Below are 129,465 nucleotides of genomic sequence, written 5' to 3' on the forward strand. Positions count from 1 at the left end.
ATAATTTTAGCTCGCTACGTGTTCCAAATTAATTTACAGGCTACGACTCTCATGCCATCCTATACATGTTCGGGAGGTCTTTGGGTCGTCGCGTCACCAGCGCGAGTTTTCCACCTTTGATAACACAATAACACCCCATGACTTCACCCTCTTGTTATCTTTAGCATGCGTTCCAAAAGCTGGACATTCGAATGACCTTAACCTAAAAGCTATGATGAGGGTGCATGCTAGCTCGTGAATATTGGAAGCAAGGAAATGCCATACACACAAATGAATTCAATTTTATCATAAACCTTTTGGACAGATATTTTTTTAATTTTCTGCAATCTTTCCAGGGTACATTTTGAACATTTGTTTCAAACACGCCCGTCACAAGCATTAGAGCGGTCTTTCTGTTTGTAAAAAAATAAAAATGTTTGAACAAGAGAATCAACATTGAACTATTATAAGTTTGGTATCTTCGTGTATCCTTGACCAGCCTCTGTGTGATGTGGTGATGCGTCACATTTCGTCACATTAGGCCAACATCGCTGCATAACATTGCCCGTATGTCAGGATGGAAATGTTACCAAGAGGTTATTTCTAAACGTTGCTCCAATGTTGCTTCTCTAACATTCCTGGAACGTTTGCCTATGTGATGTAACGTTACATGACGTTCAGTGACATTCAAACAATGTTACAGGAGAACGTTTCTGTTACGTTAGTTTTCAAACATTGGTATAACATACCCAAATGTGCCCCAACGTTACATTACATTTGTGACATTCCAGTTACGTTATGGCAACATATGGTGCTACTAGGGAAGGTTAGCCTTGCTTGGAACACACCGGAGGAAGTTCCCACGGATATTCCTAGATGGGAGGGGAAACGGGGACTGTACGATGTGGATACGGTAGTGGCCAAGGCAGTAAAAACCGAAGTTCTTAGTGAAGATCAGGTGAGCGACCTGCGCGATGTGATCGAGGAATTCGGTAAAGTGTTTTCCGATCGACCTGGTCGTACTGATCTGGTGTGCCATGACATCGAGCTCACAGACGGCACCCCAGTTCGATCAAAAGCGTACAGGGTCTCTCCAAGACAACGTGACATACTAGCCGAAGAGATCAGACGCATGCTTGAGCTCGGAGTTATAGAGGCCGCCGAAAGTGACTACACTTCTCCCCTCATACTCGTGGAAGTGCCGGGTAAAGATCCTCGCCCGTGCATCGATTATCGGAGACTAAATGCGATCACCAGAGACCAAACTTACCCCATCCCAAACATAGAGGAGAGGGTAGAGCGTGTAAGTGCAGCCAGGTACATTTCCACATTGGATCTGATTCGCGGGTATTGGCAGGTACCCCTGACGGAACGGGCAAGCCGCTATGCGGCATTTATTTCACCACTCGGAACGTTTCGTCCGCTGATGCTCAGTTTCGGGCTTAAGAACGCCCCATTTTGCTTTTCAAAACTCATGGACAGCGTCCTTCGCGGGATGGAGGGGTTCGCACTGCCATATCTCGACGACATCGCGATCTTTTCGGAAACATGGCAAGAACACGTTTCGCACTTACGTCAAGTGTTTGGTAGGCTACGTGAAGCGGGCCTTACGGTAAAAGCCGAAAAATGTCAGCTGGGGCGTGCTGAGGTGACCTACTTAGGTCACGTCATTGGACAAGGGCGTCGACGACCCTCGGAAATCAAGGTAGCGGCCGTAGACGGTTTCCCGAGACCCGAAACAAAAACGCAGATCCGCTCGTTTTTAGGCCTGACGGGATACTACCAGCGATATATCGCAAATTATTCTCAGACAGCTAGCCCACTCACGGATGCTCTCAGAAAGCATGAGCCCAACAAGGTCATCTGGGACGAGAAAATGGAGCAGGCTTTCCGGAACCTAAAGACCGCGCTCACGCGGCGACCGGTGCTAAGAGCACCTGACTATGCTCAGCCATTTTTCGTCCAGTGCGACGCGAGCGACCGGGGACTGGGTGTGGTTTTGTGCCAGAAAATCAAGGACGAGGAGCACCCCATCCTCTACGCGAGCCGCAAGCTAACCACAAGGGAGGAGGCGTATAGCGCCTCTGAAAAGGAGTGTGCTTGTTTGGTCTGGGCCGCGCAAAAGTTGTCCTGTTACCTGGCAGGTGCCATGTTCACCTTCGAAACGGACCACTGTCCTCTGACATGGCTGCAGCAGATGTCACCCAAAAACGGACGGCTCCTGCGGTGGAGTTTAGCGTTACAGGAATTTAACTTCCGCGTAACTTACAAGCGAGGAAAGCTGAATTCTAACGCCGACACCCTAAGTCGCATGTACTAAAAGCGTTCTTGAAAAAGCTTGTAGAGTTTTCCAGTGATTTTATAGATTTTGAATTTTGGCCTTGCTTCGAATGCTATCCGCACTCGTCAGCTAGAAAAGTGGAGTTAAGCTTATATCAGTTAAGATATGTAAGATGCGTTTGGGGCTTTTCTTTCCCTTTTCTTGGTAATACCGTTTTGTACAGCTTCAGAGCGTTTTGTATGCAAGCCAAGTTTTGTTTTTGTAACACGGTTGCTGTTTCTTTTCTTTATTTGTTCATTATAGGAGACGCGGTGTTACTTCAGTAATAGTTGGTGGCTTTATTTTCACGGGAGTCCGGTTTTACTACGTTTTATTGTACCTTAACCTGATATTTTATGGAGGCTGGTTTCTCGTAATGAAGTTATAGTTCAGTATTGTCCTACCTTGATCGTGACACACTCACGTTAGAGAAATATATTAGTGACAATGTTCTTTTTTTCACTTGGCGAATTTCCGGGCGGGGTGGACGCTCGCTTGCTTCCCGTGTTTCGTGTTTTGTGATTCTGGGAGTCGCAAGCTAACCACGTGGTGGAAAAGTGACCAAAGTTGCAGCGCAAGAGCTGGGATCTCAAGAGACGGCACCAGTTCTACGGCTTTCGGCAGAGCAGCTGCAGACCGCTCAACCTCTAGACCGTCTCCCCGTCGGCGGAGAGCTGTTATGAACGGCCCCGGACCATTTTCACAATGTCTACATCTGGCCGTTTGTTTTCGTCGAGCGCCTCCCGCGGGTTCAAGGTCATCTGACTCAGCGAGCCTGGTGCAAGCATCGCTTCGGAAGCACGCCTGCCCCGCGGACGCACCAGACGGGCGCCGTGATATAGCCAGACTTTGCCGTGTACACACGTCTGGATATAGCATCCGAAGAGGGAAAACAACATCTCAGGTTGCACACCAGGGCACGATCCGGGGCGATGAAATCATCAGGACGCCTTCATTCAACGCGTAGACACGAAGAGTCGAATGTCGGCACGTCACGTCTCGGCCCCGGACGGTGTTTTGACCAGCTGCGTGAATTCCAACGAGCCGGTGTTTTGGTGAGACTCTCGGCGCCGTCTAGACCGACGGTGAAGTGTTTACGGCGGCTCAGTGTGCGTAATAGTGGAATGTGGGGCGGTGTTTGAACTAGACACCTTTCTGTGATTGGCCGACTATCCGCGATGCAGGGGTCCCTACCTAGGGACCTAGGGAGAACCAAGTGTTTAAAATGAACGAACTTTGACAAGCAAATATCTTCTCTGGTCTTGAACCAACTGTACATCATGTAAATAAACAGTGTACATTTCGAGAGAGATCGCGGCTCATCGTTGTTCCCGCTGAGCTCCAGCCCAGTGCCTGGCTCGAGTCGCCCCTCCACCACCACGGACCCCGCTCGGTCAAATCACGGCTAAGACCAGACGCCAATTAGCTTAAAAAACAATTTATGCAATTTTCAACGGTAGAAAGGCTGTGTGCACCGCAAACAGGCCTCGTTTTTTCATTCACAATTTTTTAAGAGCTTCAGTGTTTTGACGTGTGGACTATTTATGCTACGTTCAGGTGGCTCTTGAGGATTCTACCAAAATACGCGACGCGCGGAAAGATACACTTGCTCTGGAAACGATCCTGTCACTTTTTTCGAAACAGTCGGAGTGCCGGCGGCCAGCCCGCGAAGGGTTGCATTCGATGACGTGCAGACACCTCGATCACGTATGCTGCCAAAAGCGTAGCCCTCAAGAGCAGCGCATAATGTTGAATATGTTAAGAATCTAACTTAAAGGGCCCATGAAACGATTTTTGGGTTAGGATAAATCATTTTAGATGGGGATTTTACTAATAACACATCGTTCAGTGGACCAAAAGAAAAAAGGTAGAAAGTCAAAAGCCCAACTTTCAGTGCAAAAATTTGAAAACAGAGCGGACTATTTCGTACCTCCTCCCCTTCGCAACCTCTCTGCCTTTTCACTGTGATACATCCGCGGTCCCAAAAGCGCGTCATCGGGTCCAAACTGACGTCACACGCAACCGGACCTCACTTATTCCCTTCACCCCTAAGCTGACATTGTGCTGGAAGCTACGCGCTTGCCGGACCAATCAGCCGCCTCCGTTTTATCACCTGACTTCATTCTCTGCAGCCACATTTGCCACGCTCACGTGGCAAGTGTGGCTGGCCGAACGAGAACGTAGCTTCAACAGCACTGTCAGCTTCGGAATGAACGGGGTGGGGAAAGCAACTTTTGTCTGAATTTTGAACGACGGGCTAATCTTCTAGGGGGACAATGGCTCTGTCCGGCTTCACAAACCAGATTCCGAGCGAGAGGGGCCTCCCTTCTTTTCGTCTTCTTTAACTGTTTGGTGGAATGCGCGATTTATGAGTTGAGGAGGAAAGCTAAACAGGAAAAAGTTGGAAAAGCGTTTCATGACCCCTTTAAGAAAGGAGAGTGGTCGAGAACAAAACTTCCCGGCTTTGACAACGCTTCCCCAAAGGTTCGGGCAAAGACACGAGCGAAACCATACAAATCGTAAGTTCCGAAATCAGTGCGATCAATGCACCCCCCCAAATCCTAAAAAAAAAAAAAAAAAATTGCGATAGTTTAAGTTGGTGAGGCAAGATGGCTGCGCACTAGTTCGCCATACTTGGCCCAGTCGGCCATCTTTCATCCATCCATCCATCCAACACAAGGCCGCGCGCCGCGCAGGCGCTGAGGTCGCGAGGAGGTGCAGGTGCAGCTGGCGGAGCCAGGAGCTGGGAGAGCGAGCTGTCGACGAAACGTATCAACATCTGTCGATGAAACGAGCCGGTGCTCGTTTCCACGAAACGATCTGTCGATGAAACATCGCAGTGTCGACGAAACGATTTGTCCATGAAACGTCGTTCGACGAACTGATTGCCACCGATTTTGATCGGCTCCGAAAAGAATACACCCAAGATGTTGCGTGAAAAGCTGGCTCACATGTCCCGCGTCCGAAACAGAAGTGGCATTGTGCGACAGAGTTTCCGAAAGATCAACGGGATCGGGACCAATGGCTGGCTGCAATTCCTGTAAACCATTTACGGGCACCTCGGAAAGCGGACGCTACCTGACTTATATGCTTCTTGTATTTTGTGGAAAGTTATTACATTGAGTTCGCAGGTGTCAAAAAGGATATCCCATACCATCTAATTCAGCGACGTGTCGTCCACAACATTTGTTTCTTTTTTTTTTTTTTTGTTTCTTCAGTAATAATTGTAAAAAAAAAAAGGAAATGTAGACATCAAAAAATATTTAGAAAAAAAAAAAAAAAAAAAAGCTTCACGGGGGATCGAACCCGACTCTACCGGGTGCGAAGGGGACGTCTTTCCCACTGAGCTACTGGGGCATATCGAAAGTGGGGTATCTTTTTCCTTAGTAATAATTCAGCCGATAAACTGTAAGTTGGAGAGTTTGCTGCCGATTTTCCTCTAGCAAAAGCACTCCCGGGTCGAAGTCGGGATGCACCACGCATTGGCGACATTCTCACCTAGTAGAGAAATCGTACGCGTGCATATTCCACTCGAAGTAGACACGTCGCGCTTGACGTTTGCGCGAGCGATGTCTTCAGCCACAAGAAGGGAGCGACGGCTCGGCGACGTCTTCGTGCAAATCGGCTTGGTGGTCGGGCGTGTCGTACGGGATGAATACCAATTCTTTTGACCATTCCCAAATTTCTCTTTTAAAGGCAGACAAAATTCGCCGGTACCGCGAACGACAGTTCTGAAATAGAGGTCCCACGCCCTTCGCCCGCTGCCATCGCCGTCCCTGCGAGTCCCACGATACGCGAAACGACGCACGCACAGAATGCTTCCGGTTGTCTGTGGAACTTTTTTTTCAATCAACGTATTTGCAGCTTTTTAGAAGCCACAAAAAATGGGTTTTATATTTTTTTATATTTTTAATATTGAGTGACCCACGACTTTGATTAAATTTGGTGGTCGCATCGATACCTTAGAAAACGGCCCGTGACCGCGGAAAAGAGAGTGAGCGAGACTCGAACCGGCCAATTCTTGATTGGCGGTTTTCGGGCGGAAAGAAACCGAATTTCGAGCCGCAAATTCTGTTCTGGGTAGTTGAGCTCTCATATGTCACGTACAACTAGAAACCTCGGCGAGCGTAAATACCCTGTCAGTGTCCCTTTAAGACCCATCATTTTCATATGGTCCAATATCGAAATAAAGCTTGTTGTGCCAATCTAAAAAAAAAAAAAAAAAAAAAAAAAAAAAAAAAAGTGCTCGTTTGATTGGATGAGAACCACCAAGCATGTTTTACTTTATGAAAGCGCTACAGTGAGAAAAATACTTCCGACTTTGCTCTCGTTACGTTTTGTCCAATGATTAACGTCCGAATGGACCACGCAAACGTTTTTGTTCTTACCTTCAATCTAACAAAGCCCAACTCCGTAATAAACCATAGAAAAAAAAAGTTTTTTTCCTCTGTAATATTTTATGGAGCTAGTATATTTACTTAGATATTTTTCGCAACAGACATGCACCTTGTGGCAAGCTACAGTCTCGAAGCTTCTTGAGCCCCAGACTTTCGAGATTTGTGTAAAATGGGCCAGGTCCATCTGGCCCTCGCCGTAGGAGCACTATTCGCGACTCCAGCAAAACGGACGCCGCCAAGCGGGAAAACCGGGAACCAGTCGGTCCAGGTCGCTCCGCGGCCCGCCGCGTCTCTGATGGCTTTCGCGGACACGTTCTATCGGCGCGGGGGCCAGTAATGTAATTTGACGAAGGTCCGAAAATTTCTTAAGTTTACCTGAGTGTTCATTAGTGTGGTGAAGCCTCGGTAGATTGTTTCTTTCCATCACGTGTTTGAAAGCCCGTTTACTCCACAACACACGGTCGCGTGCTTTCGATTTCTTGTATGAGGAGGAATCACGGAAAAACGTTTTGATTTCTCGTCTGTCTCTAATCACATTCCAAGTGACTACTGCTTGGTAACTGATAAGTGGTTTCTTTATAAGGATGTAGAACAGTGAAGAAGAAGAAGAAGAAGCCACCTGGGCGTAAGACGTGTCTTTTCGATCGTCAGAGAGCCAGCCAAACCAGTGCCACAGACCATGTCTTCGATCGACAGGGGGTTCTCACGCTGCCCAGTTACAAGCTGGACCGCAAGCTGGGACACTCCAAGGCCCGCTTTCGTAAAGACCGCCGCCTGGCCAACACCGGCGCCAACCCCTGCGGGGGTGCTGGACTCCCTGCACCGCCGGTAATTCGGCCGGCTCGTATGCAAGTATGGCACGCGAAGAGCCCTCTCCAGGTGCTTGAGACCGGCCTGCCAGAAGTAAGCAGCCCATGGCAGCACCGCGAAGACCATCACCGCGAAGATTGCTGCTAGGCCTAACACACCATAACTTTCATCTGTACATTACACCATCGCATAATCACCATATCACTAGACACGGCACCGCGGGCCTCCTTGGTACGGGCTCTTGCCTTTCTGCGGTGCCGCGGCTCTCCTGAGCAAATAAAACATTACATTACATTACAGTGGACTGAGGTCGACAGACGAAGTGTTTCACTGGAGGGAACACCAATGCTGCAGTCAAGTGAATGGGAAGGTTCGATAGCTGCTTTCCTTGAGTTTGGTTGTGCTCGATTAGCTTCAAGTTAATTTGAACCACTAACGCCGGCCGGTGCGTTGGCTGTTCATCTTGATGGCTTTTCGCCGAAAAAGACCACATTGAAGGAGTTGGGCTAATTTCGCAATTACTTGATTCAGAAAACCTGCTCGCTGCATATGATTAACGAGGGAAATTATCTGCTTTCAAAAGGTGGGGGACGCGTCTTGCAAAGTTAGAAGCTGTCACGGCATTAGGATCTATCGCGCCTCCAATATTTATATTATAAACCCTGTCGAAGCCAGCAGCAATATACGTCTACATTGCTCAGGTTGACCGGCCACAAAAAAATACTCATTTTATCCGTTCAGGATTCGAAGTCAAGTTCAATGCAGAGAGCTCTGAGTGAATCTCCGATGAAGACTCTCCTCAGTTTGTCCGCATTCGTCTCCGTTCTACCGGCTAGAACCATATGGCTAAGTTTAAGTAGTATCTCTCTGTCTGTTAAATATACTTTTATTCAGCAGTTCACCTAATACTTAGTTAACTAAGTTCATATTTCAACCCGAAGAATATAGTCATATCGCTTTAGTGGGACATAGTACGTAATACAATACATAATCCGCATATTCGTCAAAGTGACTTCTCGATTGCTACTACAACCTGAATTGAAATACGAGTATCAGCTGCTTGGTGAAGCGCCAGCGAGTTGACATGCTCCTTGACTCAAGAAGCGCTTGCTTAATTTTCGTAATTTTCCTGCAGCCTGTGTTCTTTACCGAGCACACGACTGGAGCTGTTTCTTGAAACGCGGACAGGCACAAAAGCTCAATTTCGCGGATAGATAAGTCGCATGGCCGAGGCATGCGAGTTAGCTAAGAATTACTCTCGGTGGAACAATTTTTGTAGCCCTCGCCGCTTTCCTTAGATGATCAAAACTAATTAGAGTCTACTACCGTTTCTCCGGAGCCCATAGTTTCGGTTTTGATCGAAGTCTCCGAAAAGAAAGTTTGACATGAAAAGAACAAAAAACACCGGCAAAACAAAACTATGCTCGGCAAGTTTATGCGCACGGGCTACACTTAACTGTTTCAGTTCAAATACTCATAAAATTGGGCATTCAACAAAAGAAAATTTGTTAAATTGAATGCGCCACCCATTCAGGCGGCCCGGCCGAGCCGACGCGACCTGGACTCAGTCGCCATGTTTGTTTGGTGGTAGCGCCCCCTATAGGTCGCTGGAGTCGCGAATAGTCTACGGCCGAGTCGAACCTTTCTTCCAATAAACACCTATATTTATTCCTACACTTTCTCCCCGGCCTTGCTTCCCGAGGTGGCCATTGTTGGGAGGCACCATCCCAAATGGCAAACATTGCTAATAAAAAAAAAAAAAAAATTATAACATTGTTTTTTTTAATGTTGGTATATCTTATGTTTACAAACAAACCGGTGCGCCCCGCGCATGCGTGATTGGGGAGGGGGGGGGGGGGGGGGGGGGGGGGGGCAAGGAGCGTCGCGTTTTGCCTAACAAACCATTGGAGTGTGATGTTGTCGGCGTCGGTGGATGAGCCCGTGCTCTTTTTACGACTTGCAATTGTTCTACTAAGTCTATGCCTGACTGGTTTCGTGGCCTGGGCGAAATTAACGAGGCTCACACCGCGAAACTTCGAGCGTCGATGAAAAATTTTAACCCGATTCATCGCCACCCTTCAATCGATTAATCGGTCTCGTTTATTTCTATGCAAAATATTACAGAAGACTTTATTTTAATTTGCTGAATATGTGATAAACGGTACAATATACAACTTTAATTGTGAATTAATCTCTACGTGTAGTTAAGAACTGTATCAGAGACCTTTCACAGAATATGACGTTTGCTGCATGAGACAAAGATGTTCGTTGATATCCTCTGGAAAAGGAGACCTCCTTTCATTGTTCACAGTAGCCTCTGCAGCGCTAAACCGACACTCCAACGACGTTGAAGTGGCCGGGAGCATGTGCGACTTTCTGCACTTATCTACAGTTACAAATATATCGCCCTGACAGTTACCTTTACTGTAAAATTTGACCTACAATTTGTAAAGCGCGATTCAGATGATGAGATTCTTCTCGCAATTTTCAGTCGCGACGTCACTCGGGCAGCAAAAGCGTGGACGGTAGCTGCTATATGCTCGACGTCGATATTGAAAATCGCAAGCAGAATCGGAACAAGTGAATCAGACATAACAGGTCGGTGATGACAACGGGCAACAATGATCAACATATGAACTTCTTGTATATACAGTTTACGCCGAGCTTTGAGGCCTGCACTTTTTATCACAATTACCGGATCAACGTCTGGTCTACGGGTCGCTTTCCTTTGAACGAGCAGACGACAGCGTGAATAAGCAGACGAGTTTGAAAGAGCAGACGAGTTTGAAAAAGCAGTCGAGTTGTTTCAACGAGCAGACGGGTTTGAACGATCCGACGGCCGTTTGAACGCGAAGACGCACTGAACGTGATCCGCGGGTAACCCGAACAACTTGACGGTTTTCCCGCGTTCATGTTAGAACAAAACGAACAAATCTGACGACCACAAGTATCCGCGAGTTCATCCCGATGTGCTTCCAGCACAAGCATTTGTGGTCCGACGGTATCTGGTTTTACCTAGAGTAACTGTATAGGCTCTGCTTGCAGAGCATATATAGTTACTCTAGTTTCACCTTTTCGCGGCAGCTATTCACGTTCTCGGACGAACCCAGCGCCGGCGGAAAACACATAACTTGTCTTCACACCTTTCACGGCTCTTCTGGTACAGCCCCAGTCGCGGTGTTTTTACGAAAAGGCAGTTTTTGGTCGGGTTTCTTCCGAAACAACACAGGTGACAGGAATGGCCATCCCGCATGGCGACTTCCGCCCACACTCCCAGACCGGAAGTGTGCCCGAAGCGCCGCCACCGAGGCTCGACGGAACAGGAAGAGGCAATGCGGAGAGCAAGTCGTCTGCTTCTTGCGCAGGAGTTGCTGTGACGTCAGAACGACGTCGAGCTCTGATTGGCTTTGACGGAAAAGATGGTGGCTAGAGTTTAATAAATGCCTTAAGGTCTACCCACTATTTTTTATTTTATTTTATTTTTGTTTTCAATCAGCCATTAAGAGTTCGTCGTTCTGGCATCATCGCAACCCCTATGCAAGAAGCAGACGAACTTCCGCTCCGCATGAAGACTGACCCGGCGGCACAGTGTTCTAGTGGACGGAGGCACGTGTTGGTCTGCCCTTCGTTAATTTGTAGTTCGCAGACAACCCACAGACGACACTCGTTGCTAAAAGACGTGATGGAAACAGGCCACCGACCGCCAGTCCGCCGCGATATTTCGGAGCCTTCTTCCGCTGATACGGGCGAGGTGATAAGTGCTGCTAACTGTACCAGCCGGCTCCAGGCTGCTTTCAGACGGCGTAAAAGGAACGGTTTCTCAGTCGCCAATGCGAAGTTTACAAAATGTCCGCCCCCCAAAAAAAAGATATATATATACACCGACACGCGGGCTTGACGTCACGGCGCTGCGGCGGCGCTGCGATCGCGCCGGAGCCGGGGGGTGTGGGCAAAAGCGCGCACGTTTCTCATGGGCGTCATAGCATTTCAGCATGCCTCGAAGCTGTGTTGCCCTTAATCTCACCGAAATGTGCAAGAAAAGTAGCGGAGTGAGCTTCTACAAGCTCCCGGCAAACTCTGAAATGCATAGAAGGTGGATAATATCCGTGGATCGAAAATTATGGTCGCCTTGCGCGCGAACGACTGTTTGTGCGGCAACCACTTTCTTGAAGGCAAATGCGGCTTCCATTTCAATCTCCGTCCCGAGGCTTGCTTATGTGCAGGGAAACCGTCGTCTGATCGAGACCGCCCGGATTTTGTTGCCACGGTGTTCGCGCACAAAGCACCGGCCAAGCGCTCGTCGGAGGCTCGCTACGCCCGTGCTACCAAGCAGGAGGGGATCGGCGGCAGAACGGCAATGTTGTAGGCGTTACCGAAAAAAAGTAACGAAATACGTTACTCGTTACTTGCAAATCAAAGGTACGCGTTACTGAGCTACGTTGCCTAAAAATAAAATTAACGCGTTACCGCTACCGATAAAAAGTAACGCACGTTACTTCTGCGTTACTTTTTAAATTAAGATTTAAGACGTTTTACGGTTTTGACGATACAGGTATGCATAAGCTCATATATCAAGAAACATTCTGTTCATGCAGAAACTGAACATAATTACTCTATCTCTTCTTATGGTTTCACCCAAATACTCACGAGAAAAAAAACGCAAAGAAAAACATAGCTTGACGCCTAAAAACACGGAAAAAATTGAAGTGTAATTGTAGTAACGAGTAACGAAACTACGTTACTTGAAATAGTAACGTAAGTACGTTACCAGTTACTGTGTCAAAAAAGTAACGAGTAGGTTACTACGTTACTGAAAAAACTAACGCGTTCGTGGTAACGCCGTTACTTGTAACGTGTTACCGCCAAGGCAGCAGAACGGACAAAGCGTTACTGCTTGTCATGCCTTGTGGTCATGAGAGTAGGAAGAATAGCATACCTTGACTTGAAGACGCTGTGTGCATTTATTTAATTAATAAATACACTTCCGCGGACCCACAGTCTGCTGATTTCGCCGGCAGTGCGGAAACCGAATAGAAGTAATCGTAGGCCTCGAGAGACTTGTACGCCTGCTCCGTGTGGGCCGTGAATCGGCTGGGCGAAAGAACTAAATAAACGACGACGTGAGCCGTCGACTTCGGTGGCAGCAACTTCACGTCGGAAGTCCAGCAGGCCTTGTTTACGGCGTACGGATCCTCGTAGGCAACGCCGTCCACGCACAGTTTGTCTCGATACCGCTGCCGTTCAGGCTCGGGTAGCGAGCTCAAATTGTCGGCCATAGCATTCAACATGCGTTGCCACGAAACACTACTCACAAATAAAGCTAGAAGCGTCCCTACAACGTCAACAACGAGCGCACGCCACACAACGCAATGGCGAAAACACGGAGAGCCGGGTTGCTTTTGCCCACATAGCTACCGCGCATGCGCGGCCTTCCGGCCGTGTTGGTAAACAGAGCCGCTCCGCGTGTCGGTCTATACAGGGTGTCACAAAAGAAAATTTACACGGTCTTTTTTAAACCGCAAAAATAAACTGGGCATCGCCGAACGCTCATTCTCCGCCCAAAGGTAGCGCTAGAGGTCACAACCAGATGCCAAAGTTTCAGCCCGATCCGATAACTTAATCAAAAGTTATAAGTGATTTTCTGAAAATTTCAATGGGAAAATGGCGGCCGACCGAGTTTTCAAACACATGGGGCTCTATGGCACCAGAAACCGAAAACGGGCAAAAACGGGCTCCATTTTCCCATTGAAATTTTTAGAAAATTACTTATAACATTTGATTAAGTTATCGGATCGGGCTGAAACTTTGGCATCTGGTTGTGACCTCTAGATCTACCTTTGGGCGGAGAATGAGCGTCCGGCGATGCCTAGTTTATTTTTGCGGTAAAAAAGAACGTGTAAATTTTCTTTTGTGACACCCTGTGTGTGTGTGTGTGTATATATATATATATATATATATATATATATATATATATATATATATTTTTTTTTTTTTTATCGCATAAATAAACTACGATTCATCGAATGCTAATTTTCCGCCTAAATGTAGCGCTCGCAGTCGCAACCAGATGCCGAAGTTTTGGAACCAACCGTTAGATTATTAAAAAGTGATCAACAGTAATAATAATTATAATAAAAATACGAACAATAAGGATAGGAAGAAGAAGAAACATAAGAAGGAACTTTCCCATTTCAAAACACGAATGCGGAGACAATGAGAAAAAGCTGCATTAACAGCTTGACGGAGCCCCTGATCCCATGCAGTTTCATACATGGAACTCAAAACAAATCAACAGCGTAAAAAAACAACAACGTGAAAACTAACATAACAAAGTAAAATAATAAAAAAAAATTACACAGGTCTTATAAATCGATTTATTTGTTTTATCCCACTTTAGTTGATTTCGTAAATGCTAAAATGTAATAAAAAAATGCCCGTTTTTTTTTTTTATTAAAGCGTTGAATACAGTAGTGTGAACTTGAGTGACTGCATTTGATAATTATTATGACACAGTGGCACAGCATAGAGTAATCTACACAAGGAAAAGAGTGGCCACTCGAGCCGTTTCGCGGCCCAGCGTTTAGTTTTCTCACCGACCGCTAAGTGGTGCCATTGTGCCAAAGAATGAAAATATTTCGTGAGGTTTGTTATAAATAAATACTCAAGTTTTAATTTTATTATATTTAAAATTGTTGCAAGCATCATAAACGGTCAAATAGTTTTTGTTTACTACGTTAAGAAGATCACGTGATGTACGGGCCAGTTCCGGTTCCTGCAGTTGCTCTGAGAAAGCGGCTGGAGTGGCTGGAGCGGGACGGACGGACGGACGGACGCGTGCTTGGACGGCGTGACCGCATGGTGCATGACACCTGTCAACGCGTTTTGTGTTGAGCACATGTGAGCACAGCGAGCAGAATGTGAGCACAGCGTGGATATTGTCTGCGCCTAACAGGTTTCTTCAGAAGGTAAGACGTTTTCTCATTTCTTTGCTATTGCTTAGTCGCGAGCAAAACACAGCGTGCGCAGACAAGGGCCAGAGAAAAAAGCGAACTGTATCGTGTCCGTTTGTTTTACCCGTTATTTGCATGCTCAGAGGTCCAACAGACGCTGCGAAATAAACCTCAGACAGCAGCCGGCTTTTCCCGTGTGTGTTATTATTGTTACTTGGGCTGCGCTATCGTACTAAGAGCTACGAATATTTGTGTTTATATCTTTCTTTTTTTTTTTCTTTCTCAGATGCTCTCCGGTTGCTACTACTGTAGCTACTGCTGTGTCGCATCGTGTAAAAACAACGGTAAAACGCACAAGAAACCCGGCACAAAGTTTTTCCGAATCGCACGTGACGCAAGGTAGGTTGGCGTGAGCTCCTTCTTGTCAATAGTTCCTTGGAACCATTTGCATACTTGAGCATATAGAAAAATCCCAATAATTTATTTTTCTTCACAATATAATTAATTAATACAATGCGCTTTTAAATCAAGCGCTAAAGTTGACTGGATGCCTTAACTGTAATTTAGGGATTTGGGCTAAGCGATCTCAGGTCAGTTATACTAATTTTAGTACTGCATTACCACTTTGTCTTTGAAGATAAAAACTGACAAATTAAACTTATAAGACAAAATTGTTAAGGAAAAGAAGCAGCCCTTGATTTGTCTCATACATAGCTTGAATGTATCGTTTTTAATGTGGCTCTAAATTGGGGTTATAAAGGTGCTGCTTCATGGTGGGGTGAATTTTCGTGCTTTTTTAATGTGGCTCTAAATTTGAGTTATAAAAGCGCTGCTTCATGGTGGGGTGAATATTGCTCTCTACTGATAATGTCTTTTACTAAAGAAATGTGAATGTGCACCTGCTGTTAACTAGCTATAAAATGACCTGTTGTTGGGCGAGTTGGTGAACGTTAGAAATCGTGTTTTTTTTGTGCGAAAGGACAAACACAAGGGTGGACAACAAGCACAAGCGCGCTTGTGCTTGTTGTACTCTCTTGTGTTCGCCCTCTCGCGCAAAAACCATGATTTCTTAGTTGACCTACTTTTGCACTACTCTAGAGCAGGAACCCAAATTTGTCTGTGTGCATTGAAACATCCAAAGCAAACCTGCCAAATAAAAATATGTCCCGATCGCTTGCAAGCGGAGCCAAAATGTCGAAGAGAGGGTTGCAGATTGGCATCTGACATTTTGTTCCAAAGTGTACATTTAACACATTGAAAAACAATATATATTACAGGTCAAAATCTTGGCTCGACTATGCCAAGAGGTATGATCTTCTTGGAAAGTCTGCTTCGCAACACTATGCCACCTATCGCGTCTGCAGTGATCACTTCACTGCAAAAGATTTTAGGGACCCAGGGCAAACAACCCTAGTGCGATCAGCTGTGCCTACTGTTCGTCCTCCCATAAACTGGGAATCTGCAATAGGTGATTGTAATAATGTGTTTCCCTCATATACACAAAGGTATAAGTAACTTCTCTATGTAGGCTAACAAGCCCATTCTTCCAGGTCCCACTCAGGCAACCAGCTCATCTGGCCCTTCACTCCAGTGCAGCTCCGTCGCAGCGAGCCGTTCTGTGCTTGCTAACAGGTTATCTCGTCATGGTGCACCTTTCCAGACCAGGCAGAGCCCGACAGACTGCAGAATTCACCACTTCCATGTAGCTCCGCAGTAATGCACTCTGCAGCACTCGGTAATATAGAGTTATTTTAAAGCACCAGCCTGTGCCTAATATGCGCACTCTTCCAGACCCAAGTCAGGCAACCAGCTCTTCTGGTCTTTTCGCTGGCCACTGTGGTCCAGGTCAACACTGTAAGTGTCCCATTTTGCTTTCGCCACTTTTTAAAACATATTTGTGTGAACCTCTATAGCCAGTGGATAATACAATCTGTCCTAGAAGGATCAGTTTAAAGAATTCTAGGTCTCTTTATAAGCTATAGTCTTTGCTTCATGTGTGTGGCATACCGATCTAACCATTTTTATTACTAATGACTGGGGAGGTGTGGGAAACTGGAACACACATATCAAGAGGAGGTTTCAAGAGAATTCTTCATGGCTGTTTTGCGTTTTTCATGCTATTTCAGCCTTTCGAACTTGCAAGGTTATCAAGGATTTTGCGTGAAGACATTTAGTACCGAACATTTTACATGACTAGTAAAAGAATAACGTAATTGGTGGTCAGAAGTTTCACTGGCTTTGTCAGTGCTTGAATGGTAAAGCACAAGAAGAAAATTCAAGCTTCACTCCACACCTTACCTGGTATGCTACTGGTTAGTGGTGCTTGTACTGGTTAAATCGTATCGCACTTATTGCAACTGTTTTCAATCTCACTGACTTGTTGCCATTTTTATAGCTGGTCTAAACCATCCTGCACCTGTTTTCCGCAAGCTCACGAAAAGGCCCGAGGACGTTATCAAGCGACTCCAGGCGAGAATTTCCAGCTACAGAAAGGCGATAGCCAGACTGCGGAAACAGCAGCTGAAGACGCCTCAGACAGCTTCTCAAGCTCTGGAAATAATTCGGCCTCATGTTTCTGAAGAGGTATTTCACCTCATATCATCGCATGTAAAGAATAGGTCGAAGGGCAAGGGGAAGCGATTTTTACTGTGGCTGAAGAAATTTGCGCTCCATCTGAATTTGCATGGACCGCGGGCATACCGATTTGTGTCTTCAGTGTTCACGCTACCATCTCGGCGTTCACTACGAAGGTGGCTAGCCAATGTCAAAATGACGCCAGGTATCATTCCAGGCATCATGTCATCGATTGTGTCAAAAACAAAGTCATGGAATGAACGCGACCGCATTTGTACCTTAGTTTTTGACGAGATGATGTTGAAAAAGAACTTGTCATACGATGTGGCGCAGGATGTTGTCCTCGGATTTGCAGATGATGGTGTTGAGCGAACTTCCAGTATTGATGACAGAGCCCAGGTTTTCCTCCTCTCTGGAGTTTCTAGGAGGTGGGTGCAACCTGTAGTATATACTATTGGGCATACGTCAACACCATCCTGTGTAACTCGTAACCTGCTTATGCCACTGATTGAGCAGCTGAAGGACATTGGCATTACAATCAAAGCAGTGGTCTGTGATCAGGGTGTCTCCAACGTAAGTTTGGCGCACCAACTTGGAGTGTCTGTTGAGCAGCCATTCTTCAAAGTAAAAAATGCAAGTGTCTATTTTATTTTTGATGTCCCGCACCTGATAAAGATCACCCGTAACAACCTGCAAGCTTACAAGCTTCACATCGGGAGTGAAAATGTAGACTGGAACTACATTGTGCAACTTTACCACTCCACGCACGAGATGCGACTACGATTAGCTCTGAAGCTGACAGACCGGCATATTTACCAGAAACCTTTCAGTAACATGAAGGTGAAACGTGCGACTCAGGTCCTCAGTTCATCAGTATGCGTTGCACTTTTAGCTCTTGTGTATGCCAGACAGCTCCCTGAGGCGGCCATTTCCACGGCATACTTTTGTTACCGCATGGACAAACGTTTTGACTGTCTTAACAGCTCGAGACAAAAAGAATCTGAACAAAAGTTACGCTATGCGATTAGAAAGGGCGACACTGAAATCGTTGATTTCCTTTGCAACCAACTTCCATGGGTGGCAGCCTGGAAGTTTGAGGGTAGACGGCAGCCACAAACAGTCACTGGGTGGCAGGTTACTATCAGGGCCGTCCTCATGCTCTGGGAGGATATTTCTGAGAAATATAACTTCAGCTTTCTTTTGACACGGCGACTGCAGCAAGATGCCGAAAATATTTTCGGGCAGATGAGGCAACAACACGGCTGCAACACCAATCCTAATGTGTATCAGTTTACTTGTGGACTGAAGCACATTGGGATTAGGAAGCTCCTAAAGCTCTCGAAAAAGGAAAATGTTGAAGATGGCAACACTAACCTCCTTCAGGAGATGACCCCGTTTTCACTAGAGACAACCTCAATCGCTGATGCCGTGGAATGTGCCCCCGTGGACGACTTCCCTCCATTAGACGATATTTCGGAACTCGCATCAAGTAAAGACTCTAACATAATAGACGACTCTGCCACCTATTATGTTGCAGGATTTCTAATCAAGCTGTTCCTGGAAAAAAGTTCACAGGGTTGTCTTTGTTCTGGGTCACTGAGGAAAGGGTCTGACAACTTGAACTGGCCCCACCAGAATTTTACAATGCTTAAAGCCTTCCATATTCCAAGAAAGATGTTCGGCAACTTAACTGTGCCATCGGAGGCTACTTTCACTTACATTCAGAGCCTGGAATCTCACTTTATGTGTGTTATAGAAAGCGTAGCACACCTGCGCAATGTCTGTGATGTTTTGTATCACCATCTGGTCGCGTATTGGTTTTTTGCATTTATGCTCCGAGGAGTGTCAGCGGAGGTTTTTGAAGATGTTTTGCAGGGTGCGGTTGTGCTGGCATGTGCGCTTTATTAATCGAAACTCGGAAAAAGTTCGGTTGCATTCTTCTGTTCCTGGCGCTCAACTCGACAAGTTCAAAGCTTAGTATGGTATGGTGTTTCAGGCGCCTATAAAAGAACGATCTTTAATTGGGTTGTGCAGTTTGCATGCCGATTATATTTCTGGCTTTCTTTCAACTTTATAATGCAGGACATAGTTTTTTTATATACGGGATGAGGACGTTTTGTAGCAAAGTGATCTTTGATGGGTGCGTGCGTGGAGTATATGCCGAACATGTCCGACATGTTAATGTTTTAATCAATGTGCCCTGTATATTGACCAAATGTTGTGTCTGTTACTGTTACTTTGGTAACAGAATTTTTGTATATTTAGAAAAAGTCTGTTACTTTGGTAACAGATTTTTTGTATATTTTTATTACCTAACACTGTTAGGTGGTTTGACCTTAGCTGCCTGTTCTTGCTGTAATTTTCCACATGCCCTGTACTAGCATTGCTATATTTTCTGCTGTACACTCATTGTGTTGAATATGGATGGGAATGTTGAATATTCCCTGGGTCTGTATGAGGTCCTTTTTGTTAGCTTACAAGAAGTGTTAGGCTACTCCAAATAGTGTACTGTATATTGACATTGAATCTGCTTCTTTGAATTCTGTGCAGTCTAGGCTGTGCTCTAATAGCGTAAACGAATTAATCTTCGCGTGGACCTAATTTTCGCAAATATCGCGATTTGATCAAGTTCACAAGAAATTGGTAACGTGAATAAGTTGCCCTATGGATATGAATACATGCAATGTCACTCACGGTGGTAAAAGTTTATGCCCGCGAAATATTCCCGAAACTGGCACATCGCTAAATGTCGAGCTCGCAACAATAAGTCGCTTACAGTACTTGTTAATGACAGCTATGGCCACATGTCCACATTACTGAAACTGCTCAGCATTGTGACAACCAATGATTAATTCAATCAAACCGTTTAGCATCACTGGAAAGTTCTGGTTTGGAGTGTTGGTAAATGTGGGACTCTTGTAACGTTACTTTATATGAATGTGTGTGCCCTCATGAAGAATACTTCGCGATTCTGAATTGTTCAAGCGTTCAAGTCTGTTTATGATTGACCTCAAAATAAATCATTCTGAAGCACTTTTTGTTGTTGCCTGAAAATACTTCGTAAACACGTAAACAAACGGAAGCAGCATGACAAGAATCGATATCTTAAAATTTCACAGTAGTAAAGACAATAATTTCTGCTCTTTCGTGGTGTGAAGCCTCTAATCAGAAGCATTTGTACCATCAAGAGAAGCCGCGCGACAGCAAGCTCGGCAAAAAAAGCGCCGGAAACGAAACCGAAACTGAAACCACCGGAACCGGAATCAAGAGTAAGCTTTTCTCATCGACCGTTTGGCGCGCTAGTTGTTATACGGGACGCTGGGGCCTACGGCAGTGTCCGCTCTTTACCTTGTGTAGATTACTCTATGGGCACAGCATAATGTTCCGCAGAACGAGATGGGTAGGAAGTAACCTGTTTTTTTAGCTCCGCAAGGTTTACTAAGCTATCCCCATTTCTATAATTTTTTAACTTAAAACTGATCGCGACCGTATACTTGCACATGCTGTAAACAGGAAGTATATTTTATAAACAAACCCTGGCTGCTCCAGTCGTAGGAAGCATTCTCAATTGATTTGTTTGGGTTGGTGTTGGTAGTTCAGGTGCGCAAAAAATAGTTTCGCATACAAAAAGTTTAACATTTGTCGGTGAAATAAAACGATTACGAGAGATTAGTCCAGTGACCCTTGGAAATTTAGTGCGCAAGTAATTAACATGATTGTCCCAAGATAGGTACTGATTAAAAATAACACCTAGATTCCTAAAAATACCTACAATATCTATCATTTGCCTTTAAGACAATTAAGGCTCTTTGTTGTAGAAACGCTTTAGTTTTTAGGCCGAAAGATGATTGCCTTAGTACTACTCGTATTGATACTTCGACGTTTACAACTCGTGTTGATTTGAAGCGCATTATATGAAGTACATTTTTTGCAATGCTGTTACGGTCACGTTTGCGCAGTTGATAAAATCGCCGCCAGTATCGTCGGGCTTGTGTCATCCGCGCATATATGATTTTGGTAAGTGGATTTATGTTTCCAATACCATTAGTGTAACTATTAAACATCAAGGGCCCTAAAATACTTCCTTGTGGTGCCCTTGCTGTAGACGCACAACAATTAAGCTTAACAAATTTTTTACGGTGATCCAAATACATACGACCTCAGCAACGGAAGTGCCTGACCCCGAATTCCCTCAAATATCGAGCTTTTACACTGGGAAATTATGACTTAAATAAACAAGCGCCCTTGTGAAATCTACAGAAGTGATAAAAGCCCATTTCTTTCTCCCAAAAACTTCATAGAATGAATTCTTTTAGCACAAGCAATCAAAGTTCTGTAGATCGATATTTCCGGAAGCTGAATTGAGCATTAGTAATAATATGGTGCTTATCCAAAAACTGGGATACACGAATATGTAGAATTTGTTTCCTAAGTGATTTTCTGAAAATTTATACGGGAAAAGGGCGGTTGACGGAGTTCTCCACTAGATGCAGCTAGAGAATAATTGAACCTAACGTCCCTGGATATTTTTTCGTTTTGAAAAAACATCGAGGGACTTTAATTGAACCGAATGGCACCAGTCACCGACAACCGAGAATTAGATCGAAATTTCCAGAAAATCGCTCATCCTTTCAATAAGGCAACTATTAGTTCTAAAACGGTTTCTGGTTCGTGCCGCTAGCGCTGAGCGTTCGGCATAACGTCGTTTATTTTTACAATAAAAAGATTACTGGCCAATTGTACAGCTTTATTGCCATAATAACAAATGCCTTTATGGCCAACCTCACATGCAGAGTGGAGCCTTGACTTCTCTCTGCTTTTTTGTTCGAGTTACTGTCATTACTGAAGATAGGGAAAAGAACGCAGGCGAGCTGGCGAACGACATCCTTAGTACCCAAGGCAAATGAATAATAACAACAGAAAAAAGAAAAGGCGAGAACAACAGTTTTGGATGGATGGATGATAACGGCTGTACCCTTTGTAACGGGCGGTAGCTTGCGCCACCTAGCCTAAAAACAATCGTTGCCACGACACCTCTCGTGGACACTTTATCCCAGAAGCCAATCGTTGCCACGACACCTCTCGGAACGTCGTGGCCGCCCGCCTACAAGGGGCAAGATCGGCGACTATCGCGAAGCTCCCCAAGCTGTCATCACTGCAAAGGAAAGTGAACAGAGTTCGACGCGAAGCCCATAGCGCAGTTAAAGTTATCCACCAAATCGAAGACATAATTGTCCCAGAATACCTGCGTAGGGCAAAAACAGCGTCACCTGAAGTGTTTCTCGAAGGGGACACATGCTGTATTGACTCGGAAAGAATAATAATTCTCGCCTCTTGCACGGACCTGTGCCGCTTAAACACCTGCGAAACCTGGTTGTGCGACGGCGCATTTAAAATAGCAGCAGATATGTTTTACCAGCTTTGGGTTGTTCATGGCCTCTACAAAGGTAGGGTGCTTCCCCTTGGTTACTGCCTCTTGTCAAACAAGCGCAAAGCGACGTATAAAAGAGCAACGCGCATGCTACTCGAGGCTATTGACGATGCCACTTCAAGGCCACGCAAGGAGCACACAGTAGTGATCTACTTGGAAAAGGCTGAAGAGAATGCTCTTCGAGAATGTATTCCTGACGTCGAGGTGTATGGATGCTTATTTCGTTTCGCGCAATGCATCTGGCGCCGAATTCAAGAGCTCGGCATGCTCACGCGATTCATTGATGACACCAGCTACCACCTCAACCTGAAGAAATTCATCGCACAGTGCTTCTGCGATGTTTTCGACGCCTGCGACAGGTATCGTATGCTCGCAAGACAGCTGCGACTTGTTTGGACGCACGGAACAGCACCAAGACTCCCTAGACTACTTGAGAATACTTGGGTCGGTCGACCTTCCAGGGGCCCAAGGTTTCCAATACCTACATGGAATTGCAAGCGCGTGACAGAGGTCAGCCTTCCCAGAACCAACAATAGCGTCGAAAGCTGGCACCAGGTACTTCAAAATTCTATCGGTGCGTCCCATCCTACAGTATTCAAGTTGTTGGATGCACTTATCTCCGAACAAGTCTGTGTGAGCGCGATGGCCAGCCAGCTGGACGTGGGTCATGAGCCACCGCTATACACGAAGAAAGAGTGCGAGCATTCCAACAAGCGTCTATGCCGGATCCTGGATGACTATAACAACATAGACGCAGACAGCTTTCTCAATGCGGGGTCGTGCTATGTATTCAGCGATTCTTGAGTGTATTAGCCCGAATAGTGTGCTCTGAAGAGCGTACTAGCCCGAATTTCGGTCTCTGAAGTTGTGTTAAGATTTTGTTCTTATGGGTAGGTTATTGTAAAATAAACGTTTTAAATTTTCATATTTTTGGTGAATGTTGTCTGGGAACGATACATTTCGGCCGGTTTTCAAGTGGCATCAATTCCCAGTACTGCGGTTTGTTGCGGTATACAGCTTTCATAAGTAAATCTGACCATTACAGCTACACTGCAAATACGGATCGAAGTAAGTGAAGGAATGAGAGGCGAGAATACAAAAAGGGAAAAAACCTGTAAGTGGAATGGGCCGACTTTCGCTGAAGTCCAGTACCGAGTTGTCTGTGGGGACTCCTATGCAAACCCCAACATGACGTTAATTTAAGTGCTGCAGCCGGTGAAATGCGACCTATTTTACAGGAACACGACGGCTTCGATGCTGCGCAAAGAATAGTCTTCTTGCTCGAGCTCAGTAACTCGTGGGTGCCCCAAATTATTCTGGTATGAAATGCCAGGGCATTTCATGCCACTGGCATGGAACGTCTAGGGATGAAACATCGTTGGATTAAATGACTGTTGTATGAAGTGGCCGGGATGAACATTCCTGGGATGATGCATCCCGGGGTGATGCATCCGGGGATGAAGTGTGGCAGAGCCAATTTTAAAGTATGAAATATTGTGGCATGTAATGAACATGGGATAAAACATCTTTGGTATAAAGTGTCTGAGATGAAGTGTCCTGGGATAAGTATCTTGGGATGAACCGGGTGGACCCCCAGCAAAGGTTTGATTAGGTAAGGTTTAGGTTAGGCCAGGCTACATGAGGTCAGGGCAAAGCTGTTTGGATTAAGTTGGGTTTAGGTTAGGGCAAGGTAGATTATGTGACATTAGGTTTACGTCACGGTATCGTAGGTTATGTTACGTCAGTGTGGGTTGGATTGCATTCAATCAGGCACAAGTAACACTAGGCCAAACGAAGTATGCGAAATCTGTAAGCCAAGCAGTAAAATCTTTCTGGCACTTCTGAAGGCATTGGCAAGAAGCAAAGCTTCAGCACGAGTTAACGCAGTAAAATAGGCCAAGCGATATGCTCACAAAAGACAGGCTGGTCCTTATCCCCTATCATTGTTTTATGCCCCAGCCCCGCAGAGCCCCAAACACTCGAGGAATGTCAAGCAAGGCCAAAGCCGCGTCTCCAAGCCAATTGTGCAACGCCCCCAGCGACGACCCTGTTTTATCGGGGTCGCGTGTCAGAGGCAAACATACCTCAGCAAACTCACCCTCGAGTGCACTCGCTCGAGTCATTCACCCTCAGAAATAGGCGACAATGAGCAAAATTGTAAGCATAAAAAAAAATCACGACTTTTTTTGAAGGGCATGAGTTTGGTAAAGGGTGCGTGAATTCAATAGTTTGGTGAGTTCAAAACTTTGTTGTGTTCATGAGTTTTGTGAGTTTGAAGGTAAAAAAGAGGGCTATTCATTTTTTTTTTTTTTTAATTTAAGCAGGTTGTGAGTTGGCGAGTTAAATCTTAAATGCCGACCCATGTCAATAAAGTGACAACAGAGTTGACAGCTGCATCCTGGAAAGTTTATGGCCGGTACAAAAAATGCTCCGCAGGCTCGAAATGCAGTCCACGCGTGCAGCATGTACTGCTGTGACTCATCTGACCAAACAGTTGTGCGCCCTATCTCGAACGACTGCGCAACAATGTACAAGGCGACTCAACTTCTCTTTAGAGGATGGCACAAACCAGCTTACTGACAGCGTGTGCTGTGGTTTTCCACACAGACATAATTAGGTGGTGCATTTGAAGCTTCAGTGTATAGCTAGCTAAGTCAGTTAACAAATTAAAAAAAAAAAAACTTTCTTTTTGTAAGTAAGTTTATTTATTCTGAAGGAAGGCAACCATAACTTATATGTGATACCATTGTCTGGTCAAAAATAAATGCCACAACTTTAAATGCTGTCTTTTCCCCCTCAAATAAGTCAGAATTATGTATCTTTTTAACATGTATCCCAGGTGATATCCATGCATGCTGCAAAAGAAGAAGATATGTCCCTCTGGAAAATTACAGTGGCTCATACAAACTGATTCACACGATTAAATACATTGATGCAAAATTAAATGGAATCACCCTCTTGGATAGCTTAACTGAACAAATTTCAGAAAACTCTAAGCAACAACTGCTACTGGCTGCAGCGGTTCGGTTAAGCACAAATATGGTTTACCAAGTGCCCCATAAACGAGTCATGGCATCACATGGGAAAATGTGTTCCTTGCAGTCACATTAGACTTCCCTAGGAGCCAAGACAGTGCTATGTAAAACCATACTTTATGTGAAAACACATTTTGGCCTGCATGGCCACACCACCTGTTATCATTAACAGTACCCAGTTTGTTGCATGCCAGTGTTGTCCACGTATCTCCAAAACAGGAACGAACACTCGTTCCTTCTCATTCTTGGAACATGTTCCCATTACAAGTTCCAGTGGTTCGAAAAAAATGCATTCCTGCTACCTTTCTAAGATTGGAATGTGTCGTTATATTAGCGTTACATTTTGCATAACTTAACAAAATATGATGCTAGATAACCCATAGGTACAATAAAGCGAGCCAAGTGGAAGTATCTCCAACAAACTATGTGTCGAGTCCCCGAACGCCACAATCACACTTGATCCAGTTCTCTGTTTTCGACTATCTCTCGGATATCTTCCCATTCCTTGAAGTCGGAGGCCGAAATAGTGATTATTAAAAAACCTAAATGCCTACTAAATATAAATAAAATTGCAGATATAAAGAAAAAGAATACAGTTCCTTCTGCTGTTTTCTCGAAAATGCAACTAGTTCCCATTCCAGTTCCAACGTTGCCAGATGGAACGGCGGCATTCCTCCCTTCCTTCTAAAAGGAACATGCTCCAGGAAGGTTGTTGTTTGGAAAGCCGTTCCGTGTAACACTGTAACGCCGACAAGGTTTGACCAAAGGAAAATTGGGGACTCCCTTGCCGGGGTAGGGGGGAAGAGGCGGGGGGTTATGTTTTTAGTTTTTTTTGCCCAATCCCCCAAAGGTCACCCTGGTGATATCCCACACTGCCTAGGGATAGTTAAGGAGAGATAATTGGCTTCGAAGGGAGGGAGGAATCAAATGTTTGTCTTTCTCCGACTTAGGCTAGGTAGCACAAGCTACCGCCCGCTACAAAGGGCGGTAGCTTATAACATCCATCCATCCATCCAACTGTGAATGAAAACAGAGGTGGCGGATAGAGCGAGACATAATACCCCCCCCCCCCCCCCCCCCCCCGGAGAAGCTTAAATTCACATTGCTAAGTAATATGAGCAACGATATTAAACACTAAATATGTTAGAAAACGTACAAAGCAATACCAGTACCTCAAATATTACAATCCATTCACCTCGCTTCCAAGGGGAAAAACAGAGCTTAAATCTAAGTACATTTGATGCATGATTATTAGTGTAAAAATTACTAGAGTGATAGTAGTACCACATTGTTACCATGATTGAAATTATGGAAGCAATAATTTAAGCATGTATTGGTGTTCGGCCAAACCAGATGACATACCCCATATTAAAGAAATGTATTATGGGAGCGCCGTGTTGGAACATCAAATTCTCTCATTATATTGTATGCCTTTCTTGCCAAGGTCGTGTCAAGGTCGTTACTCGCTTAAAGGGTAACTGCAAAGAAAAAAAAGTGTATCTTCAAACAGCCTGATTGGGACAAGCATGTCACAAAACAAATTTTCTGCCAACAACAAAATTTTTTACAGCAATATTTATTGCGCGAGGCTCATTTTAGTTTGCGGCTATTTCGTCCGTTTTAAATCGCGCGCCACAAAGTTGGAATTCTACGTCACTGAGTGGCTGCTATACGTCACGGAGTGACGTAAAGCAGCCACTCCGCGCGCGTCGAGAAAGCGGGAGTTTCAAACGTGGAAAAGTTGTGACTCCGACTAAATTACGTCCTGTGGCGTAAATACTGCTAGAAAAAAATTGTTTTGTCGCGGAATATTTGTTTTGTGACATGCTTGTCCTAAATAGGCTGTTTAAAAAAACTTTTTTTTTCTTTGCAGTTACCCTTTAAAGGGTAGTTAGCTCTTTCTAGCACTTAAAAGAGGGGATCCAAAAGCCTTACTAAACAAAAACACAAAAAAATTAGCCTAGTGTTTCCCTCAATGCACCAACTGCCGGTTGAACCTGTAACACTGGTTCCTGTGAAAGTTTAATAATGACAGATTCCCGCATTTATAATTATTTCTGCCCCACTTCTCTGCATGATATCCCAATTCCAGAGCTCTCAAATTAATGCTGTGACACGCCATTCTGAAATTCTTCAGCAGAAACTGTAAGTGACATTGTGAAAAGGCCTTCCAGCTTTTGATGGCTTGCATGGTTCAATGAGCCCATGCAAGACCCATGACATGGCACCGTTGAGTCCCTCACAACTTCAAAAGAGCACTTAGGTTGGAACCTTACTGCATCTCCCTGCACCATGTGGGCTAAGATCAAAAAAGCACAATTTGATCGGACCCACAGCCCTCGCACCACTAGTGAAGTAGAAACAATATGCAAGAGGCATTAATTCGGTCATCAGTTTACTTTACATGCTCACGAACAGCTGACGCCTTGGTAATGATGCACAACAAAAAGATTAGTCAGAAACAACCTAATGCAACGAAACGCGAGTTGAAAAAATCAATATCCGTTGCATATTTTTGATCGCAGCACAATGTTAGGCAGAGGCTAAGCATTTTACCCTCACTACTGAAAAAATAAATTTTTAATAGTGAAACAGTTTGAGGAGTGAGCTAAACCTTGCACCTGCTCATTGTACTTCAAATTAGACAAAGGAATCAAAATATTGTTGAGGAAACACATTTAAAATTATTGTGCTAACTAAAGAGGTGCTGGGTATTGTGACAATGCAAACTAGCTCCTTCAACTGGTGCATCTCGTCTCTACTTCTTGGGAGTTGTTCCCACCTGCCCAAACACTTCAATATGGGATGATACCATGCTGTAATGGAAACCAGAAAAATTGGCACATGCACATTGAAATCTCAAATTTTCTTCAAACGTGCACTGCGCAAGTCAGTTTTACCGCGTGAAATTTCAAGGCATAGCTCTTTCCCTGCCAAAAGTAGACGACATATAAAGAAATGGCGCTGGAATGCACTCCAAATGCACAAATGAAGAAGCCAGGAATAATGAGAAACTGCATTGCAATGCGGGTCTTCTTGCCATAATATTTACTGAACATTGTCACCAGCGTCACCATTCTTATTCCCCTTGTTCCATGTCTCTGTAACTATGTTTAAAAATATTTGCGTTCTCATTGATTTATGCCTCGTTAATTTTGATGTACGCTTTGATTTATGTCTTATGCTTTGTTCATGACTGGCGAATTAATTTTCTTGGTCACAATTTTTATGTAAGGAAAATTTCAAATTGAAGTATCTAAGTATACATGTCATCTCCCTTAGGGTGCTATTTCTAATACCTACTCTAACTATATTTTTTTTTTAGTTGAAATACCTGTTTATTAGCTTTATCTCTTTTATAATCACTCTTTTTCTCTTGCCCTCGAGAATGCGAAAAATCCCTACTCAGGCACCTTAGCCAAACGTTTTAGTGTCCCATTGACCAAGAGTTCATTGTAGGAAGCTAGCTCATTAAAATAAACAAGAAACGAGCATTCGCCAATCATAGTTTCTCTTAAAACAATATGACGCCCCGAGACGACACTTTTGAAATCTCGCTTTCCAACGAAATGTATCCGAACTCCAAGCACACCGGCTGTCGTGGCGCAGACTGCGAAACCAGCTTCAATGCACTGTCCAATAAGATGAAGGGGGAAATAAAGTATGTCCGTATTTTTAGCAGGCAGCACAGCCACCACCGAAAATGTCCCCAGCTTCAAACACGCAAATAAAAAAGAAAAACGACCACGAGTGCGACGAAGTCGGGAAATCGTAGGACACGGAAGTGAAACCGAAAGTGGAGGCTGACAAACAAGCGTCCATATAACAATACAAACATTAATAAAAAAAAAAAAGAAAAATGTGGTCCGGTAGGAAGCCAAGGGGGCACCCAAGCGACGCAAATCTCTGCAAACGAGTTTGTCCCGTTCGATTTGTGTCCCTTTTTTTCTTTTTTTGTTCTCAATAGGAGCACAAGACAGGAAGTTCGCCATTGGTCATTAATTCCACTTTCCACTCGTTCTAAGCTTCCGAGTAAAACACATCCAGGGACTGCTCATTACGAGCCCGGTCTGCTGCGTCGCAGCGAGTAGAGACGTCGTAGCCGGGGAAAAAGAAAACAATTTCACAATTACGGATTTGCACCGCTAACACAAACAACAGCTGACCGGTGCCTTGTAAGAAGCATTCGCCCTCCTTTCAGAAATCTAGCGATTCCACTAGACAATTTTCAACTCTTCTTATGAGAAGTATTCGGCTAGCCAGAGTAACATACAAAACTTCGAAACGTGAAGTTCTTTAAAAAAAAAAATAATAAATAAAAAGAGGACTGGAAACATCGTGCACCATAATTACCCATAAAAAATGTAATGGTAGTTTTTACCCTTTCTTTGGGGCATATCTCATATGAGAAGTTTCAATCGCCGGTTCAAGATGTCTAAGCAAATAAAAACGAGGTAAGCCCCACGATGTCGGGTAATCCCTACCACTAACAACAATATGGTAAAACCAAAAACAAACAACTTACCGCCATCACCAACTCGAAGGGGTACTTGTAAACACGCACTGGCGACTGGTACTTCTGAACCATCTTGGGGCCGATTTGTTGTCGGTGCGGTGGACAAAACGGAAGATTCGAAGGAAGCGGAGGAAGGATCAGCCGACGACGCGTTAATCCAGAGCCTTAATCCGGCATGTGACTTGATTAGATGCACTGGGATCTACACACACACGGAGGCGGGGGGATCATAGCCCTAAAAGGCTGGTAGACCGAAGCCCGAAAACACCGCCGTAGTTCCGCATTGTTTGGGAACGCCGCTCGTAGAGTCGGTGACGGACCACCTCACGACGATATCGTCCAACATTGCGCCCGAGATTTCGATGCGTTTGCTCAGAGGTCCTGTAATACGGAGATCATCCACAACCACCGAGAGCTAACAACCCACACAAGCAGTCATGCACAAGCAAGCAGCACAACGGTAATTAATAAAAAGTCTGCCTTAGCATTCGACGCGTCAGAAGCGGACAGTTGATAAACTAGTTTCTTCAAGAAACTGCTAAGGAATGTACAAAGTAGAAGACACAAGAGAAATAAAACGATACTCTTCAATTTATCTTCTCAAAATATTTCACACAACTGAACGACGCGTATGAGACTAAAATATATTTAAAGAATTGTCCAAAAACGAAACTACATAAAGATCAGTGCACGTGACCGTTAGAGTTATTTAACCCTATGACGTGACCAACTAATTACGAAAATGACAAGCTTTCTGTTACATGTGTTCCACAACTAAACTTTATTACACGCATTATTTTATTTTACAAACCCTACAGACTTACGTAATTTAGTCACGTGAGTCAAACAGAACGCACACAAGGGACGAATATTCGAACACGCATTGTCAAAATGGGAGAGGGCGTTGTCAGTTTTCAAAATGGCGTCAGCTCGCGCCGCAGAAGACTTCTCAAATTTCTCATTAACGTTCTCTGTGTCGTTTTTCTTTCGAAATTAGTCGGCAAACCTCGAAGCTGTTCAACTTGGGAGTGAGCGCAGCTCATTTATATTGAAAACTGCCGTATCTCGATACGACCTAACGCCGAAAAAACCCAAACAAAGCAAAACAAACCAAGGCAACAACATTGTGCGAGTAGTTACACAAGCCTCCGATCTCTCCACCAACCCACACAATCGTGAACGGGGAATCACTCCGGCGCAGAAAGATACAAAGACAAAGGGTGACAACCGCGAGACGCTTCGGTGTCGGTTTTTGTCTAGACATGAGTCAGAAACGCTTCGTGCGGGCCAGAAAAAGAATGTGCTGCACGACAACGGAGCCAGTGTCCAAGCGGGACTGCAGGGCCACCGCTCAAGGTAGGTCAAGCCTCAAGCCTCGTCACCTCTGTAGTTTGCGTACCCTGACATCCGATTCGTGGTTTAAACTCGCAGACGCCGCGCTGCTGCTTACACTACACGTCGAGATCGGCAGGAACCGTCGCTTCCCCGACGTCTGCAACGAGACCAAGTCGGCACTCCAGTTGCTTCGATCCATTTTCCCAACGGACAAATTTTCGCCCGGATTTCCGCCCATCGTGATGAAGCACCAACTCTACGCCATGGTCCAGACCAGATCGGATGTCGAGAAGGCCTTGGTAAGCGTCCAGTCCCCCGCACGTACTACGTATCCCGTAGAAGTGGTCTATCAAACCACTGTTTCACACATCTCACGGGCATCTTCGAGGACGTCCTGTGGACCAAAAGAAGCGGACGGCGAAAAGTCGTTTTATATCCCTCCTCGAGCCTCTCAATAACAATATTTAGACGTCTAGTTGACGGTCAAAGTGCCTAAAAGACATCATCCAGATGTGTCTGGTGGTCTTTTGGACCCCCGTACTTCAGGGGTCTTAAGGACATCTAAGACGTGCTCTAGACGAAAAACCAGCAGACGGATACGAGACATTTTATATCCCTTTGTCCTAGATGTCTAGTAGATGGTCAAGAAGTCTAGAGATGTCCTCCATATGTATGATGGTGCATTAGTTGAGCTGGAAAGTGGCTACAAGACATTGGAAAATGTCTGGAACTATATAATGTCTTGCCAAGTTGTAAATAATCATTTCTAGACATTTAGCCGATGGTCATGACGTACCGAAGACATCTTCCAGATGTATGATAGCGCATTAGTTGAGCTAAAAGACTGCTACAAGACGTTGCAAGTTGCTCAGGTCTATAACATCTTGCCAAGATGACTACAGGACATCATGTACCTCTTGCCAGGACATCTTTTAGACATCTAGTAGATGTCGTTATGAGGATGCTTGCTATGTCAGTGGACATGGAAAGTTGTAGTGAACATCAAAATTACCTCTCCATTTGTATTTTTAGATAAGGCACTGATAACTTGACTGATTGACTGAGAAACTTTGAAAACTGAGATAGCACCAATCCACGACACAACACGATGAAGGTTGCATGCGATTCAGTTGCGACCTGTGAACTTTTACCGATTAGTGTTGCTCTTGTGCTTTTTTACCAATTGGGACATCTTTCACTTGATGGATGGATGGATAATAATGGCTGTATCCTTTATACCGAGTAAGATCCCTCCATACTGAAAGGTAGCGACTTCTCCCCCTCTTTTTTCTCTTTCGCCCTCGCGCGTCGACGGTGGTGCTGCCTGGATCGCTTCAAGCTAGCAGACACTCCCGCTTGAATCCAATGGGGCGGAAAGTTGTTTTCATTAGTTTTCGTGTTTCGCGATTGCATTTCTGTCGCAAGTTCTGACGCAAGCCTAATTGACTACAGAGACTACAGATATCAGCAGAATGACTTGATGGTCTGGAAAACGTGAACTAGGGCAAAAATGGGCACGCGATGCGAGCACGGTCTAGGCTACTCTGCTACCAAAGCGAGGCTTTGTTTCGCTCCTGCACAAGCAAAGCCACCGACTACATGCAGCAGCAAACTCTTGTAAGTTACAGAGTGACTTTGGTACAATTGAAGGCATTGTTTTTCTGTACGTACGCCCCAGACGCAAAGAAGGGAGATCAAACACTAGTTTTTTTTTCATCGCTTCGTAAGAGAGGCAAGACGTGACATGTAAGCACGAAGCGATTGCTGTGTTAGAGCGCAGCTCTTAGGCGCCCGTTTCCGGCTTGAGCGGCGTCCCCCCCCCTAGGTCACGTGACTCCCATCCAGGTCACGTGACCCCTCCCCCCCCCCCCCTCCCCCTGAGATCACGTGACCCCTGTGAGGGGAGGAAGAGAAAGGAGGGGAGCATGAGCAGAGGGGACGGATCCGAATTTTCCTTACTCTGAAAAATGATTTTAAAAGACTCTTATCTCTTGCTCCTCGGCCGGCTTCGAACCGGAGCCCTTTCGTTCAGAAGTAGCAGGCAGGATCACGAGGGAGGAGAAATATACCCTCCACTCAGTACCCTTCCCTCCTCCTCAAGAGCTGCACTCCAATTCGGCGTTACAGGGAGTTGTAAACGGCTTTCATTTTTTTTTTTTTTTCACAACTGAAGCATTCTTTTCAAAGCTACTGTACTTTGTCTCACCTTAACGTAGACCAACCAAAGAGGCTACAAACGTGAGCGGACAGCTTTGACTCGGGCTCCCGCTGCACGAGCGTTCACGCAGTCGAGGCGTGATCAAACGTAAGGAGCCTCTGCTTGTAATGTTTGCATTTAGTTCATGTTAAGCGGAGATTCCTGTTGTCTAGATAATAAAATAAGTTTCCCCTTTTAACGATACCTGTCCTTGGCGTGCGCAGTGTGTCGTAATAGTTGCGCGAAAACGATCCACTAACATTTGATCCCTATTGCTGTAAAGGCACGGCTGGGAGCCTTTACCCTCTACACGGCATAACGAAATCGGAATATCCTGCGTAAAAGAATCTTAGCAGAACGAGCAAAATCCTAAATTATTCACTAAGGCTGGTGCAGCTGGCGAATGGAGCGAAAATGGCGACGTGGGGCCTCGAAAAGCAAAAACAACTGAAACAAAATACGCACGCAGCGAGCTCTGAATGATGGACTACATTCGTTCAATGAGAGGAGCTGTCAGTGTTCTTCAAAAGATGTTGCTGCCTTTTCAGTATGGCTGCAACAGCTTTTTGACTGGTTTTTAACTTGCACCTAACCTGAGCGCACTGAACATAGTAACTTAAAGAAACTTTTCTTCTCTCAAATTTCGCTTTATTATAAAAGTTATAGGCAAATTAGAATGAAAAAAAACAAGCAAAAAATAACCTCCTTCATGACGTCGTAGGTCCTGGCTTGAGTGGCCGTGAACTAGAGGAGGGCTAGTGAGCTCATCGAGCGGTTACGGCTGCCGCACTCCGTGTCGACGGCTCGAGATGGCGCCACTAAAGCACGTGTTGGATAGGCTGTATGAAGTGGGTGGCCAGGACGGCTCGCATTGCATTTGCTGCGTGATTGAAGACTGATTAGGCATAACAATTCATTGGCCACAAACGACAGCAAACACGGGGTAAAGATCAGTTCAGAGCGGGAGCCACTTCGCTCTGCCATACCGCCAAATGGCCAAATCGCCAGCCAAGCCCACGCCGAAAGCCTTCGGAACGCTCGAAACCGGTCGGATCCTTGAGCCGGTTTACGACCTCAGCGCCGCCATGTACATCCGGGAACTTGCTACGCTCGCCGTTCGTCGGAGCCTCATCCCACTAGCCCTTTCTAGTTTGCACCGTTTTTTCCGCCGCTTGGTGGCAGGTTTGTCGAAGGGTCTTTTCTTGTTTCCGTACTTTATAAACTGCATTTGTTTCTTTTCTGATCTAAATTGCTGAACTAAAACTACTTTCATAGATAATTGAAACGGTTCGCGACCTTTATATTTTGTATCTCGACTAAAAATAAAAAGCTTTTAGCGGCTCTGACCGCTAGTAACCCCAGGACCAAAGACGTCGCATATTGCGTGCTTTCAGCAACGTGGGTCGCCTTCGTAAGTGGAGGAGGTTTCCGCGTCTTCCGGTTAAAATATGACACACTGATATTTAGTTACTCTCTCTGTGCCCGCTGGCTTGCCCGAACCCGAAGAGACGTGGAAACCGTAAAAAAGGTAGACGCTTAAATATGATCGCAGGGCCCCCTTTAATACCGAGCGGCAGCTTGCACCACCTAGCCTAGAAACAATAACAAAAACCTAATTTCCCTTTTCAAGCCAATGCGTTACTCTATCACCAGGCCATGAAGATGATCGCCAGGCAGATTTGTGTGAGATTGGGCAAAAGAAAACATCACCCCCGCCTCCTTCCCCTGGCGAGGGAGTCGTCAATTTTCCTCTGGTCAAACCTTGTCGGCGTTAACTAACACCAGACCCATTGGGGTACAGGGGACTTGGGGCCAGTGCCACGCGGGAGGGAGTCCCAATTTGTTAAATTTGCCCTTGGTAATTTCCACTAGCACTCCAACCTCCCCTTCATTGCTTGCTTCTACTCTTCTATAATCCACCCTTCCACCTTATCCAGCGAAACCGGGGGCCACCAGTATGTCTGCCGCCCCTTTGGGAAGGGCAGGACGAAGCTCCTTGGATTTTAGAATGACATACTCAATTGCTTTCGTCTCCTCCTTACATAGTGCACACATTGTATCTGTGTCTTCAAGTCTGGCCCTATACGTTTTTGTCCTTAAGACTCCCGTCCTCGCCTCAAACAGTAGAGCGCTCTGTCTTGAATTATCGAATAAGCCTTCCTTTATTTCTTGCTTTTGTGACCTATAAATCATTAAAGCTCACTTTGACTGCATTTTATCCTCCCGCATCCGTCTCTCTGCCTCCTTAACTGCCTTTTCCATTGAATGTGTTTGCTTCATCCCATTGCCCGTCTGCAGGAGTTTATTATTTATAGATTTTATGCGGCCACCGCATGTCCTCCATGTCTGTTAGTTGTTGGTCAAAATTTATTTTACTCACTGCCTCTCTGCTCTCAAACAATGGCCAGCTCATATCACCCTGCACTCCCTCGTCTGGAGCGTTCCCATATGCCCCTAGAGCTATCCTGCCAATGGACCTTTGTCCTATCTCCAGTCTTGCCTGAACTTCAGAACTCATGCATAAGACTGCCCTGTGTTTCATAATGGCCGAATCCCTTTTCCCTTCACCGGTTATATGTCTCTCACATTCCTCGAGGTATCTCTTTCCTTCGTTGATTCATAATGCGCCATTCCATGGTGCGCCATAACGTTCCCATATGTTAACCTAATTCCAGATTGTGTTATGCTGAATTTAAACCTGAGAGCGTCCCTTTCTGCGCCACAGATTCCAATCAATTTCTGCAACTCTTCTTGGTTATGTGCTATAAGTACAATATCATCTGCGTAAATTAGGCCTGGCAATTTCTGCCTCACTGTTTTCCCTCCCTCCATGTACTACACATTGAAGCCTAGTTTACTTTCCTCTAGTCTTTTCTCCATTTTTCTTAAGTGAATTATGAAAAGTAGGGGTGATCCACAGACCTGTGTTGACAACAGAATAGGGATGTCACTTGCCCCACAGTTGTGTAATCAACGCTTGCTGTTTTGTACAAATTTGCCATTGGCAGTGATGGAGCGGGGGTTACTGTTGTAAAAGCCTAATCAAATGTGCATCTAAATCATTCTCTCAGCTGTGCCCAGAGTTTTTTCTGACTCGCACTGTCATGCACTCCTTGAATGTCTAGGAATGCTATCCATAACAATTTCTTACTCATGCGTAACACTTTTATATATTGAGTGATGATGAATAAGTTGTCATCTTATCTTCTATCTCTTCGGAACTTGTTCTTTAGCTCAACTAAAATAATTTCTGTTCATTCATCCGGTCTGCTAAGGCATGCCCACTGTTGCCAGACAGGTGCTCTAACAAGGCTTTTTTCACCCAGAGTGACCACACCAAAGATGGCGATAAGCATAACCCTTTAAACTTTCGTCCCATTTCTTTAATGAGCATTCCTTGTAAAATCCTTGAGCACATCATTTACACTAACATTTTCAATTTTCTAGACTCAAATTCTTTTTTTAACTCGGCGCAACATGGATTTCGAAGGTTTTATTCATGTGAAACTCAACTCCTAACCTTTACTCATGACCTTCACGTAACACTTGACCGGGGTTCCAGGACTGACTGCATATTTCTTGATTTCTCAAAAGCTTTCGACAAGGTTCCTCACGCGCTGCTTCTTCATAAACTTCGTAAACTTAACATGGATCTTAATATAATTGCTTGAATAGAATCGTTTCTATCAGACCGTTACCAATTTGTTCACGCTAATGGAACTAATTCTTCAACCTCACCTGTCAAGTCCGGTGTTCCTCAAGGTTCCGTAACAGGTCCACTTCTATTTCTTATATATATTAACGATCTTCCCACGCATGTATGCTCTTCTATTAGCCTATTCGCTGATGACTGTAGTTTATAAGGAAATCATTAACGACTCTGACATATCTGCTCTTCAGACCGATATTAACAACGTCACCCGCTGGTGCGATAATTGGCTTATGGAACTTAACACCTTTAAATGTAAATCTATGAGAGTGTCCCGTCAAAAATAACACTTGTCCCTCCTACTGTATTAATAACTCCACCTTGCTTTCTGTGTCAACCTATAAATATCTCGGTGTTCATATAACTAACGATCTCTCCTGGAACATCCATGTCGAATATATCACTAACAACGCTAATCGCTTATTAGGCTATCTCAGAAGAAACTTTTCCCTTGCCCCTGTTTCACTTAAACTTCTCCTATATAAAACTTTAGTGCACTCCAAACTTGAGTATGCAAGCTCTATCTGGAACCCTGGCATATCCCTAGCATCATCCATTGAATCCATTCAAAATCGCTCCGCACGTTTGATACTTTCTAACTATCACCGTACAGCCAGCGTCACCTCCATGAAAGCTTCTCTACATTTGCCCAACCTCTCCTTTCGTAGAAAAATAGCTCGCCTCTGCTTATTTCACAAAATTTATCACTCTAACCCAGCACTTCGAGCCTCATTATTTTCAGAACCATCATACATGTCGCCGCGCACCGATCATCTACTAAAAGTAGGAATCCCCTACTGCATCACTTCCACCTTTTATGCCTCCTTTCTACCTCTGACCTCCGTCGACTGGAACCGCCTTCCTGCATCCGTAGTCTCACTTACTGACGCTGCTGATTTTAAAACCGCCATAACTGATGTTCTTAACAACGTTCCATAGCGATTCTGTACCTTGTGTTTTGTTTATATTTTGCATTTTGTTTTTATTGTTCACCTTATATTGATGTATATAATTCCACTCCTCTCTGTAATGCCTTTGGGCCCTGAGAGTATAATAAATGAAATGAAATGAAAGTGTGTTTAGACATCTGTTAAATGTCTTTGTGTTCAATGGGCTGCGTGAATGGCAAATAAAACGGGCCCTGTCATCGCTACGTCAAAGGTGTCGTCATCGTTCTGTTTATGCCTCGAGGTTAAATTGCTCGTTTTCCTTATCTTTTCTAGGACATGATGATGGAACAAGGAATGGTACGCACATTCTGCCTGGCTCCCCACGAGGCTGAGCTGGCCATTGTCTTCACGGAGGACTACGTGAGCTACGTCAGACAGCGCGTCAGCCACAGCCTTCTCATTGGCAAGTGCACGACTGTCTACAGCAAGGCCATTTTCTTCCTAAGTGGACTCAAAGAGGCTTGTACTAGATAACATAAAGTATAAAACAGAGAGAGGACAAAACACAGACGAGTACATTTCGTCCTCTCTCTGTTTTATACTTTCTGTTATCTAGTACATCGTACCAACACGCTCGTTAGGAATACAAAGAGGCTTGTGTGCAGTGTATCAAAAGCGTAGCCCAACCACTCGAACATGGGTAGCCTTTATTTGGCTTCGTCTATCTTATAGTGGTTCTTCTGCCATGCTAGCAGTTCATCTTCTGCAAGTGTTTCCTCTACTGTGCCAGCTTAGAACCACAGAAGTGACATTTTTCGAGACGAGCAGAAAGTAGGAATATCCCTTTGCATTGTCACAGTTGTTTGCTGGTGTGGGCATAACTCAGCAGAAACAGTGTTAATTTGTGTGCCATTGTGGGAAGCATCGCTGTTATCATTGTGGATTTTCAGTGTTTCTGCTGGTTACATACCTTTATCAACCTTGGCCTACCGGAGACTTTCGTATGTGATGTCTCTCGTTGGCAAATGTGAGTGATCTGTCATATCAGTATTTGAAACAGAAGCTCTCTTGCGAGCATCGTAATACTACAAAGTTGGCTGCGCCTTTGTCCGAGTTTGTTAAGTATGAACTGCATGCAAGCGATTTGGCGAGTGACAAGACAAGAGACGGCGACCCACTTCGCTGTCGCTTGGTCGGGCGTGCGGCGCAACGGGAGCCAGCGACCAAGACGATGGGCGACATTTTACATAAATCCAAAAGCCAAGCAACACGATGTGACAAGCGACAGTGAGAAATCTCTGTCACTCGTTAAGTCGCTTACATGCGGTTCGGCCTAAACTCCGAAGAAAGACCTTGCCAAACATTTCTTACCTTTTTTGCTGGTTTCACTGTTGATGGGCCAGGGAAGCAGGAAACACGATTAACAAAAATTAAAATGTTGCAAAACCATATCCTTCGACGGCACTCACAATTTTCCGCCCGTCCCGTCTCTATCCCTGCGGAGCGCATTGTCTGCTCGCGGTGCCTATCGTGAGACGGTGCCACAAGAATGATCCCTCAGTTAACTCCCTCAGTTAACAGAATTGTCTGCATATCTATACACCATTGACCATGGCGTGGGTGTTGCTCCCAACGTTTACAGGAGAGAAGCTATGCCTCGAAATTTCATAGGGTAAAATGCACCAAGGTGCAACTTCGACAAAAATTCGAGATAGCCGCGTGCAGGTGGATATTTTTCTGGTTGACCTTGTGCAAGCGCTGGTGTTGAAAACACTTTATATTTCATTTGCTTCTAGCTCTCAATATGATGCAAATATGGGGAAACTTTCCTTTAATAGTATGTTACAGTGACCCTGACCCTCCTCCTCTCCCCCAGTGAGTTTTGTCACAAACCTGCAAGTAGTCCCGCGAAGGATTGCAGAATCTCTTTATTTTTTATTTAATGTGAAACATTCTTTGGCAAGGTGTTCAGTGTTTTGTGACGCCCAAAAGTGAAGCCTGGATAAAAGCGCGACTGCGAGGCTTGACACCGATTGGTTGACGACAGGTGGTAGAGGAACGAGTTGCTCGACGCCGATCGGTTAATGGGCAGGTCATGTTACCAGAGGGGTAAAGAGGAGGAGTGGGTTGAAAAATTCTGGGAGATCGCCAGGTTTATCATTTCAGGTGTACACGTGCCACGCATTAATTTATCCGAGGAAGAGGGCTGTGAATGTGGGTGTCTGCCTAAGCAAGCTAGACGTGCTGCTAAACGATGATATAAAAGTTTGTGATGCAAGAACGTTTGACGTATGCAATGGACTTTCCTAGCGATTTGTGATAGTTACGAACAGGATGAGCGCAGTAGCAAAGAGCTCCTTCAGTTGTCCCACCTCAAGTGTGAGGTTCCTACCTTCTACGAAACTTTGGGATCTCGCGAGGCCCGAGCGTGCGCTCGCAACCAAAACACAGCAAAAGGCAACGGGTGCACACCGAAGGCCGGGTATTTGAAAGAAACACGCCTTGCGTTGTCCGTTTGAGTCGTCGTCGCCGTAGGCTCGTTGCCGGCCGAGATCTTTACGAGTGCCAAGTTTTGTTCCCACGTGCCGAACGAATTTTCATTTCGGTGACGTCAAACCATGCTTTGTGAAGAAGGTTTTGTTTATCGAAGATGCATAGTTCTATGGGCAAGAAGTCTGCGTGCCTCCGGAGTGGGACAATTTTTCTAGTATCACACTTGTCGAGACACGGCGCTGTGTGGCGGCACCTCGACTTTGCACCCCGAAGTCACTCTTTCAGGCAGACTTACTTGGACTTTTTTTTTAATTCAAAACTGTGACTTCCTTTTTTTTTTTTTGCAGTCATCGATTATAGAGTTCTTTATACCCGTTTTTACCTCGAGGACTGTAGTAAAAAAGTCCTCGAGGAGTATTTCTAATTTACCCCCTTATGCAAATAAGATATCCAAAGATGAATTTTAGATTAGATGTATGTTATCTTATTGAGACGTGCACGTTCCAAATGCCAAAAGCTTCGCTTTTTCCTCGGACAACCAAATCTCGTAAAAGCTACTTTGCGCCACGTATGGACAATGCGCAAAACTTGCTTTTTTTCGAGGTGAAAACGGGTACAGTAATTTCCAGATCTCGGAGTTCGCCACGAACCGCGAGGTTGAACTACATATATTCGCCATTCCGTAACAGCAAAGTAAATAAGAGTCGCCTAAACCAACATTTTCACGTACCATCAAAAAGTGACATTACAAGAGAAAGCATTGTTTTCTTCGCTTGCTGATACATTGCGCTACACTTGTAAGAAAATGTGCAGCCCTGTTGGGAGCGGCAGGGGAGCAAACCGAAACTGCACAGGGGCGCGCCCGAGTGTACCTGGGCGTGGCACCGAAGGGCTAACTTTCTTTTTTTTCTCGGCTCGTGTCGCTGCAGAAAGCTTCGTCGACAAAGTGGTGACGCCGCTCTGGGACCTGAGCTACAGCCACGCGTTCCTGACCCGGCAGCTGGAGTTTCAAGAGGCAGACATCAGGTGAATCGCAGTTGCGTTGGGTTACAAAACGTCTCGCGCCGGAAAGACCGATTCACACACTTGCGACCGCTTACCGACCGACAAACCGACTGCTGGGTGTGATGTCTTACCCGGAAGTTTCAGCTGTTTCCTACGTGCCGCTCGTGAGAAAACGCGTTTGGCGCTTTTGACTGCTCAGGTAAGGCTTGCGGAACGCGCGCGCGCGGATATGTTGAGATCTCCATATAATAAGCCATGGCTTCCTCTTCGCACGGAACGCTGCAGGAAGGAGGAACTTTGACGCTATTTTGAAAGTGCCGTCGTGGCCACTGGGTGCATCAATCTGAAATATAATTTTTATATTCGTAATCTGGAGGCCAAATGAAGACGATTCAAGTTGTTGTTTTTTCTGAACTACAGAACCGCTTCGGTTTTGCTCTAAGCTCCTCGGTTGGTCTACATTTATCCTCGGTTCGTTGCAGAGGCCTCATAATGCGCAGAATTGAGTTTAATTATTTTTAATTTAACGAGTAAACGTCGCTCGGAAGCAGTGCAGCGGACGACTCAATTTCATGCGTTTACAAATCTTTCAATAAACAATCTGGTCCCGATGTCATTTTCTCGGTTACAACCAAAAAGTGTCCAACGTAGAAATCAACATTCAGTTATATTGCGTTTTGGTTTATACTCTTAACTTGCTGTGGTCGACCGTTCGATATAGGAAACAAGAGGTAGCTTTAAAGGGATACTTCAACAATATTTGAAATATATTCGTCGTGTTCAGAAATAGGCTGAATATGATCCCCAAGATCAGTAAATGGCAATCGCACGTTTGTATTTTGAGCTTGATGGCTGTTTTTATAGTTATAAACGGCCCACTCTGGCAAGCGTTTGCAGAGCAGCCAGCGGAGAGCACATCACATCTGGCGCAATCGTGACATAGTCTGTCTCTTGGTGAGCAAAGCTGTGGCGAGGCTGACGTCGTCAGGATGCCCTAGCCGTTTCAGCCACCGGAGCGATTGAAGCGCACCAGCGATCGGACCACAGCACCTAACTGCAAAGCTGCTTGCGAGTGAATTTTGAGTGACGGGTTAATCTACTATAATCTTGTAGAGGGAGAATGGCGACGTCTGGGACACACAAAGGAGAGTCCCGTTGAGTGGGGAGTTCCTCGCTCCTCCCTTCTCTTGTGCTGGCCGTAGAAGTGTCGGGATGACGTCAGGTTCAAAGCATGTATAGTTCTAGGCGAGACAGTTATCGTCACTACCTGTCAAGTTTCCTAGACGGGTATTACAAACGAGGCTTTAGCGACATCTACCGGGTGCTTTTTACTAATCGTTTATTTAAAATTTCTTTTTGTGTCCTTTGTAACGCGATATTGGTGTGTCCGATGTGAACACGTATAGACCAAAAAATAAGCGCTGAAGTTTCATTGTAGTACTATCCCTTTAAGCATCGGGAGTGGAAACAAAAGTATAAAACATTTTTCGATTGCTGCTGTGGTTTCATTCAGATGACTTAAAATGGGAATTGGTTTTCGCTTACATGTGCCAACTGCTGAAAAAAAAAAAAGTCAATTTATTAATTACACGTTTCTTTTTGCGTACCCCGTTCAACGCAGCGAGCTGGTCCGTGCGGGCCTCTTGACACCCCGCAACGAGCCCAGTCGGTGGTGGATCGGCGTCCCAGGGTCCACAGGGTTTGCCAGGACCCTGATCCGCGGACGGACAGCCCTCCTCCAGATGCTCAGACGGTCCAAACACCACGAGCTTCCGCGCACGGAGGTGATATGTTTGTTTTGTTTGTTCTTTTTGGTAGGTGTGACCACAGTGGGGCTAGAGTGAAGAGGCACACTTCCTAAACGCCCTCATATGGGGAGTAGTTTCTCCCCGGCACCACAGCTCGATGGGGTCGCTGCAACCTCGGCCCTCGCAAAGGCCTTTTGTAGACATTTTTCGTTGCCTTTCGTTTTCAGTCACATGGGTTCCATATCCAGTATGCAAGACGAAAAATAATAAGGCATTTCTAGCTGGAATATACGAGAAAATGTAGGTCAGGCAAAATGAGAATGTGCGACAATCGTGCATTTTTCGTGAACACTTTTCAGCGGCATGGAGAGATCAAAACAGCGTTTTAACGCTTACCAGGAGTGACGACATTCAATCTGGCTGCGATTCTGTGGAAAAGGTGAATACTGAGAGAGTTTGGCCGATTGGGGGAACCTGCTGCCCTCGAGGACAAGCGGACTTTCGACGTCACACAACTCTGTGTATGCTAGTCCGTATTCGCGGTTAGAATTTGTTTTAAGAATGCAATTTCTTGTATGCCAGCATCTTGTTATACCTGCATTTCATTGCCAGGTCTAAGCAACAGTAATTTTTTATCGTCCTCCAAACACAAAATTTACAGATAATTTACAGAGGCGCACGGGTTCGCAGCGCCTCTCCGCTAAATGGCGCCCGTCCCTGCACCGAATATTGGTGGTGGTTAATTTAAACACAAAGTATCAAATATTCACGTTTGACAAAAGAGGAATAAATGAAAGATCGTAAGATTCTGAGATATTGCAGCAAATAAGCAAGTTTGAGCTGTTGATAACATGTACAGTGCCAGAGACGCTGAAATCAGCGAGATACACTTTTGTTACGGCGACGGGTCGCTGTATTTTTGACGTGCCCAATTCAGAGTGGGTCGTAAATTCCGTACCCCAAGATGGTGTTGCCGAGATCTGGTTTGCCAGTTGCCAGACTCCCAGCTGTGGTTGCCGGATCGTTGGCGCTTTCAAAGGATTGCCAAGCCCTCCCAGTATAGAGGGCTCCGATCCCTCCTACAGCGCCTTAACTCCCTCTAAGGAAGCACCTCACCGAGTGGGCCTCTTTGCTCCGCAGTTGAATCAAAGGGATTTCCAGATTACCATATTTACTCGCAGAATGAACACACTTTTTCGCCGAAAAATTGATGCAAAGTTGGGGGGGGGGCATTCATTACGCGAAGTAAAATTCTTGCGTCCGTATTTACTCCCATAATGAACGGACCTTTTATCTAAAAAAAAATCAATGTAACTTCTTATCTCTTTGCCCGCCTTTTGCAAGGCGTTTTGTTCGCCCACGCTGCCCGTGCATTCGCGACCTCGCTGCACCAGGATAAAAAAGTGTGTCCATTTCGCACGCATGGGGAAAAGGGGGGGGGTTCAAAATTTTGACTTCCGAGTTGGGGGTGCGTTTAATTCGCGAGTGAAAAAAAAAAGTCGAAATTTCGGGAGCCGACCTGGGGGGTGCGTTCATTACGCGAGTGCATTCATTGTGCGAGTAAATACGGTAGCTAGACTTAAAGGCCGTGATGCCAGCTGCCTGCAGAGAATTGCGCGAAACACCTCTCCTCTTCTTCTTAAAAAAAAACAAATTTTCTATAAACAAGCTTTCCTTTACGGCGAGCCTAAAATACTTCAGTGGGCATACTTCAGTCGTTTAAGACGAGTACATTGGCAGAGATTTTCAATCTCAGTGATTGGAACGGGTGTCGAGGGTGGCTTAGGCAGTACTAGGAAGGGTAGCATAGAGAGGTATGCAAGAGCAAAGGCCATAAGGAAAGCTACTCATGCCCAGTCGTGGTACGACTTACTTTTTTGGGAAGTCCATAGCTGGAGAGGTTGTATGCCAGTTTATTTTGTGTGGTTGAACGAAATGTACTGAACCAAACATGAACAGACACACATTCTCGGAAGTCTGTTTCACTCCTCTAGAGTTGGAGAAAGGACATTTCACTTCAACACGACAGATATGGTGCCTGTGACCCATCGTGGGAGTGTTTTGTGGCATATACCAGTCACGTAAATAAGACTTCAAAAACTTCGAAATAAAAATTTCCTTTCTGTAAAGTGCGGAAATTCGAGCCTAATTGTATGTAAAGGGGCCGACAGTCATTTCTTCATTACTGTTTTTATATGAATCAGTGCAATCAACTCATCTTTTTTGTAATTTGTCGTTAATGTTGATAACGCATTGGCCGGGCATACCGACTTGCGGGATTAAAAGTGTAAGTCGCCGCAAAGAGTTAAAAAAGTTTGCGCGAGCACCCACGACCACGGCAGGAAAAAGAAGGGGAAATGCGCATGAGCTAGTGCAGGGGTTGTCGAATCGAAACTTGTTTTATCTGTGGCAATCAATCTCTCGATTGATCGCCGGTCTGGACATTGGTAAAGCAAAGCAACGCAGATGCCTACAAACCTTGTAAAGAGTACTGCGCATGCTAAGGAGCGTTTTACACATTGTTGCACATTGAAGGGCAGCTCAGATATTTTTAACATGGTGCTTACACTGGAATCTTACTTAGGGGCAGTGACGGTTCGAGAAATTTGGCAAGCCCAGGGAACCCCTGGATTCTCGGGTGTCCAGTTTGAGAAATCGTGACACGTGTAATAATACTAGTAATCTATAGACAAGGAACCGAATACAATAGACCCTTCTCAAAAGTTCATCAAGCAACTCCGACGGTCGCCACGTTTTGGGCATGATATCCTGCGCGAAGCCTGGTATTGAATTCGAGCTCACTCTGAGCACCGACGGAGCAATCGTGTCGAATACATTTAGACCCAAGTGCGTGTCAAGCAGCGACAAAGTGCCCGCGTCCAATACATGCTTGTAGTGCATGCCCCAAACGTGGCATCCTCGGATGATGCGTGCACCAGTCACTGGGGGGCCCGCACTTTCGGAAAGGGTCTATGCGGAGAGCAAGTCGTATGCTTCTTGCGCAGGAATTGCGGCGACGTCAGAATGATGCTGAGCTCCGATTGGTTTTGATTGAAAGGACAGTGGGTAAACCTTAATGCTAAATGCGTTGATGTCTACCCACTATTTTTTTCAATGGGCCAGTAAGAACTCTGTGTTCGAACATCGTCGCAATCCCTGTGCAAGAAACAGACAAAGTTGCGCTCCGCAATGGTTACATCAGCTTAGCGAGGCGGAACTGTGCTTGGACGTGCGTGTGGTGTCCGACAAGGCGAGCAGTATAGTACCGTGGCACACGGTCCTGCATAAAGCTATTACAATCCCGCGCGACTAAGTACGCATGAGAGAGTTGTGTGGCACTGAAGTGACATGAAAAACATGAATCGCTCATGGTAATGAAGGCGTCGTTCCCTCGGTCCCCGCTCCACCTCTCTTCTCCGACAAAGGTGGAGAGCTCCCGGCTTCCTCGCAGCACCAAACTGGGCACGGCCTACTACGTCTACGACGCCATCGGAAGCGGCCTGGTCGCCTGCGTCAAGACTACCTCCGGGGACATCCTTAGGCTCAGGGAGTGAGACTGTAGTCTTGGGAACGGTCCTCGGAGACTCGTTCGACCCTCGGAAGTGTCTTCGCGTCGGGGTCTGCCTACCAACGGAGACGTCCTCGGGCCAAGACAGTGAGAATTGTCTTCGAAGACTCATTTAACTTTAGGGAGCCGACGTGGAAAGGCTTCTACCCGCTTCTTGAGACACCTCAAGCCGAGGCGACAAGATCAATCGGCAGAACGGTTCTTGAGGACTTGTACAACTCAAGAGCCGATGGGGGAAGGAGTTCTACCTGCTCCTGGAGGTGTCTCGGGCCGAGATGGTGAATGGTTCTTGAAGACTTGTTTAACCTTGGAGAACTGGCATGGAGGGAGTCCTAACCATTTTTGGAGATGGTATTGGGCCTAAACAGCAAGGTTATTCGTCTGGATGGTTTGCAAAGATTTCCTCGACTCGGGAAAGCTTGTGTGCAAGAAGCATTATCACGTGTCCTGAAACGAACCTGGTCGGACAGTGGCCGCTGATCTACGTAATGGTCCTCGGAAGGCTTCCCCAACTTTGGGGGGGGGAGGGGGGGCGGGGGGGCCACGTTGAAGACAGTCTATCCTCTTCTGGACAAACTGGATCTGATACGTGGAATGGTCCCTGTGGAGCTCGGTGAACACGCTCTCTTCGGGACGGTGTACCTGGTCTACACGTTAAGTCTTGAGGATACCTTCATTTCTGGAGGGTCGGAAAGAAGATATTCCACTCCAGGACACCACCTTGCAAGTTCGGGAACAAGCAATGTGCTTGGTAGATCTCCCAAGGCCATGGGCTTACATGGTGCCCCCATGTAAGCTCTGCGGAAGTGTGACAAACCTTGGCTTCTTTACGTGTTTCACGTGAAACTGGGCTGGTTTTGGGTTCTCGGTCCACATCAAAGAGTCAGCAAAGTGCCATCGTGTTGGCTGTATTCCTAGCAAGCGAGTTGAAACGGCAGACGCTCGAGGACTTTGCCTTGAGTAATGTACAACATCTAAGGTTGCACTGAAGCTTGGGAGCGAGCTGCTGTTGCCCTCAAGCTCGAGCAACAAGTTAGGCACTTGCCTAACCCTAGTGAGAAATGATCTAGAGACTGCTTCAAAGTTTTGGGGAGCATGTTGGAGAGAAGATATATATATATTTTGGGGGAGTGACAGAAACATCTCCTGGTCTAGGGAACAACCTTGAGGTGTCTTACTGGAATATAGTAGTATATGTGTGTGTGTGTGTGTGTATGGCATATCCAAGTGGCAGCAGTAATAGCATATTTATGCTCCGATACTCTGTAGAAAGGTGTTTGGGCATTGTTTTTCAGCCCTCAATTATCGGGAAGCACATGTGGGCTTCCTAAACGAGCCACCTACGATTTCTTTAGCCTGGAAGTTATTCTGACGTGCTTTTACGACTTGAAGGGCTTAAATATGCGAGGGTATCTGCAGTGGATTTCACAGAACATAGAAGAACTGGAGCATTTGGAACTGGCTTGGGCTAGCAGTGGATGTCCGAACAGCCCCGTCATTGGCGGGCTTGTTGCGCTGGAGTGAATGCGACGACAAGTAGAGGAGTTATTTTCGCACAAAATAGGTATGTAAAGCTACTAGACTGCTTTCAGGCATGAAAGATACTAAATTGACCACAAGGCATTGGGGAGATGCAGTAATGTCCATGGCTTTAGGAAGCGTTTGCAGGATTGGGACGACCTAACTCGCGCGAGAAGCTACAAAAAGATTGTTTTTTTGTGTGTGCAGTGTGTATAGCAGACCCTAGTTAGCCTTTGTGTAATATAAAAAAAAAAAAAGAAACCATGGTTACCTCCACCTAGCGAACTTTGCTGAGTCACTCTACGCAAGCTTCGACTGGGAGACGAGACTGATCGGTACGGCGAGTCTCCGTAGGTTATTTTTGTTGTTGTTGTTTTGTTTCTTCGCATATTATTTGGACAAAACGCTCGTCGGAATACCGCGCATGCTTATCCCCCGGCGTGGTACGTCGAATTTCGTGGCATGCCGCTACGGCCCCTGAACAGAACTGCTGTAAATATGATGTGACAAAGCTGTAAATAAACTCTATACTGATAACACACCTTGGCTGCCCACTCATTTTCGCTCCCGCAGGTCTTGGCGTAAACAGGCGGCTTAGTGATACACATTTGTGTCGCCGTTACTGCGTGGCGCACGACGAAGGATTGCATTGGTGTGCGTTCCGTACTGACCAAACCTTCGCTCCGTAGCGGAGATGCAACCGTCACGTTTCAACCAAGGGCTGCCCAGCTTAAAGGGGCACTGACACCCCAAAGGTCGTATTTATTTTCATTGTCTAAAACGATGCAAGTTGCAGTCATAGACACGCAAAAAAAACCGCATCGCGCAAAAAAATTTTCCCGCGCGCGCACGCACCTTTTTATTTTTGGCGTTTGATTTTCCCGCCTCTCGCCTCCTCGCTTCTTTTGATCGGTGACGTCAAGAATCACGAAATTTAGAAGCTTTGTAGGCGACATCTCTATAACATTTAATTACGGCAATCCTAAAACATGTTTTTTAACGCAATTACGAACGCACTACGGCCCTTCTTTTTGAAATACCAAAAATCGGGAGTTCGTTGTGGTGCCGTCTCCTGGATTTGTATCCTCCAACGGAAAACAGGCGACACCGCTCAAAACCGGTCCGCCGCAACGCCGGCGCCCGCTCCTTTTCTCCTCGCTTTGGGTCGCCATGGCAACAGCAGGGAGTGGTGAAAGGAAGTGGACTCTCAGGACTCCGCAATTTTTGACGTCAAGGCACCGGCGCCGATCGCGCGGGAACTTCGAATTCGGCATTTGGAAATTGTTTTTTTACTTCACAAATACTGAATTCCCAAATTTCAAATTTTGAGGGTAATGTCCCGGCATCGTTTTCAATCGTTTCGGATAATAAAAAAAAAAAATATGATTTTGATGTGTCAGTGCCCCTTTAAGGCTGGTTTGCGCACTTGCATCTCCTTGCAGCCAGGTGCAGTACGACTAAGGACGTCTCGAACCTGCCGAGGTTCGAGTGGGATTGAGCTCAACTTCCTCAAACCTCTAACGTGAAATTCAACTAAAGTTAGACTTTTGCTCGCATGCGAAAAAATTTGAAACCAAGTTGACACCACCTGGCAGACGACAAGTGCAATATTTGTTGGACGTATTGCATCGTTGGTTTACATTACTAATGAAAGTCAGTAATGATTTTATAGACTAAATCAATTTTTACATTTTCTTTTTGTTTCTCAAGATTCTAAATCTCTTTGTAGAAGCCGGGCAACGTAGTTTAAACGTTGAACTTTGTCAAACTTTTGCGACGTCTTACGGCAAGAGACTACGCCGGTGCCATTTGTGAGGTGTCACTAGAATTGCATTTCACCGGAGCGAATGTTTTGTTTTAATATTTGCAAGATCAAATGTTTGTACCATCTATGAGATTATGACATTGTAGAGTTTTTTGAACCAACAATAATTAACTAATGTGCAAAAAAAAATGTATGGAAATCGCTAGTGCTTTATGGCTGCCCGTCGTAAAAGATCGCAAGATGTAATGCAATGGGTCCTAGGCGGTCTGAGGCAACGAGCCTTTAGACAATCTGTCAAATAACATGACAGTGCAATAGCATGTTTGAGTGACATGCAATGCGACACGTGGCAGAGGAATTGCGAATGTGCAGAGGACTTTTTCATCCTTGCACCTGTTCTCTTGGGATGCATGGCAGCATTTTTCCTAAAAGGCCTCCGCGCCTACTAAAGGGTGTCCCAAGCAGAGCTTCTGCCGGAACACGGGCCGGAAAACATTGTGCTCGCACATAGAGAGCTCGAACTTTCATCAACCGTGCACTGAGCAGGTCTGTTTTATTGCGTGAAATTTCGAGGCTCGGTTCTCTTTCCATAGAAAGGTTGGAGCAAAAAGCCTGCCAAAGTAGAGGTTGGACGCATTCGCAGACGACCAAGTGAGCGACACTATTAACTGGAGACTTCATCTCCCGACAGGCGCGGCGGGCAGACGACAGAGTGCGTCATCTGCTTGCTGCGCCTACCTCGAGATGGCACCTCGTGTAAACGGCGTCGCTAACTTGGTCGTCTGCAACATGCCCAGCGTTGACGTTGGCAAGATTTCTGCCGCAGTCTTTTTACGAGAAGAGAACCGTGCCTCGAAATTGTGCGCGGTAAGACTGACCTGCACGGTGCACGTTCGGTGAAAGTTTGAGCTTTCTATAGGCAAGCGCCGGTTTTGCCGGCTCGTTTTACGGCAAAAAGTCTGCTCGGAACACCCATAGATTACTCTACGGTACTCGTGTGCAGTTCCTACTCTAGTTTGCAGCCCATTTGTCCAGCAGGAGAGCGGTGAGGGGGAAAGGAATGTTAGTGCACTGCTTACCACTCTGCACGACGCTCCTGGTTGCACGAGCTATGACGTCCAACCAACGGCTGCTCTTCGTTGCCAATACTCTCTCATGGCCTTGCTACGGTGCGACCGACGCCAGCACGAGCAAGCAAGGTTCGTGCAGAGTTCCTGCATAAAGCTGTCGCCTCGTAAATGACTTCATGAACGAGCTACAATCGCAAATCTTCAGTGTTGGGCTTTTAATGATAGGAGTGGTTGAACTGTACTTTTAATAAGGTTTTAAATTAGGGAGGGGGGGGAGCCTTATCAAACTGACAGTTGCCAACTTAAGTTATACGAAGACTGTGAGTGTTCCAGGGCAGAGCCATATATTGAAGAGTTAGGCCGATTTATGATCTCGCCACCATAACGTCCCCCTCTTGAGCGAGTCAATCAGCCCGCGACATGGAGTGAGAGGCGCGAGCGCATGCGCGTGAACTCTAGGCTGCTCCCAGCTGTGCGGGAAGGACCACCATTTTCGTTCGTTCGCCCGGTGGAATGCATGGGATCAACATTTGAATTTTGCTCCTTTCCTTTTATTTCGCTTGCTCTGGCAAGAAAATGACAGTGTTATTCCTGGGTGGGTTAAAAAGCTAACGAATGAAGTTTTCTCAACGTTTGACTGCAAACTTTTATTCGGGCGAGAAAGAAGTCCACCCGTAGCAGATGACGCAAAGCCTCAACAGTGCTCTGTGCCGGGGTTGTGCTGCGTCAGAATGGCGGTCATTCCATCTTTGCTCTTTCCTTCCTCTCTCGCTCCTTCGGCGCTCTTGCCCCTTTTTCACTTTTCCCCTCTCCAGCGCCTTCGTCGCCATGCCCACTGGCCAGACTCTCCCGATATACGGCTGTGTTCAGGGGCTCTTTGATAGATGTCTCCAGTGTGTTCCCTCAGTTCTCTCATAGCAGGCAGTCTCAAACGATAACAACTCGGTCAGTTGCAGACAAATGCAAACGTGTGAACCTGCCTTAAGGGCTATCCAAGGAGGACGCAGCAAATGGCGTGCTCGGCGAAAAAAAGGCGTACGCCTCCCGAAAAACGTGGACGTTGCGACGCACGCATACGTTTTCAGTGACGACATCAATTGTGCAAGCAACACGGCTTTCCTCCTCATCTCCTCCCCTTTCTTGCTTTCGGGATGTTGGGGACCGACAACAATGGCGGAGGCCTCGTCGACGAACAGCAGACCTTGCGAGTGGCCGTCCGGACTCACGTGTGATGAGCCCGTTCAAAGTCCTTCAGGACGGAAGTGGGAGGGTAGATTTTCCCTTCCGCAAAAAGACGTCCCAAAGTGGATCGGAATTGGAGGAAAACCTTCACTTTCGGTGCACCAAATGCCGTGACTGTAGAAAACATGTCCCCCCTTGCAAAGGGGGGACAGCGTGCGAAGAAAGACAAGGCGCAGGGTCTAAAAGCAGACTATTTTACTCCATTTTTCTTCCCCCCTTGAACAAGGAACAGTTTATTGCTGCAGGGCAGGTTTGTCGGGGGGGGGGGGGGAGGAAGGGGGGGAGCGGTTACACCCGTAAATCGGGGCTTACCACCATTGCACAGCGGTTACTGTCAACCGCATCAAACGACCTGTGCAGTCCAAAGACTGATTTTCATGCTTTCCCTACTCCAAAAACAAGTAAGGAAAAAATTTTCTCCGGTGCAGGAAGGAGGGGGGGGGGGGGTCACTGCAGCTTTTACAAAACCATACTCCAGTTTTCCAGTTTTCGCTTGACTACAAACTCTCTAGTCACTCTGTCACACAACTGGTCAGACTCGTCGACAGTCGAGATCTTACATATTGGCAAACACCAGAGCCACCGAATAAGCTTCAAAGTGACAACACTTTGGCCATCTTGTCGCCGGAAATCATTGTTGCCAGTTATCCTAAGCTTCGTCTGAGATCGCAAAAACCGCTTTTCCGCCCTTCGTAAATGTTAAAACGGTCTGCGACAGCAGAACGACATTGCCTGAGCTTCCCCGACACCATGTATGGAGCTTGGGACGTCGCATTTTCAAGTCGTAATTATTGCCGCTTCGGCCCGCTCTGCAGTGGGCAGCAAAATGGCACCGCCCACAAAACAACTGAGTGGAACGGAGTGTCGACACTCTAAGCGTGACTTACTTAGTGACTAGCGAAGACACGAAGCTCGCTTGAATTTTTCTATGACGAACGCAAGAGGTGCCTTTGCAAGGCTGGCCCTGTCTGTGGGTATAGAAGATGCACATCCAAATTTTAAAGAAAATCATTACACGCGAAATTTTTTTCGCAGGTTTTGGAGAAAAACCTTACGTGCAGCATTTTCCTTGCATGCAGATTTTGGAGAAAAACCTTATGTGCAGCATTTCCCTCACTTGGCTTTATCATACCAAGGTGATGGCAACAGGTTGATTCTGGTGACATTTGATTATCCTTCACATTACCGCAAGCTTTTCAACGAAAAGTGAGATCAAATTAGCTGTATATTGCTTCCAGCTGTTATTCCCTTAGAGTGAAGAGAAAATGTTATGCATCACTAGCCGTCTGCTAGCGGACGACAACACAGCTGTGGTGTTGTCTGCTGTAGTTACCAGACGACAGCAAAGCTGTGTTCTTCACACCGAGAAGGTATGGTTGGTTTTGAAAACGATGGACAAGAATGTAGAGTTGGCATATGAATCATTGATTTTAAAATGTTTAAAAAGTTACAGGCATGACAGAGCGCGAGGAAAACTGTCCCCGACGTTTCTGCATTCGCAGCCTGTGGGGAAAAAAAAATATGGTTGCCATAGAATCTAGTGTTGTCATTGCCTCGGGTAATGACTAGAGGGGTTGTAACCAGAAAAATACCTAGGGCACTAGAACCCGAGATGATCTGGGGTGAAGGCTGAATCCAATCCATTCCAGATGTGCAGGGAGTGAAGGGCTCAATGAGGACTTCAATCCACCTAGAGCTGAATTTTGGAACTGGTCCAAGCTGGATTCAGTTGGATTCATCTGGATTAACACTAATTTCCGGCTGCAATCGGTTCCATAATCCAACTTCAGCTCGACTGATTTTTGCCTGTGTGGCTACAAACGTGAATTGGACTGGACTGGCAGACATACAGGAAGTGGAGACGGAAAGGAGGGGGAGGGGGGGGGGGGAGGACACCCGTGCCACAAGAAAGAACACTGTAGATGACTAGAACTTTGATTGGTATACTTTTTGCCTTTGTTCCCAGAGACACAGCACAACTGTGCTCATGATGAACATCAAAAATTGTTTACGTGTGCAGCTTTCCGAAAGCGAAAACTTCTAAATCGTCCAACACACGAGCACGAGCGTTGGTTCCGGTCGCCTGCACGATCTGGTCTCGAGTTTGGTTCGGATGTTCAAGCACTAAACGACATGAAAAAATACAAGCTGAGAAGGATTACGAATCATACAACTCCAATCTGTAGAAGGGCATAAGTGGAGAAGCTGGTAGTGAAATGTGCCGAGCCGTAAAAGCCCATGCCTGCACTTGTGCTCAGCGACAACTATTAGAGTGCTGTGTAGCTTCCGCACAGCTCCGACTACTTGCGCAAGCGCGTGGCTTTATTTAGCACCCCCTTCGCACCAGAGGACGTGCAAATGAGGCGCAAGACAAAAGCTACATGCTCTCTTAGTCGTGTGGGGCTACAGCACTGTGAAAGCTAAGCTAGCCTCAACAATGTAGCACAAAATAGTTGAAACCAAGTAGAGAAAGGTTGAAATTTCTGGCAAACATAGATTTTGGTGATGGATTCTACTTCAAGAAACTAAAGTTTTTCACAAGTTACGTTCGTGCGAAAATTTAGAACATCACTGTGACGACGGACTTGGACATAGGCCAAATCACTCGAGAGTCTGGCCTCTCGCGCCGTCTCCCGAAAAATGCAGCGAGCAGACAATGGCATTGCCTGCTTTCGACCAAGTGCTTGCCATGCCCGTCGAAAGATGGTACCACAAGCGCGACTCTCGGGCGTACCTTCAGTAAAGCTTTGAGCCCCTTAAGTGCAGGCACTGATTTTTCTGGCTCGTCTAACTGCCAGCTCTTCCGTTTCTGCCACTTTGTATGGAATTTTCTGCATGAACTTTCCAAGCTCGGTACTAAAATGCCTTACTAAAAAGAACTAGTACAGCAACAATGTTGCAAACCTGGAATATAAACAGAGGGTCTCCGGTTGTGCGCAATTTTCCGAGACGCTCATAAGTGGAGCTGTGTCAGCCGCAGCTGCATCAACAACTGCATCGAGCGCAGCTGTATCAGCTGCAGTATCTGTTAGCGTTCCATAACAATTCAGGCTGATGAAAGACCCTGCTTCTCGTAATGTACACAAACGCAAACACGTCGTCACTCGCACGAACGACAAAGAGAATGGTACAAACTCAAAAGCCGACGTAAATTGTGCAACGCGAAGGTGTCTCGACACACACGCTCAGTGAAAACGAAAACTCGTCCGAGATGCTGAGTATGCGCGACGCAACATGTCCCAACAAGACTAGAGGGTGAGAGAGATATGTTCGTACAAACACGGGTTTGATGCGACGCACGTCGGCGCGATAAGAGTACAACTTCGTCTGTCGGACAAGATATGGTCGTGGTGCTCATGAAAGACACCGTAGTCGCCGACAGCCCAAGAACTTCAGGGCGTGGCTTGCGACGTTCGCGCCTCTCACTTCGCCGCTCGTTCTTCGGCATCGGCCAGTGCAGCCATCTCGCCGGCTGCGGGGCGACTGCGGTACGCCCAGAACTGTGTGCCCTGCATTTCTTGGGCCATCGGCGACTAGACGGTTGTTGCATGCGACCTCTGCCAAACAAAGGAGACAATTCCTAGCCCAGAGTGTCGGCAGGAAGACGTGATATGTAAATGCCAACAAGCACGCCTTTAGTTGGACGATGCCGAGCTAGTGCCGGGCGAGTTATTTCAGCCGCTTTATAGAGTAATAGTACAGTCGTTTTGTGCCGGTTCCGCCACATCTGCTCGTTGCACAAAATTTATGTCGAGTCGGTAGTTTAAGGGGGGTATACGAGCTCTCAACTGCAATAGACCGATCTCACTAAGCGTTCAGCGCATGCGTGACGCCGCCATAACTTTAGTTCACAGGAGGCGGGCTGTAGTGCACGAGGGGGCTTGTGCCGTCTGGTGCTCCTCATGCGCAGAGCTCCAGCGAGGCTGTTGCATGTGCAGAAAGACTAAAGTTCCCTAGATGCATTGCGGCAGCGGTGGCGTAGTCAAACTGGCTGGTGAGATCGGTCTATTTTCTCTTAAAAGTCAACATACAGAATCGTCTTCTGCCCGAACGGAAACAAGGAATTGAGGAAGGGTTTCCTCCTCTCTGGCTGCTTGTCGGCTTTTAAGGGGAGGGAGGAGGTTGGGAAGAACCAGCTGAACATACAATTACAGGAACATCCATACAGATTAGTGGAAAAAGAGAAATGCGCAAACAACCGCTGGGTTATCAACTGTTTTAATGATAAACTTCTTAACTAGTTTTGTCTTTCTGTTTCTTCTGCTTTATTTGTTTCTGTAACACAAACTGTGTGCCCCCCCCTCGTATTTCTAATTATTAAAAGGGCTGTAGCCTCGCAGGAATATTTTCTCTCTGTTGTATAGCAAAATTGATGGGGAACTAATGCAATTTTCTTCTCTCCTGTGGCCAGGGCCCCATGCGAGCTCGTTTCTGTGGCGTCCCAAGACTCTGCATTGCACGTGCATTGACAACAATGGGTGGCTAGGTGTCCTGTTGTCGAGCTTTTAAGATTATTTGCATGTTCCCGTGTTCTTTCGTTGATGCACCGTCCCGTTTCTCCAATGTAGCGACGGCCGCATGTTAAGGGAATGTTGCAGATCACTTCCACATCAGACGGGGCGTATTTCGTCCTATGATTTGTGCCACATACATTTTTCACGTTGCCTCGTGCCTGGTTCGCCCTGCGGCACATAGAATAGGCTATATTCGGTGCCGAGCACACCACTTGTACATCTTATTGGCTTGCAATCTTTTTTAATTTGTGGGTGATACCATGAATACAATGGACTACTGCAAAAGGTTTTCGTGTTTTTTTCTGTGCTGCGGGGTCATGACCGACATTTGTCTTTTTGACTTGACAACGACAGGACACTTAGCCGCCCACTGTCGTGAACGCACGTGCAAGGCCAAGCTCAATCAAGTCACCCTCTAGGACACCACAGAAACAAGCTCGCGCAAGAGATGTTGGAGGCCCTGACCACAGAGGAGAAGAAAGAAAATTGCATTAGTCCCCCATCAGTTTTGCTTTACGACAGAAAGAAAATATTCCTGCAAGGCTACAGCCCTTTTAATAATTATAAATACGAGAAGGAGGCAAAGTTGTAAAACAAAAACAAGGAAAAAAAAACTAGTTGAAGAAGTTCTTTATGATTAAAAAAGTTGGTAGCCCAGTGGTTGTTCACACATTTTTCTGTCTCTTCTCATCTGTATGAATGTTCCTGTAACTGTATGTTACAGGAAAGAACCAGCTGTATGTTACAGCTGGTTCTTCCCAATGTATAACAAACTAGCTCAGTTCATCCCCGTCTTAAGGGGAGACCTTGGTCTTGATCATTTTTCTGTCGTCTCTCATCCAATTTATATTAAATTCTCACGCCGAGTATAGCTTATTGTGCTAAGCATAAATGTAAGCTCACTGTTTTCCTATCTATTATAGTTTTTGAGAAAATCTCGACTCTATCACATGTTTTTGCCCATCTTTTCTACAATGCCTCCCTTAACACGGTAGGGACTGCAACAAAACCATTCTTATGATTTTAGCGCCATTCTAAAAAATGAGTAATTCAAGTCTGCCAACTAGAAAGTTTCGTTTTCTAGAGATATTAGTTTCACTGATCACAAAAAAACAAATTCTCAGGGAACAGGAAAAGCTTCTCAAAATGTGCCTGTAAACAGCCCAAGCCTGAAGCCTTGAATCGATGTAACTATATAAATGTGCGCTTTTCGACTGTAGTAATTAGAAATATGGTGTCTGCCACTTATAAACCGAGAAAAAAAAGATTTGAAAAAACAAACTTTTTCATTTTTTTTTGTTCGAGATCTTTTTTTTTTCCACTTAAATAGTCTTCTTTTAAAAAGTATACTCTTATCAGTTTGTAGAACTCCTAAGAGATACTGTCTGAAAGTGGCATTTCTGTAACTAAAATATTTTTCCCCAAATAAAGTATCTAAAAAATATTATTCCGGCTTGCAATTTGGGTTACTAGTTCAGATGTGGCTACTAATGCATCGAATCAATTTTGAGGCAACTCGGTGACTGTTGAAATTTTGCCAAACTAACCAACTTTTTTAAACGGCGTCAATAACTCGCCAAACACCGACGGGCATCGACCGCCGGCCAATGCTGCTGGCCCAAACAAGAGACGATCCCCGCCTCGGTTTGCGTCAATCGCGGAGCCGCCGTCTTGAACGCGGCTCCCTCGAAAATATTGTTGTGGGAACTTTGAGAGGAAAGACATGTGGGAAACAATGGAAGGCAGGAAAAAGACACACGTGAGGTGCAGAAGGGAAAAAGGTGGCTGTGCCACGTTTTCCGGCTCATAGGCTGCACTGCCTGGGCTTTCGCGTTTCTACGCCTGCACACGCTCTCTCTACGGGCACAATTCCTCGAAAGAAAGCTTGAGAAACGTCCTCATAGTTGTTGCCAGTTGCCCGAGGCCTTTCTGAAATCACGGGAGACGCTTTTCCAGTCACCACAAATGTTGAGACAGTCTGCAATGGAGCAAAAGGGTGTTGCCCGAGATTCTCGACGCAAGTACCTCGGCGGGGCCAAGACCCCGTTGGCAATTGTGCTCGCTCTACACTACGCAACAAAATGGCGGCACACGCGAGATAATCGGGGAGTGTCAATACTCTGACCGTAGCTGATTGAGGGCCTCTACTCTGAGTGTTTCTCGTACAGCACGAGTGTGGCTGCTTGCCTTTGTTCTTAAAATTGCTATGAAAACTGCCACACGGTGCTCGTGTTCATCGCTCATGTGTCCTTTGCTTAATAGTTTCTATTAGACAACTTCTCGGCCCGATGAACAAACTTAAGTTTGCTTTGAGTTGGCATGTGCTGTCTAAAGAGTACACGATAAACAGCATTTTTGAGGGATAAATGAACTTACACAAAACATTTCACAAATGTTTCATGTGTGGCATACCTGCTTATAATCAGTAGGCCTATGTAGAGGAAATCATCAAATATCTGCTTTGTATGTGTAGCCATTCATATGGCAAAGCATAATTTTATTTTGCATCCTATGTAGATGAATTCCTGATACTTCATACAAAATTTGCGGTTTCCTGGAGTCTGAAATAATGAGTCTATTGCATTTGTAAGATTGTGCCTCCGAACCTTAAAAACAGGTGGCGCGGAAAGATGACTCAAATAACCTGGATACTAATCTGGTGCCCATTCGTGCGTGACCAAGACATCTCGCGTCCGAACAGTCGTGTGCAAGTGCTTTTTGACTGAGGAATTCCGAGGTTGTGTGGCCTACGAGAACCTGAAAACGTGCCACTTTGTGAGCAAACTCCACAGTGGGAACAACGGAGCCATGAACAACTTTCTTCCTTCACCCGATGCAGAAACACGCGAGAGGTCTGGCTGAGTTTTAAAAGACAAACTCGTAGAAAGGTTTCGACCTTGCGAAGCCAGACATCCCTTACATCGTCCAGAACTCGTGCCACAATATGTGCAACGTTGGTACCATGTCGGCACATGCTGGCATTACGTCGGCACACCTTTGCATTCTACTTCGGAACACGCGCAATTAGGGTCAGGAATGAAAGAACCATGCCTCGTCTTTGCGGAGAGAAAATTTTCGTGGCCCTCTGGGAGTTTGGTTGCAAGATTTCGCACCAAAGATGCCCTTTTGAGAAGTTCTTTGTACGATGATTATCTAGGACTGAAGATATACAGTTGTTGATCTCTCTATACAAATTTGTTAAAAGCTCAGGAGTCTGAGAATAGATTTTGAAGGAACCCTCGATACTAGAAAGATTCCATCTCTTGCGAACAAGGATTGTTTAACACCAACAGCCACCGCCACACTTTTAGACTGTACAATCAACTTACATGCCTGGTACGTTTGACCTCTACGAGTTCTTTGGCGTGGCACACTCACGCGTTGGACGTGAGAAGAACATTATGCCGCCGCCGTCTTAAGGTAGCCCTATTAAGGCGTTAACCGAAAATGCTGAGAAAGTTTAAACTTCCGAGGTTAGTTTGAATGAGGCATGGCAGACAACAGGGCCGGCTTTGTCTATTTTCTCCTTGGCAGAGTCGAATAAAGTCGAAGTGGGAACAGACGAGCTCAGAGATGGAACGAGTGTCTAGATTTCTGGACGTCTACATTCTAAAAATAGTCGAAATCGTCCTCAAAGACCATCCTCCCGTAAGTGGCGGGAGGAATAAATAGCTGTGTGGCGAGGAGCAAGGACTGGCCCGAGGCCGACTGATTGTTCTACGAAGAAAAAGTTTGGAGGTCGCAGGAGGATCAACTCGATTGTGCATTGACGAGTTCTCGAGGATTGAAACGCAAAGGCCGAGAATCTGCGACGACTCTTTGGGCGAGCTCTTCTGTCGGGCAAGGCGGCATAAAGATTAGTCGGTCCTCCGAAGACTGCTTTAAATGCTGCAGCCGAAAGAGATGCAAAGCAGCCGCAGTGTCAGCCTTACAAAATCCAATGAAAGGAACTGCGAGGACTCATTTCCTCAACGAACGGACAAAACATCCTCTCCAATTTCGAGGTACAGCTCTGCGGAAAGCATCCATTCGAAGCTCGGAAAAGCGTGTCAGGTTTTTGTTTTTCGCATTAGACAGAGGAGTATAGTAGTATCTTCTTACCAAAGGTCTCGCAGATTCTCGGTGTATTGTGCGCCCAGTCGATGTGCTTGGAGTTACGTCGCGTGCAGAGAACGGCTTGCGGGTAGTGCAGGTCTACGAAGGAACGGCGTGTTCGACGTGCAGCCGCCGCTGAAGCGGCGTTTGTTCCATGCTTTACAAATGTGCATGTTCATGTTACAAATGTGCACGCTATTCACAGACTCGTACCACGTTCGAACGCCGCGGAGCGGCCAGCTACAAAACACCCGCGCGAACGCAAAAGAATCGAAAGCGACTTCTCAACAATTAACGAGCATGTATGCGAAGCACCGCAACAGACTTCACTGCAAAACGACACCCTTGCTAAGCTTTGTTCTGCTAATTCGTCGCTAACTAACCTAACTAGCGGGCTAAAAGCTTTAGACCGTCGACTGGGCTACGGGACATCCTCACGTGACGATGAATGGCTGGACTGGCAATAAACCTCGCAATAAAAACTCCAGCAGCATCTTTTTTTTTTTTTTTTGGCAATGCCACAACCTTTTGCTGGTTGTGACCTGGTGTACCTACAGCGAGTCTAAGCTACCTAGATCGACCTCTGCTGTTGCTCCATTTGATCGCGTGTAGCTGATTTTGAAGCGGACCAATCAGAAGCTAGACCCCGTTTTCCCAAGACGAGTCAGCGATGAGACGCCGAATCGTCGAAAAAAAGGGTGTTCTCTGTACAAACTTCCATTTTGGCCCCTCTTCTCTATGCTTTGCTTGGACGTGCAATCGACAAGAAAATTTTGGACACGGGAAAACAGGACGCTGGAAGCAGCTTGAAAGCAAAACCAAACGAAACGCCGCAGCACCTGGCACGATTTGAGTCGTCTGCAACCAGCCAAAAAATCGCCGCTGTTGCCAGCACGTTTGCAGCCATTGCGTAAAGACAGCAAGGAACAGGGCGTGGGCGTCGCGACAGAATACAAAAGCCGGCGGAATGTCGGAGTCGCACGGGAAAGCAGAAAGAGCCATGAAAGAAACGAACGAAATGAAAGACCTTCAACGCTTCACAAAAAGGCACAGTCGCAGCCGGAGGTTTGAAGATACAAGAAACGGTTTCCACGCCGGGAAAAGCGAAACTCATCCGGCGGAAACCACCGCCTGTCGGAAGCCCAGAAAAACCGCCCGCGATAATTTACCAGAAAGAAGTACCACGCGTCCCGCCACGCCCAGCGTCAACTTGCCCATGCCACGTTGTCGAGGCCAGCGTGGCTTCTACACTGCTCTGCGGCCCCCCACACTGCTTTGAGAGCACGTGGCTTTGTCTTGTATTCCGTTTGCAAACCTTCTCGTGCAAAGAAGACGCAAAAGAGCCGCACGCTTGCACAAGTAGCTTCGACAGCGAAAGAGCACAGCAGAAATCGCGCTAGCCTGGGCAAGGTGGCATGTGAAACTTGCCGCCGAGTGTAGTTAGAGGCAAATGAGCGTTTGCACCACCGGAGAGTACCATGTAGTGGACTCCGCAAGGAGTTTGGGTCCAAGGAACGAGCCCTCCAGCACCGGCGAAAGAGTGGTGTCGTGAATGGCGGTCGGTTGGCAAAAGGGAATGCCTCAATGTGAACAGTTCCTTGCGATCAAATTTATGTGGTACAACTGCTTTGACAAAAAATGAACGCATAGAAATGGAACAAAGGTGCACTTGACAATTTTCTTGTGCATTCGAAATGCAGGTTTAATTAGTGACACGTGTGTGAAACAATTTTTGAACTTTGACCATTGTCATTCAGTAGAGCCTCTCTCAATGAAATAGCGATGGCCGATATAAATTCAGTTGCGAGCGAAACTTTGTTATAGTGAAGATTCATTATAGTGAAACTTAATTATGTTAAAATATAATGAAACTTCATTATATTGAATGTTAATATAATTAAACCTTATTATAAAGTGAATTATAGTGAAACTTTATTTTAGTGAGATTTTATTATAATGGGCCTTTGCAGTAGTATAAAAATTAAGTGGGGGATATTTATGAAAAGTTTGTTATCAGGAAACCTTCACTATTGTAAAGTTTTATCAAGGCTTTAGTGTAGCCAGTTAATATAATTATATCTTTCAGTGTGGCACAAGCTATTCTGTTTCTTACCCTACCTGCGTGAGCCGAAAGGTTTGCAGCATTTCAACTAAATAAATAAATAAATAAATAAATAAGACCACCGTTCACATCACCACTCTCTCCCAATCCGAGGGCCCAAGTCAAGCGACTTGGCTTGGCTTGGAACGAACCGTCAGCCAAGCGGGGAGGTCAGTATGCGAATGCAGCCAGGTATCGGCTAGCGGCCTGGTGTGCATTGGCCTGCGGCCGAGGCAGCGACGCAGCAGACGATCTTGGCCGGCCGTCGCCGCAAGCCGTGGCCGTAGCCACGGTCGACGCCGGCTGCAGCCGAGTCGTGGAGTTGACCTGCACCGCGCCGTGTGGTAGTGTGTTGGTGGCGGTGGTGCCGGGCTGCGGGTGCAGGAAGAAGTAGCGTGACACCGTTGACACCATGAACCCTTGGCCCATCAGCATGGCACTGCTGAGGTCTGTGGCAGGAAAGTAGGAAAGGGCACCGCAGGTCGGTCAGGACGGCGTTTCGGGACTCGAGTGCCGCAAAATGCTCTGCACAAATCGTAGCCTTTTATATGGGGAGGGGGAGTTCTCGACGCCAGAGCTGGCCACCACAACTGGGAGAAATAGAACAACAGAACACGGCAGAAAGAGGACAGAGGTTGGTGGTAAGCTCGAGGATCTGCCGGCACTCCCCGAAACTCTCCTCTTTCTCTTCTTTGTTTATTTGCAAAAAAAAAAGTTATCTTTCTTTTTGCAATTACCCTTTCAGTTTTGATCTAGCTTCTTTTCCCAGTTCCTCAGTACATTCTCATACTTCCACAAAGAGGGGACAGGAAGCAGCCAGTCGTTCATATTTTTTTTTCTCTTCCAAGATACAAAAAAGAGAAGAACAGTAGTTCGCTTTGCGACACCAGTGTGGCGCTTCCTTCGAGATGCTTTCCCTCTCGCCTACCGCTCCTCCTGCCTCTTTTACCGTGACCTGGCCGTCTATTATCCTAGCGCCAAAAGCACAGGCTTTCCCCTATACAGGAGGCTATGCACAAACACACTAAAAGATGGCGGGACACTGATCATCTCTACTGTAGTAGGCTGGATCGTGGATCGGGAGTATGTCGGTAGCACCACCAGCGGCCGTTGCTGGACACCAGGCAATGGACGCGAGTCTATAGGTGAAACACGAAAGTAGGAATGTTGAAGCTTCTACGCAGTGTTGGAAGGCAAGTATTTTGTGAAGTGCTGCGATCATCATGTCGGGTGTTTGTAGACTGAATCGCTATTTGTCAAGCATTCGAATGCTGCTTGAAAAAATAAAATGTGCCAGAGCACCACTGACTATGCCGGCGTCGCTTGCTTCAATTGCTAAATAAGTGACACATTCTACAAATGAACGACACGCTCCGAGTTTTAGTTTGTCACAAAAGCCCTCCCATTGCAGTTCAAAGCAAAAGCTTGCAGCAGAAGTACTTTGTACGAGAGCTTGAAACTATGCAAATGTCACCAGTAAAGGCCTCCTAACTTATCATCTGCTAAGCTCTGATGACTTTGAGATCTCGAACGACTCCACACCGACTCTCGGCAACTCTCGTCTCATTAAACCGCATCACCGTTTAGGTACGCCCAACGAAGTCTCAAGCCTCTACCCTTAACCCTGAAACATTCACTTAAAAAAAAGACTGGTATTCTAATGCTTTTGATGTTGGTGCCCAGAATATTAACTGTCATTCCCAGAAAACACGATAGATGTTTCATCGTGAAGAACATCCTACTAAGGTAAGATATTTCAGTTTTTCCCATTTCTCCCATAGAGTCTCATGCATTAGCTGGTGTCAAGCAATGGCTGCCGGTGGTGCCGCCCGACCCCGGCAAGACAAGTCACGATCCGCAGTCTGGCCTACTACGTCGAATCTCGTTAATTCAAACTGGAGGGGGATCAAAAATTTGTTTGAATAAAGCAAAGTTTTAATTGCCGGGAGTTTCCTCCCATAGAGGCGCATAGGATGGGACCTGCATGTTAGTTTGAATTACCCGAAAGTTTGAATTAATAAGAGTCTACGGTACAATAGAGGTCAGTGGCGCTGCATTCCCTCATAGCTGCCTACGACGAAATAACACAGTGGCACACTGGTGCCTCCTGTTGGAACCCTAGACACACTTTCAATCTGCGTGTTGTAGTACCCCGAATCATTGCTTACCCCACCTTTTGGGCAAAACATTGATTTCCAAAAAAACATGGCCATTGCCTACCCCCAGAAATGGTCTGCACACCCCGTGATCCGCGAACATCCATTCTCCTCGAGTGTCGCAGAGCCGTAGGACATACGCGATAAAGAAAAAATGAAGCAGAGAAAGGAACTTTACTTTTTTTTGTCCATTCTCCCCGATTCTACCAGAATGTCGGCAAATGTTCGAAGGAAGGAAAAAGCAGAGGAATAACAAAATGAAACTTTGTTTTGTTGATAAACTAAATTCAATTTATTTGCCCCCCAAAAAAATTCAAAAATCCCTAACACAGGCAGTAAGTCAACCCTGAATCACGAGGTCAGTGAACACTTAATCTGCGGAATTCGACCGCAGAACATAAGATTAAAGGAGACTGATAGGCGAGGCAAAGGGAATAGATAACAGAACCACAGAACGATGATTTCTCTCGTTCATAACTGAAAGAAACTTCGACTACTCTTTTCATTCTTAGGATTACTTCCGAGCCAGGAACACTACGGTTTCGGAATGTGCTTTCACAGAACCAACATTCGCGCCGCGCTAAATTTTGATTGATGTTGCCTGGCGACGTTCGTCGCAGGCGTGCAAACGACATCCTCCACGACGGGAAAACATTGTTTCCTGGGCTGACTAATTCGAGCTTCGAGTTCAGCACATCTCCCACGTAGCCGTGCTGGATCTGCGCGGCAAGATGGGCGTTCCTTTTGGCCTTTTCTAAACTTTTCCCGCTTACCTGCCGAGATGTCGCCCACCCCACTTTTATGAATTTTAGGTGGGCGAGACCTCGAGATGCTATGGCGCACGTTTCTACGATTTCTTGTGCATCATTCTTTTGTCACGAGCTCGAAATAATTTTGACAATGTTCCGAGCGACTATTTTTTGCAGATGGCAAGTGTGCAGGTTTGATGTCGCAAACACTGTAAAACCTTCGGCCAAGCTACGTGCGGGTCGGAAATGTTCCTCGATTACGCGACAGTTGGCTCCATCGTGCCCTCCCGTCGGAAGCGAGGGAACGCGATGCATTTAGCGTAATGTCCCAAGAGATAGCGCACATTTAAGCAAAAGCAAATCGGGTGAAAAAGTGGAGTGAGCTAACTCTCAATGTGTGATCAAAAAAAAAAGTTCAAAAAAAAAAAAAGCTAAAATCAGATTTTATGACCTGCGAAACTTGCGATTTCAGGGATGGACCAAAGACGACTGACTGTCCTTCCCGGTCGGCAATGTTCGCGTATCCCCCGCTGTGGCTACGTAACACCATTTCTGCCGAGGTCATCATTTGGCCAGAACGTATCGTCCTGGCTGTTGGTGGGAAGAACAGAAAGAAGGATTTGTTTCGTCTTTTTGGTTGGGCCAGGTTGTTGCCACCCTGATGTGCGCAACCTGGGCACCGGACCGTACTGTTTGATCCTTTTACGTTTTTTGTGTCCTTTCCTGTCTTTGTGTTTGGGCCACCGAAAAATTTAGAGAAAATGCCCGCTCATAATTTGGAGATGTAAAACTGGGGGATGGGCGCTCCTTAGGTCAAAGATATGTAAAAATGTGTCCTTTATGTATTTTCTGAATGTTCCAAAATTGAGGGGTTGGTGGTTATTGCGGAATGGGCAGATGCTCGGTATTTTACATCATACTAAAGAGGTTGCTTGTCAGTAAATTTTCCGATAATTTCGAGGCTTGTCCTGTCTCCCTTTTGCCCATCTCGGGCTCTTTCGTAATTATGTTTGATTTACACCAGCTCGTTTGCAGACTTAGTTTTTGTTCATAGAATAATATATGCTGACCAGATAAGCAGGACATTTGGATAAACGAGGAAAGGGAAGAACTTGTGGTCAGAAACAAACGCGGAGACGGAAAGGGAAACGGCAAATTGAGAAAAGTCAGCATAGGACCTCCCAAAAGCCTCAAAGTAGTGGCCGACGTTTTGCTAAGATACAGCTTTTGCTGGGCACGATCTTGTAGCCAAAGTCAAATTTGGGGGTTATACGTGCCAAACCCACGAAGGGCATCTGACATGCCCACTGATGTCTATAGTAATAGGCTGGATCGCGGGTTGAGGCTTGTTTTGCTGGGTTGGGTAGCACCACCGGGGGCCACTGCTTGACACCAGCAAATGCATAGAACCCTATGGGAAAAACGTGAAAAAGTGATATTTTTTTCATGCATATTATATTTTGGCCGACCAACTTCGACAAAGATTTCTAGGAATTGTGAGAAAGTTTTGTGTTGTGATGTCAATACTTCTTGCACTAAAGATCTAGGGTAAAAAAACTCTTCTATCCTCCGTCGAGTCCCCATTCGCGGACTCCATCACCAGCCAGTGGAAGGCATGCCGTCATGCAGGCAGCCAGAAAAGTTTGCTTCTATGTTTACTTTTATGTTTTTATTTACAAAGGATTTCAGATAGTGTTTGAGGCATCGCACGGTGCACATGACACCTTGGTTGCGATTGTTTTTGTTTCTATCGCTTCTACTTATAGTTTGGGTCATTAATCTTGAGAAAAGATTGCTGGAAGTCAGCGGAACCCTGCTAAAGTCCATCGATGGTAGCAGACGACAGAGATCGGCACGGTGTTTGTGTAATTCAATAAGCTTCTCAATGATTATTGACAACTGCAAATTCTGTCCTACTATACCTGTGAAACCTCATAATAGTTTCTTTATAAGACACATCACAGGATCTTCGAAAAGTTTATTTTTATTTATTCCTCCCATAGACTTCCATGTATTGCCTGGTGTCAAACAATGGCCGCTGGTGGTGCTACCATCGGGCTACCGATCCGCGATCCAGCCTACTACAATTGAGATAAGTGAGCATGCCCTAGCGGAGAGCTGAGGATTCATTTTGACTACCTTGTTTCTTTGTTTTTTCATGCGACCAAAACTCTGATTCTGCTGCAACTTCTCCGGAACGAACCCCTGTTAGGCAGTGACACCTTGGCTGGGATTCAAACCAGCTAACTGGGAATCCGTAGGATGGCACTTTGCCTTGAAGCGGCAAACGGCACAGTCTCGTAGTGAAACGAAAGTTCCCACTCCGAGACTTCCAAAGTATCGCTTGCAAGGTCATTACCTAGTATTCTCTAGCATTATTTTTCAAGAAAATGCTGGTGACATGCATTGCATCCAGGAAGAGTAAAACTAAGAAGTAAATGCCTTCTTGTGGCAAAACAAACAAACCTAAAAGGGTGCCTTCTGTCGTCTCCCTCTTTCTCTTTTACTTCAAAAAGAAAAACATTGGCAGCATGCTCTGCATCAAGGAAACCTAACACAGAAAAGCAACTGAAATACTTCAATGTGTAGCGGTAAAACAAACACACCAGTGTGCCTGCTCTAGTCTTCCACTTATATGTTACTCTGTTCTCGTTTTATCCCCTCTTGTCTCAATCTTTCTCGTCCTATCCCCTTTAACTCTCATTCTATCTCCTGTTTTCCTTACTCCAATTTCTCTGTCTCATTCCATCTCCTCTCTTCCTTATTCTATTCCTTTCCTTGTTCCATCTGCTTTCCTTCTCTTCCATCTTGTCTCATCCTCGGCCTATCTCCTCTTTCCTGTTCTATCCCATTTTCTTCTCTTTGTTCCTTATTCTGCCCTCTCTTTCTCATCCTATCTCCTCATTCTCCTTCCATCCCCTTTAATTCTCATCCTATCTCATCTCTCCCTCATTCTATGCTCCCTTTCTCATTCCATCTCCTCCTTCTCAATCCATTTTTTCTTTGTCGTTCCATCCCCTCTTTGTCATCCCATATCCCCTTTTCTTCTTTCTCGTTCTACCTCGTCCCTTTCTCATTTTATCTTCTCTTTCCTCTTCTATCCCTTTCCTTCTCAGTCTATCTCCTCTTTATCCTTCTACTTCCTTTTGCATTCTATTTTATTTACTTCTCATTCTATCCCCTTCCTTTCTCATTCCATCTCTTTTTGAATTCCTTTTCCTTTCCTTCTCATCCTACCTTCTCTCTCTCGCTCTAACCCCTTTTTCCCTCTATACATTTTCTCTCTCGTTCTACCTCTTCTTTCTCTTCCCACCACCCCTGTTAAGCCCCCCCCGTTAGAGAGGTGGGAGGGGGACTCACAGACGCCCGTGACGACGGAGGCCACGGGGGGCACGCAGGGCAGCACGCCCGTGAGCCCGGCGGCCTTGAAGGCCACCAGCTGCAGCCGGGTCAGGGTGAAGTGCAGGTGGAGCAGGGTGAACTTGCGCCGCAGCAGCAGCTGCTGGGGCAGCGGCCGCGAGGCCAGCTTCACAAAGATCACAAAGCCGTACGTGCCCAGCAGGAACGAGCCCGCCTGTAGCAGCATCAGGTACGGCGACGCATTCGTCGCCTCCATCTGTGCCGGGGGGGGGGGGGGGGGGGTGCGAACTGAGGCCAAGACGCGCGTGGTGTGCCAAAGAAACGCCCAACTTCGCACGAGCTTGCCAATCCCAGAGGCCTGACTTGGGTCTAATACAGAACTGCTCCGTGCCACTAATACCAGACCTTTTTCGTTTGGCTTTTCTACAGCTCTTCTTTGGCTCGCCATATAATCGTTAGAGTGCCAGACTTGAGCCAAAGAGGCCACGCATGAACCGAAGAATCTGCAGTGAAGCCTAAACTTGGAACTTGTTTGGCAACTTAGGCCAGACGCTGTCGCATGAAAACCAAACCTAAGGTTAGGCTTAACTCTGGCATTCGTTTGGCGATTTAGGCTTAAAGATGCCAGATGAATGCCAAACTACCGGCAGTGAAGTCTAACTTTAGCACTTCTTTGGTGAATTATATATCCAGACTCTGGCCAAAGAAGGTAGTGTTTAACTCTACCTTGGCTCTTTGGGCTTTTTAAGGCCCTAAATTCCCTGACACAACCAGATGTTGGCCCCCAAAGAACTGAGGCATCAATTATATGGGTGCTTTTTTTAGGCTTTACAGATATGTTTTAAAAAAAGCTGCAAAACCTACACTAATGCGGTCTTTGTACATGAGTTGCATGGCCAGGGGGAATCGTGACAATGAGTCGGGTAATTAACTAAAATTTGTGTATCCATTCTTTTTTAATAGCTAAAGATAAACATATGGTTCCAACTAGAAACTTGCCGAGCATCATTGAAAATTACTAAATCAGTTAACTTTAGAAAGATTTGTTGGAGCGCATGGGAAGTGCGTCGTGGTTACATTTGGAAATACTTTTTTTGTGTGTCTAGTAGACGTGAGAAAGGGAAGCTTTCCGTATACAGTGATCTTATTTCAAACTCAAATATAATTCAAACTCATATGCAGGCCCCATACGAGTCTTATCATTAAAAACACTACCTATAACTTAAACTCCGCATTATTCAAATAAATTTTCGGTCCACCTCTAGTTCGATTTAACGAGATTCTACCGTAATTTAATTTGGCATACTTCGGGTGGCAACATTTAACCAGTGTTTAAAAATGGTGAACGAAGGCGCTTGAAATTTTAACAATTCAGGAACAATATGCATTTTTACTTTCACGTGACAAGTAGCAGAGCTTTTCTTTCTGCCTCACTGGGAAGCCTCATCCACCTTTGTCCCATCTTCTACACTGAGAATTATGGTGCCCCTTCTTTTTGCTGCACTAGGAAATCTTTGAAAACTGTCGTTCAAAACATGTGCCCTTTTTGAGCTTTACAGGGCCTCTCCAACTTAAAAATAGCGACCGTAGGCCTTTGCACTTCGCGCAATTTTACGTAATTTCAATTACGCTGTCAAATGATCAAACTGAAATGACTAAGATTTCATTAGGAAATTAACTCAAGAAGCTCGGATTTCGATGGGCACATTTTAGTTTCGTCGCTTGACGAAAACTGGGATATAACAGAGTACCGCAGCCACCAATCGTGACGGTCGCCTTTTGCGGTTCTTCCCCTCATCTTTGTCAAGCCGCTCTCGGAAGCCCCATCCCACCAACAGGTGGGACTGCGAGAGGGGAAGCAACGTATAGAAGGTGAGGAGGGCGGAGGAAGGAGCGCCCTAAGGAGACAGCATCCTGGTCCTGCCACGCTACGGCTCGTCTATCGAGCGACTTTAAATACAGGAACTTCCAGAGGCGTTTCGCATGCCTCATTCTTCAAATCGCGAGCCGAAATTTCATGGACACTTCCACGAGGAGGTTCTGGTACCTGCCACAAAGCTTTTATATGAAGCTAACGACCCCCATTTTTGACTGGAGAAACGTTCTAAACATAGCGTGCGAGATTTTAAAAAAAAAAAAATTTCATATGACTAGGGCACTAACATTGCAATTTGCCAGAACATTTTTTTTTTTTTTTTCAAGGTTTCAATTTTGAGGGATTCCATGTGCCTTGACCAATAACCAAGCAACGTCTCAACATTGACGGAGTAGAGCCCACAGAGCTTGTAAACAATAATGAACCTACCAGAGAGTGTTTGGCTTATAGTTATGCATTGATGGGTGGCTTACCGTAGATCCGCTAAAATAGTGCTTATTAAACTGGGAAAACATTTTCCTTAGGGATGGGGACGGTCGAGAAAATTTGGGAGCTTGGAAAAGTCACAAGGGCATTCTAAAAAACCCCTGTACCCTGAGGGAGAGGCACTCACTTGATCGAATGACGTTTTAGCGAACGCCCACGTTTCACCGAATGACACCGAATAGTCGGACGCCGCGAAGCGGCGTTTTCGGGGCAGCCAAATGGGTTCACATTTTTGTAATGAGCCGCCGCAGACTGTCGCCGCGAAGCGGCGAAAGCGCAGCGCGGCGGATGGGTTAACGCGCGCCCCCGTTATTCGCTAAAACATTGATTCGCTCGAATGTCGCTGTTCGCTAAAACGTCATTCGCTCATGTAATATGGACCCCAAAATTTAGATGCACGAAGGCTACCTTGATAAACCACTATGTTTCTCAACACACTCAACAACTTCTACATTGAAGGGTTTGTGTGCTAGTTACCATTTAAAGCGTGAGCTCATGATTCTATGTTAACTAAACAGTTTCATGCGTCGCAAAAAAAAAAAAGAAAAATAAACGCCTTAACTGAATCAATGGGACTGTCAACAATTTGCAATTTTAGGAAAACCTGGTGGGAAAACATCGAAGTAACAAAAACATATCCTTTCACAACTTCTGCTCGTCCCTTCTGGCTTCCGTTACTGCATGCCCCAGTTGGCGCGATGGAACAGGCACCCTGTACGTAACCTATGCAACTGCGTGAACAAGAAGTTAGGCAGTTATCAACGTTCATCGACGCGTAAAACGACAGTAGGCAGTCCTTCCATCACTTTCCGAAAGAGGGCTAAGCCTCTGGAGGCACGTTTACACCAACACACCGCCGCAGGTTTGGAACGTAGTGGACAAATATCGGGGAAACAATTTTGAATCAAAAGCGTGCCTGGTTGAACTTGAGCATTGTGCGTGGAGCTGGCACATGGCACGGTTTGACCTGTTTGCGACCGCCATATTTTGTCTAAAGTGACGACTCCTATGGGTCGCTAGAGTCGCAAATACTCCGTTGCTTTGACACGCGTAGCTTGCACCAGCCTTCTTCAAGTCTCGGCACAAGTTAGCCAAGTTAGCTGAGACACCCTGTACATTGCTGCCGTCAGTTTTTCAGATAAATTGAGAATAAATCCCGTTTTCGTTGTGCAGTGCGACTGTGGCTGGCTTTCAACGGGTTGCCAATGGCAACACCTTAGCCGCCTTCCGAAATTTGATTACCCCTCAAATTCGGCTGGTCGGTAAGTTTGCCTCTGCGCGCGACACGAAGCTGCAGTTGAGACTCGCCAACCCAGACATCATCCAAAGACTGGTTAGAATGAATTCGTCGACCGAATGCTTCGACGCAGTGTTGGGAAAACGACGAGACAAAGTTGCGTTTTTTATGGGGGCAAGAACGATCGACCGTATTTTTAAACGCGTAGCATTTATGAGGCTAGCTTATAGCGCTTTTTGTATCTGCACCCAGCATGCAGCCCTGATGGAAAAGAGCTTGCGGTTGCCACTTCCGTGTTTTGCATGCAATCGGCGATAGCTCTCAGATTGGGGATTTTCCACGGCGAGTGCTCGACAGCATCAAAACGCACTATAAAAGCCCTTGCTTGCGGGTTTCGTGCACTGCCAAGGGTGCAAAGAAACCAAGGCAAAGGGAGATGAGCGAGAGATGCAATTGTGAAACAAGAGCGATGGGCTCGGTGGCGACGGGAAACCAGCCGTCCTCGCACGACGACCCACCGGCAGTTTGAGCACGAGTTCGGAGACAATCCGAGTGTCCGTGAAGTGGTACTTTCTTGGTAAGGACACATTAATGCAGAAGCAGACGTTTTAATGCTGAATACACTTTATGGCAAGTTTCCAAGTCTTTAGTCGCTGGCAGAATGAAAACGACAAGCGTGTGGCTTTCAAACGCCAGGCCTCCAGCACGCATGTTATGCCTTCCACTGTGCTTTGGTTGTGCACACGCGCTCTGCGTGCCTTCAACTGTCTTTGGCTGTGCACGTGCACTGCATGCCTTCTACTGCCTTTGGCTGCGCATGTGCACTCCATGCCTTTCACTGTGCTTTGGCTTTATGAGTGCTCTCCATGCCTTCCACTGTGCTTCGGTGGTGCAAGCTCATACCTTCCACTGTGCTTTGGCTATGTACACTCTGTGCCTTCCACTTAGCTTCAGTTGCATGTGCACTGTCCTTGCCCTCCCTAGTGCTTCCGCTATGCATATTCCATGCCTTTTATTGTGCTTTATCTGCACATTCTCCATGCCTTTTACTGTGCTTTGGCTGCACGCATACCATTCATGCCTTCCATTGTGCTTTGGCTGTGTGCACGCCCTTCACAGCTTCCACTGTGCTTCAGCTGCGAATGTGCTCTCCATGCTTTTATCTACGCTTTGGCTGCACATGTGCACTCCCTGTCTTCCACTCTGCTTTGGCTGCACGCGCATGCATTCCAGGTGCACGATACGTTAAAGCGTCATCAAAAAAATAAAGCTTGTGTTAGAGGCTGGGCAACTGAGGCTGCTCCCTGCTGCTCTAACCTCGTCGGTGACTATATTAGTGTGGCACGCAAGAAGGGGCAGAATGAACCCCTGACTCACCTTGTCCCCTTCGTGAATTCCGGTGAGTGTACAGATGAAGATGATGGTGACCAGTATGAGGGGAATGAAGAACAGCTGATACACCACCACCCGGAGCACTCTATACCTCCGTCTGCAACCACAAGGGAGAGGGGAACAATGCACGAGATGACAAGGGTGTTACACACAATGTATAAGGCTTCTGAAAAAAATAAAAAATTCCTGGTTCTTTGCTGTATTTTACGAATTAGCCGTGGTGACAGCCTAGACGCTGCACAAGTTACGGCGTCGTGTTTAGTTCAAACTAAATACCAAAAAATGCAAGTTTCTTTTCTTTTTTTTGCCAGGACACGTGATATTTTATTATACTCTTACTTTGTCAACAATGACTTCGTAAAGTCGGAATCCTGTTACAGATACCTCGGCATTCACGTGTCGTTAAACCTATCTTGGCAGCACCACATGGAATCAATAGCTTCTGATGCGTCACGCACACTTGGTTACATTAAGCGAAGCTATAAATAGAGCCCAACCCCCCCATGCATACGAAAACCACTAGCATACGAGACATACATAGGGCCCAAATTATAATTTGCATCTTCTATCTGGAGTCCATCACAGGCATACCTAACAATTACTTTGGAGGCAATTCAAAATAGGGCAGCGCGTTTCATAACATCATCGTACGCATGTAGCATCAGCATCTTGGCCACCAAGTCCTGTCTCTAAATCCCTTCTCCGCTATCTCGGCGAATCATTGACGAAAACTATCGTCTCAGTCACTCACCCCGTCTGTTATGCCAAGAGGTCACTAACAAGATTTGACATTTATTTTAACGTTGTGTTTTACTTAGCCCATGCTTTTATATGTACCGTGATTACCCGATTCTAACGCGCCGCCGATTCTGACGCGCACCCCGTTTTCATACCCAAAATTGAGGATTCTAACATGCCTACGATTCTAACGCGCACCCGGTTTTCATGCGCAAGAAAAATCGATGCTTGTGCACAAAGAACAAGCGAAGTTTATTTACATGTAAGCACTGTGCTCGTAAGCATATCACCCGTCCTCACTTTTGGACAGCTCTTTGTCGCTCTCCACGTGCAACAGCATGTCGTCCTCGGTGCCGTCCCGCGCGTTCAAAATTCCGCACTTCTTAAACAAGCACCTGTCCGTGGCCTATTGAATCCTTTCCGAGTCGACTTGCTTGCGAAGATATTTTCTCTTTGCCTTCGCCAGTCACGAACACAAGTTTCGAGCACACCGAAAGTACGCGAAGCGGCTCAGTTGCCGTTCGTCTCGGCCTCGTAATGAAAACACCGCACCTTAGCTGGTGCAGCGGTCATTTCAGCTCCGCAAACGCTGACGACTGACAACAAAGCAAATCGCTAGTGGAGCTCCTCAGGTTGCGAAATCCGAGACGAGATTGCGACCACGAACCATGAGACCACATGTTGCGCTGTCGCGCAGAGAGCGCAGAGGCTGGCTACGCAGCCATCTTGTATTAGCGATGACGGTGAGACTGCCGGTAGCGTGATTTCGGTTTTTGTTTTGAGTTCGTATCCGATTGTAACGCGCATGCCATTTCTAGCTGTATTTTTCTTGAAAAAATGTGCGCGTTAGAATCAGGTAATTATGGTATGTCTTGTTGCCTTTTGTATCACATCCTTATGTAATGCCTTTGGGCCTTTAAGGTAAATTTAAATAAATTTAGCAGGCGCTGTTCACGTGACATAACGTCACGTGACACTTCTATCGACACACAGTTTGGACATGAATGCCAGATGCCAGCGTTCGAAGAGCGAGTAGAGGCAAAGACGGCTAGCTTTGCGTCTACGCACTAACCGTTCCAACTAGAGCTCGGCACTCTGATGTCCCTGTGCACTCTCTTCTTCTCTCCCTCTGTTTCTATCCATATATAGGGTGTCTCAAATAGCGGCCAGGCTCTTTAAATTGACTGCAAAAATCGGTTTCTTAACCTAACACGCTACGATTTTGTGCAGCATTGTCTACGGGTGGTGCATTTTTTTCTACAAAATTTGCAAAGAGCGATCTTACCTGAGGGAAAAGTAAAAAAAGAAAAAGGCTTAACTCATACGGAAACCCAGCGAAGCCACCGATCTTCAAACAATAGGGCGCTGTTTGGCACGGAAGACAAGAGATGGCGCAGGCAGTCGCGACGCCAACTGCCGCCAACAAACGAGCATACGGCACCGAGAGCCGGCGTCATTAGCAGACAATCTGTTCCGACTCAAAAGCGGCGTGAGCTTTTTTTAATGTCAGCTGCCAATGCATGATTTTATCATCCTTTCTAATAAAACATATTGAATGGACACATAATCGATAAAAATAAATTGTCTGTCGGGCTATTTTGACAGTTTTTCTCGGGGTACTTATGTCGTCTGGTTTGCAGGAGTTCTCGCTGCCTGCAAAATGCGCGCCGCTTTTGAGTCGGAACAGATTGTCTGCTAATGAAGCCGGCTCTCGACGCCGTGTGCTCGTTCATTAGCGGCAGTTGGCGTCGCGACCGCGTGCTTTATCTCTTGTCTCCCGTGCCAAACTGTGCCCTACTGTTTGAAGACTAGTGGCTTTACAGCATTTCCTTAGGAGTTAAGCCTTTTTCCTTTTTTTACTTTTTTCTCAGGTAAGTTTGCTCTTTGTAAATTTTATTGAAAAAATGCACCACCGATAAACAATGCTGCACAAAATCGTAGTGCGTTAGGTTAAGAAACTGATTTTCGCGGTCGATTTAAAGAGTCAGGCCACTATTTGAGACACCTGTAATAAATGCCAGAAAACCAAGGCGTGATTTTGTGTTTAATCAACAGCCTTCATTGATTCATTATATCTGTCTATGTTCCACAAACAATTTTTTTTTTTAGTATTCCATTTTATTATTTATAACATTCCAGCCCTGCAGGCTGTTCCTGGAAATAAAAGTAAATAACTAAGATGAGAACCCCAAGGGGGTCACCCAAAACTGGAGAGCGAAAGAGAGAGAGAGTGAAAAAGAAAGTGAGAGAAAGAAAAAGAGAGGAAAGGAATTCGGGGACAAGGGATACAGAGGAAGAATGAGTCTGAGCGATAGAAAGAGAGAATTTAAAAGAAATGCAGTGTGTGAGATAGAAAAAAAAGAGAGAGGGTGCACTTACTTGGAGAAGGAGGGCGAGGGGCAGCACCAGAGGATGCAGCAGATGGGCGGTCCCCGCAGCGGCATCTCCTCGTTGATGAGCCGCTGCACGAGCTGCTCCGAGCCCCCGGCGTAGCAGCCAATCAGCTCAAAGTACATCACCAGCGAAAATGGAAGGTACCTTGGCAGAGGAGGAGAGGCACAAAGGTCACTCTCCAGCCTCTTGTGCTTGACCCATGATGCACAGCAAAATGTCGACGGGCACAAACTGTTCATGTTACACAGAATCCGTCGGGACGTGGGTTTGAACTTCGTAGGGTAGCAGGCACACACATGCAGGCAGGCACACAAGACTATACACATACGCAGAATGTTTTTTAGGCATCGAAGACTTCTTTTAAAAAAAAGCCATTAAAGCTACACTAATGTGGTCTGTGTTATGCGAGTTTTGCGACCAGGGGGACATTATATTGGCAGCTAATCGTCACAATAGGTCGGTCAACCAACTCAAATTTGTTAGTTAACTTTCTACTTAGTAAATGTAAATATATTGTCTCAATTAGAAACTTCCCGAGCATCATCGAAAACTACTTGGAGAATGTGATCACCAAGTTACCCTCAGCAAAAACATACTCCATGTTAGAGCTCTTCATTGAGTGCCTCTTTTATGTCACTTTAGCACCTATTATGAACTCTTAAAGGAGCACTGACGGGGTATTTATGCTCGCCAAGGTTTTTATTTGTACATAACATATGGGAACCCAACTACCCAGAGCAGAATTAGTGGCTCGAAATTTGTCTTCTTTCCACCCGAAAATTGCCGATTGAGAACTGGCCAGTTTGAGTACTACAGCTCACTCTCTTCTCTGCGGTCATGTGACATTCTTTGTGGTTTAGACACGCACACCAAATGATGGCACACACTCAATACTAAAACTAGGAAAAAATATGATAACCATTTTTGTGGCTTCTAAAAAGCTGCAAATACATTGATTAAAAAAAAAAAGTTGCACAGAGAATCCGAAGCACTTTGTGCGTTATCTGCATAATTCTCAACATGGCACCGTATCGCAGGAGTTGCAGGCTCGACTGCTTAACGAAGCAGACTAAGCGATGGCGGCAGATGACGGGCATGGAACCTCTACTTCGGAACTATTGTTTGCAGTACCGGCGAATCTGTCTAGCTTCGAAAGAAAAATTGTTTACCCATCAAAACAATTAGGTTTCATTCCATACGACACGCCCGACTGCCAAGTTGACTCGCACAAAGACATCGCCGAGTCGTCGCACCTTCGCCTAACTGAGGACATCGCTGGTCTTACAAACATGAATTGGTAAGAGTTTGAAAAACATGCAAATGCCAAGCACAAAGTGCTTGACTTTTGCATTCTTCGTGGGACGCAATCGTCTTTTGTCTGCTTCGCACAGCTGGGAAAACAAAGAAAAACATTAATAAAACACGGTTGGGTGTAGCCATGTGCCTTCCAGCAACTTTCTCCCCCTCTACATTGCTTCTTCCTCCCCAGTCCAGTTTCAGTTTCAGTTTTGAGCAGTTGCATTATTTTACTTTAATAAAGACATATGTAACACCGTAGCAAAATATTGATAGGGTAGTCTTCTAACACCATACTAAATCCCATTGGCCGCTGCGCCATCGCCTCCGAGATCCCGAAGCGCGCGCTAGTACACAGCAGACAACAAAGGGAGCAGACGAGCTGCTTGCATACTTTCGCATTCACAACTCATAAGACAAGCTTAGGTGTACCTCGAGCTTTTTTAAATCATTACCATGACTAACCTATACCCTTCCCCTTTTCCTCATTATGAATGGGCTCCACTGTCGTCTACACAGATCCACAAGGGGTCCGCAAAACATTGAGGGTTGAGAACCACTGCCCCAGAAAATAGCTTGCCACTGGGAGTTCCTACAAATGTGGCTTTAGGCAGCACTGCACGGATAGCGTGGTCACGGGTCTCTTTTCGACACATAGATTGGCTCGAGGGGGCCGTGCGCTTGCTCCGCCAAGTTACGGTGGGATGGAGTGTGGCGTCGAGAGAGTGCCTCTGGTGTTTCGGATTTTCCCCAAGGAAAGGAACGTCTCCCGCAGCGCAACGGAAAGTTTCAGGACCAGTTAGGAAATGCCTGAGGACTGCGCCGGAGCCAAGGAAGCCTCTAACAGGAACGTCAGTCTGCCATGCAGTGCGTCGCCGACGCCGGTCTACTCACAGCATGATAATAGAAGATGTGGCGTCGTGGACCCTAGGGAACACGGTAGCCACTAAGGCACAGACCGAGGTTACCTGGTGGGTGGGGCCGGGGCAGCACGGGGAAGGAAGGAGAGGAGGAAAGAAAGAGAGTGAGCAGTCACGAAAGAGAGGCACACGCGAGTCAAAGAAGGCAGGGAGAAAGAGCAACAGGATTAGTAGAAAAGATGAACGACATTGCAGCTAGAGATGTAGACCCAAGGAAAAGACATACGAAAAAAAACAAAAACGAAAAAACTAAGGAAGTTGAGTTGTTTTTATTTCTCCTTTAGAACAATGTAAAGGAAATAGGAAGCATTCTTGCTTTACCAGCCTTGTATTTTACTGCTTGCCAATGTCCAGTCGACATGCCAATGCCTTATTCTACTGGCATATGCCAAAATCTCCCTCCACTTTAGTGGCCTTATGTTTTAGTGCCTGCCGACGCTTTGTAGACATGCCACAAAGCCTTGCCGATGTCCTACCAGCATCCTGCCAAAGTTTTCCCCGCTGCCTGCCAACGTGCCAATACCCTACCAATTACCTACTGGCATCCTGCCAACGTCTCCCTCCACACCCTATGCGATCCCACGTTCCACCCAATTGTCTGCCGAGACTCTGATGGTGTCCTGCCAACATCCTGCTGGAGTTTTCACCCCCTCTACCTGCCCCATTTTTTACTGCCGCCAATGTGCCAATGTCCTGCCGACATCTACCTCCAGACCCAGTGCCCACGTGCAGTCCCATGTTATGCCCAACTGTCTGCTTAACATCTTGCGGATGTCCCACGAACACCCTGCTGGAGTTCTTCCCCACTCTGCCAGCCCCATGTTTTACCTGCCGATGTCCTGCCAATACGCCAATGTCCTGCCAATACGCCAATGCCGTGCCGACGTCTCCCTCTAGACCCGGCGCCCCCATTGGGGACTCACCGGAAACACGGACAGGGCCAGGGAGCTGTAGACCAGGGGCCGAGTGGGCCAGCAGGCGCTCAGGTAGAGGCACTCGTGCACGAACACCGCCACCGTCGTCATCACCATCAGGCTCTCCACCGTCGCCAGAAACAGGCCCCAGTTGCCCAGCACTGCACGCACACACAATGTTGTCCACAACCAATCCAACAAGACAAAGAGACCCGTGGCTCAAAACTGCCCCATTTCAATTATCTGGATGAACAGCACACCGGCATGCGGCAGTGTATCACTGGGCTCGTTCGATTTACCAGAAAAGTGCAGGGCAGTGTACTTCCAGGTATGTGTTTTAAAATAGGCTGCACTTGTAAATTGAATATGGCAGTATGGCAGTGTGCACTGTGTGTAGCTGGCACAGAAGTGCAGGTAAATCAAACGAGTCTACTACTAATGCATGGTGCACGTTAAAAGACTCCAGGCTAGCAGTCGTACTGAGCTGATTCCATTTCTCATCAATGGCGTCAACCAGTGTCGTCATACCTCGAAGGCAGAGCGACCTTACGCTGTCTAATCACAAACGCATACTTTGCTCTTTTTTTTTTTTTGTTTTTGCAGGAGCCGGAAAAAAATGCACATACTACAGTTTAGAGTTCCTGTCTTGCCCCGATGCCCTTAAGGTGCAGCAGACAGTAAAGCGTTGTAGAATCTTTGCTCTTGAATATCACATTCCATAAAGTGCAGTAATCATATGGGCAAGCTGGAAATATTGATTCTCAAAAACTTTTGATGTTCAATAAGCTTTGAGATTACGGTGACCATTTCGATTAGAATGAAATGGGCCAAAGGTGCGGAGCATGTCTTATTACCTGTTTTTTTTAGCTTGATTTCTTGATTTCTGTCTGATGGACCTAAATAGTATGGTGACCATTTCACTGAAGGAATCAGGTTTTTTTGTATAAGTAAGGCGAAGAATCCGAGACTTCCAGGTCATTTTGGTGTGTCTGATGTGCTCTGCTGTTTGTGGTTCTTCCAAACTGAGTGTACAAGTGGTTTGTATGAGCACATGGAAGCGTGATGTTCCCTCGTATATCTTGTTGATACCATTGAGAAGAAGGATACACAGGGTGTCTCATGAAACGCGGGCCAAATTGTTTTCACGAAAAGTAGTTTTAGCACAGAAAAAAAAAATTGGTCTTGGATTGGTCCCAGCCTAAGGGCCCACTATTTAGACATATTAATAAACACTGGTATATTTATGTCCTTAGTTACTTTGAGCAACTAACTTCTTAAGTAGTAATTTGATACATCTTAGGCCTCATTAGAAACCACTAAATCGTCAAACCTTACAAAATATTTTACGGCGTTCAAAGAAAACAGTAAATGTGGACGCAAATTTAAGTTTTGCTTGCCTACATGGAAGAACCTCTGCACGAGACATTCTGCTCCCCATGGTCAATCCACGTAACCACCACCTCACCTCCTTCGTATGAGCGGAGGAAGTGTGGCACATGCTGGTGAAATTAGACTCTTTTAGGCCCACTATTTAGACATATTAATAAACATTAGTATATTTATGTCCTTAGTTACTTTTGAGCAATTAACTTCTTGAGTAGTAAATTTGATTCATCTTAGGCCTCATTGGAAACCACTAAATCGTCAAACCTTACAAAATATTTTACAGCGTTCAAAGAAAACAGTAAATGTGGACGCAAATTTAAGTTTCGCTTGCCTACATGGAAGAACCTCTGCACGAGACATTCTGCTCCCCATGGTCAATCCACGTAACCACCACCTCACCTCCTTCGTATGAGCGGAGGAAGTGTGGCACATGCTGGTGAAATTAGACTCTTTTAGGCCCACTATTTAGACATATTAATAAACATTAGTATATTTATGTCCTTAGTTACTTTTGAGCAATTAACTTCTTGAGTAGTAAATTTGATTCATCTTAGGCCTCATTGGAAACCACTAAATCGTCAAACCTTACAAAATATTTTACAGCGTTCAAAGAAAACAGTAAATGTGGACGCAAATTTAAGTTTCGCTTGCCTACATGGAAGAACCTCTGCACGAGACATTCTGCTCCCCATGGTCAATCCCCGTAACCACCACCTCACCTCCTTCGTATGAGCGGAGGAAGTGTGGCACATGCTGATGAAATTAGACTCTTAACTGTTCGAATGAAATTGCAAAAAATAAGCTGTGATTCATGGGTTCACTTTGGTCATGCACAGAGTGAGCGGCGGAGCACATTAACCGTGCAGTTTGGCAGCAAGCAGCAAGACTGCTGGTGTAGAGATGTGCTCCGTTAGGAAACAGAAACTTATGAATGCATCCAAATTTAGCGCCGTAACGGACTGCCATAAAATGCTATGCGTGCCTTATGTTTTTGTAAAATAGGATAATTTAGTGGTTTTTAATGATGCCCATAAAGATTCTAATCAAAACCGTACCTTTAAATTTACTAACTGCAGAATTCATTAATCAAAAGTAATTAGAAATTTAATTATACCGAACGTTTTTCATTTTCTTAAACAGGCCTCTTGGCAGACATCTATACGACACGAGCCCTTTCTCCACGCAACGCAGTTTTCATAGGAGCAATTTGGCCAGTGTTTCGTGAGACGCCCTGTATATGGTGGGTAACTAAACAAATTGTAGCCGAGTTTGAGACACTGTTTGGCCCCCTTTGTTCTGTTCTTTCCACATTTGAATCTTTCATTTTTCTTTGTCTAATCCAAGGTTATTTTATACTGTGACAAACTCCCACAGCAGTGATTTTAAGCGAATCAATTCCGTCACAAAATCCCGCAAGAATCCTTGTCGCCTTAGGTTTTCACTGCATAAAGGCAGTAGTCCTTTTGGTTTAATTATAAACGCATTAGCATTGTCACTGACTACGTCAGACAGAGCAGATGACCACATCAACTGGAGCAGCTGCGGTTCTTTTCTGCCATCAACTGCTTTGGCTGATGCACCGAATCATGGCACTGAAGAACTCTTCACTGAGCTGTAAAGACATTGCACAGGAAAAAGCTTTGGCTAATGGCTCAACTGCATGAATTCGCGCAGGAAACGACCTTATAATGAAGCCAATTAACGACAAAACAATCTTTAATATGCGGCAGTTTCACAAATTGCCTTCTCACTTCTGGAAAGCCGCGTTCCACTATGTTGACAAAGTGTATGCCACTTCACCCGTTAGTTTGCGTGCAGATGGTTAGTCATATAAGTCATGTTTTGCTTTAATGAAAGGCACAAGTGTGACAAGTGGTTTCATGAATGACAGACCTCGGTAAGTACACTAACAAACGTGTTTGGGGCCGCGTAATCCAATGCTCCCTTCCTTTTCTTTTTTTTCCCTTTTGGAGTCACCCTGGTGGCGCCTACTGTGCTGTATGCAAACGCAAAGGTGTAGAATGCAAGTTTTCCAGTAGGCGACATTGATGATTTCTGAATTACTAATGAAAGGTGGAATTTACAGCAAAATTTAAAGCTACTGTTTGATGCTAAGAGTTTAGTCACTACCATCCATCTATCCACTCTTATAGAAATGAGCCGTAATGTGCAGTCTGGGGAAATGTCGGCCACTGCTTTTTTCATGTTGTTTTTAATAGACAATGAATATTTTCAATAAAACACCGACACATTTTTGTTTTTTGCTCACGACAAATATGAGCCCCATTTGCCAATAAACACGTGCTACGTAGATAGGGTAATAAAAATGTTTTTATTCTTGTGTCAGCAATCATTTGACAGTCATTCCTTCTATGTACTGTTTTAGGCTGACTACGAAAATTCACCATTGTATCAAAACTTTTTTTACTGATGACAAACAAGCTACGTGTGCTACATGCATAGAGCCGTAAAAACGTTTTTACTTCCACGTCGGCAATCATTGTCTCCTATTAAAATGGTAGAGAAGGCAGCAGCAAACACACTGCTACTGAATTTGCATCAACATTCACAATCATTGGAGCATTTCGGAACAATGAAGCTCAATGTATTCAGTGTATTACCCCCGGAACAAAAGTAACCACATAATAAACAAAATGACAACCTTTTGCAGAACATATATTTTGGGTCCGAATCGAATTCGAACCGAATAGTGATTTTGGCCAAATAATTTTGAATCGAACAGCTTGAATAGTACAAGCAACAAATACCACAAGATATGTTTAAACTGTAGTTTCATATTTGCCCTTATTTGTTTATTCAATATTGTCGAATAATTCAATATTGTTGAATAATTCGATATTGTCAAATACTTAAAATTGATTCGACGCGAATGCCAAATAGAACCGAAGTCGATGAGCTATTCGTAATAAGCAAACATTCGCCCATTCCTATCAATATCAGTTCCCCGGAAATGGCTTTATGGCGACCAATTCAATTACCGGGCATCCTGCGACAACTCTCCTCTATTCATTCGTAACCCAGACAAGGGGACTAAAATACCACGCCACGTTACAGAACAGAACCCAGCTGCGCGGCCTCGAAGGCCGGCCGGCCCTGTATTTACGTAAGAGACAGCTCATTAATCTATCGCCGTGGCAACCGTTCTCGTGTATGCTCTGCGTGGCCGGTTCCCTCCCAGAGTAACTCGACACTTCTCTGATTGGGAGAAAGGCAAACAGAAGGAGCCAGAAATAGCGGGATATTTGTTGTTGTTGTTGTTGTTGTTGTTTCAAGTTGGGGGACAGAAGCAGACTTGCATGGTATTCATTATAAGTACTAATCAAATAACTTGTAATTGATTTTTGGAGTAATTTTGTAATCATTTGGATACATTTATTACAAAGTAATCACAAGGGTAATCTGATTACCCTTAAAGTGTGTGATCAAGTAATGGTGGGCACGCAATGGTGCAGGCTTTTGAAAAGAATCTATTGTCTGGCATTTACTGCAGTTTTTTTCACCGTGTCCTATCCCAGGGCATCTCGTCATTTCATCAGCATCTCTTTGTAGATCAGGGTTTCTCAAACTATGTGATCTCGAGGCTTTAGTGAAAGCTGAAGAACCTCTTCTAGTCTCTGCGTTGACACAATAAAGCGGTGCAAAAGCCCACGGACCATGAAAACAAGGATGCACCTAGCTAGGTAGTGTTTGACTCAATATACGCATCAAGGGATGGCTCAAATCTGCTAAGACAGTGCTTAATCTGGAAGAACACTTTGCTTAGTGGCAGGGACGTTCGAGGAAATTTGAAAGTTTGGGTACCCCTTGGGGGCACCCTGAGGAACGTCCAGGTCCCTTGGAACCCAGTTTGAGAAGCTATGCCATAGATGGTTATACCACCCAAGGACTGTAGCCTAAAACACAATCCCATCTAGACTCTTACTACGCATACGTGGACATTGCACGAAGCTCCTCCGCCTTTAGCCCACCAGCTTGGCACCACTTTCGAAAATTCAATCCAAATTCAAAACTTGATCTTCCAGATGTGCTCTGGAGGGTCTATTGGTCAAGAAATGAAAGACGCTTACAATTCTCTCTAATGCCAAATTAGAGAGCAGCTCTAGAGGAGGAGGAGGAGGGAAGGGTATGCCCCTGCTCCCCCTCCATACCCTCCCCTCTTCCTCTCCTGCTCCGCTCCCATTGTGCGGGTAACTTTTGCTAAATTTCCCCCTAAATTTAGCAAACATTTCCCCGCTAAATGTAGCGGGGGACATATTCTCGCTAAATTTAGGGGGGAACTGGATTGGTGTTGAGGTCACGTGATGTCAATTTCCCCACTAAATCTAATGGGAAAATGTTTCCGCTAAATGTAGCGGTGAAAGTTTTTCGCTAAATTTCTTCTGACTTCACATTCATTCATGTGACATCGCATGTGACATCACGAGGGTAAAATTTCCACCCTAAATTTAGCAAAAAATCCCTGTTATATTTAGCAGATAATTTACCCGCTACATTTAGCAGGAAAATTGCCCCCTAAATTTAGTGGAAAAATTTCCCTGCTAAATTTAGTGCGAAAATTTCCCCACTAAACTTAGTGGAAAACTTTTTCTGCTAAATTTAGCAGAGAAGTTTTACCCTTGTGATGTCACACGCGATGTCACGAGGGTAAAATTTCCTCGCTAAATTTAGCACAGAAATTTCCCCTGCCAAATTTACCGGGGAAATTTTACCCTCGTGACGTCACACGTGACGTCATTATGGAAAACGTCCCATAATGCAACGCATGGTTACGCCGACGGCGACGCCGCTCAACCCAGAAACGAGCGCCTCAGAGCTGTGCTCTAAAAAGCTACTAAAGAGCAGCTTGACAAGGTCTAGAAGCCCGTTACACTGGCAATGGCAAGATAAAGGTTTTGAAGGTCCCAGGAGTTTGCTAGTTTGTAATAAAATTTTTTTACATGTTTCGGAGTAATTGGGAAGTGGTCCTAATTTGACGGCGCAATCATTATAAACGCTATACCTGCATTAGCTGACCCATTGCACAAACCATGGGTGTAGCACCTTCATTTCCACTGAATGTGCATTTAAGAAGAAAACATAAAGTACAGAAGTTTCTGCATAGACTATGGTCTCTGAGGTGGCAGGAACGGCGTTAAAGAGACGGCGACCAGAGTAGCACACGCACGAAAGCACTCTGTCAGCGAGAGCAAATTAAACGTTGGCTGTTTACACACTGCGAGGTTCGTCTAGCCTCGCATTGTGTCATCCGTTTACACCGTAGGTTAGAAATTAAGTACCACTGCTAGCCCGAGGTCTTTACTGTGCATTGAGGAGCAGTAATATACGACCAGATGCCGGTACGGCACTTGTCCAGATTGAAACGGGCAGGGGCGGGGATTGAACCCAGGGTCCCTGGGTTCTGCAGCGCGAGCTTTAGCTCTGCGCGCCGCAAACTACGGCACGCTGACACACCCGCTCGTCAGTCCCCCAACTCTGTCAGAAGTACATGGCACTTTGTGCGCTTCCGACAGGACGAGACAGAACCAGGTGCTACATGGGCAGTGATAAAAGCGTCAGGTATCGGCCAAAATATGCAACGACTTTTTATACCTAGGGCAAATTTTTTTCATTCGCTATATCAGATAGATTGAAGCCTGGTGTTTTGTCTCGGACGACCACACCATAGAACTGAAGTAAAGTAGAGATTTGAGCTAGTTGGTACTTCAACATGATAAAACAGTGCACAGAACACGGAGGAAGAGAAAAGGACAGGTAGAATGACAGCGCTCTTTTGTTCTACCTGTCCTTTTCTCTTCCTCCGTGTTCTGAGTGCTGTTTTATCATGTTCACGTAAAACTGACATATCACGGAAGCCCACACATGAAGAGACGGGTCAACCAGAGCCACTAAAAAAGTTATGCTTCAGGGTAATAATGCTTTAGCCACAGGATGGACGGATGCTAATGGCTGCAGCCTTTATAACGGGCAGTAGCTTCTGCCACCTAGCCTAGAATGTTGCTCAAAATCATTGTTTCCAGTTGTTTGATTCTTTACGTGAAATCCCATGGAATGCTCTTCTGTCCTCCAGAAATGTTAAAACAATGTTGCCTGATCATCACGACACCATAGCTAAGGCTCAGGAGGCTGCAGCTTTCTAATCATAACCATTGTCAATAGACCAATCTAACCAACCAGTTTGGTTATGCCACCGCTACCGCAATGCATCGAGGGAACTTTAGCCTTCTAGCTTTAACCTCGCAGGAGCTCTCTGCATGCAGAGCATGGAGCACCACAAGCCGTCTCGTACACTGCCGCCTGCCAAACTGAAGTTATGGCAGCGTCACGCTTGCGCCGAACGCTTGGTGAGAACGGTCTATAGCACCTACTCTGCACAAGGTAACAAAATGGTGACGACACCCACGAGACAATCGGGAATGGAGTGTCAATACCCTAAGCGTCGCCCATCTAGCGGCTCTAAGGTCCACACAGGAAGCAGGAAGAGAGCTCACCTGCATAAGCTTCTGATGGAGTCGGTGTGTAACCCTTTTCCAGTAACTCTGAGCAATTCAGGGGTTTCATTGTTCGCTGGACTCTTCCACGGCATCACACAAATTTGGAACTGCAGGGAAGGATCTCTGGTCAGGGGAGGCGGGGCACTTCTTCGGTTAAGGCCGGTCCACACACTTGCGTCTGCTAACGAACGAGCGCATTATGACCTCCCAACATCTTATGATGCCATCGACGCGGTGGCCCCGGAACTGCACTTCACTGGAGCAAACAATTTTGCAGTATTTACGAGATCAATTGTACATACTCTCTATCGGAAATTGTCATTTAGAACGTTCTTGAAAACTTTTGGAGCCAATATCGAAACAATAATGCACGAAAAAGAAAAGGAAATATACAGAAATTGTGAGTGTTCCACAGTTACTCGATAGGTGGCGCCAGTACTTCGTCTCGTCTTAAGAGATTACAAGAGGTCGCAACGCACTTGTTTGCAAGCAGTTGCAAGTGTGTGAACAACCCTCAACAATGTGGACGCGGAGCATTCACAAATTCACCCACACGCCAAAATCCCAATCCTTCTGGATCACGGATTGATTAAGCACACCACACCGACTTGGCATAACACAAATAACAATCTAATTAGACATTTCATCTCCTCTATGGGAGGCATCATCAGTGAAGCCCAGAAGCAGCAATGAGAAAAACGCCAACCAGAAATCCTACTTAAGGAGGTCCACATACACTTCGAGAAGGGGGCCGCGGTTGGAGTTACAAGCAGATGAATCGCACCGGATGCACCATGACTCCAAGTACCTTCGGGGACCCCACCTTTGTTCACGCGCCAAGGTCGACGCGTTCTCGAAGCCAAAAATGTGACCCGTTTGCCAACAATGATCAACCAGCTCTTCCCTAGTGGCATGCGTGGGTTTTGCCACGTCACGTTTGTGTTCTTTCATATGGGTGCAACGTTTGCAGCCAGTCTCTCCAATATATAATGCGTCACAATCTAGGCAGTTCAATTTATACACAACACCACACTGGGACTCTGGCGGGGTTTTGTCTTTTGGCTTAGAAACGAGGTCACATAGTTTAAGATGGGGTTTGAAAATTATTTGGATCTTTAAAGGGTCGAGGGCCCTGCAGATAGACTCAGAAATGCCTTTAATATACGGAATTGCTAGTTGTCCTGCTCTATTACGACTTTTATCCTGACGTCTCCCTTGTCCCATCTGCTTACGCGTGTTTTCTACAAAACATCTAGGATAATCCCACTTTACCAGGGAGTCAACAATAAATGTATCTTTAGATGCTCGCCGTTCGGGATTAGAAGAAATGTGTTTGGACAGATATAGCAGGGTTTTTAAAACTGCTCTTTTGTGCTCAACTGGATAATGCAAGTTTAAGAAGTTACCTGTGTCACAAGCTTTACTGTAAACAGTTGTTTCTATGTGTCTGATGCTGTTTCGGTTTACAATAACATCTAGGAAAGGCAGTGCGCTCTTCTGTTCTACTTTACGTGTGAATTGGATTGACGGTTTAACGCTGTTCACAAAGTTAAATGAAAGTGATTGTCATGGTATCTGTTTAGAATTATGAAAGTGTTTAGAATTATGCACTTGTTGACTTCTGCTGAAGTTTGGCAGTGCGGGCGACAAAGTGTTATCAAACGCACAAAGCTTGTGCTCGAGGCAAAGCATCTACTGTGTTCTTAATCTGTAACCAACTATTATTGCCTTGATTAGGATGCACAAAAGAGCATTATGCACTTCAAAATGAGTTTTTATTATTATTATTATTATTTTTATTATTACACATCTTCCGAATGAAGATTCGGAAAACAAACTGCTATGAAATTTTTTAAATGTGATCTTAACACGAGGTATATGCTCATTCATTTCAATCCTCCACCAATCCCAAGATTTCTTTTTTTTTTTTTCATTTTTAGAGCTATCAAATAAATTCAGAGCGGACTGAACAGCGTACTAGAATATATTTTAGATTAATTTTGCCAACTGACGCAAAGGCACGAAGCACGGGTAAAGCAACGAAGGTGTACAGCCAGCATGTCTGTACTCGTTCCACTCGAATATTTTCATTTTTATTCTTTTAAGGAAGCTATAACAGCGCGACTTTCTCTTGGAAATCTTCTACAAGAAACTGAAATATTAACGAAAAAACGCGAACAGAAACATTCCACGGAACGCGGAAGTCAAACGCTTCACTCGAATAACTTCAGGCCGTTTACAAACATTGAAACGCGGGTAGTTACGTAACACTGCCCCGGTAACATTGGCGAACAAAAACATGAATTTAAACCAATCATGCATTAAAAGAAATAAAAAGAAATGCAAACCGGCAATTGAAGCAAAGGACGCGAAAACGTGCCTGTGCCATCGTGAAGTTTTACCGCTACTTGTCACACTTCGCGGCGGCGTCGATCTAGAGCTGATCGCAACTAATGGCCAAAACGCCCCACTAGCAGTTGCGACAACCTAAAAGTGAATTTCACTAACCAAAAAAGTAAAACGGTAAATGAATCGCCGACTGTTTAAATGCGATATTTGCAAAGCTTCCCGATTGGGGAAAGTGGGTAGCCGGGCTCCACATGCAGGAAAGGAGTTATGCAAGAGGAAATGGTGAGGGTCGCGGTACGTCACCTTGTCCACGTAAAGGAAGTCCTGACGAATAAGCTGTCGATATCATCATCAACTATTCCCTTTTTCGGGCGTGTTAGCGATCATTTTCGATCAAGTTATGACCGCTCGCGCATCGGAGACGGCGAAGCCAGCTGACTGCCCAACCCTCTCGTGAACACCCTCACGACATAGATGGATAAAACAATCTAGTGTAAAAATAAATAAAAGCATAAACTTTTAAATAGACGGTTTTCTGCGCCATCTGGTTTTAGTGGTAATAGTGATAACCAACGTGGCCTGTTTTGTTTGTTTGATGTCGTAAAGGCTAGCGTAGTGTTCATAGTGCTGCAGCCTCGCAGTGCTCTTATAAAAAACACGCTGGTAGATGCTGGGGGTGTGGTCGGTGTCGTCGGTGCAAGGTGCAAGCGGTGCAAGGAATCGCTTGTGAGCGTACAGGACTCAACTAGGGGCTTTTGTTGACTGACCATTAGCGCCGCCCCAGTAGCTGCATGAAAGTAGTGCACGGCAGGATTATGCAGGTCTACCAGGCGTGTGAGCACGTTGGAGTGTTTTATTTCTGGTTTGCGCGAGTTCGAGCGAAAAGATGATTCCCGCTTCTGTCGGAACGAGTAGAAACGGTGCGATGTTTTAACTCTGTGAAATGAGCGAAAGAACCGCGAGAAATCGACCGTAGGTTGCGACGGGGAGGACGTAGTGTCGATGAGAGATGAGAGCATCTATCTAATGCTCGTGGAAACAACCCACGAATTATCTTGTGACTACTCCGCTCCAAGACAACGAACCAAGCAGCGGGTTCGGACACTGTGCCAACGGTGCCAACGTTTTAAGCGATGCCGGACTCCAGCAAAGTCGTCTCGAAGTTCGAGGGTGGAGGAGACGGCGAAAAGGCAAGAGACTGGACGGGCAACCTGAAGTTGGGTCGACCTACCGCGAACGGTAACTTGCGTGGTCCCTGACAGATTGAGAAAGGCAGGAAGGAGTTTCGGTTGCCCGCCTCCAGCGCGAGCTTCCTGCCTTCGATGACATTTCTGTGTCGTGTGCCCGAAGCGCGTAGTCAAAGCCATAACCTCCTCTATACTGACAAAGCCTGGAAGATCGCCACGAGAAGCGGCTGCCGAAATGGAAAAGGTGGAGCGGACGACAACGGGTGAAAGGAGAGCCACGTGACTTGCGCCCCGCTGCGGCGAGCTGCCGAAACACACTTCTCCCGAGCGAACAAGTGCGTTTCGGGTCATCGCCGCTGCAAAAGCTGTGCGCTGACGTCCAGGTTCCTAGAGAAATGGCTCTTTGATGCTCTGTGCTACCAGTGCTACCAGATCCTCGCGCTCCAAATCTGCGACCAGGCACTCAATGGCTCTGTCGTCGAACTGCCAGGCTTTGTGAGTATAAAGGAGGCTATGCCAAAGCACGCACGAAGGAGGGCAGCGAGTGTGTGCTTGGAGGCCGGGTGTTCGAAGGAGGCACTCTCCCATTCCCATCCTGCCACTGGCTATAACATCATTGATTATCAAGAAGTCGCACGGCGTGTCAAACAAAATTATAGCTGCTGGAAAAAGTGACGTACTACATCTGTGTATTTTTTTATAAAAAAAAAAGAAAACAATTCATCAACTATCTCAATTTTCTTCTTTTTTTTTTTTCTTGCAGTTACTGTGACATTTTAGTGTTCATCCTATCCAGAAAGAAGGCACAAGGACCTGCCAGACCTACAGGGAACAGCTGGCATGAACTGTGCAAAGTGTGTGCAACGACAGTGGTGACGCTAGGTGGCGCAAGCCGCCGCGCATTTGAAAGGGTTCGGCCGTGTGCATTCATTCATTTACTTTTGAAGGTGTCCTGCAATCATATTTAAGCGTCTACCTTTTTTTTTGCGGTTCCACGTCTCTTGGAGTTCGGGCAAGCCAGCGGGCATGGAGAGAGTAACTAAATATCAGTGCGTCATATTTTAACCAGACGACGCAGGAACCTCCTTCACTGACGGGGGCGACCCGCGGTACTGAAAGCGCGCGATATGTGACGTCTTTGGTCCTGGGCTTACTACTGGTCAGAGCTGCTAAAAGCTTTTTTTTGGTCGAAATACAAAATATAAGTGGTGCGAACCGTTTCCGTTTTTTATTAAAGTAGTTTTTCAGTATTTCAAATCAAAAAAGAAACAAATACAATTTATAAAGTACAGAAACAAGAAATGACCCGTCAACATACCCGCCACCAAGCGGTGGAAAAGGCGGTGCATACTAGAAAAGAGTAGTGGGATCAAGCGCCGACACGGAAAGGTCCCGGATGTACGCTGTGGCGCTGTGCTCGTATGGATTAGAGGATCTGACCGGCTCCAAGCGTTCTTAAGGCCTTCGGCGAGTAGCTTTGTCGTGCGGTTTGGCCGTTTTGTGGTATGGCAGTGCGAAGCGGCTCCCATTCTGAACTGATCTTTCCCTTTTGTTTGCTGTCATTTGTGGCCAATGAAGTGTCATGCCGAATTAGTGCTTAATCGTGCAGCAAATGCAATAAGAGACGCTCTGGCTGCCCGCTGCATACAGCCTATCCAGAGCATGCTTTAGCGGCGCTCTCTCGCACCGTCGACACTGAGTGCGGCAGCTGTGAGCGCTTGCTCAGCTCGCTACCCCTCCTCTAGTTCACAGCCACTCAAGCAACCAAGGACGTCGTGAAGGAGGTTATTTTTTGCTTGTTCTTGTAATTTTAATTTGCCTATAACTTTTAAAATAAATGGAAATTCGAAAAAAGAAGATTTTTTTTAAGTTACTATGTTCAATGTGCTCAGGTTCGGTGAAAATTAAAAATTAGTAAACAAACTCGTAGGGCTTCTTTAAGGCACAAGCGATGCTAGGTGGCGCAAGCCGCTGCCCAATTTAGAGGTTTCGGCCGGATGCGTTCATCTATTCACTTTAAAGGTGCAGTGCAGTTTGTCTTCAATGTTGCAGTGATTGGGTCCATATCGCATGAGCGAATGCCATTTTAGCAAACAGCGGTCATTTGAGCCAGTTGACGAATCACTAGGGTGCGTGTTAACACTGCCTTTGCAGCAACAGTTTGCGGTGGCTCATTACAAAAATGTTAAACCACCTTACCCTCCCATAAATGCCGCTTCGCGGCGGCTGACCATTTGCTAAAGTGTCTTTCGATGCAAAATAAAAAGTTGACATTCGCTAAAACGTTGTTCGACCAAGTGAGTGCCACCCGCAGTAGCTTCGTGCTCCACTAATGTGCACCGTACTGATTTTGGTGCAAATGAAGATGCTAGGGGTCAGTTCACTGAAGGCGTGACCATGGTCGCGACGCTTAGAGATCTAGGTGTGCACCGACTTTAAAAAGTGTTTCTAGCTAGGCGCAAGGCATTGAGCGATGGTGTCGAGTGCAAGAGAGAGCTTAGCACAGGCATGATTTGATGAAAGGATGTTTCAACACAAAACTGTGACCGTACGACGCATGAGAACAGATCGTGGTTCGGCTATGGCCTTGTCCGCTAAGTGCAAAACTGGTGGGATGATCCCACGATGACCCCAATGACATACCTCTCAACACCGTGGTCGAGTGGATTACAAAGCATTGAGTTTATCGCAGGACAGCAATGACAGGATTGGGGCCTATCAGAGAAGAGATCCAGCAACTGCACCCCAAGCAGTTAACTCTAGAACTATGCCCATGGGTACAGCCAGAATGACTGAGCGCTCTGCTGACGTCGCCAAACGGTGTGTCGGGGTTCAACCAGCGCTCGTGTCCTCCCGTCGGAGGAGGAGGTGCAATTTTGTAGCCACTCTAGCCTGCGCAAACAATACAGCATTGCACCGTGCACGCGTCCAGCACCTACTCGGCACAACGGTCGAAGTCGGTCATGCTTGCATCCTCTCGCAACCAGTGGCGGATGCAGGAATTTCCTGAGGGGAAGGTCAGCTGTTGGTCAGCGTACCATATGTTTAGGAACCCCCTCCCCCTCTCCCTTGTTTCACGCCCTAAATTTTACACATGCAGAAATCAAGAGGGGGGTCAGGACATCCGGACCCCCTCTCTAAATCCGCCCCTGCTCGCAACTGCTTTCAAGGGGCCCTCCAACGATCTTGGAACTAGTTTGAAATTTGTGCCGAAACAGACCTCATTGAACGGAGAAGCATAAAAGAAAAATGGTTTTCCAGAAATTTGAGTTCTTTTGGGAGTTATAAGCAAATTAAAGTTACAATAAGAAGCAAAACATTTTGCTCCTTGACACGGTGGTAAAAATTCAATGATTGGAGGGCTTGAGCGAAGCGGCTGGCCAATTGGCTGCGAGTTTGGCTCGTAGCTGCCCTGAGGAGGATGTGCACACATTGTCGTTTATCGCTGAAGCCACTTGCATTGTTGTAGACCTCGGCTCTTTATACTTTGGCGTAGGCGAACCCAACGTGCGCAGGTGTAGTGCGATGTTTGTAGTCTACTTCACTGCGCCCCACCATAGAGCCCAGCATAGTGGTGGTGTGACCAAAGCAGCGATTCGAAGCAGGAAGTCGCACTGCGATAGGTTAAAAAAAAAAGAAACGTGAATGCTGGAGATAATGAGTGCAAATAGGCATTTATTTTCTACCGAACATGCACTAATATCCACGGGTAAAAAGCAAGAAAGGTCACAATGTCGCGTCCGTCCAAGCATTCACTGGCCGGCCTTGACAAATTTGATGCACTTGCGTTTCGCAGCAGCATTCATTTGCGTATTACATTGAAGGGGGTGGACGATCCCTTAATTATTTTGTTTACGCATTCGAAATAGTAGTGCACTCTGAATAAATGTTTCGGGCTTCAACTTCATTTTCATAGCACACCACTTCTACACTATGCATTTGCCGTTGCGAACAGGAATGGCTGCTGGTGCGATACGACTAGCGCATGATCATACCTAGCTCGTATGCGAGGTCGTCCTGAATTACAATTAACTTTACCTTCGATTCGTCATCGACCTTCAAGCTTTGGCTGGCAGCCCGTGAAAGCGCGTCGGCTCGTTCAACTTGCGAAGCTTCTCGGGGTAGCGCATAGAGCCGTCCGTGTACAGACTCGCCCGATCGAGCGCACAGACTTGCTTGCAAACAGAAAAACATGGGAACACAAAACTGAACAGCGCATGATGCCTTGCGGAGGATTCAAATCGCAGAAATGAGTCTCGCGCACGCTTTGACTAGCCCGATATCCCAATTCACAAGTGGACACCCGCCGGACCTCGGTGAGGGTTAGTGCGGCAGCGCTAGTGTTCTTGCGCGCTGACTAGTTCCGCTGCTGGGAGGTGGGCTTGTCATGTGTTATTTTCTCCCTGGTTCCTGCACATTTGAAGCATTTTTTTTTCAATTTTCCATCTTTCTCGCTCAACAAAAAAAAAATTATTTTTTGAAAATATAGTTATGGTTTACAGAGTGATACACAATATTTAGCCTGCGTAAAAAAATTCAGATGTCTCTCGTCGACACTGACATTCACAATATGGCTGCTAGCGACGTCACCACATGGCACTTTTGCAACAGACTATGCTGCCAACAAACGTTGTGCTGTTTTTGCCCGATCAAATTAAAATATGATGCGATAATATTTTGTGGCTACTGCTTGTACCTCGAGTAGCCCGAACCACTAATGAGGTAATAACAAATAGGGCAGAAGCTCAAATGTTATTAGAGGGCCCCTTTCGGGATAGGGATCCGACCCGTCGCGTCCTGCCAACATCGCTCCATCTGTTGTGAACTCTTTCCGTTACACTGCGCCCCGCGCTCTATCGAGGAAGATGACGCAAATAGTTGTCTGCAGGCCTTGTGGTGGGTAGACACCGGGCTCCTGGGAAAACAAGCTGCAAAGAGCGCCCTCCGTAGCTCGATCTCACTAATACCCGCGAACAACTTTCTGGGCCCTGCAGTCGAAGCTAGGGCGCTCTTCACTTCCGAATAGCCCCGTAAAGTTATATACAAGTATAGAGATTGAGTACAGGCATTGTCTTGCCACCAGCTTGTTCAAGCTGGGTCATACGACCCTAGGAGCGATGGAACTGTATAACAGCTGTGTCTCTTCCTCGTTGCAGAACCTTTGAGGGACCCTTCAGACGGACGGTCGAGCAGGAAAGGCTCGGCTCTTACGAAACGACGACGAACGGTGCATCGACGACCCGAAGGAAGCACTTGCACGAGAATTCCTGCAACCCACAGAGTACCAGACACATAGAAAGACTAAAGCGGGGTGGCGGTTCCCATAATGGAGCTTTTGCCGAGGTACTTGAGCACCGTGGAGGATGCTGGGAGCGTAACTAGCACGTGCTGGCAGCTGCCAGCACATGCAGTGTGTGCGGCCATGCTCAGCACGCTCCTTGGTGCTCAAGTAAAGGCTGACTCGCACATTTGTGTTTGAGTGTGCTCGACTTTCATTGCAACCACTTGTAACTGCTTACGACGGTGGAAGACACTTATGTCACCTTGTGGGTGGCCCTGGAACACTTCCGGTCGGTACAATTGGACGGAAGCTGTTTTGGTATTTGCGACATCTATGCACTATGTATGAGAAACGATCACTTAAAACATTGTCAATATTATTTCAAGCCCATGGTGAAAAGGTATTACTGCATAAAAAGATATATGCATGTTGCAAGTGTTCCAAAACTTCCCGATGGACGACGCCAATGTGTTCTCGTCGTAAGCAGTTGAAAAGCAAGTTTGCAATGCAGTTGGCAAAAGCAAACGTGCGAACCAGCCTTCATTTTGCGGAAGGTCTAATGGCGCATCCATGCACAATCAATTTAATAAGAACTGGGATGCAAGAAAAAAAAAACATCTGGTCCAGCGTAATCTTAATACGCTTTAGTCTTACTTGGTGAAGTGGGTGACAGCCATTGTTGTTTTTGATCATGTTGGTTGTTATGAAAGTTTCTGTTGAGTGGTATTATAATCTCTTGTTACCGCATACCTCCTTGGCTTTTTTTATTCTAAGCTTTCCTCGTGAACTGCTGTACTACCTCTGGCCAGACTTCGTTAGTGATGCGATTCTGAATTTGTTTTTCACATGCAAAACTTTTTTCGTGACCGTGCGATAATATGCTTTATTGATTGTTTTGATTCCTTGGTATTTTTTTTTTAGCTACTGTGCAATGTCGAGGGTGGTCTGGCCTAATCGGGCAAAATCTGTTCACCTTTTGCTCACCACCCGTGGCTGAAGGATTTCAGATTTAATTATTATGGTCACTGACAGGGTGAGAATGGCAGGGAGGAGCTGCGTGAATTATTTTATATTCTGAAAGTTCTAAGTTTCTGTGCCTCCAGTTCCAGCTTCCTGCCTTCGAGGACGCTTTCTCTCGAGCGTCCATGGGCAGCCAAAGCACGGCGGAAGGTGTGCTGGAGGCCAGGCGTATGGAGGATGCACCACGCCATTCTCACTCTCTTAGTGACTATGGCATTTATTATTTTCCGGGCATGTTGAATGTCATCTTAGAGATTGGCAGCTGGCGACAGGACGTGTAGTCGCTGGCCGGCATCCTTTAGGGCAGCTCTTTGCAGTCGTTGACCAAGTGGACCCCGTTCATTGTTTGCGAGACAGATGCTGTACATGTTTTTTGATAACTCCAAGTTGACTGGCCAATCCTTGCAAAAATATGCAAAATATTGAGGCCTCGAGAACAAAATATGTTTTTGTAATGTTTCTTTTTTTTTTTTCACTAGGGTAGTTGGTGTCACAAATGTGCGGTCTCAGCTGAGCATTAAGGCTGCTTCACACACTCGCAACTGGAGAGGCTTGAAGGCTCGTTTTAAGCCTTGTAACTGTTTACAACCGGGTGCTCTGCCGCACAGCCGGTCCTAAGCAGTCACAAGGGGCTTAAAAACAGGTTGTGGCGCAGTTGGTCCTAGTCGAACCCAAACGTGCGAACCAACATTTATGCTCCGTTTCACTCTAAGTCCGGCTGCTGCTAACGCTTCGATCCAGTGAGGCCAATCAAGCATCGCCAAAAGCAGAATGTCACGGCGCTCATCCTCTTTGGACGTCTGCCAACACCTGCTAAACCAATCCCGCACAGTAAAGCTGTTGTCATCCTGCACCTCTTTCTGTGCGTGGTTGGTTTAAAAGAGCGCAACAGACGATAAGTCGGACGCAGAAACAGCACTGTGTCCTTCTACTTCCCGTCCCTTTTGCGCTCTTCTAAACCTTTGAATCATGTTGCACCAACTGGCTCGAGCTTCATCCTTAGGCCCGCTTCAGACGGGGCAGTTTCGCCCAGCCACTTGACGTCGCATCTCCAGCAACACGGCCCGCCCGCGTTCACACGCAGCAGCCGAATTGCTACAACTTGCCATCATCATTATGAAATTTGATTTTTCGTGCACTATTTAGACGCACGGCTTAAACATGCTTTTATATCTGAATGGCGAGAATACCAACTCATCTTTCTGAAAAGGTTTACGGTGTAGACCGCATATAACGTATGTTGCGGGAGTCGCGAAAATCCGCGCTATAAGCGGTACCGCGCTATAACCAAAACATCAATTTTTCAGGCCAAAATGCATGCCATCAGACAACTTACCTTTGTAAAAGAATTTATTTTATGTTAGATGAAAAATAAAGCTTTAGTTTGAGGAAAGTTTTTATTTCACCAGACTAGTACACCTCTCTCAAGTGTGTCACAGATTTTAAAAGAAATGAGCGACTTTTGCCTGGCGCAGCCTTTTAACGGCGTCGCGGGTTGTGGACGGACGTTGCGAGCGTTCAGGATTGCTAACCCTAATCACTTTCATGAAAACGCGTGAAAATTCACATCCTTTATACGGTATGCACCAGTAATTCCTTCAACTTGAGCACAGGCATGAAATGCTCCAAATAAAAAATCCGGGCGATGTTCGAAAACACAAATGCTTAGAAAGCACCGCTGTTGTCGAAGTAAACAAACACGACGACACGGGTGTTTCTGCCGTCTTGAGAGTGCCACCACAACATCGCCGCACGAGTAGGTGGATCTTCCCTTCTAGTATGTGCTGGGTTATCATAGCGACACACAACGAAAATTCACTGTCAAGGATAGCGCTTTTACGCGGAACGATGAACTTCTACACCGTCTACGTCGACGATCAAAACCGACGCCATGTTTGCGGATAGAAGCAGCCGGCCGGCCGGCCCGCGACCGGCATGCAATGTGCGCGAACACTTCTCGACTTGCGATTGGTCTGTCGTTGCGGTTGTTTTCCAACGCAGCAGAGGGACGCATGCACGTGAACGACATGTGCATGCGTCCCTCCGTCGCTATGGCAACTGAAGCCTCTCTCTTCTCCCCGCTTCTTCGAGCAAGCTCCTTGCCCCGCGAGTGCCGCTTGCGGCTCGCACCGTTATATAGTGTCGCACAGGGAAGCGTGCTCTCTGCGTCGGTCAGTCTGTGCAGTCGCCGGGCCGTTCCGAAAACCGCACTATTACCAGTATTTCCCTTCGCGCGCCTGCATTTTAAGCGGTATGTAATTACATGGAGTTCTATGGGAGGCGAACCGGTGGTTTAAAAAAGCCGCGTTATATCCGGTCCTGCACTATAAGCGGTTACGTTGCAAGTGATCTATACTGTATTTCCAAAAACAAATTTAAACTAGAACCAAGTCTTTACCTGTCATCATCACCACCACAGGGATGTCGCGTGAAAATATTGCATCCTTAATTGACTGCTGACGCTTCAAACGTCTTCAAGTTGTTCGAGTTGCTCGGCCGCTTCGAGCCAAACCCGATCTCAGCAATTTGTGTCTATCTAGGGAAAACTAGGAAACACCCTCAGAATTGCTGGAAAAGTTGCCCCGTCTGAAGCAGGCCATAGCCATGCGATTGGTTTGGCCGGCGATGGCAGACACACCAAGACGACGAGCGCCGCTTAACTGGCTCATTGTGAATGTAGCGTCGGACTGCGGCCAGACTTCGAGTGAAGCTGAGTAATATATTATTCTTGACATCCTCCCCACCACAATAAAAGCTGAAAGGCAGGACAGTGTCTCATTGGGTTTTAGTATCCCGAATAACAACCGTGTCGCCCACCTAGTAAGGTCCTCGAACCTCCCCGCCTATCCTTTTTCCCTTTGGCACGCAGAACGGAGAGAGACGCCATGTGCCAAGGCAGCGGGGGCCTTCGCGTGCAGTGAGTGCGACAGCCTGTTCTCGTCTCGCGACTACCTGGACAAGCACCACAAGACAGTGCACCACAAGGCGGAGGGGCGGCACCAGTGCCGCCACTGCCCCTACTCCAGCGACCGCGTGGACAGCGTGGTGGCACACGAAAGGACCCACACGGGCGAGACGCCCTTCGTCTGCTCCGCGTGCGGCAAGGCCTTTGCCCAGCAGGGCCACCTGGCCAGGCACCGCCGAGTGCACTCGGGCGAGCGCCCGCACGAGTGCACCACCTGCGGCCAGCGGCTGGCGCACCTCGCAGACCTGCGGCGTCACGAGAGGACGCACACGGGCGAACGTCCGCATGTGTGCTCCGAGTGCGGTAAGGGGTTCACCCAGAAGAGCGTCCTCGTCCGCCACGTGCGGACGCACTCTGGCACTAGAGTGCACGCGTGCCACCTGTGCGGGTACAGGGGCGGCGACTCGGGCAGCGTGAGGAAGCACGTGATCGCAGTGCACTCCAAGGAGTACCCCCACGCATGCGAGCACTGCGGCAAGGGGTTTGTGTCCCCATGCGAGCTTAGGGCCCACCTGGCTAGGAAGCACGCCGGCGGAGATTGAAAGTAGGGACGTTACAAACACCCCGAGGCTCCAGTTTCGTTAAGCTTGACCTTTGAAAAACTTTAAGTAGAAGTGCGCAAATAATGAAATTTCGGCCCAAAATGAGTAGCATCCAAAATTTTGTATGTCGACTCAAATATTGAATACTAAAACATTTGCTGTACCCTGGTGCAGGTAAGAAAAGCAGGACAGGCTTCTTTCACAAAGCCCTTCGTCCTTTCCACTTAGCAGAGAAAACACCCGAGGGGGGCGAGACGAAGCTAGGAGGAATCCCCCCTCTCTGGCTTTCGCTCAGCTAAGTGGAAAGGGAGAAGGGCTTGGCAGGAGGGGCCTGTTCTGCTTCCCTTAACCTGCAATAGAGTATAAGAGCGCACGAAAAGTAAAAAGAAAACATAGACTAAGGAAAAATCCAGCTACATGTTTATTTTACAGCAGAATACACGAAAAGAAGACTGCCCTTGGATAGCACAATTGAAAAAGGCATTAAGGACTACTCTGTGGCACTGGAAAGTTTGAGATGCAGCTAAGTAATGTGGCCACCCATGTGTGGGTGGATACACAGCGTGTGGGATGAATGGACGGATACAGCTTATTTGTCGCAGTCGGGCGGCGTCTTGCGTTGTTTAGCCGCTCCACCTTGCTCAATGCTGCGGAAAGCGACATCAGAGGACGAGACTGATTAAAATGTAGATTTTTGGATTTGGTAATTGTCATATTAGAACCCCTCCCTGCTTATGCATACCTAACAGGAAGCCACGTCGGAGGAAGCAGTTGTCTTACGCGACTACTTTTTTGGGCGCCTGTAAAGAAAGAATGTGTTTGTAGTGCACAGGAGATGGCAGCATGTGATGTGAGATATTTGAATTTAAAAACAATGTGGGTGGCTTACGGTGTTTCGTGGTTTCCTCCCTAGGACTACGGGATACAAACTACTTTAAGGCCTCTCGATGCAGGCTTGAATTTGATACAGCAGAGACCTGTGCGAGCTATGTCGTCGTATGGACAGCATTTTTTTTAATAAACCTGGATTTTCCCAAGCAATAAATTCAATGTGTCAAGTTATTTTAAATATCAAATGCTAGAAATTACAAAGTGTGATTGAATTATTCAGTAAATCAGTATTTGATTCGATTCCGAAACTTTAATATTTGCATATCCCTACTTTTAAGGTAAAGTTAGACTGGTTTGACTATGCTGTCTAGGGAACGAGGGGACACAATATTTATCAGGATTATTGCTTCACATTATCATTAATGTGACACAATAGGCATGATACATATTGTGCCCGCTTCCCCGGCAGGTGACGGGCTTTGTTTGTGTAAAACTTTGTTTCCCTTCATATTGTGTCAAATTTACAACTACAATGTGATCCACTTGTAACGATATCACACATAGCAATGTATTTGCTTATAACAATCACTTTCTAGAGTTTCTAATCTAGAAACAATCAGATTCTAGTCCAGATACAACAATAATCGGTTATAATGATCGAAATTTCGGGTTTTCTCCTTCTTGTTGTAAGTGGATTGCATTGTACTGCATGGATTATTTTCTTCTCAAAAATTTAATTTTTGTGTAAACGTCAGCCAACACTGTTCAAACTTTCCACTTTTTCTAACATTGCCACGGGTTCTAAGATTTGCCGAACCAGTCAAACCTCCAGGTTTAAGAAAATTTTGTGACGTCCTTAGGGAAAGGACTAGCTTTATGTTGGATTGGATTTTAGCGACTGAAAGGGAACGAAGGTTACCGGCATGTGAGGGGGGGACGTATGTGCTCATGACGCCAAAAAGTTCCTGGAAGAAAGTGTGTCACTGGAGAGTTCGTAAATAAATTGTATTTAGCCATTGCTTCGTTTTCAATGGTGGTTCGTCCATGCGTGCATGAATAAGGCAACTAATTGTAAATCAAGCAGAATTTTCTTTTCTTTTAAAAAACGCAGAGGGGTGCCTGTGACGAGTGCCAGCTGCACTATCTCTTGATCAGGTTCAGCTACAGTAGATCAGGGGATAACCGTCAAGGTAAGTTGACTAATGAGCTAAGATCTGTTGACTTTAATTATTAGTTCGAGGTCTCATGTCACAGTTGCAGTATTGAATGCAATTCCTTTTGAAGTCTAGACGAATTTAAAGATTTAAAAAAAGAAAATGGCTCTTCTAATCAACCAATTTTAGGGCTTCTCTGCCCGATTTAAAACTTGCATGCAAAAAGAGCGCTGCAAGCCCTGTCGACAAGGACACTTGGAAGAGTGACAAGGTGGTTTCGGTCTTGTCATGGTGGGTAGTGCTTGTAGCGTTCTTTTGAAATGCAATTTTAAAATTGAGCGAGAAAAAAAAATTGATTGAATTATATTTAAAAGAAGACGTTATTTTCCTGCAAATCCTTGCAAAAAAAAGTTAACATATTTTTAACAATTATCCAACTTACCATAACGATTGTCTCCTCATCTGATGTCCGCTGAGCCTGATAGAGACATAGTAATAGAAAACTCGTCTGAACCTCCTAAAGCAACATGTGTACTCAGTGATGGTAGTTCTGCACCAAGTTGCACCAAGAACAAAAGTCTACATCCTTCGCCAGAGTGCCATGTTTGCTGACGATTTCGCCACACCGACACTGACCTTATAGCAGATCAAAATATTTTGTTATTGGTGACCCTAATATTCGGAGAAGTAAAAGGAAAGGAAAGTGGTACAAATATCTGTTTCACAGTGTCTCGACTCACGGTATAGCTTGTATCATCTTAGATCGGGGCAGAGTTGAAGGCTTGAAAATAGATATTCGCGAACATAGAGACTCTAGAAGCACAAGTTATGGGGCATTTGCTGTGCTTGATTGGTTTTGCCAATGAAAGAACACATGCAGAAAAGTGACGAATGCTATGTCGGGTTTTTTGTGCTGTTTTAATGGTCCCATTGGCTTCTCTAGCGTCGGCTGCACTATGACTTTGGTCGAAAAAAAGTGTAGAGATTGCTCGTCAACCGCGCTGGTCCTGTCTTCGTCTGAGTTTCCGGGCGATGTCGACAATGTCGAAGCTAAAAGTCGCCTCTCACTATTGCACGCGCATCGAGCTTCACCGCGTTGCACCGGTGTTCTTGGGCAATGGCTCCTAGATAACAAAGCCGCAGTGCCAATAGAGATGTCGTCATCAGCGAAGGCCAACGCTGGTCCCAGATTGGACCCAACAATTGCGTCAACGTTCGGCTCAAACTCAACACGGAGCCAAGCGCTGATGCGGCAGTCGTCTCCAGTCTGTGTCTGACGTTGGCCTTCGTTGGTGACGCAAAAATGTCAGCACTACGACCTCGTCTTCTGGACGGTGTTGCCTAGGAGCAGCGGCTGATACGGGAGGGCACTAGGCTCGGAAATTATGCTCAGTACTACTACAGGTCGATCTTCCTCGGTGTTGGTTGTTGGTGGACTGCTAATTTTAAAAAGCTGTTCCGAGTAGGGATGCCGCAAACTTCCCGAAGTTTGTGAGTTCGAAAGGTTCACGAATTTGGAACCTCGTTAAGGTTCAAATTCAAAAGGTTCGCCTTTTAGAACCCCGCTGAGGTTCGCATTCAAATAGTTTGAATATGTCAAGGTTTCTGAAAGTTAAAGTTCAAAGATTTCGATTTTTGGACAGATTTTTCGAGGCACAAGTTCGCAAAGTTTGGAAGTTTTGATTGTAAGTTTGAAGTTTTTTTCATTTCACGAACGGAGATCAAATTCTGCAATTTTACACTAATTTTTCATGAATTCTTCTAAAAAAGAAAAAAATGCAAAATGTGCTACAAATTTTACTGAAAACATGCCTATTTGTTTTATGCCGTGAATATACTCCTTCTTTACTGGGGTACTGACGGTACTACCTGTATTGCTCATTATTTTTCATAACTTGTGAAACAAGCGTTGAACTGGTTGACTGGTTCATAGAAAAGCCCCGAGGCGGTCAGGTGAAAGTACTTTCTACTTATTTGCGAACTAGTAGCAATCGGTTGAAACATCGCCTAGATGCAGTGCTGCCGTAGGACAACTAAATATACAGGACAGCGCATGCACATACAGGCAACCAGGCTTCCCAAATATGTTTAGTTGCTCTGGGCGTTTGTTTTCGGCGGGATGACCCGTGGAATGGAAAGGTCACGACGTGTTGTTATCAGCCTAACCATACCGCCGCTGCCTGGAACTTCGACAAATGGAAATATTGGCTGCTCTAAAATGCAGCCAGTTATACGAACATTAATGAAGTAAGGGCCGATTTGGGATTCGCTGTAGTGTATCGGCGTCGCGCTACGTGTGCGCCTTTTTTTTACTTCAGGAAATGGGGAGACTTGTGTTTAAAAACAACTAATGATATGAAGGACGATCCCAGCGAAGTGCCTCGGTTGAATTTCAAGCCTACACATCAGGTATCTGTTGGCTCACAGGTTACCCCGGGGAGTTGTACGCAAGAGAGGCTCTCGGAAGCCAGAAAAAAAAAAAAAGGCGCAAGGTTTAGGTTACGCCAAAGTGATCATTCAGCGCTTTACAAGTGATTTGTTTGTGGCACGATCAACTAAGTAAGACTTTAGTGCAATTTTAACACTTCACACATTTTGTTTTATTTATATTTGTTGCCTTGAACCGCTTGAACTCATGGGGGTGAGCTTGGTTTAAACGTCGTCTAACTTTTGTTCAGGAGTTCGAAGTTCATTAAGCTTCTGAAATTAAGAGGTTCAAAAGTTTGAAAATCATTGAATTTCTTAGCACGATAAGGTCAAAAATTTCGAACTTAATAGCGTGAAAAATTGAAAGTTTGAAAACGTTTGAATTTCTCAGCGGCAAAAATTCTGAAGTTCGAAAAATCATTGAATTGCTTATACAATACGTTCGATGTTTCAAAACTTTGCAAACTTTCACAGTCTTCTTAAAAGATTGGGGTTAGCCAAGTGGTACACCAAATTTTGTGAGTATCGTACTTTGGGAAAATGGCTTTTTAAAAAAGACTGAAGGGACGAATGTGCGTTCTGACGTCACCACATCCCTTGCCACAGATGTAGGCGATCTTGCGCACCGCATTCTATCGGGCCTCACATAATCTTTGCTTGGCTGTGCCCATTGCCCGTTGCTTTTTATGATTTATTTCATTTATTTTATGTAGGCAAAGGAGCGGAATTTTGTGTCATAAAATATACAGTTGATTGAAATACGTGCGCATCTCGTACAACTGCACTAGAACTTTTGTTTGTTTGCACCAATCAAGAAACATCAAGAAAGCAATGTTTGCATTCGCAACCTTTTATTTAATGTCCCGATTGTTTTGTAGTTCATCCGCTCGTTGTACACAAACCAAAAAAGAAATTGGAACTAAACAAGGAACTCGAGAAACACAGCTAAAAACAAATAGGGCGGGAGTCGTATGCAAGGCGAGACCAACCATACGAAGACACATTTGCACGGTATGGAGGCACAAAAAAAGCGTGCCAAATTTCTCAGTGTTAGGTAGTGTATGCACTTACATTTGTTACATGCAGGCAATACAAAGGGATATCCAGCTCGCCTTTGTTGTAGATTAAAAAACTTTTAGCCTTTTCCCTTTGGTGAAGAAGAAACACCAACGAAGCTATAATATGGTGGGAATGAAGTAATGGCCGGCTGCAAGTCGGCAAGCCAGAGTGGAAAGGCTGGAAAGGTTGCGCCATCTATGAGCGATGGCGGCAAGTGGACAACCGGCCAACACAACACTCTGGACAGCTACCGCCATCTTTGAGCGGCGGCGGCAGCCAGAGTTTTGTGTCGACAGTTTTTTGTGGGGGATGCGATCCTGGGGAAACTAGCCCTTAACAGCTCCGCTGTAAAAGTTTATGTGAGACGCGTGCCAAAATGACGTCCGAGCTGAATATCATCGCCGAACATGTCAGACCCGAAAGGATCAGCCATCAACCCAGTCCCTCACACATGCTGAAGATATTTTTGCCGTTTCCACTGCCAACTAGGACCGAAACTTCTTAAGCACGCAGCATGTGACTTAGTCAACACGTCAACACAGCAGTGCTGACAACACCATCAGAAACTATGTAAATGGAACGAGACCATGAAACTGCTCCCACTGCAACGTCAGTGGGAAACCACAAGCAGAGAGAGAAACACCAAGGAGGAGGACTAATACCCGTGCCACACGGGCAACTCGACTGCCATTTACAACGAATGACATTTGAGCGGACGGCCAATCAGCGCGTGACACACTGGACGTGGCGCATTCCACGTGCGACAGATTGCGAGCTGATCCGCCGATAACACAAATGTCATTCGTTGTAAATGGCATTCGAGTTGCCCGTGTGGCACGGGTATAAGACAAAAGGGGGTTCATAGGCGGTCACGTTATCCTTGTTGTCACGGGACTGCGCCCCGATGACGTGCAAAAAAGGCGTCCCGCGTGACGGCTGACTGCGGGTCGACAAACCCTCAATGGGGTCCTTGTTCACTACTTTCGGCATCGGAAAGACTTGACCTGGAATGTTTGTTAGCGAACTGGGCGAGGCTGTCTAGGTCAGGTCATTCTGGCCTCCATCTTACACTTGGGGTAAGAGTAAACTCAAATCTTCCAAGAAAATATGGTAAGGGTGCAGGCAAGCTGATGGATATTAACCACATTGAATGGAGCTCCGTGGACCCGGAGCACTTCAGACATCTGACGTCGTCGGGAATTTTGTAATACGCAAAGAAATAATAATTGAGGCATCCCGGAACGGAGCCAGCAGGAGGATCCAGGACATCTGCAGTGCGTGTGACAGGCTTTGGACACTTCTCCTGGGAGACAATTCCAGGCACCACTGTGAGTACCACCAATGGAGCAGCATCAAAAGAACTCTGTTTGACCGGCTGCGGAACGTGAAGCAAAGGCATGTCGTGGACAGTATCAAAGCCTCATGGTAATTGGCGTCAGAAGTCGTGGTTTTGAACTGATGAATAGTGTGAGCCCCGGCAGGCTGTTGTCAATCTCTGTGGCAAAGTGTTATCACTTAGGACGGAAGAAGTTTTAGTTAAGGGACCGAAGTGTTGTTTGAATTTGAAGCCCTCGGGGATTGTGGTGTTGTCTTGCATCCATACTGTAGCCAGAATCGTTAATCCAGAAGAAGAGGTCGCTTTCGTAAATCATGCAATCAGTAGGATGGAGAAAGTAATAAATGAGACATACCCAAAGGACAAAAGAAATTTAAGAGAAGTCAATGCGGTTAAGAGGGAGTCGCAAACGAAGACCTTAAAGTTGTTAGAAACGTGAGTCTGGACGGTTTGCAGTTTTACCTATGGCAGTATTGAAGAAAAGGAAAAAAAAAACAGCAATGGAATCTGTTTTCGGAATGGGTAGGGAACATTGGGAAGTTGAAAAGAAACATTTGTGCAGTACTGAATGGGGAAGAATTGAAGGATATTGCAAAATCGCAAGTGCCATGAGTTCAACATTAAGCATCAAATTTTTTCTGAAAGACCGTAAACCTGAAATGCCTTTCCGTACAGTCATTAATGAGAGTGGAACATGGCAGAGAGAGGTTTTAAAGTTTCTACAATGAGGGTTGAGTTATGCATGCTTAGAGAAGTCGCTATCCTTTAGAAATTACAATGAATTGATTCACATTTTGGAGACTGATCATGGGAGGCATTGTTTGGTGTATTGTTAGGCATTAAGGACTTGTACTATTTTCTGATAAAGATTCTGTTGATGCAGGAAGTGAGGGAGGCATTGGAGATGAATCACGTTAAGTTTCAATCGAGCTCGGGTATATCGGTAGAAAGTTCCTTAACAATCCTGGAGTTTCACTGGAAGTCAACGGTAGTGGAGTACGAAGGAAGGAAGTATATGCAAGAAGAAGGTCTTCGTGTCATCAGTCGCACCGATCGTAGCCGAAATTTACCTAAACTCTTTATAGCGAGTTCGTTTTACACGCACTGGCACCGTTTGAGTTCTCTCCCAGAATGCATCGCACTCGCAGTGTGTTGCATGGAGAACTGGACTCAAACGAAACCGCCAAATGCACCGAGTGCAGAAGACTGATGCTGCCGCCATCTATGTTGTAGAAAACGTACCGACTTCAAACCGAAACTTGCGCCTTTCTGTTCGGAGTGATGGGTGGAAATGCGGGAGTGCAGTCCCTACCAACGTTTATCTTCAAACGTTAAACGCTGTAACCTGTAGCTTATAGTTGCGATGACTTCAAGGAACTCGGCTGTCATAGAGATAGTTGCAGACGGCGTAAATTTCAGCACCCAGCAGTCTACAAAGCAGCTGGTTGCAATCTTTCAATTCTTGTAACCGTTTACACTGAAGAAAACTGATGATGCTGTCCGAGCGGAAGCTTGATCCGTTTGAGCATAGTATTATGCGTGAACCACTGAAAGGGTACGGCTTAAAACGTCTGTTGGAATATCCAGCAAAACTTTTTGTGGGACTTTCGATTTCGATTGTCATTACAAGTGGATCAGATATTAGCCTTGGTGAGGACGTCGAGAATGAGAGCTTTCTCAAACAAAATACAAAGGCGCAAGTTAGCTGACGTAGGTAAATGTTAAACATGATGATGTTGCCCAAGCCTCGGGTAAAGTTACTAGGTTTAGCTTTCTCTAATGCTTATTTGGCAGTCAGAGGTTTCTGCTGAGGGAGTTTTGTCGACAAATGTTCAATTTTTCACCCACACGCGGATGTTGATAAACATCTCGGGGGCCGCTGGTGCGTTTGTTCTGAACTTTTCTTGACACGCTCTATAGTTCAGCGTCTGAACGGCAACAGAGCGACTTAAAACCTGCAAATAAAGCACGGTTTGTCAATTGCTTCCTTCATGAAATAGAATACGCTCACAATTCAAGCTCGCGTTTGATTCCGTTGCCCGCGGGACGCGATTTCTATCAGAAAATCTACTTTTTTTCCTTTCGGTTCCGCGGCACATCGTAGCAGACGAACCCTGGTCGTCTGCTATCTGCTCCCGCTCCTCGCCGGCCTCACCAGAGCAAGGCATGATGGGATTGCATTTTGGCGCACTCCCAATTTTCTCGGTGCAGCGAGTGCATGCACGCATGGGGTGTCGGCGCTGAAACGAACTCAAAGAGTGCAACTACTCGTGGAGTGCCTGCCGAAACAAGCTCACTTTAAGCCACGAGTAGGCAGGCGTGGACATGAGTGCCGTGAAATGGACTCGCTGTTAGATTGTGCAGTGCACAACAATCTACAGGAGCTGTCCTCGGGTATGGCAATAGTGGGAAGATATATAGATGACATCCTGGTGTGCACGTTTATGGAAGGTCTGTCAGAAAGCATAGAAAATGTGATAAGGTAATGGCTCTAGAATTAAAGTTTACAGTTGAAAAAACTGAAGGAAGATGTTGTACAGTTTCTAGATTTACGTAGTCACATAAATCAGGGGAGATGTTGGGAATATGGAAAAGGAAATTCGAAACCGGTTTTGCCAGGATATGGAAAAGGAAATTCGAAACCAGTTTTGCCAAGAATGGGTTGTTATTCGAAGACTGTAAAGGCTTGGATTGTAAAGTCATTGGCCAGGAATGCATTAGAAAGGTTGTGTGCCCATCATATTCACTGAATCGGTAGAGAGGCAGTGGAAAAGGTTGATTAGTGTAGGATATGATGACAGTTTTATCAAACGGCAATTTGAATTGTTTATCAAAGGGAGGAGAGAAATGGAACAGAAATAAAAAAAAGATTTGCTGTAATCCAATATGTTCATGATATTTTTTACAACTTGAAGGCATGTGCAAGAAAGTTCGGAGTGGACATGGTCTTTAGTTCAGATTTTAGGTTAAGCAAATTAATGCCGTTTCAAACAGGTGTGAGTGAGTATAAAAGGGCCATCGGGAAAATTCGGTATGTTTTGAGAATGGTGTTGTGTGCATGAAATATACCATTGGAGTATGTGTTTACTACATAAGACAGATGTCACACTGCATCAATGACAAATTAAACGAACATAAAAGAAATGTGAAGAAAAATGCACAAAACTCGGAAAATGGAAAACATATCCATGAATGTAACAACTGCACGGCGCTCTGGACGGAAACTGAAATCGTACAAAAAGAGGGGAATGGCGTAAAACTTGTAGTAAGGGAGACTGTGTGGATAAAATATCTACAAGTCAGGCTTCGCTACAGTTCAAAAGCAATTAAAAACACTTAAAAAAAAAAACTGTATTTTTTTTTTAGTGTGAAATGGGAATTTTTTATTGAAATTGTCCAAAATAAAGCACCTTTTTTTTCTGCTTTTTGGTTCTGTGTGTGTGTTGGCTTGAAGGCCATTTTGGTGTTTTTGGGGGGTAGTGAATGGAAAGGGCCCCTTTTGAATCGAAAGTGGTGACTGTAATGAAGTAATGTGTTCAATGAAAGGGGAGAGAGATTGTATTGTTCAAGTTTGAAGGAGGATGGATGTTGCCTTATCACGTCAACCTGTAAGGTTGTCGGCATTCTTACATTCTGTGCTGTTGACTGGCGCTTGAACTTTTCGTCCTTTTGTGCTCGTGGTGATGACCTTGAGATTGAGACTGTATAAGGAGGTAGACTAAATAAACGAGTTAGCTGAGTTTGAGACGTCCTGCCTCTTTTCTGTAGCTTCTATGCTTTGATGTATACTTCTCTGCCCTAGTCTCAGCCAGGTTCATTCAACGTGGTTTGAATCTTCTAGAGGAATGGGGAAGCACTCCTTTATGCCCGTACGCTTGGGGTCTTATTAAAACTGATAATCGAATAGAATTTTTTTTCAGTTCGATGAATACAAGGCATACAAAACATGCCCATATTGCCTTGGAAAAAAAAGAAGTTAGGGTCCTCAGGCCGCATGTTAGAGCTCTTTCATTACAATGCCGTGCATTGTAATCAGAAAGTGCAAATCACTTTCTGGTCACAATCGGAACCGCAAAATCGGAAGGAGGCGCCCGACGTTGCCTTGATCATGTTCTAAACCTCCATGGTATCGGCCATCGCCTTTACACGGTGCCACGGCTCTCCTGAGCCAATAAAGATTATTATTATTATTAAACAGATGCTTTTCTCGCTGTATTTTTAGCAGACCTGCACGTGTCCATTGATTTTCGTCAAACAACATCCCGTACCGCACGCAAATACAATTCATTTTTACAATCCTAGTTAGTTCTCTTAAGCCTGCCACATTCCGAATAAATAGAAAATCATAATCGTATAATTGTGCAAACGATTCAAGTTCTTGCAGACAACATACCTACCCCTAGTCATTCCGTGTGCTTCCATCGTGCGTTCGTCGCAATCTCCTTGATTCGTCATCAAGCATTTCGAGACGTCTCAAGTGGGCGGCGGAGAATGGCTCACCGGAGATAGGCTTACCGGAGAAAAGCTCACCGGAAAACCGGCAGATGCGGAGAAAAGCTCACCGGCCTTTCAGCGGATGCGGAGAAAAGCTCACCAATTTTTTTAACTTAGCGTTAAAGGGGGATCCGCTGCAGGTCCCCCTTTAAACGTGGCGATCCAACACAATTCGCATTTGTCACTTTGTTAAAAATATGTTTTTATACATATTTTTTATAATATTCTTGAAGTACACTGGGCATATTTACTATTTCCTCAGAAATTAGTAGTTACCTATTTTGTATATTAATGAAGCTGCAACTATAAAATCAGGACATGGTACACCGGTAAAAAAGGCAACAATTAATCTATATTGACAACTGACAGTGCGCCGTCGGTAGATCTGTTAAATAAAAAGGTTCTTTGCGAGCTAATATGAATAGCGGTGTGTGAACCGCTTCAGCTCCAAATATTGTGTAGTGCCTAATAGATAAGTAGGTGTTTGTTGATGTAATCAGTGTTGGCTACACTGTTTTCTTTCTGTTAATTTCACTAACAAAACTTTAGTTGCAAGAACAGCTTCGTCCTGTCGTGTTTGTTGTCTTCACTCTGTCTTCGTCGTTTGAGTGGTTTTCATCATGTATAATGTTTACCAAATCGCCCTATTCGCTGCCTTGCAGAAGACTACTACTTATATAGATCACGAGTAACAATGGTGCCTGTGTGCAGCTCTGAAGGATCGTAGAAGGGCACTATCACACAAAGGCAACATGTCGAAACACCAGCACGAACGGCTAGAAAACGTGCATGTCTTTGGAAGAAAGAAACCTCGATATCCTACTGACTGTTTTATCTTGTTTTCAAAGGTTAACAAAAGCTCGATCCAAAGAGAATTCCAGGCACCGCGTTGTTGCGCATGCACTTTCGGATTTTCGGCATTTACGGTTGATTTTTAGGTTTTAGGCAGACATTATTAAGTTTTCAAACTTTTTCCTGTTCGTTCATAAAGTTTTCAGTTAGGCTTTCGTTGCCTACAGAGTTAGCTACAAAAAACACGCCCACAATTATTAATTTATTTTTTACAAAGTTGACGAATTTTAATGAGAATAAACCTCCATATAAAAAAAAAAAAAAGAAAAAAAATTGGTGTGCTTTTCTCCGCATACGCTCAATGGCCGGTGAGCTTTTCTCCGTATCCGCCGGTTTTGCAGTGAGCTTTTTTCCGGTGAGCTCATCTCCAAGATGTCCAAGATTCATCTCGAGTACCGGAAGTACCGGATTCTCGATCAACTTCTGCCATGGACTGGTGAGTGCAAAATCGAGGCTTCATTTATCTATTATTTTAGACGTTTAAATTCCACGTCCGATCTTTTATTGGTCGTTTTTTTTCGGAGCGAAATGCAGTTCCATCATAGTTCCTTGTATTCGTCCATAACAACGCACCTAGCAACGGTTTGTTTGGAGCGGTGGTTAATTGATTGATCATTAGCGCCACCAAAGTAGCTGCATGAAAGAAAGTAGTGAGCGGCTGTGAGCGGCAGGAGTATGGCAGGCCTTGTGCAAAATGAGGGAGCGTAGTGTGCGGGCATGTGTTCTGTCTGGTGTTTAACACGTTGGAGCTTTGTTTTATTTCTGGTTTACGCGAGTTCGGCCAAAAGGAGGGTTGCCACTCATGTCGGAAAGAGTGGAAACGGTGGGAGGTTTCAATTCTGTGAAATGAGCGAAAAAAACCGTGAGAAGTTGACTGTAGGTAACGGTGTGGAAGACGTAGTGTCGTTCAGAGCATCTGTAATGCTCATGTAAACAACCCACTAAAAATCTTCTTGTGACGACTCCGCTCCGAGACAACGAACCAAACAGCGGGTTCGGACGCTGTGCCAACGTTTCAAGCGATGCCGGACTCCAGCAAAGTCGTCGCGAAGTCGGAGGGTGGAGGAGACGGCGAAAAGGCAAGACGAGACTGAGCGCAGGCAACCTGAAGTTGGGTCGACCCGCGGCGAACGGTAACTTGCGTGGTCTCTGGCAGATTGAGAAAGGCAGAGAGGAGTTTCAGTTGTGCCGCCTACAGCGCGATAACAACAAAAACAAGGTAAACAACAAAACAAAAAGGCGGCTTCCTGTTGCCATATCCATTTCCGATTGCCGGGTGTGTGTTCTCGTCTGGGGGCTCGGGTAATGACGAGCGGGCATTATTCGAGTTTGTCTCTGATGATCGAGCTCGTTACGAGCTAAGATTAACATGTTCCCGTAAGTGATATCGAGCTTGCGAGTGCTCCCAGGTCGTGTAACTGCAGGACAGAAAGATAGCAAGACCTAGGATGTTGTTTGGGTTTTTGTGGAACACTGACCAGTCTGTCCTGTCCTTTCCGGGCACCGCGTGTGCGTTGCAGTTTTAGTAACTTTCGAACAGTATATTTTTGTCGTAATTTACAATTGCTCAGGATCATGAAGCGCTCATATCCCTGCATTAATAGACACAACTAAAAAGACTACTATGCCATCATTAGTTGGAAACTTCATATGTTGGAGAAGTAAATACGATATGCTATTAAAACCTCTTGGCCTGTCAGACTCCGCGTCCTATTTTGTCAATGAAATGCTCATTGACATGTGTCACACTACGTCCAGCAACGTTTCATTGTTACGGCTGTGTCTCATCTACAAGATAAGCTCGCATCGCTGTCCATGTGCCACGGGCATGACGGCAGTGTTCATCATGCGGGAAACAAAATCACTTTCAAGCTTGGTTAATAACTTGGCTCACAATCACATGGTGTATCCATATGCACATTTTCAGGCATTTTGGCGAAATATGACCTATGCACAGCAGCAGCAAAAGCGATGTACAATGTCTGTGTCCTTTGTTATCTAAAAATAATAAAAATAGTCCACTTCATTGGTTGTTTTTTTTTTTTTGCCTTCACAGGTACATTTTTAGTGTTCACCCTATCCAGGAACAAGGCACAAGGACCTGCAGTGAACAGCTGACATGAACTGCTCAAAGTGCAAAGTGTGCAACATACATAGAATGCGAAGGGACGCCTCATAACGTGCTCTGCTGCCTCCGGCAACTTGAACTGGTGCAAGCCGCCGCCCAATTTAAAGGGTTCAGCCGCATGCATTCATCCATTCATTTTTCCTGCACAGTGAAGTTTGTATTCAATGGTCCAGTGACTTCGTGCTGCACTACCGTGCACCGTATTCATTTCGTGGCAATTCTCGATTGCAGATGCGATTTGTTGTCGGTGCAGTGGAGGCATTGGCCACAGTCACGACCCTTAGAGATCTAGGCGTGTGCCGACTTTGAAAAATGTTTCCAAAGTCTCGTCGCTAAAGCCGCTCATAGCTCATACACGAGGTCACAAAAGCTCATAAACGAGGTCGTCCCAAGTTTTGATAGACTCTTTCTTTGGTTCGTCTAGAGCTTCGCGCTTTGGCTGGCACTCGGCGAAAATGCGTCTGGCTCATTAGGCTTACGAAGTTTCTTGGTGTGGTGCGTAGAACTTCTGACGCGCAGACTTGCCCAATAAAGTGCGTACTTGCTCGTCAACAGAAAAACGTGGGGACGAAACTGATAACGAGAATGGCACACGATTCATTGCAAACTAAAATCGCAGAAATGAGCGTCGCGCACACTTCAACTAGCCCCACATCCCAATTCACAAATGGGGCGCCCGCCGCACCCGTGTGAGGGCTAGCGCAGCAGCGCTGGTGTGCATGCGCGCCAGCTGGTTTGGCTGGTTCCGCCGCTGGGAGGTGGGCATGTCTGATTTTTTTTCCTTATTCCTACACACTTAAACCATATTTTTGTCTATTTTTTATCTTTCTTGCTCAACAAAAAACACTTTTTTGAAAGAATAATTCTTCTTTACACAGTGATGCACATTATTTAGCCTGCATACTAAAAATTCCGACAGATCTTGCCGACACTGCCAATCACAAGGATGTTGAGCTGTTTGGCCCGATCAAATTAAAGTATGATGCGCTAATATTTCGGGGCCACTGTTTGTTTCCCGAGTAGCTTGAACCACTAAAAATGTAACAACGTAAATGGGGCGGAGGCTCAAATGTCATTAGGGGGTCCCTTCCAGGAGAGAAATCTGCCGTCGCGTCTTGCCAACATCGCTCCATCCATTTTGTGAACTCTCTGTTACAGTGTGCCCCGCGCTCTGTCCAGGAAGGTGACGTAAACGGTTGAGTCTGCAGGCCTTGTGGTGGGTAGACCCCCGGGCTCCTGGGAAAACAAGCTCGTCAGAGCGCCCTCCGTAGCTCGGTCTCGCCAATACCCGCAAATGACTTTCCGAGGCCCCGCAATTGAAGCGAGGGTGCTCTTCACTTCCAAATAACCGCAAAAAATTGTCCGCAAGTATAGAGGGGGAGTACTGTCATTGTCTTGCCACCAGCTTGGCCAAGCTGTGTCGTACAACCCTAGAAGTGATGGAACTCGAAGGAACAGCTGCAAGTGTATAACTGCCGTGCCTCTGCCTCATTGCAGAACCGTTGAGGGACGCTTCAGACAGACGGCCGAGCAAGAAAGGCTCGGCTCCCAGGAAACGATGAAGAACGGTGCATCGACGACCCAAAGGAAACACTTGCGCGAGAATTCCTGCAACCCACAGAGTACCAGACACGTAGAAAGAATAAAACGAGACGGCGGTTCCCATAATGGAGCTTTTGCCGAGGTACTTGAGCACCAAGGAGGATGCTGAGAACGTAGGTAGCACGTGTGCTTGCAGCTGCGAGCTCGTGTGGCATGTGCTATCATGCTTGCAGCGTGCTCCTCGGAGCTCAAGTAAAGGCTGGCTCGCACATTTGCGTTTGGGTGTGCTCGACTTTCATCGTAACCTCTTGTAACTGCTTACGACGGTATTAGACCCTGATGCCACCTATCGGGTAGTCCCGGAACGCTCCTCGTCGGGGTACAATGCGGAGCGCAAGTTCGTCTGCTTCTTGCAAAGGGGTTGCAATGATGTCTGAATGCCGAGCTTTTATTGGCTGATTGAAAAAATAGGGGGTTGATTTCCAGCCATCTAGCATTGAAGTCTGCCCTCTATCCTTTCAATAAATGCCACTCCTGTGCAAGAAGCAGACAAGTTGCTCTCTGTGCTAAAATGAAGATTTTGAAGTTATTGCGAGAACTATGCACTACGTATCAGAAACGGTCGCTTAAAACATTGGCGACATTATTTCAGGCCCATGCTGAAGAGGTACTGCATAAAAGGATGCATGTCGAAAGTGTTCCGAAACTTCCCGAAGGGTGGTGCCAATGTTTTTATGTAAGCAGTTGCTAAGGGTTGAAATGCAGTTGAGGACACTCGAGAGCAAACATGTGAACCAACCTTAATTTTGTGAAAGCTCTATTGCTACATCCATGCAAAATCAATTTCAATAAAACTGGAATGCAAAAAGAAAAGAAAGAACGTCAAGCATAATTTTAACATGCTTGTGTCTTTATTGGTGAACTGGCTCAGAGCCACTGTTGTTTTAATTGTGCTGGTTATGAAAGTCTGTTGAGTTGAAACTGTTGCTTCAATTGTGTTGTTGCTAAAGTCTGTTGAGTATAATGGTAATCGCTTCTTAGCGCGTGTGTCCTTGTTTTTTTTATTTGAAGCTTTCCTCGTAAGCTGCTGGCCTACCTCTGGCCATACTTTGTTATTGATGCAATTGGGTAAATTAGTTGTGTTATGCGGAAGACTGTTTTTGTGACTGTGTGCTAATGTGTTGGTCGATTGTTTAGATTCCTTGGTGTCCTTTTTTTTTGTGTTTACTACTGTGTAGTGTCGAGGGTAATCGGGCGAAATCTGTTTTGACTTTTGCTTTCCACCCGTGACATTAAAACACGAAACGGAAGCTAAGAAGCAGAACAAACAGCATCCTGGTGGGTGTTATTATCTCGCATAACGACCGTCTCACACACCCAGTAAGGTCCCCAAACATCCCCGCCTCTCCTTTTTCCCTTCGTCACGCAGACCGGAGAAAGACGCCGCGCGCCGAGGTGGCGGGGGCCTTTGGGTGCGGGGAGTGCGACAGCCTGTTCTCCTCCCGCGACTACCTGGACAAGCACCGCAAGACAGTGCACCGCAAGGCGGAAGGGCGACACCAGTGCCGCCACTGCCCCTACTCCAGCGACCGCAAGCACAGCATGGTAGCTCATGAAAGGACCCACACGGGCGAGACGCCGTTCGTCTGCCCCACGTGCGGCAAGGCCTTCACCCAGCAGGGCCACCTGGCCACGCACCGCCGAGTGCACTCTGGCGAGCGTCCGTACGTGTGCTCCGAGTGCGGCAAAGGGTTCACCCAGAACAGCGCCCTCATGCGGCACGTGCGGATGCACTCGGGCGCCAGACTGCACGTGTGCCACGTGTGCGGATATAGGGGTGTCGACCCAGGCAGCCTAAGGAAGCACGTGATCGCGGCGCACTCCACGGAGTAGCCCCACACGTGCAAACGCTGCGGCGAGGAGTTTGTGTTCCCGTACGAGCTCAGGGCCCACCTGGCCAAGCAGCACGCGGAGATCGACAGTGGGGACGTCGCAAACCCGCCGTGCACCTAGTTTCGTTCGGTTTGGCTCTCGCAAACGTTTGACTAGAGGTGTGCGAATAATGATAATTTGGTTCAAACCGACTATTGCTGAATAGCGGACTGCTTTCCATCAAAATAATTACCCAGTCAAGGCCTCTTGATGCATAGGCTTGAATTCAATTCAGCAGAGACCTGTGCGAGCTATGGCGTCATATGGGCAGTGTTTTTAAATAAACACATTTTTTCCAGCAGTAAATTTAAAGTGTTGAGTTATTTGAATTATGAAATACATTAAATTTAAAAGTGTAATTGAATTATGTGGTAATTCAGTATTCAATTCGAATTCGAAACTTTAATATTTGAATATCCCTACTTTTAAAGGGCAACTCCGGTCCATACTTTCGATTTTGGGATTATGACTGTTTTTAGTGCAGTCAGCGTCCCTGAATTGCAAGGTGTAATTTTTTTCTCGTTATTGTGCGTAGTTTTAAAGATATCAACGCCTCAAAGTTTTGTTTGGGGCTCGGCCAACAAAACCGAAACTAGCCGTTCGAGGCCCCGGCAACACTGGAAATCGGCCGCTATGTGAACGTGACATCAGGATCGTTCTCGTTCAACGAGTACGCAGGCCGAACGGCACCTACCTCTGTTGCGCTAGCCGTCTAAAGATAGGAGGTAAGCTGATTTTGTTTTAATTCTGTATACGTGGTAGTTAACCAGCATATGTAGCAATAGTTTGTGCGTATTCCCAAAAGCTAGCGACTGGAAAACTCGTGAACCTGTTCGGTGCCGTACTCGGCGGGCACTGCCGTGCATGCGCTATGCTGTACTCGTCGCTTGTATACCCAAAAGCTAGCGACAGGAAAACGAATTACCTCGTTCGGTGCCGTACTCGGCTGCTGTCGCCGTGTGTGTGGTCTTCCGTACTCATCACTAGGCCTAAATTGTCATCGGGGCTCCGTGGATGGAGCGGCGTTGCTCTGCGCCGTGCTGCCAGTGACGTACAGTACTGGGGGCCCTCTTGCTTTAGTGCTGCGGGTCAGTTATTGGCACGAAGCTTTGAGGCTCTCCGGTGTGGGTTGCGGTGCCCGAACACGTGTGCTGGGCCGTACACGTCTGCTTTTTCATTTTTTTTCCTCGGGCGTGTAAAAGCCGAAGTCCGAAGTCCTCTCGTCGAACAGCGTTCACCCACACCTTCTCCAAATTTCGGTCCATTGGAAACTTGTGAAAAAGCACCTCCCTGTTGCGCAGCAGGTTGTTTTAGCAGCCTACAGCGCTACAAGTTGTACTCGGCATCTTTCGAGGAACAGCTGGGCAGTGTTGGGCGCACCGAGTTGCTCGCTAAAACGAGTCTTGGAGTCCTCACAAGCAAATAAACAAAAGGCTATACCGAAGCTACACGGGCTACAGATAAAAGCAACGGCTAAACACGCCAATCACAAGCCGAAGTAGCGGTGGTAGCGGATCAAAGAAGCGCACTCCGTGCAACGCCCGAACCGGAGGAAAAAAAAAGGGAACGATACAGACGTCACGGCCCAATGTTGCTTTAGCAATCGGCAACCCGCTGGCCGCCCGCTAAGGAGCAGCGGCTCGCGGCGGGTCACATTTTTATTATCGGCATTAGTTGAGAATGCAGCGTCCCCCGGACATAATATATTGGCTGGGGTCGTATCTTGTGTCACTACAGTGATACCAGTAATTTATTTCAATTTGAGTTCTGGCTGGAGTTGCCCTTTAATGTAAATTTAGGCTGGTTTGACTATGCAACCTAGGGTATTGCTTCACATTATTAATGTGACGCAATACAAATGATTAATATTGTGCCCTCTTCTTCGGCCAGTGACGGGCCAGGTGTACGAACGAATCATTAAAACTGTTTGATTTTATGTTGCATCAGATTTACAACTATTGCATTATAATTATTTTTTTCCCAAGAGTTTGAAATTTTAATGTCGAAGTCGGCCAACACTGTTCAAAACTTCACCTTGGTCTAACGTCACCACATATTTTAAGGTTAGCCTAACCAGTCCAACCTCAAGGTTTGAGAAATGCTTGCGACATTCTTAGCAAAAAGGGCTGACTTTGGATTGGGTTAGATTTTAGCAACTGCAAGGGAGCCAAGGTTGCCTCCGCGTAATTACAAAGGGGGTGAGGGTTGGACGAATGCAGTCTTCACCATGTCATAATCTCTTTATGTTTGGCCGACATTAGATGAGAGGATAACCGTCTGGTGAGCTGACTAGTGAACTCGTATTTGTTGACTTTAATTATTAGTTTGAATTAAATTAAATCACGAGTTTAATTTAAATCAGAATAATTTAATTAGACAAATTTATTCCATTGAAATCAGATGAATTGTATTTTTAATAATTGTAGCGAGGGTATAGTGAGTTATAATACTATGTAGATGTATTTTTAAATATATGGAAAACAATATGAAAAAGAAATTACTGTAAATTTAAAGCTCAGTCTAATTAGCAACCTTTTATTCTTGTAAGCCTCACCACGCTACATAAAAAGCTTTCTTTACTTTTCTCTTTGCGTTGTGATTTGCTTGTATTAGCACATTACATAGTACTTGACCAGCGAAGTAGAAGGTACAAAGACTGTCTCTGGCTCGTGTTCGGCTGATTCAAATGTGATTATCTCTTGATTATTCTTTATGAACAAATGCCCTCAGCTAGTGTAAAATAATAATTGGCAAAAAAAAATTTTAGGGGGATTATTTTTGCTGGAAAGATTTGATCGAAATCGCAATAAAACTCCATTGTTATGTGGTACAACAAGATGGTTATTTGGGCCAGTTGGTTCAAGGCCTTAAAATGTATAAAAGCACCAAAACAACAAGGATGAAGGCGAGGCAGAAACAAACACAAGGCGCATTATTCTTGCCGTTCACTGTTGTATTGATGCTCCTGTTTACTGGTGTTGCATGACGTTAAGATTCTTGCTAGATATAAAGATAAAACAAGCAGAGAACAGCATGAGGATTTCGAAATTCGGGCTGAGGGTAAAGATTGTGAGTGAGGGATCAATCGCCCTTTCAAAATTTTATCAAAAATGCTGCGCGCCGATGTTATGATTAGTGATGGACTAAATCTGCCGAATTCCAGATTCGGCAAACTTCGGCACATGCAAACGTTTGAAGATAATTTCGGCAAAGATTCGTAAAAAATACGGTAAACGTCTGCACACGCGCGAGAACGCAAAAGGATATACACCGAGCGGTCGAACAGTACATCGTACAGTGCATTCAACGTTACTCATACATTGTTGGGAAAGTCACCCTTGAAACCTGGACTGCTCGCGTCCACCAAGAGCAAACTAAATACGATAACAGCGCCGCGATTTAGCGACAAGTCAAAACATGAAAGTCGGTTTATATAGCTGCTGCAAAATGTCACTGCGAGACAGCACCACTACCCCCCGCACGACTCAACCTGAGTAGGAGTTAGAGTACCCAAACTACAAGGCTCGATGGCACCAAGATGGCACCTCAGTTTTCTTTTTTTTTGCTTCTGTGGTTGTTGCGAGCAATTATAAAGCTTGTTTTTTTTCATAAAAACAAACTGGAAAAGTTTTTTTTGTAGGAACTTTAATTGGAGAGAGTACAGAATGTCGGGCGCACAGTGTTTTCTCAAATCTTCAGCTAACAAGGTTTTGCAGCACAATTAATATTGTTTTCATACAGCCATGTCTCACCGGTGACTTCAGGTAGCACGTCTCGACCTGGGCGTGTCCTAACTTCGGTGGCAATTCGCAGCACGTGTGCATGGCAGACTGGGTTTGGCATCCCTGAAACCCTTCCACCGTATATGTTTCAGTGCCAAAATGGCCGATTAAAGCCTAATTACAACAGTCCAAGCAGACGCCTTCGAATGCGGTGCTCCCGAGTGGCCACTGCAGGAGAACCGGCAGCATTGCGATCCCTATGCGGAGGGCAAGTTCGTCTGCTTCTTGCGCAGGGGGTAGCGGTGACGTCAGAATGCCGAGCCCTGATTGGCTGATCGCGACTCCCTATTTGAGCGTCGTCTGCTCCTTTGCAACGTCGTCTGCGTCTGTCTTACCTTTCTTGCGACTTTTGGAAGTGCAGAGGCCAGATTCACGAAACGATCGTACGCCAAAAATGTGCGTAAGACCAAACTTAAAAGCAAATTCGTATTCACGAAACAAAATTTTCGTAAGTTTTGCGCAGGTTACGACGAAATCCTACGGACAGCTCCGAAGCTGTCTTACGCACTTCTTACGATCAAATCAGCATGGCCGACAGCGTTGCGGTCGCGACGACCCATGGACGTTTATTTTTCTACGTGCGCTTCTCACACGTCCCGACTTCAAGCAGCAAGAAAAAAGTAAAAAGTACTTGAAACAAACCACGACGAACAAGAACGCTGGATCCACAAACACCCGGGAAAAGCTCCAACGGCCACGATTCCACCGAATGCGACCAAGCGAGTTTAGCAGGTAGGCTTAGCAGCGACTCGGCGACCGTCTGCCCACGACCGGCTGGCGTGCTGAATGGAATATGCCCGCGCGACCCTTGTGAACACTTCCCGTATTATACTTTGATCGCTGACCTCAATTTTAGATTAAGAGGTCAATTTCTTCCTCTTGTTATCTCCTTGTTTCCCGAAGTAACGGTGACTCTCGCCGGTGAAAAAGCGGTGAATCTCCGACAGACGCAGGAGCGGTAAAGCAGCCATCGCATTGACTAGCAGACGTAAAGCGGACGACGTTAACTGCGCCAACCCGCCGACGCCGTTAAAGAGTGAGGGGTCTCGCCGCACACGAAAGGAGGAAAAAAGTATTTGGGAGGGAACTTGCAGACACTGACCACCCTGACTCTCGGTTCTTAGCAAACAAATCTCGGCGCCTCTGGACACCTCGCCAGTGAGTCCTTTGACTTCCCTCCTTGATGCGCGTCTGCTAGTTAGATAAAAACAACGTACCGCTTGAGTTATTTCGTCTGCCCTCTTTGAAAGGCGAAGTCGAGCTCGCTCATAAAGACCTGCACTTCCGAAAGTTGCAGGAAAGGTAAGACAGACGCAGACGACGTTGCGAGCAGACGACGTTGCAAAGGAGCAGACGACGCTCAGATAGGAGGTCGCAATCAGCCAATCGGAGCTCGGCGTTCTGACGTCACCGCCACTTCCTTTCTCATTCGCAGAAGACAGAAATGAACCCACTTGCGAGGCGTATTAGCTTGGTTCTCGAGTACGGATCGGTGCCACTTTTTCGGAGCAGGCTCCATGGCAGTTTCCCAACTGAGTTGTTCTAGTAATGTTGTGTGTTGTACTACCAGTGGTTACGGCAAGGTGCGGAGTAGGCAACATGATAACTGTGTGTCAGCCTTTTTGAGTATGGCTCTCTTCAATATGTTCTGCCTCATGAACAGAAGATTGACCAGGAATTTACGCAGACCACTGTGCAAGTGACAAATGTGGATGACAGGATTTTCATTTCATCTCTCCAGTGAAGCAACGAGGTAGTTGGAACATTGACTGACAAGTACTTTAAAGCCCTCCTCGCAGTTATAGCAGTCGTTTGCGGCTCACAAGGAGTTTGTGCCGAAACAAAATAATATTGCTTTTTATTAGCATTATTCAGCGGTTTTTATCTGCATAAAACTAAACACGAAACTATCATGCTCGACGTTGCACATCCGACATTCCTAACTTTTCTCATCTTCCCAGCTTCGCATGGAAATCCCGAGCCAAACCCAATGAGCGCGAGTGTGTAAGTAGCACCAATGAGCAAAATTGTCGCCTCGCTCATTGGCGCTATTAAAATGCTGCAGAAAAGCCGCACCACGCGGGAAGAAACACAAAAATTTCAGAGGAGAAGCCAATTTTGGGGCAACACATAGTTAGCACCAATGTGCACTGTGATATCATTGGTATCGATGCACAGATTTCACATTGCTCATTACGACCACTGGTGTCATGTGGCAGAGCCATATCAAGAGAGATATTTGCAAACCGTGTATTAAATTAAGAGAAGTGAACTCTCTGACATATGCGCAACATTGATTTCCTACCATTCCAAAACTAGGTGCAGAAAAAAATGAATAAATAAATAAAACGTGGAAATTACCTATATTACAAATTGTAAAAGTGATAGACCAGAAATTGTTGGCGAATACCTCCAAGCCGGTTTCTTTTATACTACCTGTCTAAATTGCTTGAGCCATCCACACTGGCAGTCTTTAAAATTGCAATTGGAACACTATTTTATTTTATCAGCCATAGTTTAGTTGAATTCTCTCTTGAAGCTACTAATGGTTGGCCAATGCTTGGAAGCACTGGTCTGCCGGACGTCCAAGGATCTAAGTCCAGTGAACTCCCAACACTTCGCCATTCCATGCTGTTGGCCTTTTGGCCAAGTTGATGATTCGGCTTTGTGTTCTGTCTGGCGTACGCACCAAAATGAAACTCGCTTAAAATTGCAAGAACTCGGACATGCCGCGTTTTATTGAGACAAAAGAATAAACAAATAAACCTTTATTATGTTTTCAAATTTTCGTAAAAACGATACCTGCACGTTTTTTTTCTTGCTTTTTTTTCGGGTATTTTTAATGTGCGGGGTCTCACGTTTTACGGCAATCAAAAACAAAAAGTCTGGGGGTGTGCGAATATTCGTTATTTTCGAATAACGAATCGAATATTACCCTATCCGATTCGTTATTTGAATCGAATAATATTTCTCAAAAGTTTCGAATATTTTTCGAATAAGTTCCGAATAGTCGTTACGGTGTCGCGCCCCGAGATTTCCTTCACAGGCGTCCCACAACGCGCCGGCACGCCTGCAGTATGTGCCTGCAAGATGGCAATACGTACCCTCTTCTCCTAGACAATGATTGTCATCATCGGCGGCAGCCGTCCCTCTCCGTACGTACATTGCTGTTGCCTCCATTAGGAACCACTGTGTTAAGTATAACCCGCATGTAAGTGATTTGCCGAGAGACGAGACAGGCGACGTCGACCCTCTTCGCTGTCGTTCAATCAGTCGCGCGATGAGGCAAGCCGCATGAAAGTGGCGTGAGCAAGTGACCAAGGCAATGAGGACGTTTTCTAGAAATCCAAACACTGAGCGACGCGACGAGCGACAGTGAGAAATCTCTGTCGCTCGCTGCTGACCCTCGTCGTCGCTGTCGCTCGTCTTGTCGCTCGCTAAATCGCTTACATGCGGTTCAGCATTTAGGAACAACTTTCGCACGAGATTGCTCGTGCACTCTTTCGGAAAGCGTGTGGTGGAGACGTTCCAGAACTGGTTGCAACAGTACCGCCGTTCTGTGTAAGCGAAGTAGAAGTGGTAGAAGCAGGAAGTTGTTCGAAGAGAAAGCGCACTAGAGTGGGGAAGTTTTTCGGCCGCTCCCATGCAATCAATTAAATAAGCCACAAGAGCTGTTTGTGTCGAGTATTTCAAAACACTTTCCATGGTTTTTCCACTTGTTCAGTGTGTGAAGATGTTGCTTTTTGAGGGCGCAAGTAGATCAAGACAATGCGTTTTCCCAGAATCTTCTCAGATCAGTGAAAATAAGGTTCCTGGACGTAAGTGCACAGGCACATCACGCTCTTACACATTCCTTGTGCTCATCAACTCTCATCACCACATCAAGAAGCCATAACACCAGACAGCACAGCTTCCAGCTGAACGGAGAGGAACTCCCCGCCACTAACCGTGCAAGACTTCTTGGTGTGACAGTAGATTCAAAATTAACCTTTTCGCCGCACATTGGGGAGGTGACCTCAAAAGCCCGCCGGATGCTCGGATTTGTGCGTCGAGTCACCCGAGGAGCTGGCGCCAGTGCATTGCGGGACCTGTACACTGCTCTAGTGCTCCCACAACTCGAGTATTGTGCTTCAGTTTGGGACCCTTACCAGAATTCACTGAAAGCGTCCCTCGAGAGTGTGCAGCGGCGTGCCGCCTACACAGTCTTGCGGTGCCAGGCTTCCCCTGGACTGCCACATTACCGCGACCTGTCCACGCAAGAACTTCTGAGGATGGTGGGGTGGAACCCCCTAGCACTTCGCCGGCAGGTTGCATCACTCCGGCTCCTTGCTGACAGCCTCCTCCCAAGAGATCAGGAGCTCCCGCTGGTTAAAAGCTTGCGCCTTACTAGATCTGGTGGGCTACAGCCACTGTTCGGTCGCACTGTGCGTCACCAGAACTCTGTCTTGGTGAAGTGTGTAACCCTCTGGCGCTCGCTGCCAAAGACGCTGACCGACTGTCCACCCCAGGAGAAGGATGACCTTAAAGACTGGTGCAAGGAGGCATCGGACTTCCTTCAGCAGTGATCTTCCATGGAAAAAACGTTGAATGCTTCATTGTCATATTTATTTATTTATTTGTTTCTTTTTTTTTTTTTCACAATATGTAGTAGTGCGGCACCACAGGCCTCAGGTATGGGCCAATGGCCTTTCTGTGGTGCCGCAACCCTCCAGGGTTGAATAAAGATATTATTATTATTATTGATCCTCAATTCAAGGACATCTGCTACAAAAAGGAATAAAAAGATAATGTCGAGTTCCTATCATGGACAATGCTTCAGAATCTACCAGGCTCAAGCGAGCTGCGATTTTATGTTCAGCATCCGCGTGAACCGTGATATTATATTTAGCATTCTAATATTTTATTAGCTTTTGTCTTTATTTAAATATATATAGTTGAACTCTAGTTATTATTGTCTAGCTGCAATTTTACAATAATTTTAAGAAACGTTTTGGAACAATAAAAATCAATTTATAATCTCTGCTCTACTTTAACCTGTCTACTTACTATTCGAAAATTATTCGATTCGTATTCGTATTCGATTTGGTTTCGAAAATCACTATTCGCACACCCCTAAAAAAGTCCCATAAAAAAAGTTCGCCAAAACTTTTCTGCACATCGAACACCCGGTAAGTGAGCCCGATGAGGGCGCCAGGGCACGACCTATCGCGGATCGAACATCGAGGTCATTGGAGCACCACCCGAAAAGAACCGAGACTTCGGATGCCGTGGCTTCGAGCCCCGGACCCTGTGCTCGGACACACAGTCCACAGTGCTTGGACCCTCGGAGTCGGACGTCTCGGATACCTACCACCAGTCATGGGCACGTTACCAGTAAAAAGTAACAGTGTTACAGTTACAGTTACCTAGGGGGACAAAGTAACTCTGTTACAGTTACAGTTACCGGTTTCAAAAAGTAACGTGTTACAGTTAGTTACTGCAAAAATAGTAACGCCGTTACTTTCTCGTTACAGTGCAAAAATTGAACACGGAATCGCAAACCAAAACAGTATTATTTTATTTGTTACACTATAGTGAGAAGAAAAGTAAACTGAGAAATTAGAAAAATTTAAACCCGAAGGGTGTTTCTTTTTTGCGTGATTGGCGTTTCAGCATTTTGATGAGCATAATTTATTTGCAATAATTTTTATAACTTAGTATCAACCGTTTTTTTCAAAATTGTCGTCAGCCCACGTCAATGAACATTTTGGTTTAGTTTTCACTTCGAAATGAATGAGGACAGAGATGGTCACATAATCCCCTTATGGGCAGGCCTGAACATAACAGGTCAAACAGCTTCGAAAATATAAAAGGGGAAAGGAGACAATTAGCTTCTCGTGCTTTACGAGTGTACGGAAACGCCA

At 45.8% G+C, this 129,465-nt stretch overlaps 4 protein-coding genes and 1 pseudogene across 5 annotated transcripts; 4 read left to right on the top strand and 1 right to left on the bottom strand.

Moving 5' to 3' along the window:
* Nucleotides 1-30,926: 30,926 nt before the first annotated feature.
* Nucleotides 30,927-57,523, top strand: LOC120837780 (serine/threonine-protein kinase 19). Of its 2 annotated transcripts, none has more exons than XM_042294417.1 (6): nt 30,927-31,368; nt 31,444-31,646; nt 38,477-38,606; nt 41,566-41,662; nt 43,263-43,425; nt 57,424-57,523. In XM_042294417.1, exons 1-6 carry the CDS (start codon nt 31,275-31,277, stop codon nt 57,430-57,432), a joined length of 696 nt encoding a protein of 231 aa, XP_042150351.1. In that variant the 5' UTR covers nt 30,927-31,274; the 3' UTR covers nt 57,433-57,523. The 2 variants fall into 2 exon arrangements, with proteins under 2 accessions (XP_042150351.1, XP_040063299.1); XM_040207365.1 differs by lacking the exon at nt 57,424-57,523 and adding an exon at nt 46,815-47,483.
* An 832-nt stretch (nt 57,524-58,355) lies between these two features.
* LOC120836072 (organic solute transporter subunit alpha-like) lies at nt 58,356-91,506 on the bottom strand. Its single transcript, XM_040207366.2, has 8 exons — nt 91,334-91,506; nt 88,679-88,788; nt 80,793-80,944; nt 79,844-79,917; nt 77,639-77,797; nt 74,507-74,618; nt 69,531-69,786; nt 58,356-63,714 (listed from the first exon to the last, which is right to left on the bottom strand). The coding sequence occupies exons 2-8, from the start codon at nt 88,746-88,748 to the stop codon at nt 63,437-63,439; spliced, it is 1,101 nt and encodes a 366-aa protein (XP_040063300.2). The 5' UTR covers nt 88,749-88,788; nt 91,334-91,506; the 3' UTR covers nt 58,356-63,436.
* Nucleotides 91,507-92,069: 563 nt separating this feature from the next.
* Nucleotides 92,070-103,064, top strand: LOC8033354 (gastrula zinc finger protein XlCGF17.1-like; the record flags this gene model as incomplete). Its single annotated transcript, XM_040207367.3, has 3 exons — nt 92,070-92,269; nt 97,374-97,498; nt 101,388-103,064. Coding segments are annotated over 3 exons (963 nt in total), but the record flags the coding sequence as incomplete, so codon positions are not given.
* Nucleotides 103,065-114,912: 11,848 nt separating this feature from the next.
* LOC8033356 lies at nt 114,913-119,861 on the top strand (annotated as a pseudogene).
* A 7,434-nt stretch (nt 119,862-127,295) lies between these two features.
* LOC115328682 lies at nt 127,296-128,146 on the top strand. The gene is made up of 2 exons (XM_040207369.3): nt 127,296-127,313; nt 127,480-128,146. The coding sequence occupies exons 1-2, from the start codon at nt 127,296-127,298 to the stop codon at nt 128,125-128,127; spliced, it is 666 nt and encodes a 221-aa protein (XP_040063303.1). The 3' UTR covers nt 128,128-128,146.
* The last annotated feature ends 1,319 nt before the right edge of the window (nt 128,147-129,465 follow it).

The sequence above is a fragment of the Ixodes scapularis genome, unplaced genomic scaffold (genome assembly GCF_016920785.2).
Source record: "Ixodes scapularis isolate PalLabHiFi unplaced genomic scaffold, ASM1692078v2 PGA_scaffold6__148_contigs__length_123643588, whole genome shotgun sequence".
In the NCBI taxonomy this organism is placed as follows: Eukaryota; Metazoa; Arthropoda; class Arachnida; order Ixodida; family Ixodidae; genus Ixodes; species Ixodes scapularis.

Bases quoted from the DNA above. Each gene is read 5' to 3' on its own strand.
- LOC120837780 (XM_040207365.1), top strand. From the start codon at position 31,275: ATGAGTCAGAAACGCTTCGTGCGGGCCAGAAAAAGAATGTGCTGCACG. The intron at 31,647-38,476 runs GTAAGCGTCCAG...TATCTTTTCTAG, and splicing joins CGGATGTCGAGAAGGCCTTG to GACATGATGATGGAACAAGG. The intron at 38,607-41,565 runs GCAAGTGCACGA...GTGTCGCTGCAG, and splicing joins CAGCCACAGCCTTCTCATTG to AAAGCTTCGTCGACAAAGTG.
- LOC120836072 (XM_040207366.2), bottom strand. From the start codon at position 88,748: ATGAAACCCCTGAATTGCTCAGAGTTACTGGAAAAGGGTTACACACCG. The intron at 74,619-77,638 runs GTAAGTGCACCC...TTGTGGTTGCAG, and splicing joins CCCTCGCCCTCCTTCTCCAA to ACGGAGGTATAGAGTGCTCC. The intron at 63,715-69,530 runs GTGAGTCCCCCT...TTCCTGCCACAG, and splicing joins CTCCGTCGTCACGGGCGTCT to ACCTCAGCAGTGCCATGCTG.